The sequence below is a fragment of the Bufo gargarizans genome, chromosome 3 (genome assembly GCF_014858855.1).
Source record: "Bufo gargarizans isolate SCDJY-AF-19 chromosome 3, ASM1485885v1, whole genome shotgun sequence".
In the NCBI taxonomy this organism is placed as follows: domain Eukaryota; kingdom Metazoa; phylum Chordata; class Amphibia; order Anura; family Bufonidae; genus Bufo; species Bufo gargarizans.
Genome location: NC_058082.1, coordinates 550,487,265 through 550,600,927, shown reverse-complemented (window position 1 = coordinate 550,600,927; position 113,663 = coordinate 550,487,265). Strand labels below are relative to the sequence as shown.

Here is a 113,663-nt window from a genome sequence, read left to right as displayed (position 1 = left end):
GAGAAGCACCAGGTCGCTACCTCTTGGAGTAGTTTCTGACCCGCAGGGAGCACCGAGGAATCAGGCAAAACCTATAGTGCAAATCCGTTAAACAGTCCAAAGGTCAGGCAGCAGAGGGTCGGAATCCAGGAATCAGACAGAGGTTGGCACACAGGCAGACAAGCAGATTATAGCAACTTTTCAGGATCTAGGAAGCTAGTGAAACAGATTGCTCAGGCAAAGAATGGACAAAAAAGCACAGCACATGTCAGCTGCCTCCCCCCCCCATCCTGAGAAAATACAACACAATTATGAAAATGAACTTTTTTTTTTATTATTTTCTTTTCAATACTATTAAGCTCTGCGATAACACAGGCGAGTGGCACTGGAATCTGCTGAACACTGGGAGTGCCTCCGGGGGGCGCTAAGAACACCTCAGTTTGATGCCCCTTCTCACATAATACATGGGAGTGGTAACGCCCTCTTTGGGACATGCGCATCTATAGAGAATTCCTGCACTTTTTTTGTTTTGTTTTCCCGACAAAGTGAACACAAAAGAAAAAAAAAAAATAATTGTATACAAAATATAAAATATCTTAAATATTTATAAACATTGGCAGAAAAAAATATAAGTGTATGAAAATATTTTTTCAGATTTTTTTTTTCCTCCGCTTCGTTCTTCTCTTCTTTTGCGCTTTTTTTTCCCCCCAGTCTGTCCAATGGCGCGCTGACAAGTGGCGTGGCGTCAGTGGGGTTTCAGTCCGTAGCTGTTGAGGGGGTGGGAATAAGCTTTTCCCAATACTATCCTGTCCCGTAAGAGCTTGAACAAGACGTAATAGTTGCAGAAGAGGATGAGCGCCATGGAGAGGGTGTGGTTCCACTTCTCGGCGCGGAGCAGGGAGTACAGCTGATACATCACCAAGCTGCCCTCCAGCACCACCAGCACATTCAGTAGTCGTAACGGCCGGTGGAACAGGAACTGCCGGACAGAAGAGGGAGAGAGCGTCACCGTCAGAAATACCCCACCCTGCCAACTTCAATTTAACCCCTTAAGGCCCCTTTCACACGGGCGAGTTTTCCGTGCGGGTGCGAAGCGTGAAGTGAACGCATTGCACCCGCACTGAATCCTGACCCATTCATTTCTATGGGGCTGTTCACATGAGCGGTGATTTTCACACATCACTCGTGCGTTGAGTGAAAATCACAGCATGCTCTATATTGTGCGATTTTCACGCGACGCAGGCCCCATAGAAGTGAATGGGGTGCGTGAAAATCGCATAGCATCCGCAAGCAAGTGCGGATGCGGTGCGATTTTCACGCATGGTTGCTAGGAGACAGTCTATTCACTGAATTATTTTCCCTTATAACATGGTTATAAGGGAAAATAATAGCATTCTGAATACAGAATGCATAGTAAACTAGCGCTGGAAGGGTTAAAACAAAATAAAAAATGGTTTAACTCACCTTAGTCCACTTGATCGCGGCCCGGCATCTGTCCTTTGTTGAATAGGACCTGTGGTTAGCATTGCAATAATTACAGGACCTTTGATGACGTCACTCCGGTCATCACATGGTATACGTCACATGATCTTTTACCATGGTGACGTACCATGTGATGACCGGAGTGACGTCATCAAAGGTCCTGTAATTATTGCAATGCTAACCACAGGTCCTATTCAACAAAGGACAGATGCCGGGCCGCGATCAAGTGGACTAAGGTGAGTTAAACCATTTTTTATTTTGTTTTAACCCTTCCAGCGCTAGTTTACTATGCATTCTGTATTCAGAATGCTATTATTTTCCCTTATAACCATGTTATAAGGGAAAATAATACAATCTTCAGAACATCAATCCCAAGCCCGAACTTCTGTGAAGAAGTTCAGGTTTGGGTACCAAACATGCGCGATTATTCTCACGCGAGTGCAAAACGCATGACAATGTTTTGCACTCGCGCAGAAAAATCGCGCATTTTCCCGTAACGTACACGCCTCTAATCCGGGCCAAAAATATGACGCCTGTGTGAAAGAGGCCTAAAGGGGTATTCCCATGTGGGTGCACTGATGATATATATCGCTAGGATATACCATCCATGTCAGATAGGAGGTGGTCTCACCTCTGGGACCATCTCCTGTCTCCAGACCGCCCCCCCCCCCCCCCCCCCGAAGTGAAGGGAGAGGAGCCGAGCATGCGTAGCCACCTTTTATTCAATTATATGGGAGTTCCAAAAAAAAAAGCGGAGTGCAGTCCCACAGGGGATGAAAGGGGGCTTGCTCTCCATTCACCGGTATGGGACTTCCAAAAATAGCCGAGTGCTTTTGTGCTCCCATTTTCCCATAGCGGTGAAAGGAGGGGATGCCCCGCATGTACGGAGTGCTATCCTTCAATTTGGGGGGGCCCCACAGGAAGGATCTGCACCTATCAGACATTTATGGCATATCCTAGCAAAAGGCTTTGACGACGAGCGGTCAATTCTGACCATAGCAACAAAAAATAAAAAAATATATATTTTTTTCCCTGGGTTTAAATCCAACCAGAGGCAGTGGAATGGCTGCAGTTGTCATGTCGCTATGATGACAAAAACGGTGTCAAATATTAACCCTTTAATGACAACCAATATTCTTTATTATGGCAGCCGTTAGTGGCTATGGACACCTCCAGGGCATTTTAATTATGATTTCATTTTAGGCTAAAAATCATTTTTTTCAATTGGCCTTTATTAAAAATATTCAACCGTTTCTAAGATACAAGGGTTAAAAAAAATCTGTCTATTTGCAAGCTGTGACTTGCTGTTTTCTTTGAATCCTATCTGAAGTCTCATGTGTAGCTCTTATCTTTGATCTCCTCACCTCATAAACACTCAATTCTTATAAAACTGATAATATGGCTTAAAGAAGCGTTCATGAGGTCAGGAGATCAGAGCTACACATGAGCTGTCAGATGAAGGGATCTAAAGAAAACAGACTGTGCCAGCTTGCAGACTGATTTTTAAACCTTGTAACTCAGAAACAGCTAAACATTTTTAATAAAGACCAATTGAAAAAAAATTAAAATAAATTTAAGCCTAAAATAAAATCATTATTAAAATGCCCTGGAGGTGTACATAGGAATGCCGTAATAAAGAATATTGGTCGTCATTAAAGGGTTAAAATTTGACACAATTTTTGTCACCATAGCGCCATGTCACATGACTGCTGCAGCCATTCAATTGCCTCTGGTTGGATTTGAACCCAGGACAGAAAGAGAACAGGGTTCATGGTCTTGGGTACACTGCGGAGATTGTCACAACCACTGCCAAGGCCAAAGTGACCAATCAGATCCCAGATCTCATTTCCCAGAGACCCTTAAAGGGGTTGTGTCACTTCAGCAAATTACATTTATCATGTAGAGAAAGTTACTACAAGGCACTTACTAATGTATTGTGATTCTCCATATTGCTTCCTTCGCTGGCTGGATTCATTTTTCCTTCAAATTATAAACTGCTCGTTTCCATGGTTACAACCATCCTGCAATCCAGCAGCAGTGGTCGTGCTTGTACACTATAGTAAAAAGTGCCGGCCTCTCTGGTGGCTGGGACCGAGAGAGTGCACATAGCCCGGTGCATTTTATTTATTTTTTTACAATATGCAAGCATGACCACCACTGATGGATTGCAGGGTGGTCGTAACAATGGGAACGAGCAGTGTGTATTGTGATGAAAAAATGAATCCAGCCAGCAAAGGAAGCAATATGGAGAATCACAATACATTAGTAAGTGCCTTATAATAACTTCCTCTACATAATAAATAAGAAGGTGAAAGAAATCTGATTGGTTATGGGCCACTAACAGGAAAAATGGTCCAATCACAGCACAGCTTTCATTTTCACAGCGGTTCAAAGGGGTTGTGCCAAGTTTTGAGGTCACCCCCTATGCACAGTATGGAGTATAATTAAAGGGGTTGGCCACCCCAAGTATCAAAAATCTAAAGTGCCCCAGACAATAGCCCAAACTATGAAGTATTAATATCTAAATGTACCGGCTATACAGTGAGGAACAGAAGTATTTGAACACCCTGCGATGTTGCACGTTCTCCCAAATCACGGAGGGGTCTGAAGTTCACGTTGTAGGTGCATTCCCGCTCTGAGAGACACAATAAATAAATCTCATTGTATGACTTGTAAAGAATGGATTTGTCTTGCTGCTGAACATAAGTATTTGAACACCTGAGAAAATCCGTGTTAATATTTGGTCCAGAAGCCTTTGTTTGCAGTTCCAGAGGTCGAACGTCTCCTGTAGTTCTTGACCAGGTTTGCAGACACTGCAGCAGGGGTTTTGGCCGACTCCTCCACACAGATCTCCTCTACACCTGTCAGGTTTCGGGGCTGCCGCCGAGCAACACAGAGTTTCAGCTCCCTCCAAAGATGTTCTTTTGGATTTAGGTCTGGACATTGGCTAGGCCACTCCAGAACCTTGATGTGCTTCTTACGGAGCCGCTCCTTGGTTATCCTGGCTGTGTGCTTCGGGTCGTTGTCATGTTGGAAGACCCAGCCACGACCCATCTTCAATGCTCTGACTGAGGGAAGGAGGTTGTTGCTCAAAATCTCCCAATAAATTCATCCTCTCCTTAATACAGTGCAGTCACCCTGTCCCCTTCGCAGAAAAGCCCCCCCAAAGCATGATGTTACCCCCCCCCCCCCATGCTTCACAGTAGGGATGGTGTTCTTGGGATGCAACTCATCCTTCTTTTTCCTCCAAACACGACGAGTGAAGTTTAGACCAAAAAGTTATACTTTGGCCTCATCTGACCACATGACTTTCCCCCCTGCCTCCTCTGGATCATCCAGATGGTCATTGAAAAACTTCAGACCTGGACATGTGATGACTTGATCAGGGGAACGTTCTGTGCAATGCTTGATCTGAAACCATGACAGCGTAGTGTTCTACAGACAGTGACCTCTGAAACTGTGGTCTCCGCTCTCCATGTCATTGACCAGCTCCTCCCTTGTAGTTCTGTGCTGATTCCTCACCTTTCTTATCAGTGATACCCCACATGGTGAGATCTTGCATGGAGCCCCAGTCCGAGGGAGACTGACAGTCGTCTTTAGCCTCTTCCATTTTCTAACAATTGCTCCAACAGTTGATCTATTTTCACCAAGCTGCTTGGCAATTGCCCCATAGCCCTTTCCAGCCTTGAGGAGGTCCAAAATGTTGTCTCTGGTGTCTTATGACTGCTCTTTGGTCTTGCCCATGGTAGTAGTTGGCATCTGACTGACTGTGGGTGGACAGGTGTCTTTATAGAGCTCAGACAGGTGCTACTAAGTTAGATTAATGAGTGGGGTAGAGGTGGACCTTTTAAAGGCGCAGTAACAGGTCTTTGAGAGGCAGAATTCTCGCTGTTTCTCAGATACTTCTGTTCAGCCGTGCAAGACAAAGACATTCTTTACAAATCATACAATGTGATTTCCTTATATATATATATTTTTTTTTATTCTGTCTCTCAGAGCGGGAATGCCCCTACAATGTGAATGTCAGACCCTCCGTGATTTCTAAGTGGGAGAACTTGCAAAATCGCAAGATCGTGATTTTTCTAACCTGTTCACCATGACACACATCCCTGGAGGAGCAGCTGTAAAGTGAAAGTAAAAATCCCAGCATGCACTGCGGCAAGCATCTTCAGAGGAGCAGTCACATGACATCCCCGCCCACCTCTGTTCCCATAGAGACAAGAGCCCCTCAGACATTATAAAAAACTGCTGTACAGACATAGTAACAGAAGGAACGCCCGGGTCCCAGCAGTAAGCTGTACAGACATAGTAACGGAAGGAACGCCCGGGTCCCAGCAGTAAGCTGTACAGACATAGTAACAGAAGGAACGCCCCGGTCCCAGCAGTAAGCTGTACAGACATAGTAACAGAAGGAACGCCCCGGTCCCAGCAGTAAGCTGTACAGACATAGTAACAGAAGGAACGCCCCGGTCCCAGCAGTAAGCTGTACAGACATAGTAACGGAAGGAACGCCCGGGTCCCAGCAGTAAGCTGTACAGACATAGTAACAGAAGGAACGCCCGGGTCCCAGCAGTAAGCTGTACAGACATAGTAACAGAAAGAACGCCCCATTCCCAGCAGTAAGCTGTACAGACATAGTAACGGAAGGAACGCCCGAGTCCCAGCAGTAAGCTGTACAGACATAGTAACGGAAGGAACGCCCGGGTCCCAGCAGTAAGCTGTACAGACATAGTAACAGAAGGAACGCCCCGGTCCCAGCAGTAAGCTGTACAGACATAGTAACGGAAGGAACGCCCGGGTCCCAGCAGTAAGCTGTACAGACATAGTAACAGAAGGAACGCCCCGGTCCCAGCAGTAAGCTGTACAGACATAGTAACAGAAGGAACGCCCCGGTCCCAGCAGTAAGCTGTACAGACATAGTAACAGAAGGAACGCCCGGGTCCCAGCAGTAAGCTGTACAGACATAGTAACGGAAGGAACGCCCGGGTCCCAGCAGTAAGCTGTACAGACATAGTAACTGAAGGAACGCCCGGGTCCCAGCAGTAAGCTGTACAGACATAGTAACAGAAAGAACGCCCCATTCCCAGCAGTAAGCTGTACAGACATAGTAACGGAAGGAACACCCGGGTCCCAGCAGTAAGCTGTACAGACATAGTAACAGAAGGAACGCCCCGGTCCCAGCAGTAAGCTGTACAGACATAGTAACAGAAGGAACGCCCGGGTCCCAGCAGTAAGCTGTACAGACATAGTAACGGAAGGAACGCCCGGGTCCCAGCAGTAAGCTGTACAGACATAGTAACGGAAGGAACGCCCGGGTCCCAGCAGTAAGCTGTACAGACATAGTAACAGAAGGAACGCCCGGGTCCCAGCAGTAAGCTGTACAGACATAGTAACAGAAAGAACGCCCCATTCCCAGCAGTAAGCTGTACAGACATAGTAACGGAAGGAACACCCGGGTCCCAGCAGTAAGCTGTACAGACATAGTAACGGAAGGAACGCCCCATTCCCAGCAGTAAGCTGTACAGACATAGTAACAGAAAGAACGCCCCATTCCCAGCAGTAAGCTGTACAGACATAGTAACGGAAGGAACACCCGGGTCCCAGCAGTAAGCTGTACAGACATAGTAACGGAAGGAACGCCCGGGTCCCAGCAGTAAGCTGTACAGACATAGTAACGGAAGGAACGCCCGGGTCCCAGCAGTAAGCTGTACAGACATAGTAACAGAAGGAACGCCCCGGTCCCAGCAGTAAGCTGTACAGACATAGTAACAGAAGGAACGCCCCGGTCCCAGCAGTAAGCTGTACAGACATAGTAACGGAAGGAACGCCCCATTCCCAGCAGTAAGCTGTACAGACATAGTAACAGAAAGAACGCCCCATTCCCAGCAGTAAGCTGTACAGACATAGTAACGGAAGGAACGCCCGGGTCCCAGCAGTAAGCTGTACAGACATAGTAACGGAAGGAACGCCCCGGTCCCAGCAGTAAGCTGTACAGACATAGTAACGGAAGGAACGCCCCGGTCCCAGCAGTAAGCTGTACAGACATAGTAACAGAAGGAACGCCCCGGTCCCAGCAGTAAGCTGTACAGACATAGTAACAGAAGGAACGCCCCGGTCCCAGCAGTAAGCTGTACAGACATAGTAACAGAAGGAACGCCCCGGTCCCAGCAGTAAGCTGTACAGACATAGTAACGGAAGGAACACCCGGGTCCCAGCAGTAAACTGTACAGACATAGTAATGGAAGGAACACCCGGGTCCCAGCAGTAAGCTGTACAGACATAGTAATGGAAGGAACGCCCGGGTCCCAGCAGTAAGCTGTACAGACATAGTAACGGAAGGAACGCCCGGGTCCCAGCAGTAAGCTGTACAGACATAGTAATGGAAGGAACGCCCGGGTCCCAGCAGTAAGCTGTACAGACATAGTAATGGAAGGAACGCCCGGGTCCCAGCAGTAAGCTGTACAGACATAGTAACAGAAGGAACGCCCGGGTCCCAGCAGTAAGCTGTACAGACATAGTAACAGAAGGAACGCCCCATTCCCAGCAGTAAGCTGTACAGACATAGTAACAGAAGGAACGCCCGGGTCCCAGCAGTAAGCTGTACAGACATAGTAACAGAAGGAACGCCCGGGTCCCAGCAGTAAAGAGAGTTTACTACCCGTCCCACACATATGTTTCTGGGGGGGGGGGGGGGGGGGGGTTCTAAGCAATAAACAGAATTAATAGAGGGGGGGGGGGGCCTTTGTTGCACAAGAACTGTGATGAATAAATCTGTACAAATCGATCTGCTGACATAGAGAGGAGCACCTGTCACATCACACAACCTGCTCCACAGCGCGCGGGGGCTCACGCATCAGGGCGGCGGCGGCGTCTGCCATCACAGCTTCTCCTCAGTCTCCCTACCTCCTGCAAAGGTTTATTTATTTCTGCTGTTACGAATCCTCCTGCTGAGGCCCCCCAGCCCTGCACGGCCAGAAGGCACCTCTGATACAAGCAGGGTGCTTCTAGGACCCAGAGAGCGGCACAGGCTTCAGGCATGGACGAGGTCTCTCCCCCATGGCATGTGCAGGAAGGGGCGTGGCCACTGCGAGGGCAGGAGGGGGGCGTGGCCACTGCAAGGGCAGGTCGGGAGGGGGTGTGGCCTCAAATAGCAAGGAAACCAGGCAGATTAAGAAGATATATTAGTAAGTGTAATATCCCCCTACTTTCTTTATAGTTTTAATAAGCACTAACAAAGCGGCCGCCCCCATTAACTGATCGGCACGGGTCCCGTTCCCCCCGATCTGATGGAGCAGCAGGTCGAGCAAGTGCCTTTCATTCTCTATGGGATCGCCAGAAATAGCTAAGCGCTGTGCTCGCCTATCCCTGGTGGTCCCACAGAGAATGCTCGACCGGCTGCTCCATCAGTTCTGGGATATTGTTGGGGGCCCAACGCCCACCAATCAGTTGTGGACAGGGGACGCCCACCAATCAGTTGTGGACAGGGGACGCCCACCAATCAGTTGTGGACAGGGGACGCCCACCAATCAGTTGTGGACAGGGGATAACTTCAAAACTTGGCACAACCCCTTTAAGAAATGAAGGCTGACCTCTGGTCGGTTGCTATAGGCAACAAGTCTTCGTTTAACTGTTAAAGGGGCTTCTCAGGATCTTGGCACTCGTTTAAAGGGGCCGCGCCACCCATGACAGCATTAAAGAAGATTGGAATCCCGTTATTCCAAATAGGTACGATTTAAACCTTCGCTATCATTTAGGTCATGTTCACACCTGATTTTAGGAGCATAAACCGTAAAGAAATCTTCAGCTTCCAAAACCTGATCTAGGTTTTAGCAGAAGGACTCCCCTGCGGCTGCTGCAGTCACCACTAGGGGGAGCTCACTGAAAACGGAGCTCACTAGGATCTGCACAAATCCCTATGCAATGAGCTCCCCCTAGTGGTGGCTTCAAGCAGACGGAATGAATCGTGTTAAGGAAAGCAGGGGATTTGGAACTCTGTATCAGGAAAAACTGAAAGGTGATGTTAAATTCATCAGCGCAAAATGCTGCACCTCCTTTTTCATGTGCAGAGCGGATATACTCACATAAAATCTGGCGTGCGATATATCTGAAGGCACTGCTACATTATACGGCCCCACAGCTTTGTACAAAGTCCGGCTGTGTCGTACGAGGACGCCCTGCGGCCACACAGTGCCGTCTGACCAGCTGAGGAGAAAAAGAGGGGGTGCGTTAGAAGCAAAACACACAACGCGCACGTACAATACACAGCACGGAGCGGCGGTGCACTCACATATGTTGCGGTGCGTTGCTGTACGACCCGGGCTCTAATTTCTGCCACCGGCCGAGATGGGACGCAGACCTGTGCAGCAAGTCGCAGTATCTGGGCGGCAGCAGCTGTGTGGTCAACATGACGAAGGCATTGATCCACACCATGATGAGGTGCTCACACGACCAGCGCATGTCGTAATACTGGGTGCTCTGCAAGACAAGGCAACCGCTTAAAGGAGAACTCACAATGCTGATGGCTTCCTCTTCTCTGGGCGCGGCTGGGAGGTCACGTCTGGCTGAAAAATCAAGGCGTAAAAGCTACGCATGTTAAACTTCTTTAACCCCTTAAGGACCGACCTATTTTGGACCTTCAGGACAAAGCAACTTTTCACCGCTTTTTCATTCCAAGAGATATTTTTTCATTTCCGTGGTTACGACCACCCTGCGATCCAGCAGCGGTGGCCGTGGCTGCACAATATAGGAAAAAGAACTGGCCTCTCTGGTGGATGAGACCGCGGGAGTGGCGCATAGTCCAGCACTTTTTCCTATAGTGTGCAAGCACGACGACCGCTGCTGCTGGATTGCTGGGTGGTCGTAACCATGGAAACGAGCAGTGTATAATGTGCTGAATCCAGCCAGCGAAGGAGGCGATATGGACAATTACGATACATTAGTTAGTGCCTGGTATTCACTTGCTCTACATGATAAATGCCACTTGCTGAAATGTGACAACCCCATAAAAACGTTTTTTGATTTTTTTTTGGAGGATAAAAGAACCACAAATCCAAATGTATGATTTTTTATTTTTTTAACTGTTGCTTCTTTTCCTGCATTTTAAACTTTATTACACTGGTTATTATCAATGCGGTGACTGCAAATCATTTATTTTATTTTTTTAAACGTACGTTAAAAAAATAAAATAAAAAAAATGTATTCCCCGCTATGGTACTTCACCCTGCGATCGTTTCATCTCTGACATAACACGCTGCAGTACTCTTCTGTAAACTCCTCAGTTGCTGTGGTCGGACCAGACCATCCGTGGCATCTAATGGGTTAAATGGCTGGGATCAGAGCAGTCTCCGATCCCAGCTGTTGGCTACAAGCCAGAACCTGCCAGTGATGGCGCCGTACATACATACGTTCCTAGCGCCAGGAGGTGACAGTACAGTACGGGCAGTAAAGGGGTTAATATAGCATCTAGAACGTTTGATAATCCAGCACAGGGCCGCGATATTATGTGAAACTCCGGACCAGGAGACTGAGCCGAGACAGTCAGTAAGGATTCATTAGTCTGATGGGTCGGGGTGTGACCCCCTGGGGTCTCCACCCATCATGAGAATGGGCATCCCATATAAATGAGTTAAATTAAAAAATTAGCCTTCGGGGGGGGGGGGGTTAGCCCAGCTGTGCCATTACTCCAACTATCAGTGCAAGCGCAAAGGATCTGCTGCTGCTCCCTGAGTAGCGCAGATACAGACTGTGCATGCGCTGCTGACGTCTGGGAACACTCGGACGGCTTTGGACAAGGAGCGGTGCCTCCGCTTCCAGGTGTGCCCAGATGTCAGTGGCGCCTGCACAGTCAGGTAGCAGAAGCAGTAGCTTTGCACTTGGCCCGGCACTTAGGACACAGACGCAGGACTGACAGGGTCAGGCGATACGTCTTGCCCTGTTAATCATGGCGGACGCAGTGCTGGCCCCTTTGAGCGAATTCTCATCTCTATTCCGCGTGCTCGACCGCTGCTCTATTCATACGGTCGGACCCCACTGATCAGACTCTGCTCCCCTAACCTTGTGCACAGGGGATGTTTAACTCTTGGCATAACCCATTTAAACCCCTTTTCCCTAGATCTACAGGTGGCCTCGGTTAGATGCAGATCATCTGTCCTCCCCATAGGACTGTACTGACGCCAGCCGTTCTGATGAGGCTCTTGCTGCAGCTTGGGTGGTGTTTGGAGAAACCGTGGATGGGAATTGGATGAAGAGGCGAAACAGGGAATTGACGTAACTTACTTTTACGAAGCACAGCGGCAGGAACGCCACGTAGTAGGCACTGAATAGGGAGTTGAAGAGGACTTCCTTGATCCTGCGGTTGAAGTCGGCTTTTAAACACTCCACTTCGTTGCGGATGAGGTCTGGAGACAGCGGGCAGCTGTGAGAGGGGATGGAAGGGGGCGAGTTAAACTGTTCCCTCAAAGACTCGCGCACGAGAGAGAGGAAGTCTTTGGGTCTGACGAGGCTGGCCACGCCATTAGCACCATCCTCCACTAACGAGTCCTGAACGAGGTATCCGCAGTCTGTGGGCAGAGGCTGGGATCGGTTGTCTTGGTGAAAGCAGCAGAGAGGTACATACACACCGAACCTGCAGGGGGCGACAAACAAGACGAGCACTCAGCGAGTCACTGCAAGCAGTGAGCGCCCCCTGGTGGTGGCTGCAAGCAACAGGAATTACACAAGGAATGGAGTATCAGGAGTGCTGGATCAAGTGTCACTATGGGGACACATAGGCCTGCAGAGGAGCTGTATACACAAATGGCAGGAGATTAAATCAAAACTATTTGCAAATTTCTTTTACAAAAACACACAGAGAAGAGATGATACTTACGGATAGCCCAGGAAGAGCAGGTTCAGAACTGAATGGTTGCGGAACAGGTTGACGAGGGTCCAGCAGAAAACCCACCCGCACAGCGTGAGCAGGACCAGGCGGGCGGTGATCAGAATGCCATACTGGACCATAGACGCCGATCCTACCTGAGAAGCCTAATGGAGAAAGATAGATAAATAATATCACACTGGCGGGCAATAATGCCGATCGCGGTAATTAAATGCTTTAGACACGGCACCTGAATGCGCAAAAACCCGCTAAGTACTGAAGCCCCGTGCGGCCAATCAGGACTTCAGTACATGCGCTGAATGAGAGGAGTCTCTATGAAGAAATTCAGAGCATTAATGCTGCAATTCTTATTTTATAAGAAATGAGCAAAATGCAAAGAAATTGTCATTTTTTAAATTCCTTATAGGTCAAAATTAAAAAACATAATTTACAAGGTCATTTATGAGCCTTAAAATGAAAAAAAAAAAAAAAAAAGTTTAAAAAAAGTTTAAAAATATATTAATAAAAAATATATATATTAAAAGTTTAAAAATCACCCTACTTTCCGTATAATAAAAAAAACAAAAAAAACTAAATAACTATAAACATCCTGGGTATCACTGCAACTGAAAACGCCCATAATATTAAAATCTAAAATCTAAAAAATCTAATACGGTGAATGATGTAACGGAAAAAAGGGTCAAAATGGACGATTTGCAATTTTTTATTTTATTTCCTCTCTTACCCAAATAAATTAAATACAATGTGATCCCAAAGTCAAGCACACTCTAAAATGGTATCAATAAAAACTAATAATTTTCCCGCAAAAAATGAGCCCCTAAATAGCTCAGTAGACATAAGTATAAAAAAAAGTTATGGGGGTCAGAATATGGTGATGTTAAAAAATTTCCCAAACTTTTAATTTATTTTTACACTATTTACACATAAAATAGCCGTAAACAAAACGCAGTGGGAACAAAACCCGTAAAACAGTGGAGGGATTGCGTTTTTTCTCCCAATTCCACCCCATTTGGAATTTTTTTCCAGCTTCCCACTACACTTTATGCCATAATTAATGGTGGAATTAGAAAGTACAACTTGTCCTGCAAAAAACAAGCCCTCATACTGTGGAGGACTCTGCCCATTCTATACATCCTAGTCGGTGGTAAATATGTCTGATGCGCGATGTTTAATTGGATCATTTTACTGTTGATTGAAGCAGATCCCTGTAAATGTGATTCTAATAAATCTGTTACGGATTCGCCTGCGAGTGCGGGAATCTGTCTTTTCCATTTGTCAGTTACCGGAAGAGGGTTTGCACTAATCTTTGCACGTACCAAACGCAAATGGATTGCAGATACTGATCCGCTGGGGCCCGGGGTTTTGACAACTGCCTACTGAGTGGATATTTGGATACTCTGGTGCCGTTATGTGGACATTTCCTCTGTATTGCCGCCCTAAGCTGCAAGTAGGAGAAGAAACGGGTACGTGGTATATGATACTTTTGTGCCAAAGCATCAAAAGTCATAAAAATCCCCAGTGTTGCTTGCTAGCTCCCGCCAATTTCCATTTGTCCGCTCCCATCACCACCTGCACATTCGGTAAGGACTGATTATCCCATAAAGGTAGGTCTGAGACCACCTCGGTGAACCTGGCCAGTGATTTAGCTTCTTTCCAGACCGTCTGTGCCAGTCTATGCAGTGGCAACGTGGACCTTTGAAACTTAGGTGCCCCCTCTAATACCGACCATAGGGTATTGCAGTTTAGGTAGGTTTTTAAAAAGTACTCAGAGGTCGGTATGTCCGTATAGTCCGGTAGGGCCATTCCTCCCGCGTTTCAGTGTACCCAGGATGAGTTTAGCTCGGGATCTGCCCCAAATAAAGACTCCAGTCATGGCATCCAGGTCTTTGAACATCGATTGGGGTTTATGCGTGTCCGCATGCTGGACGGCAGACATAGTTCAGTATGATCATATGAACTAAGTTAATGCGTCCTGCCACTGAGATAGGTAAGGATCGCCAGCTTTTACAGGTGTTCCTTATGTGCTCAATGAGTGGGCAGATATTAAACGTTAGCGCCTACGAGTGCCGTTTAGTAATTAGGACTCCTAGATATTTAAATGAGTCCACTACTGTCAGCTGAGCTACATGAGAAGGACCAGTCCAATAAGTCCTGCCCAGTGGCCTGTACGCCGATGTCCCCCTGTTCATTCTCAAGGCTGAATAATCCCCAAATTCGTCTATCAAAGTCCCCGCACTACTGAGTGACGAATCAGGCGAGGACGAGATCATATGGTCAGCATACAGTCCTATACGAAGCTCCCATAGTCACTCCGGTTATGGTGTTACTATTTCTCACCCTAAAAGTCAAGGTTTCAATTGCCAAAGCAAACAAAAGTGGTGACAGCGCGGTCTCGTCCCTCTGTGACGGGGAAAACTCTCCGCTAATTCTCCATTGACCAGCAGCCTGCTTACCGGGTTGCTGTACAGCAGGCATCCTCAAACTGCGGCCCTCCAGCTGTTGTAAAACTACAACTCCCACAATGCCCTGCTGTAGGCCGATACCTGTAGGCTGTTCGGGCATGCTGGGAGTTCTAGTTTTGAAACAGCTGGAGGGCCGCAGTTTGAGGATGCCTGCTGTATAGGATGCTGACCCATTTGAGGAATTGAGGACCAAACCCAAAGCCTCGGAGGCAGCCAGACAAATACGCCCATTCTATAGAGTCAAGGGCCCAGTCTGCGTTCAGGGAGCGACCACCTGGACCCTTCTTATGTTCTAAACTTCCCTGGCATAAAACCTGCTTGGTCTGGATGGACCAGTGATGGAATTACCCGGTTAAGGAGAGTTGCTACTATTTTGGGATCCACATTTAACAGTGCTATGGGCCTGTAGGATCCACAGTCAAGTAAAAGTATTATGGCGGCTTCCCTATATGACTCTGGTAATTGTCCCGTTTCCAGCGCCGAGTGAAAAGTAGCTAACAGTTGGGCGGCCAACACCTCTGCATATTTGGCATATACCTCCTTAGGGAGACCATCTGGTCCTGGGGATTTACCACTGTTAAGGTCCGCTATTGCTTGGAGTATTTCTTCCAAACGTATAGGTTGTTCCAACTGGGCGCTTTGTGGTGCAGCGAGTTTAGGGAGAGGGATACCTTCCGTGTAGGCAGCCATCTCTGCTCCGGATGCGGTTATGTTGGATTTATATAGATCTTGATAGAAATGTGTAAAGGTACTGATGACTGATTCTTAAGTTCTAAGTTCCTGTCCCATGTGATTCCTAACAGCTAAGATCGCCGTAGAACGCGAATTGTGTCGAATTAACTGAGCTAGTGGCTTAGCCGATGGATTCCCCAGTTTGAAAGCGGTCTGTTTAATAAAAAACTGTTTCCTGTCCGCTTTATCTTTGAGTATCGTGAGATACTGTCTACCCGCTAGTAACCACGCTGATCTACTGGCATGCCGAATAAACTGCTGTGCCAGTGTGGTGCACCGTGACTCTACCTCCATTTCTGAGCGTTTAGAGTCTCTTAATACAGAATATACTAGAACGTAGAGCCCCTCGTAGAAACGCCTTTAATGTGTCCCACACAAGAACTGTATTGGGTTCATTTTCATGTATTTTAAGAAACTCTTGTAGTTGGTATGTGACCCCGTCTGGTGATCCCATGAGGTTTCAGCCAGAACGGATGTACATTCATTATTGAGGGAACACTACGTATAAGTGGGCCTAGTATTGGCGAGTGGTCCGATATTCCTCTGGGTAGATACGTAATGGACCGCAAGTTTAACAATGCTAGTTCATTACCTCGTATAGAGTCTATCCTAGTTAACTCCTTAAAGACCGGCTCATGTTCACCTTCAGGATCAGGCCATTTTTTGCAAATCTGACCAGTGTCATTTTATGTGTGAATAACTTTAAAACACTTTGGCTTATCCAGGCCGTTCTGAGACTGTTTTCTCGTCCCATATTGTACTTCATGACACTGGTAAAATGGAATAATTTTTTTTTTTTTTTTATTTATAAAAAAAATACCAAATTTACCAAAATTTTTTAAAAATTAGCAAAATTTCCAAGTTTCAATTTCTCTACTTCTATAATACATAGTAATACCTACAAAAATAGTTATTACTTTACATTCCCCATCTGTCTACTTCATGTTTGGATCATTTTGGGAATGACATTTTATTTTTTGGGGATGTTACAAGGCTTAGAAGTTTAGAAGAAAATCTTACATAATAGAAACCACCCAAAAATGACCCTATTCTAGAAACTACACCCCTCAAGGTATTCAAAACTGATTTTACAAACGTTGTTAACCCTTTAGGTGTTCCACAAGAATTAATGGAAAATAGAGATAGCATTTCAAAATTTCACTTTTTTGGCAGATTTTCCATTTTAATAATTTTTTTCCAGTTACAAAGCAAGGGTTAACAGCCAAACAAAACTCAATATTTATGGCTCCGATTCTGTAGTTTACAGAAACACCCCATATGAACCGCTGTACGGGCACACGGCAGGGCGCAGAAGGAAAGGAATGCCATATGGTTTTTGGAAGGCAGATTTTGCTGGACTGGTTTTTTTTGACACCATGTCCCATTTGAAGCCCCCCTGATGCACCCCTAGAGTAGAAACTCCATTTTGGAAACTACGAGATAGGATGGCAGTTTTGTTGGTACTATTTTAGGGTACATATGATTTTTGGTTGCTCTAAATTACACTTTTTGTGAGGTGAGATAACAAAAAATAGCTGTTTTGGCACCGTTTTTTTTGTTATTTACAACATTCATCTGACATCAGGTCTATCTAGTGCGGGATCCAACATCCTACTCAGGTCTCCCATGCAGATTACTGTAGCATGTGGGTAAGCGGCCGCAGAGGTGGCTGCTAGGTGTAGGATCTGCATGGAACCAGGAGGGGGGTTACAGACGCCTAGTAAAACACACTGTACATGGTCAATAAGAGCGTGAACAAAGACAGATCTGCCGCCCGTATCAGTGACCAGATCTTTTGCCTCCCATCTTAGCCGTTTGTGTATTAGTAGGTGTAAGATGTGTCTCTTGTAGACAAAGTGTTTGTGGGTTGGAGTTTCTAATAAGGACCAGCATCATTGACCTTTTTTGTGGAGCGCCTAAACTCCTAACAGTCCATGAAAGGTGACGCTGTGTTTTTACAAAAATGTAGCCATGTTCTCCCCAATTTCTGAAGACATTGGGAAAGCGTAGTACTGCACGACAACCTGACAACTCCAGAGAAGAGCTGCTGCTTGGCTCATAAAGGGCGAGTCTACGTAGATACCCCCCCCAATTCAATATGCCCTTATTGAGTAAATGGACACCCCTTTTAACCCCTTCTTGCCTCAGGACATGACAGTAAGTCGCTATAAGCAGGCTGTGCCTTTCAAACCGACAGACCATGACATCGAGCCCTCACCAGTAGATGCCGGCTACAGTGACGTCCCGCTGTACCCGCTAGGATCACAGATTGCCCCCACACCATCCTCAAACTGCAGCCCTCCAGCTGTTGCAAAACTACAACTCCCAGCATGCCCGAACAGCCTACAGGTATCAGTCTACAGCAGGGCATGGTGGGAGTTGTAGTTTTACAACAGCTGGTAGGCCACAGTTTGAGGATGCCTGGGTTAGATGATGCGACCAAATGCAGCTGCGGCATCCATGGTGTCTGCAATATTGTCGCCACAGGCAATAACATTGGGGAGGTCAGAGGATGTGTACCCCCAAAATGGTAGCATAAAAAAAATAGCAACTCGTACCGCAAAAGTTTTAAAATAATAAAAATTATATATAAAAAATAAATTTTTATTTTACTGAAAAATGTCCCACTTGCACCATGACGAGGAGCAGAACACCTACCTGTGAAATGAGAGCCCAGACCAGGCGGCGGGCGAGCATTACTGTGATAAAAGCTGCCAGGTGATAGTCAATGAGGTGGAAATTCTGCAAGACAAAGAGTCGGCCTCATGCAAACGCTCAGGGGGTAAAAATAACATGACAATGTAGTAGTTTTATCCCAGCTGAGGGTTTGTTACAGTGGTATCCTGTCTAGATAATACCATAGATCAGCAGCAGCAGATCTCCTGTCTGGTTTGTGACAATGTATCAGTCTGGATTCACAGGCCATTGTCCAGACTGTATACAACTGTATCAAACCCTCAGCTGTGCAAAGTATCAGTCTCTGGAGGTAAACAAGTAGTCCCCCATTCACTGCTTGCAAGAAGAGATCTTGAAAATACATTTACTGACTCACCAAAGAAGTGCAGGAGGCTGGGTGATTGTAGGGATACCACCAAACCGTCTTATATATGTTAATGTACTGGATGAAGAGCGACACCAGGAGATAGATGAAGAAGAGGAACTCGAAGAGGAGGCTCCCGTCCAGCGGCAGGTCAGGAATACGGCAGTGACGCACCGGCTCGGGGGTGATCAAGGCGGTTATCGGAGGGGCGGATAGGCCGACGGCACTGCCATTCCTACGAGGGACATAAATGGAGAGGAGGTGAGGATACAGTTCCAGAGGTGAGAAGAGAGCGACACAGACTGGACGAGCAAGAAGAGCGCAAAAAGAAGGCGAGCAAGTGAAAAACAAAAAGAGTGCGAGGAAGTGTGCAAGAGGAGAGCAGCAAACAAGTGAGTGAGCAAGCGTGCATGAACAGGAAGCAAAAGAGCGAGTGTGCACCAGAGAGTAAGAGAGCGCAATAGGAAAAGACTGAGAAGCAGAATATATGAGCGAGCGGGAAGGAAGGAAGAGCACACGAGGGTAAAAGGGGACAGCGAACGAGCAGGAACTGTGACCACGAGTGTATGGAGAACAAGTGTGCCAAGAGCGAGCAGGAACACTGGCAACAGCTCACGCCCTCAAAGGGATTTTCTCACTTCAGCAAATAGCATTTATCATGTAGAGGCAGCTACAAGGCACTTACTAATGTATTAGGATTCTCCATATTGCTTCCTTTGGCTGGATTCATTTTTTCATCATATAAACACTGCTCGAGTCTAGGAGTGAGAACCACCCTGCAATCCAGCAGCGGTGGTCGTGAGCGCACACTATAGGAAAAAGCACTGGCCAATGCGCGTTCCTACTGTCCGGGCCAGCAGAGCGGTCGGAGCTTTTTTCTACGTTGTCCAAGCACGACCACCGCTGCTGGATTACAGAGTGGTCGTAAAAATGTATAATGTAAAGGAAAAATGAGTCAAGCCAGCAAAGGAGGCAACATGGACAATCACAACACATTAGTAAGTGCCTTGTACCAATGTACTCTGCATGATAATAAACGTCATTTGCAGAAGTGAGACGACCCCTTTAAAGGGGGTTCTCTCATCTCAGACAATGGGGGCATATCGCTAGGATATGCCCCCATTGTCTTATAGGTGCGGGTCCCACCGCTGGGAGCCGCACCTATATCGAGAACGGAGCCTCAAAAGTGAAGGAGAGCGCACTGCGCCATGCACAGCCGCCCTCAATTAATTTCTATGGGGCCGCCGAAAATAGCCGAGCGCTGGCTCCGCTATTGCCGTCTGCCCCTTAGAAATGAATGGGAGCATGGGCCGTGTCCTAGGACGTAACTTTACATGGCCCTGTGGGTGTGGGGACACCAGGGTTACCCGCAGGCCCAATGGGCTCAGAGGGTGTAATGAGAATTAATGGGGAACTCCAGTTTTCATATGAGCTTTGCACCAATGTCACGTGTACTCAGCCGCATTTTCACTTCCTAAATGACCGTCGTAGAAGACACGACTGGAGTATACGGGGCTTTCTGCCGCGGCGGTAGCACCACATGCACACCGTGGGTCTGAGGAATCCTGCCTGCAGTTACTCTGATGGACAGTGGCGCCATCTAGTGTCACCCAGCCGGTATTAAACTCTGACCTGTTTCTCAGCCCTGTGCCATTGCCACAAGTGCCGCCAACCAAAGTCTGCAGTGATGGCAAAGCGGAACGGCTCAACTGCTGCCGGCTAGGACCCCTTCTTCCGCCGGGCATGACAAGGTACCGGTAGACATCCAACAGTCACTCCGAGGCCTACAACACAGCGAGCGGGAATGGTCAGCTCTGTTAAAAAAAAAAAAAATAAGAAGAATTAGAGCATTTATTAATTACACAGGAGGAGTCGTTAAAGGGGTTGTCTCATGTCAGATACGGGCGGGTCCCACCTATCTCCGGAACGGGACCGTGGAAGTGAGCGGAGAGCAGCAGCGCAAGTGCGGCCATCCTCCATTCATTTCTATGGGACTGCTGGCTTGGCTATATCATAGAAGTCAATGGAGCGGTGGTCTGGCTTGCGCGGTGCGCTTTCCATTCATTTCTATGGGATTTTTTAACGCAGCACGCTCTGCTTTCACTTTCGGGGGTCCGTTCTGGAGACAGGTGCGGGGTCCCAGAGCGATACGCCACCAATGTCTACGATGAGACAACCCCTTTAATAATGTGTTAACCCTTTAGCGCCCAGCTTATATAAAAGGAGCGGCTGGAGGTTCTCGACAGTGCGATCCCGGCGGGAGGGATTTTTCGAGATTTCGTCACTCATCCGACTGAAGACGGCTACGCGGAAGTGGCTGATAGCAGAAAACAATAGATGTCATCCATCTGCCCAGCAAAAGGAAAGAAGATCGGCTTGAGACGTTGCGTCCCTTTAAACTGATAAATCGCCATAATAGAAAAGTAAAATGTAGAAAATCAAGTCAGTGGGACCGAGCTGCAATACCAAGCGTGGCCACTATACAACGTACGGCGCTCTGCTTGGTAAGCGGTGAGCACCGCGGTTCCATCAGACAGCTGATCTGTGGGGTGCCATAAGTATATAAAGCCCCGGACAACCCCTATAAACTGGGGCTGAGCTGCAATACCTCACACAACCTGCTGGACAGGTATGGAGCAGATTTTGGAAGAAAGTTGCCATGTTTTTCCTTATTATGGACAACCCCTTTAATCCTTTGTCTACTCATTTTAAGGGTAAAATTCTAGTTTACGGCAGGCTGTAAAACAAGATGCTGTTCTTTTGTTCAGTTTGCAGTGCAGCCACTAGATGTCAGCGTAAGTAAAAATAAAAAATATGACTGAGGTCCCTTTAAATGTAGCTGAGCGTTGCTCAGCCTTTAGAGGCATTCCGTTATTCATTCCGTCATAGAATTGCGTCAGCATATAACTCATCAGTACAGGATAAGTAATGTATGTACACAGTGACTGCACCAGCAGAATAGTGAGTGCAGCTCTGGAGTATAATACAGGATGTAACTCAGGATCAGTACAGGATAAGTAATGTATGTACACGGTGACTGCACCAGCAGAATAGTGAGTGCAGCTCTGGAGTATAATACAGGATGTAACTCAGGATCAGTACAGGATAAGTAATATAATGTATGTAGACAGTGACTGCACCAGCAGAATAGGGAGTGCAGCTCTGGAGTATAATACAGGGTGTAACTCAGGATCAGTACAGGATAAGTAATGTATGTACACAGTGACTGCACCAGCAGAATAGTGAGTGCAGCTCTGGAGTATAATACAGGATGTAACTCAGGATCAGTACAGGATAAGTAATGTATGTACACAGTAACTGCACCAGCAGAATAGTGAGTGCAGCTCTGGAGTATAATACAGGATGTAACTCAGCATCAGTACAGGATAAGTAATGTATGTACACAGTGACTGCACCAGCAGAATAGTGAGTGCAGCTCTGGTGTATAATACAGGATGTAAGTCAGGATCAGTACAGGATAAGTAATGTATGTACACAGTGACTGCACCAGCAGAATAGTGAGTGCAGCTCTGGTGTATAATACAGGATGTAAGTCAGGATCAGTACAGGATAAGTAATGTATGTACACAGTGACTGCACCAGCAGAATAGTGAGTGCAGCTCTGGTGTATAATACAGGATGTAAGTCAGGATCAGTACAGGATAAGTAATGTATGTACACAGTGACTGCACCAGCAGAATAGTGAGTGCAGCTCTGGTGTATAATACAGGATGTAACTCAGGATCAGTACAGGATAAGTAATGTATGCACACAGTGATAGCACCAGCAGAATAGTGAGTGTAGCTCTGGAGTATAATACAGGATGTAACTCAGGATCAGTACAGGATAAGTAATGTATGTACACAGTGACTGCACCAGCAGAATAGTGAGTGCAGCTCTGGAGTATAATACAGGATGTAACTCAGGATCAGTACAGGATAAGTAATGTATGTACACAGTGACTGCACCAGCAGAATAGTGAGTGCAGCTCTGGAGTATAATACAGGATGTAACTCAGGATCAGTACAGGATAAGTAATGTATGTACACAGTGACTGCACCAGCAGAATAGCGAGTGCAGTTCTGGAGTATAATACAGGATGTAACTCAGGATCAGTACAGGATAAGTAATGTATGTACACAGTGACTGCACCAGCAGAATAGCGAGTGCAGTTCTGGAGTATAATACAGGATGTAACTCAGGATCAGTACAGGATAAGTAATGTATGTACACAGTGACTGCACCAGCAGAATAGTGAGTGCAGCTCTGGAGTATAATACAGGATGTAACTCAGGATCAGTACAGGATAAGTAATGTATGTACACAGTGACTGCACCAGCAGAATAGTGAGTGCAGCTCTGGAGTATAATACAGGATGTAAGTCAGGATCAGTACAGGATAAGTAATGTATGTACACAGTGACTGCACCAGCAGAATAGTGAGTGCAGCTCTGGTGTATAATACAGGATGTAAGTCAGGATCAGTACAGGATAAGTAATGTATGTACACAGTGACTGCACCAGCAGAATAGTGAGTGCAGCTCTGGTGTATAATACAGGATGTAAGTCAGGATCAGTACAGGATAAGTAATGTATGTACACAGTGACTGCACCAGCAGAATAGTGAGTGCAGCTCTGGTGTATAATACAGGATGTAACTCAGGATCAGTACAGGATAAGTAATGTATGTACACAGTGACTGCACCAGCAGAATAGTGAGTGTAGCTCTGGAGTATAATACAGGATGTAACTCAGGATCAGTACAGGATAAGTAATGTATGTACACAGTGACTGCACCAGCAGAATAGTGAGTGCAGCTCTGGGGTATAATACAGGATGTAACTCAGGATCAGTACAGGATAAGTAATGTATGTACACAGTGACTGCACCAGCAGAATAGTGAGTGCAGCTCTGGTGTATAATACAGGATGTAACTCAGGATCAGTACAGGATAAGTAATGTATGCACACAGTGATAGCACCAGCAGAATAGTGAGTGTAGCTCTGGAGTATAATACAGGATGTAACTCAGGATCAGTACAGGATAAGTAATGTATGTACACAGTGACTGCACCAGCAGAATAGTGAGTGCAGCTCTGGAGTATAATACAGGATGTAACTCAGGATCAGTACAGGATAAGTAATGTATGTACACAGTGACTGCACCAGCAGAATAGTGAGTGCAGCTCTGGAGTATAATACAGGATGTAACTCAGGATCAGTACAGGATAAGTAATGTATGTACACAGTGACTGCACCAGCAGAATAGCGAGTGCAGTTCTGGAGTATAATACAGGATGTAACTCAGGATCAGTACAGGATAAGTAATGTATGTACACAGTGACTGCACCAGCAGAATAGTGAGTGCAGCTCTGGAGTATAATACAGGATGTAACTCAGGATCAGTACAGGATAAGTAATGTATGTACACAGTGACTGCACCAGCAGAATAGTGAGTGCAGCTCTGGAGTATAATACAGGATGTAAGTCAGGATCAGTACAGGATAAGTAATGTATGTACACAGTGACTGCACCAGCAGAATAGTGAGTGCAGCTCTGGTGTATAATACAGGATGTAAGTCAGGATCAGTACAGGATAAGTAATGTATGTACACAGTGACTGCACCAGCAGAATAGTGAGTGCAGCTCTGGTGTATAATACAGGATGTAACTCAGGATCAGTACAGGATAAGTAATGTATGTACACAGTGACTGCACCAGCAGAATAGTGAGTGCAGCTCTGGAGTATAATACAGGATGTAACTCAGGATCAGTACAGGATAAGTAATGTATGTACACAGTGACTGCACCAGCAGAATAGTGAGTGCAGCTCTGGAGGATAATACAGGATGTAACTCAGGATCAGTACAGGATAAGTAATGTATGTACATAGTGACTGCACCAGCAGAATAGTGAGTGCAGCTCTGGAGTATAATACAGGATGTAACTCAGGATCAGTACAGGATAAGTAATGTATGTACATAGTAACTCCACCAGCAGAATACTGGACACTTCTTCTAGCGATTGTGTGGGTCCCAGCAGTCAGACACTTATAATGTACTCTGTGGGTAGGTGATACATGCTGATGGTGGGAATACCCTACTAAGCATTTGTAGGAACCCAAGAACCTCATTTACTGGAAGATAGAGGGGTCATGTGCATTCACCAGTCACTTACAGCATATTCGCGGATATGACCCTAAATACTAAAGATGGCGACACCCCAGCCGTGAAGGAATATGAACTGAAGATTAATAATGTAAGTAACACACATCGCTGAGATCACGGTCATCACACGTAACCCACAACAATGGGATGGTTCCCCTTTAAGTCGTGGGAAGCGATAAATAGATGAGATCATCAGTGACTCCCAAAGCAAATATCCAGCGAGATATATCGCCCAGAAGAGAAATAAGAAGTGCATTGTATGACACTCACAGGACGGGAGACTGGTGGGGGGTGGAAGGGAGCAACGCAACGGGCCGAGCTGTGATGGATGCAAGAAACAGGAGCAAGAGCGAGGGTGTGAGAAGCTGTGATGTGTGGACGATCGGCTCATCTCCAAATCCTGGTGAGCAGAGGTGAGGACCTGCAGAGTGGCCCCAGGAAGGACAACCAGTGAACGGGCGATAGGATCCTGGTTACACTGGGAGAGAAGGTGAGCCCGCCCGGTCCAATCACACACAGGTGCCGACAACATCCCTGCCAGCGATGATAGAAAGGTGTCAGGACACACAGCTCGCTGTGACGGCGCCCGATTGGCCAGAGATGCCCTGTACCCACCACTGAAAGTATCTACAATGGGCACAAGTATCAGAAGTGGAGCAATGGAAGAAGACGGCCTGGTCTGAGGAATCACGTTACATCATGTGGATGGCTGGGGGCGTCACTTACCTGGAGAAGAGATGGCACCAGGTGCACTAAGAGGAGAAGGCAGCCTGGTCTGAGGAACCAGGTTACATCATGTATACGGCCGTGCTTGTGTGTGTCACTTACCTGGAGAGAAGATGGCACCAGGTGCACTAAGAGGAGAAGGCAGCCTGGTCTGAGGAACCAGGTTACATCATGTATACGGCCGTGCTTGTGTGTGTCACTTACCTGGAGAGAAGATGGCACCAGGTGCACTAAGAGGAGAAGGCAGTCTGGTCTGAGGAACCAGGTTACATCATGTATACGGCCGTGCTTGTGTGTGTCACTTACCTGGAGAGAAGATGGCACCAGGTGCACTAAGAGGAGAAGGCAGCCTGGTCTGAGGAACCAGGTTACATCATGTATACGGCCGTGCTTGTGTGTGTCACTTACCTGGAGAGAAGATGGCACCAGGTGCACTAAGAGGAGAAGGCAGCCTGGTCTGAGGAACCAGGTTACATCATGTATACGGCCGTGCTTGTGTGTGTCACTTACCTGGAGAGAAGATGGCACCAGGTGCACTAAGAGGAGAAGGCAGCCTGGTCTGAGGAACCAGGTTACATCATGTATACGGCCGTGCTTGTGTGTGTCACTTACCTGGAGAGAAGATGGCACCAGGTGCACTAAGAGGAGAAGGCAGCCTGGTCTGAGGAACCAGGTTACATCATGTATACGGCCGTGCTTGTGTGTGTCACTTACCTGGAGAAGAGATGGCACCAGGTGCACTATGGGGAGAAGACAAATTGGTGGTGGCATTGTGATGCTCTGGGCTGGTTCATAAATAGATTATGAGAACAGCAGTGAAGACTGACACACAAGAAAAGAAACAAGAAACTGAGGCAGAAGGGGAAGTTCTCATTAAAGGTTTTAAAAAAAGTCAGCTTTTTCCCCCCAAAAAAACTGCGCCACACGTGTCTGCAGGTTGCGTCTGGTATCGCAGCCTCAGCTTCATCGGAGTGAACGGGGGCAGAGCTGCAATTCCACACACGACCTGTGGGCAGGCGTGGCGCTGTCTGTAGAAGATAGCAGCTGCCTTTTCCTCGGTCCTGCATGCGATAAGCTGGGGTTTGATTGCTGGGGGGCCCCGCCGATGACTAGAATGGGGGTCCTGTTCCCCCATAAGTCCCATGCATGCTGCTGCTCATTCTCAGAGAGTGAACGGAGAGTCGGCACACACCTGCCGCTGCACTCGGGACCCCCGTTCTCAGGATCTGTGGTGGTCCCGGCGGTCGGAGCCCCCCCAATCAGACACCTCCTGTGGATAAGGGGTTAAAGACTTTCCACCTCCTCCACTCACAAGAGTGGGTGGACGGGACGTTCGCCCTGGTTATATAACCCCTAGGTTCAGGGTTCATTTACCGGGCACCAAGCCATGTTATACAAGGAAAGGCAGGTCGGGGGCACTGGGATTACATAAAGTGTGTCCCTCGTCCAGGGCGTCCTCATTCAAGACCATGGAGCTGAGCTGCAATACCACCCCCAGCCAGTGGACAAGGGTGGCGCTGGTTTTCTAATCATGGACATTCCCTTGAACACTTAAAGGAACCATCTAATTGTGCTTCCAGGTACGGGTGCACTAGGGGCACTGCCAAAGGTCTGATGGGTATCCTCTCAGGGGTAATCGACTAACTTTAGGACAAAGCTGCTTCAAATCTTTTTATTCTGCACCATTTTTAAGACCACTGCTTGCAGTCAGTGAATGGAAAACACACAAACATTTGTTTAGAGTAGACGTCTGAGGCCCTTCTAACACAGAACTCTCATCATCCGATCAATGCACTGATCTCGAGTTACATTGGATCTATACTCTAGTCACCCCCAGAGCTGCATTCACAGTTCACGAGGAGGAGGACAGGCTCGAGGCTCCAAATCTGAGAGCGGCGGCCATTAGTGTCGCACAGGTAAGAAGCGGCAGGGACGACAAATCTCTGGACCAATCAGTAAAAGGAGCGCGATGAAGAAGAATGAGAAGAGGCGGACGCTGCCAAAACTACAACTCCCAATATTATGTTATGATGGGAGTTAGACCGTGACAAAACAGAGGAGAACGCAAGTGAGGTTTACTAAAAGGAAAACCCAGAACTTATGGCAATGCTCATCCTGGGCCTCCTGGTGCATGAATAGAATGTAATTACAATGCAGTGAAGACTGACACATGCACTGGCACCGCAGGGGAGAATGTAACTCCCTGTGTATGATATGCAGGGTCTGTGGAAAGCTGGGTGACAGTGGTGGTCACCCAGCACCATGATCCTTGATCCTTAACCCTATGTCTCCTGACTGCCATGAATCCCACAGCCGATCACGACATGCTGGGAGTTGTAGTCAGGTTGCTGTATATTCGGAATTACTCTTTAAGCAATTCCCAATACACGTCTATTATCAGACCGCCAAGGAATTCCTGCAGTTCTCTAATACTCATCCTGTGCGATCAACATGTCAAGCAGCGCAGTTCTCTCCTGCGCTGATAGTTTGCTACAATGTGTCAGTCCAGGCCGGAGCTGTGTGTACATATTACACTCCACACTACTACTCCCAGCGTGCGCCGCACACTATGGTGTATATTAATGTTTGCTGATATATATGGGCAGATGGGAAAACAACCCAGCCTCTGAGAAACTACAACCCTCAGCATGTCCTTACAGCCTGTAGCTGATGTTTCTGTGCAGATGTGTATACGTAGTCTGCAACCTCCTGATGCTGACCAACTACAACTCCCAGTATGCTCAGCTAGCGGCTTTTATACTGGAACGTAGAGCTGTTGAGAAACTACAACTCTCAGCAGGGCCTGACAGCTAGAAGCAGAGTTTATCGGCAGCATCATGCACACATTTGACCATATATGTGTTCTGCAACCCAACCCTTGCAAAACTACAACCCTCAGCATGTCCTTACAGCCTGTAGCTGATGATTCTGTGCAGATGTGTATACGTAGTCTGCAACCTCCTGATGCTGACCAACTACAACTCCCAGTATGCTCAGCTAGCGGCTTTTATACTGGAACTTACAGCTGTTAAGAAACTACAACCCCCAGCATCTCCTTACAGCCTGTAGCTGATGTTTCTGTGCAGATGTGTATACGTAGTCTGCAACCTCCTGATGCTGACCAACTACGACTCCCAGTATGCTCAGCTAGCGGCTTTTATACTGGAACGTAGAGCTGTTGAGAAACTACAACTCTCAGCAGGGCCTGACAGCTGGAAGCAGAGGCTATCGGCAGCATCATGCACACATCTGACCATATATGTGTTCTGCAACCCAACCCTTGCAAAACTACAACCCCCAGCATGTCCTCATGGATTTGCATACAATTAGCGCAATATATATGAATGCTCTCCACACCGGTGGCTCTCCAGGTGTGAAACTACAACTCCCAGCATGCCCCCGACAGCCAGAAGCATTCATGGCATGCTGGGAAATACCTGCTTTCATCGCTACAACTCCCAACGTGCCCATATAGCGTACAGTGTAAACAATGGGTATACGGCGTGCCTATGTCGTGTGGGCGTGCATATGGAAGTAGTCTACGACCTGCGGCTGTCCAGCTGCTGCAAAACTACAACTCCCAGCATGCTCTGACACTGTTTGGCTGTTAGGGCATGCTGGGTGTTGTAGTTTCGCAGCCACAGGTTGCAGGGCACTGTCTGGCCACACAGGTGCACTGTTCTGTAGTGACACCTTCCATTGGGTGCGGGTTGCTACTCACACATGTAAGGGCAGCGGCAGCTCAGTCATCAGTGGCGGCTGGTCTCTGGCACAGGGCTGTCTGCCGCATGATGAGCCCATGCAGGGTGCAAGTTGTGGGGGAGGGTTGCAGGGGAGCGGGACACCCCTCTTCCTGCAGCCTCGGTCTCCCCAGCTCTCGTCTTCCCTTTACTCTCCGCAGCTGCCCAGGAGAGACGTGGCAGAGGGAATCTATGGCGTCATCACAGTGCGACGCTAGGCGCCTGCGCAGTACAGCAAAAGTGCGGTCGCCGCAGCGTGAGGGGAATTCCGGCGGCCATCTTGGTAGTGGCACAGCTGGATTTCTTTCAGTTATTATTTTAATCTAAAATATATTTTTGACGGTTTTCTTTGAAAAGTATAATAATGCTATATACAAAGTAACAAAAATAAAAATGTATACAGTTTTTATAGAATTATTTCGGATTTTTTTAAATGGCTAAATAACAAATAGGGATGAGCGAACTTGTCTTTTACGTTCGGCATACAAGGTACGGCTTCGGGGTTTATCTAAGAATTCCGTTATGGATTCCTCTACCACGGACCACAAGTTATGGAGCGGAATCCATAACGGAATTCTTAGATAACCGGAACTTTGTACCTGAAACACAAAAGTTCGCTCAACACTAATAATAAAATGTGCAATATGTGCACTTCCATGATTCCGCCTTGGTGTCCCTGTCCGGTCCTGTTTTTCCATTGTCACGCCAAAGTAATACCGCAAGATATCAAGTGACGGTCACCTGCGGGGAGCGGCTCTGTGAACCATTCATTGGCGCTACAGTCAGCTAACGTCATGACAACGGAAGGAAGAATATCTTAAAATTGTTATAACCGCTGAAAACAGCTACGCCGGGTCATTCTTGGTTGTTATTGGCAAAAAACTGGGAACAGAGTATAATTTGCTAGTCAAGTGTCCCCATGAAGATACCACCAATGCGGTTGTGATATGTATTGCAGCCGGTCAGGGGTTTTGATAGCAAGTCGCCATATTGTGTTGAATTTGAGTAGGGAGAAACAGGAATTAAAAGGGTTATCCAACCCCAAATGCCCGGGCCCCTCACTCAGATTGTACTTACCTTGCTCCCCGGCACCCTCGTCACTCTTGATGTCCGCACGGCTGCATCTCCCCGGCGCACGGATCAAAATATACAGATGGTGGCAGCCAAGAGCAGGCCGCAGTGGGAACTAGCCACCCTAGTGTCACCCATGATGCTAGGGAGACTTGTTTCCGTTGCGGCCCGCTGTGTCCTCACCAGTCTGATATACTGTATATATACACACCTGCAGCCGCCATGTTCTTACAAATGTCTGCTCTTTTGGTGAACAGATCTTCCTGCTCTTAGAGATAAAACCAGATAACGACATCGCCAGTGTTGGTCGAGCACCATCATGGGAGAACCCGAAGATTAAACCAGTCACCCCCTGCTCTGAAGAGGGTAGGGTGTCTGGTTCATAGGAAAAGGTCAGAAAATGATGGAAACACCACTGAAATGGTTCGGGAACAGCAGGGGGAGGATGTTTGGATGCATCTTGGACTCCCAGGTCGCTGCTGGGAACGATGTTGTCCGAGTAGTACGCCACTTTTACAGACTGACAATAATACGCACAAAAGCAAAGATAAAATCGATTTTAAATGAAAAATTGTAGGAAACATTCTTTCCTGTATATTTACTTGTATATAAAGTGCGAGTGCTGCCAAAAATTACAAGGAAGAGGCACTCCGATACAGCCTGTATATCACATAAAGGAGGGCCTCATTCATATTGTGGTACAATTGTTCAGATAGTGGGACTCCTACACTTATAAAGCCTATGCACTAAGTGAGAGGGCTGCCAAAAATTACAAGGAAGAGGCACTCCGATACAGCCTGTATATCACATAAAGGAGGGCCTCATTCACATTGTGGTACAATTGTTCAGGTAGTGGGACTCCTACACTCATAAAGCCTATGCACTAAGTGAAAGGGCTGCCGAAAATTACAAGGAGCCGGCACTCCAAAACAACCTTTATTACACATAAAGGAGGGAATCATTAACATCCTTGAAAAATTATGATTGATAGCCTGCTGGTGACCCTCAAAAACATTAGGAGCAAGGGCCTGCTGGTGACCTTCTAAAAGATTAGGGGTGAGGGACTGCTGCTGATCTGACCATCTAAAACATTATGGTTGAGGGCCTGCTGGTGACCCTGTAAAACATAATGGGTGAGGGCCCACTGCTGAGCTGACCCTCTAAAACAGGCATGCTCAACCTGCGGCCCTCCAGCTGTTGTAAAACTACAACTCCCACAATGCCCTGCTGTAGACTGATAGCTGTAGAATGTTCAGGCATGCTGGGAGTTGTAGTTTTGCAACATCTGGAGGGCCGCAGGTTGGGCATCCCTGCTCTAAAACATTAGGAGCGAGAGCAGCCTAATAAGCATGTTGATATGATGGAGGAGGAGGATGAGAATAGGAAGACTCAACCATATATCATTTTTAGTGGTGGAAGGGGTGCAGGGGAATACAGTGTATCCAATACACCATAAAAGCCACATATAAAGTGCCTTTATGTTCAGCCGCTTTCCTCTGGTGCAGTAGAGAAGTCAGGGGCAATCCAGGCCGTGTTCATTTTTATAAGAGTCAACCTGTCAGCATTTTCAGTTGACAGGTGGATGCGCTTATCAGTTATTATGCCCCCAGCAGCACTAAATACCCGCACAGACAAAACGCTGGTGGCGGGGCAGGCCAGCACCTCCAAGGCGTAGAGCGCCAGTTCATGCCACGTGTCCAGCTTGGACACCCAGTAGTTGTAAGGCACAGAGGGATCACTGAGGACGCTGACACGGTCTGCTACCTACTTCTTTACCACCTTCTAAAAATGTTCTCTCCTTATGACACTAGGCCGCACATCAGGGTGCTGGTGGGGTGTCATGAAACTGTCCTAGGCTTTAGAGAGTGTTGCCCTGCCTCTGTTGGAACTGCTGTGTGTTCCCCTTGTCTCCCCTCCTCGGTTGGCCAAGGAACTACGGACTCTGCCGCCAGCGATATCCGATGGAATTTTTTGGAGAAATTTTTCCACAAGGACCTTCCGGTATTGCACCATTTTGCTCGTCCTATCCACCACAGGAATGAGAGATGAGAAGTTGTCTTTGTAGCGGGGGTCGAGAAGGGTGAACAACCAGTAATCGGTGTTGGCCAAAATGCGTACTACGTGAGGGTCACGGGAAAGGCAGCCTAACATAAAGTCAGCCATGTGTGCCAGAGTCGCACAACAGTCGGTGAGCTCCAAAGCCACCACCAAGTTACGACCATTATCAGATACAACCATGCCTGGTTGTAGGTTGAGTGGCGAGAGCTGTAGATGACTTTCGGAAACGGGCACATACGTGGCGCACCTTCACCAGTAGCTCAGGCAAATTGGGGTAGGTTTTGAGAAACCGCTGAACCACTAAGTTGAACACATGGGCAAGGCATGGGATGTGTGTGAGCTTGCCGAGCTCCAAAGCCGCCACCAATTTACAGCCATTATCAGACACAACCATGCCTGGTGGTAGGTTGAGTGGCGAGAGCCACAGCTCAGTCTGGTCACTTATACCCTGCCACAGCTCTGCGGCGGTGTGCTGTTTGTCACCTAAGGAGATCAGCTTAAGTACGGCCTGTTGCCGCTTCCCCACTGCAGTGCTACACTGCTTCCAGCTACCGACTGATGGCTGACTGGTGCTGCACGCGGATAATTCAGAGGTGGGAGTGGAGGAGGAGGTGGAGGAAGAGAAGGGGGGGTTGCAGCCACTAACGTAGGTGCTGGCGGAAATCCTGATGGAAGTAGGACCCGCAATCGTCGGTAGCACCTGTGTCATCCCAGGGTACGACTCGCTCCCGGCCTCCACAAGGTTCACCCAGTGTGCCGTCAGGGAAATGCAGCATCCCTGGCCACCAGCACTTGTGTAGTGTCCCACTAGGTAAAGGTGGGCACTGCAAAGGTTAATGTGTTTATTTGCATTAAATGTCATGTGCATGTTTTTCCCTGTATTATCTGGGTGTCAGGCCTGTCAGGGTGTAGTTTAGCCTCCCGGACGCTAGAGGGAGCTGGAGAGCCCTAGTTATATATAGGAAGGCCCAGACAGGAGAGTGTTAGTTCATTCCAGGGGACTAGAGGAGTCACTTCGTCCACCTGAAGCTCCTGAGGCTAGGATTAGCTCAGTAGAGACACCCCAGTCGCAGGACCCAACCTCCTGGGAGAAACCCCGCAGTCATCCACTTTATAAGAGAAGGCGACCCAGGGTAAGCTAAGTAACCCTGATGGGCAGATTACACTAACAAGTGCAGCAAGAATCTAATACCTGAGGAAGATAATAACCAAGGATTTAAGCCACCCTTTAGGCATCCGGGCCTTGGGATATAAAGCCAGAGCAGGAGTTCTAGAAAGGACAGTGTACATTGATTCTGAGGAAAGGTACAACCTGCTTCTGAGTGCTTGTGAATTTACCCTCTGCGTATCTTGCATGAATATTGCCTGCCATGTTTGTGAATGAGCCCCCTTGTGGAACTGTAATATAAAGACTGTACTACACCTGCTGTACAAAGTTGGATTGTTCAGTAAAGTTACGTTTGGTTCACTGTATACTTGTGTACCTCCATCATTCCAACCGGCGTGCCACCGGCCAAAGGCACTGGCGTCACGAATACCACAGGGACCTTGCCCCAGGCACACAAAATACCTGTAACATCCAGGGCACCTCATCCACCATCAGGCCTGGTCCCTATATACAGAGTGTGCCCCAGAGGAACCGTGTCTACCTCTCCTTCACTGCCACGCGCCTGCCCAGGGTTCTTCAAATATAGTGAGTACCCTCGATTGCCCATAACCGTGACCTCACTTCGTCATACCCTGCAGGTCTGGCGTGTTGCACTTGTCCATGTGTCAGTCGTTAAGTGGACCTTTCCCAATAACTGCGTTGGTCAGGGCACGGGTGATGTTACGGGACACATGCTGATGTAAGGCGGGGAAGGCACACCTGGAAAAATAGTGGCGGCTGGGGACAGAGTACTGCGGGACAGCCACCGCTATTAGGCTGCGGAAAGCCTTAGTGTCCACAAGCCTAAATGGCAACATTTCCAAAGCCAGCAATTTGGAAAGGTGCGCATTTAGTGCTATGGCCTGTGGGTGGGTGGCTGGGTATTTGCGCTTTCATTCAAAGGCCTGGGGTAAGGACATCTGTACGCTGCGCTGGGACACAGAAGTGGATGTGCTAGCTGATGGTGCTTGTGAAGGTCCAGGTGCAGGGCGGGAGGCATCCGGGCCTGCATCTTGGACAGGGAATTGGCCAGCACGTAACACAGGGGAAGAGGAGGCAGTGGTGTGACCCGCAGACACTGGTTGTGGACCCAGGCGTTCGGCCAACGTATTAGGGTGCTTTTGATGTCATGTGGCGGATCATGCTGGTGGTGAGGTTGCTAGTGTTCATGCCCCTGCTCATTTTTGTTTGGCACAGGTTGCAAATGACAATTATTTTATTGTCCGCACTTCCCTCAAAAAATCGCCAGACTGCGGAACACCTACCCCTTGGCAAGGGATATTGCCGCAAGGGGGTGCTCCGGGGAACAGTTGCGGGCCTGTTTGGTGTGACCTGCCTTCTCCCTTTTGCCACCCCACTGCCTCTTCCAGCCTGTTGCGGTGCTGTGGATCCCTCCCCCTCTGTACTGCTGTCCTCGCTCGGCTTGCCACCTTCCCAGGTTGAGTCAGTGATTTCATCATCCACCACCTCCTCTTCCTCTTCATCACTCTGGTCATCCTCCTGATTTGTTGACCTAACAAGAACCTCACTTATTGACAACTGTGTCTCATCCTCATCATCAACCTCTTGAGACACTAATTGCAGTTGACTTATTAGCAACTGTGTCTCATCATCATCCACCTCGTGAAACACTAATTGCCGTTCCCCACCATCATCTTCTTCTGACTGTGGATGCAGAGGCGGCTCTTCCATTTGGCCACTTAGGCTGCCGCCTAAGGCCTCGCGCTGGTCGGGGCCTTGCTCTGGCTCCCACCTGACACCGCCGCAAGTACAAACTGTACTTGTGTGGCGGTGTCGGGTGGGAGAGTCCTTAGGTCAAAACATTCGGGGCTTAAGCTCCAGTGCCCCAAATGCTTTCATCCTCTCCACCCCCCCCCCCCCCCCGGTCTTGTCCACTGATCTGCTAGGCTGCTGCGCCGCGAGGTCATGAATTCAGTCACTTCAGAGCGCTGCGCAACCCCGTCCTGCGGCGCGTAATCCTGCGAGAACCACCGCGGGAGGTCGCGGCTCTCGTGGGATTACACGCCGCAGGACGGGGTTGTGCTCTGAAGTGACTGAACTCATGCCTGCGCAGCAGCCTAGCAGATTAGCGGACAAGTACAAGTTGGGGGGGCAAATTACATAATATAAGACACTAGTGTGTGGGCAAATTTGTGAGGCAGTGTGGGGGGCAAATTACTTAATGGGGCTGTGTGGTGGACAAATTACTTAATGGGGCAGTGTGGGGGGCAAAATACATGATGGGGGCAGTGTGGCGGGCAAATTACTTAATGGGGGCAGTGTGGGGGGCAAATTACTTAATGGGGCAGTGTGGTGGACAAATTACTTAATGGGGCAGTGTGGGGGGCAAAATACATGATGGGGCAGTGTGGTGGACAAATTACTTAATGGGGGCAAATTACATAATGGGGGCAGTATTACTAATGAGAGCATTGTAGAAGGGAATTACTATTGGTGGGACTACGAGGAGCAGTATTACTATGGGGGGCACTATTATTTCTTCAGGATAGTATTGGGGGGCACAGCGAGCAGCAGGATAACACTGTGGGGACTCCAGGTTGGGGGATGATGATAGAAAAGTGAGGAAGCTAAGATGTCTGTGTGTCACACTCTGCAGAGACGAGGCGGCTGAGAGAAGTGTCCGGACCGAATGGAGAAGACGATGACAGAGAAGATCTACATCAATGCGGTGTGAGGGAGGGGGGGGGGGGGGGGGGTCGATTTAGAGAACTGGGCCAGGGTTAATGCAAAGTGTTAATATGCACTGCGAATATAAGCCCTGTACTGTGTTGTCACTGTGCATATTAACCCTTTACTGTGATGTCACTGCATATTAAAGGGGTACTCCGGGATAGGAAAATAAATCCCCTATCCAAAGGATAGGAGATAAGTGTCTGATTGGGGGGTCTGGCCATTGGGATCCCCCACGATCTCCTGCATGGGTCTCTGGATTTCCTTGTGCCCGGAGCGGTGGTCAACACTCCCCCTCCATGTATCTATGGGAGAGCCGCAGATACAGAACTTGTGTATCTCTGAGTCTTCCATAGAGATACATGGAGGGGGAGTGTTGACCACACCACCGCTCCGCGCAGTGGTTGACACAGTTTTTTTTCTTGAGGACTGAGCCGGGACGCCGTACGGGAGATTGCGAGCATCCCAACAATCTTCGTGGGGGCCTCATGTTCGAGTTTCGCCTAAGGCCTCACAAAGTCTAGAGCCGCCTCTGTGTGGAAGCTCCAGAGTTTGGGAATCAGGGCACCAGATCTCCTCATGTCCCTCTTCAAGCGGGCTTGTCGAGAGGCCCAAATTATGGAATGGTGATGAAATGAGCTCCTCGGAATATCCGAGTGTGGGATCACTTGTTTGCCAAGACTCTCCAGGGTGGGAGGAAGGAGGATCAGGGTGAGGATTCTGTTGACCAGACTCTTGGCTACTGAGACTGGACTTGGTGGAAGACCAAGGTGCTTAACCGACTGGAAGCATTATCTGCTGCAATCCAACCGACCACCTGGTCGCACTGGTCTGACTGCGAGAGCGCTGTTCTGCGCCGCCCTGCAAACTGGGACATGAAGCTCGGTATAGTGGATGATCGTGTTTCTTGCGCTCTGGCAGCAGGCACAGTTTCACTGCGCCCAGGTCCACGGCCTCTGCGTGCACCATCAGCAGTACGGCCACTGCCCCGTCCCTTACTGCTTGCCTTGTGCATATTAAATGGTATATATGCTTGCAAGTATGTCACACGTACAGTAGCGCAGGTTTTGTAAGTGTATGCGCAAATAAAGTACACAGAATGTCACAGATATTTTTAGGATGCGCACATGTAAAACAGGAGATATAGCGCAAGTAATGTCACTGTCACCACCGCCTATTACAGAATTACACTGAATGAATGTCACTCATATTTAGGATGGACAAACGTTATACAGGAGATGTAGCGCAGGTAATGTCGCTGTCCGCAGCGGACACCGTCTACGTAAAAAGTACACTGGATGTCACACGTTAGACAGGAGATGTCGCTGTCAGCAGCGGCCAAACAATTGCAAGCTATTCAGTGCAGGTTGCGCTAAAAATATATATTGCTGTCAGATTACAACTATAGTCCTTAAATGGACTTTTGGGTCTCTAAGAAGTTTTAGCAATTTAGTGCAGGTTGAATAACTGAAATAAAGTGGCCGAAATGGGAGGAAATGCTCAAAAAACCCAGCCTTATCATCTCTCCCACTACCTGAGTGATCTCACTATGGAGGTATATGGGAGCTTGGCTGTAAGTTGTATCTTAGCACCTCTCAGGCCGTGTTCACACACCGTAGGTAGTCTAGTGGTAGGAACCCATTGCCACACTGAGATACCTTGACGGTGGTGGAAAAGGGCTCCGATGTGTTCCTGACATATTGCACTAAAAATATATATTGCTGCCACACACAATAGTCCTTAAAAGGACTTTTGGGTCTGTGACACAGTGAGGGGTTGTGTCTGACAAGGCAGGTATTTTCCTCCCAGCTGGGCTGGGCTGATTTCCAGCCAGGTGAGGTCAAAACCAGACCGGAGTTTAAGTGCCGGTCTGGGTTTTGGCAGCACCTGGCTGTCCTTAAATAGGCAGCCGGGCTTAGCAGAGATATCTCTGTTTTTGGGATCTGAGGCATTGTGCTCTGCTGGAGGGCTGAGAGCCGCACGCTGGGGAAACAGGCCCCCTAAAGCCTGCTGTGGACCACTGGAGGCAGAACTGCCAGCAAGGTGACTTGTGTTATATGAACTTTCCATTGTGTGTGAATTAACACCAAGACTGCAAAGTTACTGCTGTTTTGTGCAATCGCCTCAAATGTGAATAAACACTGACGTTTTGAGTTAAGAACTTGTATTTTGCCTCTGTACTGCGCCTGCTTAACCCACCTTCCAGAGCGAATCCCCACAATTGGTGGAGGATGCGGGCAAGAGCAGTGAGGCTGATGTGAACACTAATATTTTTGGTTTCTGCATTTTTCAGGCACGGTTGTATGTCGTACATTAAACCAGCTGTATTACAACCAGTGCCCCACGACAAAACGGAGGCTGTTGTGAAGGCCCTCATGGAGGCTAATCTGCAGCAGCAAGAGACAAACGTGCAGCAACGTGAGGCTAATAAGTAGCAGGAGACTAACCAGTTGCTGCTACAACAAGTGATGGCTTTGCAGACAGCAGGAGCAACCCCGAGCGTCTACGATGCCCGGAAAGCAGTCTGTGCCGCGATTCCTAAGATGATCCCCGCAGACGACATTGAAACCTACCTGGCGATGTACGAGAAAGTGGCCATCAGAGAAAAGCTATCCCGTGACCAGTGGGCTGAGGTCGTCGCTCCATTCCTGGCATCCGATTCCCAGCGGGTGTATTTCGACTTACCGGATGATTAAGCAGCCGACTACCAAAAAGTAAAGGGTGAGATTTTGGCAAGACTGAGGGTGAATGTGTTGATCCGGGCCCAGCGGGTGCATCAGTGGGAGTTTAAGCCGGCTGAGCCTGCGAGGACCCAGTATTATGACTTACTCCACCTTTTGCAAAAGTGGCTATAGCCTGATGTGCTGAGTCCCATGGCTATGCTGGATAGACTATTGGCCGATATGTTCTGGAGGGCTCTGCCACCCCCTCTCCAGCACTGGATCGGCCAGGTGTCTCCTGGAAACGCCCTAGAAATGGTGGACCTGGTGGAGCGCTACGAGGCTACTAAGACTGTTACAGGGGGTTCTTTTGGGAGGGGGGCAGTCAAACCCCGTAAATCTCCATTCCAGACCCAGCGACTTGTACCAACCAAACACAGACGGGGTGTACCCTCTACGGACCTGGCTCCTATCGATAGTCTGCTGGCAGTGTCAGGAGCCGGGCCATGTAAGAGCTGACTGTCCCATGGATACTAACTATGGCTACCGTCAGTCGCTATATGCCAGGAAGCTGTGTGCAGCAGGTACCCCAAAAACTCTAAACCACCTGTGCCAGGTAGAGGTAGGAGACACTCCAGCGGAGGCTCTGCTGTACTCAGGGAGCCTGGTGTCCCTAGTAAGGGCTCCACTGGTACGGTCAGCAGAGTATACTGGCCGGAAAGTTGGGGACATGTGGATCCATGGAGACTTAAAAGACTATCCCACCGCCCTGGTGTCTCTAACCCAGTGATGGGCAAACTACGGCCAGCGGGCCGTTTACGGAGGCAGCAGGAGTGGAGATGAGCGCTTCCATTGTGGAAGCGCTCATCTCCATATTCATCTGTATCGCCGTCCTCAGGACAGCGATGCAGATGAATGGTGCGGAGGAGCAGGGGAGAGGCGTCTCCCTTGCCCGTTCCTCTGATAGGCTACAGGCACTAGGCCTGTAGCCTATCAGAGGCCGATGCAGGTGGCGCAATGGCGTCATCGCGCCGTTACAAAGCGGGACACAGGCCGGAAGAGGCCTGCATCGCATCACTACAGCAGCATAAGGTGAGTATATGTGTTTATTGTTTTTATTATTTATAGTATACTGTGGCAAGAAGAGGGATGGGGGCCCTATATGCTGGCACAATATGGACTGGTATTATGGAGAAGAGGGGAAGCACTATGGGGGCCCTATATACTGGCACAATATGGGGGGGCACTATGGAAAAGAGGGGAAGCACTATGGGGGCCATATATACTGGCACAATATGGGGGGCACTATGAAGAAGAGGGGAAGCACTATGGGGGCCCTATATATTGGCACATTATGAGGGGCACTATGGGAGCCCTATATACTGCCAAAATATGGGGGGCATTATGGAGAAGAGGGGGAAGCACTATGGGGGCCACTATGGAGAAGAGGGGAAGCACTATGGGGGCCCTATATACTGGCACAGTATCTATTCTGTGAATTGCAACAACAAAGCTAACTCCAGACTAAAAAAGGAAGACCAACAACACTGTTCCCACTAAAATTGAAGGTGAGTTATACTTACTATGTTATGAAAGAAATACATTGCATAAAAATTTTCTACAATAACTCTCTTTATGCTTTTCTACCTTGAATTAAACTAAATCTTTAATGTTTCAAAATTTAAATTAGATTTATATTAATTCACACAAACGCCCCATCTATCTACTCTTGGTCTGGCCCCTGGGTCCAATATATGAACCCATTGTGACCCACAAGTCAAAAAGTTTGCCCACCTCTGCTCTAACCACAGGGGCTAGCAGATGGACTCATGAAGTGGCAGTTGCCCCAAATTTACACTACAAACTTATAATAGGGAGAGACTTCCCAGGCTTCCCGGCACTGTGGCCTGCTATGAGCGTGACTGATACCCATGAGACGGGGTAAACCTTGCCCCCGGGGGAAGGCAGAACCCTGGGAACCCGAGGCCGAAGGGCCAGCGGTACGGGTGACCACCACTTCGGTGGAAGAGGGGGAGACAACCCCGCTAAGTGTTATGGTGGGAGACGTGGAGGACTTGCCGCTGGGTCCTGAATTGGAAGACCTCAATATGTCCGGGGGATAACTTTGGTACCGCCCAAGGTCGGGACCCAACCCTGTCCCGCGCCTGGGAAAATGTGTTATTAGTAGATGGTGAACCACAACAACTTGGGGCAGAGTCAGTGCTTCCCCGTTTTGTGGTTCATCAGGATATGTTGTATCAGGTAAACCAACTACGGGGTGAGCCTATTGAACAGTTGGTGGTCCCTAAGGCTTATCGCAAGCTTGTGTTAGATCTAGCACACCAACATGTTCTCGGGGGTCACCTGGGGCTGCAGAAAACTCAGGATCGTATTCTTCTGCGGTTTTACTGGCCCAGCATATTCAAAGAAGTGGAAGAGTTTTGTAAGTCTTGCCCGACCTGCCAGATAACTAGCCCCCTACCACATTTCCGTAGTCCCCTAGTACCTCTCCCGATTATCGAAGTACCATTTGACCGAATAGCTATGGACCTCTTAGGCCCAGTACCGAAGTCTGCCAGAGGGCATCAATACATCTTAGTCATTCTAGACTACGCCACTCGGTACCCGGAGGTGCCACTGCGACATACCTCGGCCAAACTCATAGCTAAGGAATTAATGGAGATGTTTTCCCGAGTAGGACTACCTAAAGAGGTTCTGACCGACCAAGGGACCCCTTTTATGTCCAAGGTGATGAGGGAACTCTGTAAGTTGCTGCACTTAAAACAACTACGGACGTCCGTTTACCATCCGCAAACGGACGGTCTGGTAGAAAGGTTTAACCAAACATTAAGAAATATGTTGAAAAAAGTAGTGTCTAAAGATGGGAAGGACTGGGACCTCCTTCTGCCCTGTCTCATGTTCGCAGTGCGAGAGGTACCCCAGACCTCTACTGGGTTCTGGCCCTTCGAACTGCAATATGGCAGATACCCTCGCAGTCTCTTGGATGTGGCCAAAGAGGCGTGGGAACAACAACCCACTCCACATAAAAGTGTCCTTGAGTACGTTACCCAGATGCAAGATCGGATAGAGACAGTGTTGCCTCTTGTTAGGGAGCATATGGAGGCAGCTCAGCGAGCCCAGAGTCAGGTCTATAATCAGCAGGCTCGGGATCTTTAACCTGGGTGATCGGGTTTTGGTTCTGGTGCCGACCGTGGACAGTAAGTTACTGGCCTAGGTAAACTACAAGATACACCAGCCAGGGCGGCGAAAGCCGGAGCAGGTTTGCAATGTGAATTTAATCAAACCGTGGAAAGATAGGGAAACCTGTACGGAAGATAGCCCGCGGCCGGGTTTTCTAGGAGAAGAGGTAACGGCCCCTCTGTCTGATGCAAGAGAGGTGGCTGCCACAGTAAAAATTGCTGACAGCCTCGCCTCTAAACAGACTCAGGAGGCCAAGGAGTTCGTTAGTCGGAACACGGATGTGTTCTCGGACCTCCCTGGACGCACATCTATAATCCAGCATGACATTGTCACTGAGCCTCAGGCAAAAGTCTGATTAAACCATACCGGGTAACTGAGGCTTGGCGACAAGCCATATCAGAGGAGGTGCAGCTAATGTTGCAGCAGACGTCATTGAGGAGTCAAAAAGTGAGTGGGCCAGTCCTATAGTATTGATACCCAAGCTCGACGGGACGTTGCGGGTTTGTAACGACTTTCGAAAACTTAACAAGATCCAAATTCGATGTGTATCCCATGCCCCGGGTGGATGAGCTCATCGAGAGGTTAGGAAAAGCCCGGTATTTTTCTGTTTTGGACCTCACAAAAGGGTACTGGCAGGTACCTTTAACGGAGGCTGCCAAAGAGAAAACTGCCTTCATCACGCCTGAGGGGCTGTATCAATATAAGATCTTACCCTTTGGTCTGCATGGCGCCCCCGCCACTTTTCATCAACTAATGGACATTGTGCTTCGTCCACATCGTCGGTACGCTTCGGCTTACCTGGACGATATTGTCATCCACAGTACCGACTGGGAAAGTCACCTACCCAAAGTGCAGGCTGTAGTGGTGTCACGGAAAGGTGTGCAGGAAACAAGACAATGCAAAAGGAATATATGACTCACTGGATCCAAAGCTAAGGAACAAAAGGGAGACCCCTGCATAAGACCTGGCACTCTCCCTGACTGCTCAGCCTATGCGAACACCCCAATGGTGGATGATCGCATATCCTCGTACCTCGACTATATGACACCTGAACACCCTACAATAGTGAGGGGACACGACCACCGGCTCCCTACACTAGACACGGAGGGAGTCAGGGTCACCTGGGATCCAGCAAACAGAAAATCACAAATTAATGTACAGCACTTATCTTGTAGAAGACTGGGAAATAGGATCAGCATGCACACACACTCCAGGAAGTTGTATAAACCGCACACTACTGCATTATGGGGAGGAATTTAAAGGGATGCAATCAGTCCAACTACAAGACAGCTGAGAGAGGCTAACGAGATGAGGAACTGAAAACCAAAACAAAGAAAGCTCAAGGAGGAGGTTCTGAAAGGCATCTGTCAGAGCTTCTCAGATGTCTGGTTGTGACAAGTGGACTCCCTTCAGAAAGCTGGCCTAACCGCTAACCCCCAAAAATGTGTGATAGGGTTAGAAGGGACTAAGTACCTGGGGAATGTCATTGGGCGCAGAGTCATCAAACCCCAAGTGAACAAAATAGAGGCAATACGGAATTGGCCCGACCTGTCACCACTAGGCAAAAAAAGTAATTCCTGGGAATAGTGGGCTATTACATGAGGTTTATTCCCCACTTTCCTACTCTAGCAGAACCCTTGACAGGGCTCTTGAACGGACGAAAATCAGTGATGGTTCACTGGGATGATTGGGCGAAAGAGGCTTTTGCCGCTTTGAAGTCGGCCCTGTGTGGGTCACCGTTTTTGGTGACGCCCGACTTTAAGAGGGAGTTTGTGGTACAAACGGATGCCTGCGAAGTAGCATCCTGTTGTCTTCCTAAGCCGCAAGCTCACCCCAGCCGAGACCCGGAATAGTATAGTGGAGAGAGAGTGCCTGGCCATCAAGTGGGCACTCGAGTCTCTCCGCTACTATTTGTTAGGGAGAAAGTTCTGCCTGTTATCTAAACACTCCCCTCTCAAGTGGATGAGCCAAGCCAAAGAGAGGAATGCCCGGGTCACCAGATGGTTTTTGTCTCTGCAGAACTTTAAGCTCTCGGTAGAACAAAGAGCAGGCCAGTTGCAGGGAAAAGCGGATGCCCTGTCCCGGGTGCATTGTCTGGCGTGTGTCCACCCCCTCAGGGCTGAACAAAGTGTGGGGGGGTATGTGACACAGTGAGGGGTTGTGTCTGGCAAGGCAGGTATTTTCCTCCCAGCATGTGCGGCTGGGCTGATTTCCAGCCAGGTGAGGTCAAATACCGGACCAGAGTTTAAGTGCCGGTCTGGGTTTTGGCAGCGCCTGGCTGTCCTTAAATAGGCAGCTGGGCTCAGCAGAGATGTCTCTGTTTTTGGGATCTGAGGATTTGTGCCGTGCTGGATGGCTGAGAGCTGCAGCCTGGAGAAACAGGTCCCCTAAAGTCTGCTGTGGACTACTGGAGGCAGAACTGCCAGCAAGGTGACTTGTGTTATATGAACTTTCCATTGTGTGTGAATTAACACCAAGACTGCAAAGTAACGTGCTGTTTTGTGCAATTGCCTCAAGTGTGAATAAACACTGACGTTTTGAGTTAAGAACTTGTATTTTGCCTCTGTACTGCGCCCACTTACATTACCTACCAGAGCGAAACCCCACAGGTCTCTAACAAGTTTTAGCAATTAAGCGCAGGTTGCACTAAAAATATATATTGCTGCCACACACAATAGTCCTTAAAGGGACTTTTGGGTCTATAACAAGTATAAAAAATAAAATATTGCTATTTCAATCCCTACACTATCTCTCCCTTCTGCTCTCCAGCTCTCCCTGACTAATACTGAGCCGAACATGTGTCATCGGGTGCTATATAGCACCCAATGACGCGTTTCGGCCAGCCAATCACTGTAATGCCAGCAGCCAACATGGCTACGGCATTACAGTGAATGGCAGTACTTACCTGCAAGTTTATTGGCTGCATAGCAGCCAACAAACGTGCGGGGAGGAGACTCGAGCATCGCGCTTGAGCACACGCGGTATTCGGCATGCTCGCCCAACACTAGTCATCGCCATAAACCTCCATTACTGCAGCAAACCACAAGGAGTCAGCAGCCGCTGACATGGAGCAGATATCAAGATGGCGCAGAAGTCACTGGATGTGGCCAAGCTGAACACGTGTCCACAGCAGGGACTGGAGAAAACTGAAGATGATCTTCCCCTTGAAGCCACGAATATTCCACAAAGAATCTGAATGATAGAAAAGCCTTCTTAAAAATCTAAAGTCAGATTATTTTGTATCCAGCGCAAAACAAGGCACCCAAGTTATACGAAGCACCAAAATAACACATAAACATTAAAGAAGTTGTCGCCTCGCTCCTGACCCCGCACGGCTGCTTCATTCGTATCAGAACATCTGGCGACGGGGGGAGCAGCCAATAGCAGGCCGCTACGGGGATGAGCCTCCCTAGCATCACCCGCGATGCTACGGAGGCTCATCCCCGTCGCTGCTTACTATTAGCTGACCACCCCGCTGCCGGATGTTTTGCTCTGTGCAACGGGGAGATGCAGCAGTGGCCGTGCGGGGTCAGGAGCGACGTGGGTGCCGGGGGGGGGGGGGCCCTAGAATTTGGGGGCATATTTTAGACATTGGATAACCCCATTAAATCAAAGTCCTGGCCCATCTGGGCGCTAACTAAACAAAGGTTTCTACGTCCCATGCAGATCAGACTTTTTACAGGAGACTCTGAGGCCTCTATTTAGGGGGAATAGCTGTACTGGAGTGGAATGGTGGGTCCCTCTACTGATCCTACCTACCATTCCAAAAAAATCCAGACCATAAACAAAGTCTGAATAACCCAGCTCTAGTTAACTGTACTTTGCCGAAACCATACGGCTTACTGTATCTCACCCTTGTAAGGAATCTGGGAGAGATATAAACCCCTCCAATACTTTACCAAAGACTTTTTACTAAATATATATATACTGTGTATATATATATATATATATATATATATATATTACACAAAGAAAAACAGCAGCACTTGTTGGTGAAATCAGGTGCAAAATCCTCAAACCATGGGCACAACGGTCATCAAATGGTTATAATTTTCCAAAAACGAGGCAGCATGTAAAGGTGAAATGACCCGCTTTATTCCCCTCACGTCATATGAGCCGTCGCTCGGCAACCGGGAAGCGCCCCAATACTGGCATATCACTGACATCCAGGGCAGAACAGGGCACCGCAAATGAGACCAAAACAGGGAAATGAAGTCCCAAATAGGGAATGGTCAGGTTGTATAATGCTAATAAGCAAATTTAGACGAATACTGGTGAATACGGATATCAAGCCATGAATATCGGAAGAGCATAAGTCCCTTAAAGGGACAGTGCATCTAGAAGTAAAATTGTATAAAGTTGATATAAAGCTGAATTAACCAATGAGGCTTGACTGGAGAAGGTGCGGTATACGTGGTTGTGTCACGTGAGTGACCATCACCACACACCTGTTATGGCACCAAGGTACCGAGTGTTGTCAACACCCAATATCCTCTTGGCCAAAGTCCACCCTTGTTCCTCATCTGTAGCTGCATAACATCTTCCATTCACGACTTATCCACACTTTCTTTCCTTCACTGAGTGAGCTGTGTTTCCAACCCCATTCACCTAAAATGGGACTAAAACACCATAGACAGTAGCCATCTTTTTCTACCGCTGCGATAATAGACTTGAAAAACTGGAAAATAATTTTTTTCAGATCCGATAAAATCTGAAAAATAAAAGAAAAACATGATAAGTAACTAGGTAGGATATTAAACACCATAAGTGATCACAATACCAGAGTTACACATGAGGATGACGAACCCACAGGCAAGCGGGGAGGACTCCCACAAAACTACATAATATTCCATTTGAAATCCACATTCAGGCCCTGTGGTTTAAGGGACTGAAGGCGGTGTATCCAACGCAGTTCCCTTTGTTTAAGGGTCACAGTGCTGTCCCCACCCCGTCTGCCCCTTTGAACCTGATCTAAAATCATGCATTTTAGTTCTCTCTCAGTATGGCCATACTCAACAAAGTGTTTAGGAACTGGCAGATCCGTTCTTTTACGCCTTATAGAGAAGCGATGGTTATTCAGTCGTGTTTTCATGTCACATGTGGTTTCCCCCACGTAGAGGAGACCACATGGACATTGTAGTACATATATGACAAACGCACTGTCACATGTCAAAAATTGACGGATATCAAACTGTGATCCAGTACCCGGGTGTGTGAAGACACTACCCATCATCATATAAGGGCAATTAACACACGTAAGACACGGAAAACATCCCGTCCTTCTTGAACCAAGAAATGTTTGCACCTTCCTCTTGACAGGGACATCAGCCCTTACCAACCTATCACGTAGGTTGGTAGGACGCCTGTATGATAGGAGTGGGGAAGAAGCGAAGGACTCTTTAGGATGGGCCAATGTTTTCTCAAAATACCAGCTCTGTTCTGAGTATGTTGTAACAAATGGAATCTGTCTAGGTTTGGGTTTCTTTTCTGTCACCTCTTCTCCCTGAGGGTTCTGTATTCTCCTCAGGTGTTTATACAAATTCCCTCGTGGGTACCCTCTCTGTCTGAATTTATTAACCATTTGTTCATACCTGATAGGTAAGCCTTCAGGGTCTTGTACAATCCTCTTCACACGTAGTAATCGGTCGGCTTGGTGAAAATATCGGTGGACAATCTGTCACCACCATTGTGTCGAGAAACTGAACCTGCTTGTTAGAATGTGTGAGTGTAAACGCAATCTCACTGTCCATACAATTCAGAAAACAAGGAAATTGCTCTAGGGACTCAAGATCACCTTGCCAAATGAGGAAGACGTCGTCTATGTACCGCCACCACCCCAGCACTTTGCTGAAGTGGTGGGATACATAGACAAGGTCCTCCTCAAGGGCCGCCATGAAGACATTTGCATACGTGGGCGCCACATTGGACCCCATTGCGGTCCCACGTAATTGCAGAAAAAACTGCTCCCCAAACATAAAATAATTATGTTTTAGGACCAGGTTCAATAGTTGAGTAATGAAGTCACAACATTCTGTCGAATAGTCACTATGTTCCAAACATCTCCTTACCGCACTAATTCCCCGTTCGTGATCAATAGAAGTGTACAGACTGGTGACATCAAAAGATGCCACCAGACACTTATCAGGCAATCTCACGGTGGAAATTTTCTTCAAAAAATCCTCTGTATCCCTGATACATGATTTAGTGTTAGTGGCGTACACACGAAGTATGCGGTCCAGGAAGATGGAAATGTGTGAGCAGATAGAATCAATACCCGACACGATGGGTCGCCCAGGGGGATTCGTTAGGGACTTATGTATTTTTGGCAATACGTAAATTATTGGTGTGCGTGGATTTTCTATCAATAAAAAAGAGTACACACCCTCATCAATAATACCTTGATCACGTGCCATAGCTAATACATTTCTGATCTTTTTGATATACTCAAATTTGGGGTCACCAGACAATTCCCTGTATACATTCTGGTCATTCAACTGTCTCCTTATTTCACCCATATACCAGGATGTGTCCATGACAACAACAGCCCCGCCCTTATCGGCCGGTTTTATAGTGAGGCTGTTGTCATGGCACAACTCCTCCAGAGCTCTGATATCGGCTGAAGTCATATTTGGGTGTTGCAAAGGTGTGGCAGAGACCCTGGCTTTGAGTCTATTGATATCCAATGCCACAGATTTCATAAATGTTTCTAAAGTGTGGGAGTTAATCTGTGGTATGAAGTCACTCCTGGGCATCAGGTTGAATTGTCCAAGAGTGAGTTCAGACCTTCCTGCGGTCAATACATGGTCAGCTGGGGGTGGATGTTCAGAGAACCAGATCTGCAACTTGATGTTCCTGAAAAACCGTTGCATATCCACCTCCAGCTGAAACCAATCGACCTTAGTGGAAGGACAAAATGACAATCCTTTGGACAATAAATCCATCTGTGTATGAGACAAAGGGACAGAGGACATATTTACCACTGTAGGCTCTTGAGCAGAAGAATCTTCCACCCCTACTGATTGCCCTTCTTGTGAAGTGCCATTTTTTTCTGAGGTCTCAGATTTTTTAAATTTCCTCCACTTGTGTTGCCTCCGGCCTCCCCGTCTGGTTCTTTTAATGTTGGCCCCTGGCCCAAAAATGCCCAGTTGTGCTCAATGGGACACAAGACCGGAGAGGCTTCAGGCCATGGTAGCACATTTAGGTCATGCAGGCTGCTCACGATAGCACGAGCAACATGTGGCCTGGTGTTATCCTTTTTAAATACAGCTCCTGGGACACTTTGGAGACATGGCCAGACCACCGGTTCTACAACCAAATAAACATAGTGCCGAGCTGTTAGTACCTTTAATGAAGACTAGAGCGGTCCGGCTACCATACATTATATCACTTCACACCACAATCCCAGGAGTAGGGCTGGTGCGACGTTACCTTGGCATGGTGTTGCCCATGTGGTCTCCAGACCAATCTCTGGTTATCAATGCGCCCAAGACAAAAGCGGAAGAAGACAGACCTACATTCTAGCCTTCATTGCCGTGTTGCTGTGCACCTTGATAGCCTTCAAGAGCGGTGACGTGAGCCCAATGTCATGAAGTCACCTTCTGATGCTTTGTGTAGACGTTGTTTGCCACCCTAGGCTTGGGATGTGACAGTTTCACTTGAAGTACAGAATGCATCACTATACCCCATTGTTCTAATCAGACGATCTGTATGTGTAGACGTTCTCCTCTCTGCACCTCTTGTTTTCATTCCAGTTTGTCGTTTTTCTCCCAACTACCAGGACTTGATCCGGTTTTTGAGGTTTCATGAGGTCTAAACACTTTACTTTTACTCTGGCTTTTATGTCCCTCACACACACCACAGATTTGACCTAGGTGCTAGAAAATGTCAGCATCTACAGATCCTTTTTTGTGTAAGTTCTATATGGAACAGAGTATATAATGTATACAGTATATACAGTGGTGTGCAAAAGTTTGGGCACCCCAGGTCGCAATTCATGTGAACAGTTAAGCAAGTTGATGAAATGATCTCCAAAAGGCATAACGTTAAAGGTGACACATTCCTTTTTAAGCAAAAACTTTTTTTATTTTTATCTTTTATATGTATAAAATATCAAAAAAAGAAAAATGCCCTAAGCAAAACTTGGGGCCCCCTGCATGGTTAGTACCCAGTAGCACCCCCTTTATCACAATTTTTGTAGTAGTCAGGAGTCCTTCAGTTCTTGGTTGAGGGATTTTCTTCCATTCTGCCTTGCCGACGTCTTCCAGTTCAGTAAGATTCCTGGGCCGTCTTGCATGCACTGCTCTTTTGAGGTCTATCTAGGGGTGTAGCTATAGGGGGTGCAGAGGTACCAATCGCTACTGGGCCCAGGAGCCTGAAGGGGCCTGAAGACCCTTGTGCCACATAAGAAGACACCAGTATTATAGAAAGTGCATGCTGGACAAGGTAGACCTCTGGATGTAGGGAAAGGGTGAGGTCAAGAACTTGCCATGGGGAGTGTCATTTCAATTTTTGCCCCAGGCAGCTTGAAGGTTATGTGCTGCCCCTGACCATAAAGCACTGAGGGAAGGGGGCACAAGCTGAACTCTTGCACCAGTACCCATGAGCCTTTAGATACGCCCTTCGGTCTATCCACAGATTTTCAATGATTTTCAGATCAGGGGACTGTGAGCGCCATGGATTTTAGTTAAATTTTTTTTTTTTATTGAAAACATCACAATCAAAATCATACAGAGTCTCACGGAAATGTTCTGACATGCCACTGAACGAGAACGTCTCGAATACAAAAGATGTCAGTTTCCAAGCATATAAATAGCATAGTTGCATTACTTATCAAGACAATGGTTAATCTACATAAAAGGCAAGGCATGGCATCATGCAGATACATGATTATGTAACATATACTTATGTAACAACGAAGGGGGGGAGGGGTAAAAAGAAAAAAAAGGGGGGAAGGGGGCAGTTATAATGGAGATTAAGGGCTCTTTCACATCTGCGTTATTGTCTTCCGGCATAGAGTTCCGTCGTCGGGGCTCTATGCCGGAAGAATACTGATCAGGATTATCCTAATGCATTCTGAATGGACAGTCCGTCCTTCAGGATGCATCAGGATGTCTTCCGTTCCGGAACGGAACGTTTTTTGGCCGCAGCAAATAGCGCAGCATGCTGCGCTTTTTGCTCCGGCCAAAAATCCGGAACACTTGCCGCAAGGCCGGATCCGGAATGAATGCCCATTGATCCCGGGGACCTGACAGAGGGCGTGGCAGTTTAGTCTATTCTGGCCACGTCCAGTCAGGGGTTTCAGGGGGCGTTAGTGGCTGACGCCAGCCTGAACGATCTCAAGGAGCAAGCGGCACCGCCTTCTCTTCTTCGGACTCAGACCTCGAGCAGGTGGTCTGGGACCAAGGACGGCTGTGCCGAGTGACGCTCCAGCAGGGCTCACCGGAGGAGTGGCCTAGGAACCTGCAGTTAGTAGAACTGACAGGGGACGTGGCAGTCTCATCTATTCTGACCACGTCCCACCAGGGGTTTCAGGTGGCATTAGGGGCTAGCGCCAGCTTGAAAGCTCTCATGGAGCAGATGGCATAGCCTCCCTTGGATTCAGACCTCCAGAGGGTGGCCTGGGACCAAGGACAGTTGTGCCAGGAAGTGGTCCAACAGGGCTCATCAGAGTCGTGGCCTAGGGACCAACAATTCGTGGTACCTTATCCGTTCAGGGCAGAGTTTTTATGGATTGCGCACAAGATTCTGATGGCCAGATACCTGGGGGCCGCTCAGACAGAGGCCTGGACAGGAGATGTAGCCACCCCTGGGGTGTCGGTCATCGAGTGTGTCGTGCGCTTCCAGGTAAAGGCGCAGGCCTTGTCGCCGTTGGTGCACGACAGTATGGGGCAGGCCCAGACCGTCCAGAAGCAGGGGCACGACCAGATGGATTGTGAGAGGACCCACCAGGCGGCTCAGCAAGCGTGGATGCTGGTTCTCGTACCTCAGGACAAGCTCCAGGCGGCCTGGGAGGGCCCGTACCTCACGCACAAGAGGCTTAATGCCAGGATCTACCTGGTCAACCTGGACCACGCCTGGGGAAGGCAGAAGGCCTTCCCCGTGAACCTGATGCAGGCGAATCATGAGCGGGAGGCAGGTGCCCTCCCAGAATGCCGCCCCTTCCGGAAACTGTTCACCAACATGCCCGGAAGGACGGCATCCACAGAGATGCCGTTGGGCATGGAGTGTGCCCCTGCCACTTCTAAGTGGATGGTCAAGCTGCTTAAGGGACTTGAAGGGTACGCGGCTGCGTACCTGGAGGTCATTGCCGTCTTCGGTCCTGCATGGGAGGATCCCCGAGAGCATCTGGCGCAGATGCTCAGGCAGATCTGCCAGGCAGGCTTGACCCTTACGCCAGAGAAGTGCCAGTTGGGCATAAGCGAGAGGCCCCGAGCAGGCAGGGAAGCTTCGGAACTGGAACCTGGGAGAGTGGATGCCAACTCATCCTGGCTCACCCTCCGGGACAAGCACCAGGTGATGTCCTTCCTGGGCACCGCCGGGTACTATAGGGGGTTCGTGCCCCACTTTGGTAGCCTGGCGAGGCCCCTGACAGACCGCACCAGGAGGAAGCTGCCCTCTGCAGTCGATTGGACAAACAAATGTGAGACGGCCTTCCAGGCACTGAAGGATGCCGTTTCCAGCTTCCCTGTACTGAGCCCAGTGATGTGACCTGAGCGCTGTTGCCCTGAGTAGGTTAATGATCGTGCAGGCCGCAGACGGTACTGTGCCTGCGCGATTTTTTTGGCCGCAGACAGAAAGAATTTCTATAAGGTAGACTATGACGTGGGGAGGGGGCAGAACTGTTTGCCGGGGCTGTGGGAGGTTATTTGAGGATCAGGAGGCGTTCTTGGGCACTGCAGGGGGCGTCACTGGGCACCGGAGAGTGAAAAAAACGCCCCTCTGGGCACCTTGGAGCCTCATTAGCATATCATAAAAAGCGCTGATAAACGAAATAAAGTAAAAAAATTCTAATTTTTAGAGTTTCACCTGTATAGTGCATTTGTATAGTGCGGTTCTGCTGCGATACTGCAGGTATATAGAGGGACAAGGGTTATTGGAACAAATAATTTCTACTGGTGTGATATACCAGTTGCCCCCCAAAAAAAGTGATAGAAGCGGGGTGTTATATACCAATAATATGCTTTCTATATAGTGCATTTAGGTAGCGCAGCAGGGCACATTTAAGAGAATTTCCCTTTAAGATGCATAAAAATGTCCCCTGATTAAGACACATTTTTTGTTGGAATTTTTGCCATTGATCCCCCTCTGGTATGTCACTGTCCATGTTGTGGGACTATTTGTACACTTCTCCTAAGTATTTGGTGGCTGCAAATATGAGCTGAAGGTTTTTCAGGTTCGCCTGCAATTAAAGTGAATGGGGCCCGCCGCAAACTTGTGGTTCGCAAACATTTGATCTCGTTCGCAAACCGTCCCGGCCGATGTTCGTCCATCACTATTGGGGCATAGAAGACTTTTTGATCACTTTTTATTTTATGGTGTTTGCTATGTGAGATTTTTTTTTTTAACCAAAACTTCATACCATTTATTAGACCTGTGGCTGCTCTGCATCCTCTGGGGTGCTAATAGGTGACCTCTCTGAAACCATTTAGACTAAGGCATTTAAGGAGTTAAATGTCATGGTAGGTGTGTAAGTGTGTGTGTGGGGGGCACAGATTCGGTATTCATACCTGTGATATCACTTGTTCACAAATGCAGAAGTCAAAAACCACAAACTTCCATATAACAGTGACACCTACTGGTCAAAATACAAAAGTGCAGATGCTATAAACAACAAGGGTTATGGGACAGTGACCCCTAGTGGTGAGAATACAACAGAACCAACACCAGAAACCACAGACTTCCATAAAACAGCGACACCCACTGATCATAATACAAAAGTGCAGCCACTAAAAACCAGAAGCAGGATTGTTTCCGCTCAAACATTGGTGGCATATCGCTAGGATATGCTACAAATGCCAGATAGAAGCAGGTCCCAGAGGTGGGATCTGCACCCATCTGGCATCGATGGCGTTTTTTTTTAGATATTATTTATTAATAAAGCGCCATTCATTCCATAGCGCTGTACATATGATAAGCGGCGCACATACATAATACAGGCAATTGCACTAATCATAAACAAGACAAGTTATAGACTGGTACAGAAGGAGAGAGGGCCCTGTCCGCGAGGGCTTACAATCTACATGGTGTGGGAGAAGGACACAGTAGGTGCGGGTGAAGCTGGTCATGGCGGTATAGAGGTAGCAGGGTCACTGGTTGTAGGCTTGTCTGAAGAGGTGGGTTTTCAGGTTTCTTTTGAAGGATTCCCCTGTCGGTGAGAGTCTGATATGTTGGGGTCGCGAGTTCCAGAGTGTGGGGGACACACGGGAGAAATCCTGGAGGCGATTGTGGGAAGAGGTGATAAGAGGAGAGGAGAGAAGGAGGTCTTGTGAGGATCGGAGATTGCGTGTGGGGGTGTATCGGGAAAGTAGCTCAGAGATGTAGGGAGGGGACAGGTTGTGGACGGCCTTGTATGTGTTTGTTAGTACTTTGAACTGAATTCGCTGGGCAATGGGAGCCAGTGAAGGGATTGGCAGAGGGGAGAGGCAGAGGAGTAATAGGGTAAGAGGTGGATTAGTCAGGCAGCAGAGTTGAGGATAGATTGGAGGGGTGCGAGCAGTGGTGTACACACAATCCATGGGGCCCCGGTGCGAAATTGATCCATGGGCCCCCCCCAACCCGCCGCACCTACCCCCACTACCGCCCCTCAGATGATCAGATCAGCCCAGGCCCCAATCTGGCAATCCCATCAAAGCAAGGCAGATGGCCCCTGGCAGTTGACCCGGGGGGGGGGTTTACAGTCACTGGCACTCGTCTCTGGCAGGAAAAGCCCGCAGCAACAGGGCACACTGAGGCCCTCAGCCCCGCAGGCATCCCCCCTGGCAGATGACTGGGGGGGGGGGGGGAGGGTTTACAGACTACAGTCACTGGCACTCATTTCTGGCAGGAAAAACCTGCAACAGGGCACACTGAGGCCCCCAGGCATCCCCCCTGGCAGATGACCGTGGGCAGGGGGAGGGTAATTACAGACTACAGTCACTGCCACTCGTCTCTGGCAGGAAAAGCCCGCAACAGGGCACACTGAGGCCCCCAGCTCCCCAGGCATCCCGCCTGGCAGATGACCGGGGGAGGGTTTACAGTCAGACTCAGTGTGCCCTGTTGCGGGCTTTTCCTGCCAGAGACGAGTGCCAGTGACTGTAAACCCTCCCCCGGTCATCTGCCAGGGGGGATGGGGGCCTCAGTGTGCCCTGTTACGGGCTTTTCCTGCCAGAGACTAGTCGCAGTGACTGTAGTCTGTAATTACCCTCCCCCTGCCCCCGGTCATCTTTCAGGGGTAATGCCTGGGGGGCTGGGGGCCTCAGTGTGTGGGCTTTTCCTGCTGCCAGAGACGAGTTGTCGCCCCCCCCCCCCCGGCCCCCCGGTCATCTGCCTGGGGGGCTGGGGGCCTCAGTGTGCAGGCTTTTCCTGCTGCCAGAGACGAGTTGTGTCCCCCCCCCCCCCGGTCATCTGCCAGGGGGTAATGGGGTAATGGCTGGGGGCCTCAGTGTGCGGGCTTTTCCTGCTGCCAGAGACGAGTTGTGCCCCCCCCCCGGTCATCTGCCAGGGGGTAATGCCTGGGGGGCTGGGGGCCTCAGTGTGCACTGTTGCGGGCTGCCAGGGTCCGCTCCTCCTCCTCCCTCCCCCCCTCTTTTACTTACTTACCGTCTGCAGTTCTTCTCATCCTCTTTCAGTCCTTCCGGATCCCGGTCTGACTTTAGGCGCGCGCCGCACGCGCATGTTCTCGCGAGACCTGCACGGGAGTTCGCACAGGTCTCACGGGAGTTCACGGGCCCGGCGCCGGCCGCAAGGAGGAGGGCGGGGGGCGGGGGCAACTTAACTGGTATTGGGATGGGAATCAGATGCCAGACGCAGCTGCAGCAGGGGCCAGGGGTCCGCAGGCGGCCGGGCCCCCTGGGGTGCCGGGCCCGGTCGCAACTGCGACCCCTATATGTACGCCACTGGGTGCGAGAGTGCTAGATGGAAGGCCACAGAGGAGAATGTTGCAGTAGTCTAGGCGGGAGATGATGAGGGCATGTACAAGCATTTTTGCAGATTCAAAGTTAAGAAAAGCGCAGATACAGGAGATATTTTTGAGTTGGAGGCGGCAGGTGGTAGAAAGGGCTTGGATGTGCGGTCGGAAGGAGAGGGCAGAATCCAAGGTCACTCCAAGGCAGCGGATTTGGTTGACCGGGGAGAGTGTGCAGCCATTGATCGTTACAGATAGGTCTGTTGGGGGGGTTGAGCAAGATGGGGGAGAGATGATGAATTCTGTTTTATCCATGTTAAGTTAGTTTAAGAAAGCGAGAGGCGAAGAAGGATGATATAGAAGATAGACATTGTGGGATTCTTGATAGTAAGGTGGTGATGTCTGGACCAGAGAGGTAGATTTGTGTGTCGTCAGCATAAGAGTGATACTGAAAGCCATGGGACTCTATGAGCTGTCCCAGGCCAAAAGTGTAGATAGAGAAGAGCAGAGGACAGAGCCTTGCGGGACACCAACAGAGAGGGAATGAGACGAGGAGGTGGTGCGGGAGTGGGAGACACTAAACGTCCGGTCTGTGAGGTATGATGTGATCCAGGAGAGGGCCAGGTCAGTGATGCCAAGAGATGAGAGAGTTTGAAACAGAATGGAGTGGTCAACAGTGCCGAAGGCAGAGGACAGGTCAAGGAGAAGGAGGACAGAGTATTGTTTCTTGGTTTTGGCTGTCAGTAGGTCATTGGTGACTTTGGTGAGGGCAGTCTCTGTTGAGTGGTGGGGTCGGAAGCCAGATTATAGGCAGTCAAAGAGGGAGCAGGAGGAGAGGTGGGAGGACAGTTCTGAATGGACATGTTGTTCAAGTAGCTTTGAGTCATACGGAAGAAGTGATATGGGGCGATAACTGGACAAAGAAGATGGGTCAAGTGAAGGCTTTTTGAGGATGGGTGTAATGGTAGCATGTTTAAAAGCAGAGGGGAAGACACCAGAGGTTAGTGATAGGTTGAAGAGATGAGTTAGGGCTGGGATAAACACTGTGGTGAGGTTAGGGATGAGGTGGGATGGGATTGGGTCAAGTGCACAGGTGGTCAGATGAGATTTGGAGAGTAGAGTGGAGAGTTTTTCTTCTGTAATGGTGGAGAAGCAGGTTTTTGGAGAAGAGGACTGAGCAGTTGTGTGGAGGGTCTGTGGGGACTGTGTAGTGAAACTTTCTCTGATGTTGACTAACTTTTGTTTGAAGTATTTGGCAAAGTCCTCAGCTGAGAAGAACGGAGGGGGTGGGGGTGCTGGGGGACGGAGAAGGGAGTTAAAAGTGTTGAAAAGTTGTTTAGGGCTGTGGGACAGGGAAGATATGAGAGATGAGAAGTCGCCTGCTTTGCATCAGCGAGTGAGGATTTGAATGAGGAGGGATTGCTTGTATGCGGAGAAGTGATCCTTAGAATGGGATTTCTTCCATCGCCGCTCAGCAGCCCTAGAAGCTTCTCTGAGTTTTTTGGTCAGGTCGGTGTGCCAGGGTTGTCTGTTAATTTTTTCGGGTTTTGTTGTGTGTGAGGGGGGCAACAGTGTCCAGAGCTGTACTTATTGTGGTGTTATATAGGGTGGTAGCAGTATCTGGGTCTTGGAGGCAACAGATGGTAGAGAGTGGGAGAAGAGAGTCAGAAAGCAAGCGAAAGTCGAGATGTTTGAGGTTCCAGTGAAGGGGGGGGGGGGGGGGGGGAATGGTACTAGTGTGTGGACCGGGGGGGGGGGGGGGGGGAGAGGCGAATTAGAAAGGTTAGATAGGGAGGAGAGGCGGGTAAAGATCAGATCCAGAGTGTGACCATCTCTGTGGGTGGGAGCTGAAGACCACTGTGATAGGCCGAAGGAGGAAGAGAGTTATAGGAGTTTAGAGGCAGCCGAGTGGCATGTGTCAATAGGGATGTTGAAGTCACCCATGATGATAGTGGGGATGTCGGCAGAAAGAAAGTGTAGGAGCCAGGTGTTAAAGTGGTCAAGAAAGATGGTGGCTGGGCCTGGGGGGCAGTAAATGACAGCTACTTGAAGGTTTGAGGGAGAGTAGATGCGAACAGAGTGTACTTCAAATGAGGTGAGCGTAATGGAGGGTGGCAGTGGAGTTGGGCTGTAGGAGCAGGTGTCTGATAGGAGAAGACCAACTCCCACCAATTTCTGAGATGAGAATACCCCTTTAATGAAGCAGTGTCTCCTAGTGGACAATCTACAAAATGCAGCTCTTACATAAAAAAATGGAGACTCCATTTTCTGTGACAAAGCAATAGCTGCAGTTCAGAGGAAATGTGAAAGGATGAGGTTTTCCCATGATTTATGCGCTGATTCACGTTGTCTTGGGTCCTAACACTAATTATAAGGAGCATCTGTCAGAATATTTATACACTGGCTGACCTGTTACATGGGCAGGTGAAGGTGTAACACCCCAGAGTTGTGTTACTACACTCCTCTACCACGCTACTATCTGTTAAGAGCCTCTACCTTGTCATCTGATATAATGTCATTCACAAATGTGCATAAATCATGTTAAATACAATTATTGTTGTAATTTTCCATGTTCACCAGCAGGTGGATTCGTAAGGAGTTAGCTACAGTTTAGTATTTCTAAGCTGGAATGGTTCATTCCAACTTAGCTCCCCCTCTGTGGAGGTGTGGACTATTCCCACAGCCTACACCCTGGGTGGAGAAGGAAGTTAGTGAGTAGTGTAGCCCACCCCCTGCTAGGGGTAGGGTGTGTGTGTTAGGAGCTCCCTGATATAGGGAACAAAGCCAGGATCTTGTCTCGGCTGAGACATTGATCACAACCCCCAGCCTGAGCCCTGCAGCCTCAGCTGGATGAAGCAAGCAGATAACCTCCAGAGTTCCATTACGACAGCATTCCCTGAGAATATATCTGTGAGTAAAGTCCAGAGACGCAGGAGAAGTCATATTCCTCCTCAGCTAGTCAGTCCCCATAAAGCAGAAGATAGAAAGAAAGTGCAGAAGCCAAATTCCTGCCACAGTTATAGAGCTACTAAGCAGACGTTCTTTCCTGCAAGCTCCAGGTTTATAGTGCAGAGGATTCATTCCTGCCAACCATTGGCAAAGCCTGCTGGGACCTAAGACCAAAGCTGTACATTGCTTGGATGAAAGTTATCCTCAGTAAAGACAAGTTTGGACTTCACCCAAAGGTCTGGACATCAATTTCTGCTGTATAATCCCTCTATTACTCCTACTATCACTACACTAAATTTATTGCAAGTGAGCCAGGAGTACAGCCGTACCCAGGTAGGAGACACAGTTGACACCATTATCACCGCTCTACAGAGACATTATAGGCAATCACACCACTCTGGCATTCCTAACCTGGGGCGTGAGTTATAACATCTTGGAAGGGCCCTGTGATAGTACCCTTACCCCGTATCCTGCTCATTGCAAAGGCACCTGTGTTGGTCCTATTGTCATATGTGCCCGCATTACTGAGAAAAATGATGTTTTAATATATGCAATGATCCTCTAGGTGCAACGGGGGTGCTGGCATTACACCTAGAGGATCAGCTCTCTCTGCAACTGCCGCGCCCTCTGTACTTTGAATGACAGGGTCAGGCACTGTAAACGCCATCCATCAAAGTGCAGAGATTGCTGCAGTTGCAACCGAGTGCCCCTATAATACCGCCTACTGCCTATGCCCAGCCCATTTATAGTGAACATTCCCACGCTGACGCCAATGAAATAACAGCACGTCCCCCTTCAATAGGTACCAAAATCGATACAGACCACACACAACCGCCTTCCTAAATATATATACCCCAGACCAGACCCTCTATATAGGACCCCAGGGCGCACCTTCTATATACCCCTTTATACAGATCACAGCCCTGTTTATACACCCCAGTCCAGAACTCTCCTTTAGGGCTCATGCACACGAACTCCCTGTATACAGACCCCAAACCATCCCCTAATGTTTACAGACCTCACACTAGACCCTGACCATACCCCACTGTTTACAGGCCTCACACTAGACCACCTGTATACAGACCGCATGATTATATCCCACTGTTTACAGGCCTCATACCAGACCCCAGACCACAACCAATTTACAGACCTCACTCCAGACTCCCTGTGTACAGACCCCAGACCATACCTTAATGTTTACAGACCTCACACTAGACCTCGACCATACCCCACTGTTTACAGGCCTCACTCCAGACTCCCTGTGTACAGACCCCAGACCATACATTAATGTTTACAGACCTCATACTAGACCTTCAGCCCCCAGGTCATACCCCACAGTTTACAGGCCTCATACTAGACTCCAGACCATAACCCATTTACAGGCCTCACACCAGACCTTTTGTATACAATACAGACCCCAAACCGGAATGTACAATTTATAGACCTCAAACAGAGCCCCCTATATACAGACTCTTTAGTAGGTCACAGCTTGTCAGGGTAACCTGCCAAAGGTTCCTCCACTGGTTTTCTGCGCCACCAGTACCCGACATGGTGGGTTGTTTTCAAATACGGCACCTACCCTCGTGGATGTAACAGAAACCAGAGTTCAGTCTGCACTTGAAATAAGTATAAAGGACCATTAGTGGCCATAGACGATGAGGAGACTATGACCTACTAGGAACCCAAACATCAGGTCACTCAGCGCAGAATATAGGCCACCGGCACTTTCTGCACTGGATTGACATAGATTAATATCACTACAACCACCTGACCCATCCTTTTTTTCCCAACACCTTTGCAGTTGCCATGATCATCCAGAAGGTGGCGCTATTGCGGTCCGGGAATGTCCTGGAGGCTCCTGGAAAAAGCAGAGATCTCTCCGTCTTCTGCAGAGCAACCAACAGTGCCAAATCACTGAGCTGACTTTACAGAGACAGGCCCGGCAAATTCAGGCAGTTTCGGTATAAAAATGGGCAGGTCTTATGTAAGGTGGTCAGGAGCAAGTATTTATTTAGGGGGTCTGGTCTGAGGTCTGTATTTAGGTGGTCTGGGGTAAGTACTTATTTAGGGGGTCTGGTCTGGGGTCTGTAATTAGATGGTCTGGGGTAAGTACATATTTAGGGGGTCTGCCTGGAGTATGTATATAGGGAGTCAGTTCTGGGGTCTGTATTTAGAGGGTCCGGGTTATGGATTTATTTAGAGTGTCTGTTCTGGAGTATGTATTTATTTTAGGGGGTCAAGTCTGATGTATTTATTTGGGGGGCCTGGGGTATGGACTTATTTTATGGGGTCAGGTATGGAGTCTGTATTTATATAGGGGGTCTGGTCTGGGGTCTCTATTTAGGTGGTCTGAGTTTTGGATTTATTTTAGGGGGTCTGGTTGGGGGTCTATATTTGTTTATGGAGTATGGGCTGGGTGCTATATTTAGGAGGTCTGGTGGCTGTATTGGTTTAGTCTCATATGGGGTATGGATTTATATAGGGAGTCTGGTCTGGGGTCTATATTTAAAGGGGGTCTGGTGTGAGGTCTGTATTTAAAGAGGGTCTGGTGTGAGGTCTGTATTTAAAGAGGGTCTGGTCTGAGGTCTGTATTTAAAGAGGGTCTGGTCTGAGGTCTGTATTTAAAGAGGGTCTGGTCTGAGGTCTGTATTTAAAGGGTCTATATTAAGGAGCTCTGGTCTGGGGTCTGTATTTAAAGGGGTCTGATCTGGGGTCTATAATTAGGAGGTCTGGTCTGAGGTCTGTTTTTATAGGGGTCTGAGGTCTGTATTTAAAGGGCTCTGGTCTGGGGTCTGTATTTAAAGGGCTCTGGTCTGGGGTCTGCATTACTGCCCCTGGTGTTTTCCAGGAATAAATAATTTACGATCGATCCTCGGCATAGGTCCGACTCTCTGCCCCCCCCCCCCGAGAACAGGTCATCCATATTCTCCTCCCAGGAAACCCCTTTAAGAGGGGTCTGTATCACTAGAAAGCCTATTTAGTGGTCTGCATTTAAACTGTTTGTGCTAAGTCCACCAAGTGGGTGCATATCACACACATGCAGCAGACACTGGACCACCAACAAATCCAGGAGGTCTCCCCTTTCTTCAGGAGTCTCTAAGACTTTCCCCCCAAAAAATGTGCATCTGACTCTACACTGTGTCCCCCAGCTGTGTATCACTATAACAATGATCACAACACCTTCATAATATCCTTAATAATAAGAGATTATTTTATATATAATTTATAACTGTAATAATCAATCATGATGTAAAAGCAAAGGATGGCTAACCCGCCCTTAACCATCATGGCGGCCGCTGCACTTCCTCTTTCCGCCGCTCTAGCTCTTCTTGGGGCGATGGCAGCGTTGCTATGTAGACGCTCTCTCCTACGGTCATCCAAGACTCTGTGGTAACTAACGGAGCAGGAAAGCTGGACACGTACTGAGCGTTCCGGGGAGACAGGTGAGGACCCTCAGAGATAAACGCGCGCTAGTGCGCCCCCCTGCGGGCGGTGGCTGCACGTGCACCCCGATTTTTCATTAATTACTATTATTTTACATGCGGTCGTTGCCTAGCAAATTTATAACTGTCAAATCCCTGGGGTGAAATCTGCAAATAGGCAACTCCAGGGGGTGCTACCAGCTGGGCATTGCAGGGGGTGCTACCAGCTGGGCATTGCAGGGGGTGCTACCAGCTGGGCATTGCAGCTGTAGGTCATTATAATTCATAGGGTGAAGCCAGTGCCACAAAATGGGGATTGATATAAGGTTAATTATTAAATATCGATCACCCTGCGCCACATTTACCGTGCAGGCTGATGGCGGTCTAGACAGACAGAATCCGCATGACTTATTACCGTCACTCCGCAGGCGTTTAAAAAATCGGACATTTTGGCATGCGCCGTATTTGCAGCTTAACTGGCGACTTTTAGAGGTTTTTTTGCCGCTTTTCTAAAATGGGGTGAAGGCGGGAGAGGCTCCGTGGTCCACCGGATTCACTATAATTCATGCCAGAATGTTGCGGTGACTCCAAACACGGTCATTTATACCTTCAGATGTCGCGGTCATTAGCGATCGGGTCATCTGTAATGTTGGGCAGAGGCAGGTGGCCCCTCTCTGCGCGGTTGCAGCCCCCGCATCTAAATTTCGGGCTTCTGATCGGTTACCATGACAGCCCCGAGCCTGCGGAAGGATCTCAGGGCTGCCGAGGCAAACTGCCTGTAAAGCCGTGGACCGAGGCGCAGCTCAGCAGGAAGAGTGTCAGAATCCCATAGATCAGGGATCAGCAACCTTCGGCACTCCAGCTGCTGTGAAACTACAACTCCCAGCATGCAAACTTACTCGGCTGTTCCTGTAACTTCCAAAGAAGTGATTCTGGGAGTTGTAGTTCAGGAACAGCTGGAGCTTGCTGATCCCTGCCATAGACCATAATAGTTCTCTGTTATCAGAAGATTGCCGTGTGAAAAGTAAAAGAAATATATTTTTAGAAAAAAAAAAAGAAACAAAGCATTAAATTATTCAAAATTTAAAACTCAGCTTTTTTCCAACTTTAATTAGCAACTAGATGTTCCTGTGAGTACAGTTGCACATATTATTCATAAGTTTAAGATCCATGGGACTGTAGCCAACCTCCCTGGACGTGGCCGCAGGAGGAAAATTGATGACAAATCTAAGAGACGGATAATCCGAATGGTAACAAAAGAGCCTAGAAAGACTTCTAAAGAGATTCAAGGTGAACTTCATGCTCAAGGAACATCAGTGTCAGATCGCACCATCCGTCGTTGTTTGAGCCAAAGTGGACTACATGGGAGACGACCAAGGAGGACACCATTGTTGAAAACGAATCATAAAAAAGCAAGACTGGAATATGCCAAACTACATGTTGACAAGCCACAAAGCTTCTGGGAGAATGTCCTGTGGACAGATGAGACAAAAATCGAAGTTTTTGCCAAGGCACATCAGCTGTATGTTCACAGACGAAAAAATGAAGCATATCAAGAAAAGAACACTGTCCCTACTGTGAAACATGGAGGAGGCTCTGTTATGTTCTGGGGCTGCTTTGCTGCGTCTGGCACAGGGTGTCTTGAATCTGTGCAGGGTACAATGAAATCTCAAGACTATCAAGGAATTCTAGAGAGAAATGTACTAGCCAGTGTCAGAAAGCTTGGTCTCAGTCGCAGGTCATGGGTCTTGCAACAGGACAATGACCCAAAACACACCGCTAAAAACACCCAAGAATGGCTAAGAGGAAAAAATTGGACTATTCTAAAGTGGCCTTCTATGAGCCCTGACCTCAATCCTATTGAGCATCTTTGGAAGGAGCTGAAACATGCAGTCTGGAAAAGGCACCCTTCAAACCGGACACAACTGGAGCAGTTTGCTCATGAGGAGTGGGCCAAAATACCTGCTGAGAGGTGCAGATGTCTCATTGACAGTTACAGGAAGCGTTTGATTGCAGTGATTGCCTCAAAAGGTTGCGCAACAAAATATTAAGTTAGGGGTACCATCATTTTTGTCCATGCCTGTTTCATGAGTTTATTTTTTTACATAATTCTGTTGAAGCATGGTTGAAAAACAATGTCTGACTTTCATTGGTTAACATTTATAGAATTTTAATTTATTATTACTTTTGTCAGATTAAAGTTATTTCTGTGACCATTGTGACTTTTTCTTTCATTGACCAAAGGGTACCAACAATTTTGTCCACGTCTGTAACTACTATAATACTGCCTCCTATGTACAAGAATATAACTACTATAATACTGCTCCTATGTACAAGAATATAACTACTATAATACTGCTCCTATGTACAAGAATATAACTACTATAATACTGCTCCTATGTACAAGAATATAACTACTATAATACTGCCTCCTATGTACAAGAATATAACTACTATAATACTGCTCCTATGTACAAGAATATAACTACTATAATACTGCTCCTATGTATAAGAATATAACTACTATAATACTGCTCCTATGTACAAGAATATAACTACTATAATACTGCCCCTGTGTACAAGAATATAACTACTATAATACTGCCTCCTATGTACAAGAATATAACTACTATAATACTGCCTCCTATGTACAAGAATATAACTACTATAATACTGCCTCCTATGTACAAGAATATAACTACTATAATACTGCCTCCTATGTACAGGAATATAACTACTATAATACTGCTCCTATGTACAAGAATATAACTACTATAATACTGCCTCCTATGTACAAGAATACAACTACTATAATACTGCCTCCTATGTACAAGAATATAACTACTATAATACTGCCTCCTATGTACAAGAATATAACTACTATAATACTGCTCCTATGTACAAGAATATAACTACTATAATACTGCCTCCTATGTACAATAATATAACTACTATAATACTGCCCCCTATGTACAAGAATATAACTACTATAATACTGCTCCTATGTACAAGAATATAACTACTATAATACTGCTCCTATGTACAAGGATATAACTACTATAATACTGCTCCTATGTACAAGAAGATAACTACTATAATACTGCCCCTATGTACAAGAAGATAACTACTATAATACTGATCCTATGTACAAGAATATAACTACTATAATACTGCCTCCTATGTACAAGAAGATAACTACTATAATACTGCCCCTATGTACAAGAATATAACTACTATAATACTGCTCCTATGTACAAGAATATAACTACTATAATACTGCTCCTATGTACAAGAATATAACTACTATAATACTGCTCCTATGTACAAGAATATAACTACTATAATACTGCTCCTATGTACAAGAATATAACTACTATAATACTGCTCCTATGTACAAGAATATAACTACTATAATACTGCTCCTATGTACAAGAATATAACTACTATAATACTGCTCCTATGTATAAGAATATAACTACTATAATACTGCTCCTATGTACAAGAATATAACTACTATAATACTGCCTCCTATGTACAGGAATATAACTACTATTATTCGGGTTTAGGTCTGTTTCCGTAGTGTTGTCTGACGTTTGGTACTGGGCAGTAACGGTTCAGGTTTTCCAATTCCACTTCTAGATGGCGGTGGTGACTTTTGCTTTATGGGATTTTTGCTACTGAATGGAAAGCGTTGTCCGCTGCCAGTCATGTAGTGAGCAGCACTGTCGCCGGATTGGCGGGTTGTCTTGGCAGTGACCATCCTTATAGGACAGACCTCAGGGGAGCACTTCCAGGATCTGGGCGAGAGATCTTGCAGGGCGTAGTGTGAATGTGATCATCTGTCAGGCCGAGAACTGAGACAGTAACCCGTTCCTGACTGGTAGAAGTACAGGCGCTGTGGCTTCCCTGGTTAAGGGGCTTGCTGTGGTTTGCTGGGCACTGTAGTTTGTTCTGGTTTGGGGGCCGCTCTGTATATGATAGGTGGGGGTCCAGCTTCTGCGGTCTCTGACAATCAGTGTAATAAAGGGGCCACGGCTAATCGCAGAAAAGAGGTGTGCATCATATAAACTCTACCGACATATTTATTATTATTATTATTATTATTATTATAATCGCTCTAGAGTGTGCGCTCCGCTCGTCACGATGGAGTAGTAGTAGTAGTCGGATGTTGTAGGTGCAGTATATCTGTTATAGGCGAGGCGTTCTGTAAACCTCCAGAGACCGGCGGACAATTCCTCATATAATTTCTGACCCTTCAGTCATATCTGTGTCATTCCCTAAGACGTGACCCGTGTCACCTGTGTGCACAGAGACGATACAAGCCACGTTATAATAACAGAACGCCACCTTATTCCTGACCTGTGGAGGATGCGCCGCCATGGGGTCTCTGTGTGGGACGCGCCGCCATGGGGGATCTGTGGAGGATGCGCCGCCATGGGGTCTCTGTGTGGGACGCGCCGCCATGGGGTCTCTGTGGGGGGATTTAGGCCCCTTTCACACGAGTTTTCCTGCGCGGGTGCAATGTGTGATGTGACCGCCTTGCGCCCGCACAGAATCAGGACCCATTCATTTCAATGGGGCTGTGTTACATGTGCGTTGGTTTTCACGCATCACTTGTGCGTTACGTGAAAATCGCAGCATGTTCTATATTCTGCGATTTTTTGATGGTTGCTAAGAGATGATGTTTGTATATATTCAGTTTTTTTTATCACGCGCGTGCAAAACGCATTAAATCGCATTGCACCCGCGCGATAAAAACTGAACGCGATCGCAGACAAAACTGAATGACTTTGTTTGCGAAATCACAAATTTTTCACTGAACGCATCTTTCAACGCATCCGGACCTAATCCGCACACACTTTAGTCTAGCCTCGGAGCTGTTTGATAACATGTATCTGTGTAGCGCCACCTGCTCTTTGTTCTTCTTCTTATTTCTCTGTCCTGCTCACTGAGGTGGCCGCACATGCTCAGTGCTGTCCTATAACTGAGAATTGTAGTAAAAACGGATATATTTAGTAATAGTATTGGCCTTCAATCCAATAAAATAGTACATATAAAATACAATGTATGATCAGATGCAACATGTAATAGAATTCCTAGGATAAATGTACGAAAGACCACAATAGGCAGATGGCGATAATAACGAGGACAATAAATAATAGTTGCAGTCGATGTTTCACTAGTAGCGTGCAATATTTACCACAGTGCCTGAGGGTGGCAAAAAAGTGCCAAGTGCTTGAATACAAATACAAATCAGTCCTATAATCAGGACTAGGCGCAAATGTCTTTGTGTCCTTACAAAAATCAAGTAATCTGGTGAATAAATTGCTTCAAAGTATATAAACAATGTGTCAGATAAAGCCCCTGGTGAGTCGCTGCACGGTGATAAATGCCGATATATTTATATCACTTGCTGTAGCTATTCGCGATTGCCATGCAGGCAGGATTGTCCCGGTCAGTGCGTCATCCGCATAAGGTTGTTCGCATCTACCGCTGTATAAGGAGTCTCTGATTAGCGGTTTAACACTTAGCTTATATACAAAGTCTGTGGTAGCGGCCAAATTGTTGCCTATATGTAGCAAAATGGCCTTAAGTAGTTTGGGAGAGAAAACTCTTACCTCCAGTTCCGTTTATTTGAAATTCCGATACCTGACTGAGTCCGGGTGATAGGCTGGGGGCGCCGCTCCGTCCTCACAGCTGGTAGTATCCGACTATCTCGCCCACTTCCGTCCGGTCAATGCACTCACTCAGATGTTTAGGTCGATTCAATTGTCGAAAATTTCCATTATACGAATTCTCAATCCAGCATGGCCATGCAGAGCTTATTTCGGAGGAGGTTTTGTCAGTGTCCGATTATTTCAGACGCGTTTCGGGATGATTCCACATCCCTTCCTCAGTGGTCATATCCGGCACTTCAAACCTCCTCCTTTTTAAGTGTTTCTGAAGTCCTCCCCAAGCTTCGGTGATGTAATCCAGGATCGGATTGTCATCGGCAATTTTTCGCCGTAATGCGATTCTGTTGCGATTTTTTTTTTTTTTTTTTTTCACTGTCAATGCGTTTTTTCTTATTTTCCATCCTATTCATTGCGGTCTAATACTGTATGTTATAAAAACTTATTGTATTTAATAATGTTTTATATTATGGAACAATATTTCCATGTTTATCGACTTTATGACATTCAAAACATCGGATTGAGTTTTTATAACATACAGTATTAGACCGCAATGAATAGGATGGAAAATAAGAAAAAACGCATTGACAGTGAAAAAAATCGCAACAGAACCGCATTACGGCGGAAAATCGCCGATGACAATCCAATCCTGGATTACAGCACCGTAGCTTGTGGAGGACTTCAGAAACACTTAAAAAGGAGGAGGTTTGAAGTGCCGGATATGACCACTGAGGAAGGGATGTGGAATCATCCCGAAACGCGTCTGGAATATCGGACACTCTGACAAAACCTCTGCCGAAATAAGCTCTGCGTGGCCATGCTGGATTGAGAATTCATACAACCAGCAGCGAGCCACTCCATTCAAATTGCTATCCTATAACTGCCTCCTGAGCAGGGCTGTGGAGTCTGAGTCCTACTGGGTACTTGAAGTCGGCAAAAATGAACCGACTCCGACTCCGACTCCTACTAAATGTTAAATTGGAATAAAAAAAAAAAAAGCTCATTTTAATGTCCCAATTCACAAAAAGTTATAATTAATTGCTTCTTTACTGTAAGAATAAAGGCCAATGCATGCAGTGCGTCACGTTACCGCAAAACGAGCATGTTAGGTGACCATGAAGAAGCGTTCTTTTCATATGCTTCACTATATGGCATGCAACGCACAGTTAAGGAGCGGCAATACTTAGGACCCTTTCACACCGGCGAGATTGAGTGAGTTAAACCCATTGCACCCGCACTGAATCCCGACCCATTCATTTCTATGGGGCTGTTCACATGAGCGGTGATTTTCACGCATCACTTATGCGTTGCGTGAAAATCGCAGCAAGCTCTATTTTGTGCGTTTTTCACGTAATGCAGGCCCCATAGAAATGAATGGGGTTGCGTGAAAATCGCAAGCATCCGCAAGCAAGTGCGGAAAGGTGCGATTTTCACGTACGGCTGCTAGGAGACGATCGGGATGGAGACCCGATCATTATTATTTCCCCTTATAACATGGTTATAAGGGAAAATAATAGCATTCTGAATACAGAATGCATAGTACAATAGCGCTGGAGGGGTTAAAAAAATAAAATAAAAAAATAATGTAACTCCCCTTAATCCACTTGATCGCGCAGCCGACATCTCTTCTGTCTTCTGTGCTGTGTGCAGTAACAGGACCTGTGGTGACGTCACTCCGGTCATCACATGATCCATCACATGATCTTTTACCATGGTGATGGATCATGTGATGGACCATGTGATGACCGGAGTGATGTCACCACAGGTCTTGTTCCCCCACACAGCACAGAAGAGATGTCGGGCTGTGCGATCAAGTGGATTAAGGTGAGTTAAATTTTTTTAAATTTATTTTTAACCCCTCCAGCTCAATTTTACTATGCATTCTGTATTCAGAATGCTATCATTTTCCCTTATAACCATGTTATAAGGGAAAATAATACAATCTACAGAACACCGATCCCAAGCCCGAACTTCTGTGAAGAAGTTCAGGTTTGGGTACCAAACATGCCGAGTTTTCTCACGCGCATGCAAAACGCATTACAATGTTTTGCACTCGCGCGGAAAAATCGTGCGTGTTCCCGCAACGCACCCCCACCTTTTCCCGCAACGCCCGTGTGAGAGAGGCCTTATACTTTCCATTGTGTTGTGTTCCGCTATTACAGGGAATGCAACGCTAATGGTTAACCTAGCCTCTCACTGATAATGTTTTTTGCAGGACTAGACACTTGTATAAGTGACGGGAATGGATGGTCAATAGTTCAAGACTGAAGCTGTAACCCATTTGAAAAACATTCAGCTAAGGCTATAAAAACTTGTAATCTCAGATTGTTAGCTTAGACTTTAAACATGACTATGGGATTCTACTAGGGAAATCAGGTTTTAAAATAAATGCCCCGTCCTGGATCCTCCCACTGCCCGATCATCAGCAGAAGATCAGCACACAACGGAGAAGGCGGCAGCAGCACCATTTTTGAACTGGTAAAGTTCCTGTTCGTGATGTTTATGCCTGCTGCTACTATCAGCCGCTGGATAAAAAAATAAAATAAAACTTTGTTGTTTTCATTGTGTTTGTCTTTTGCTTAAACTGTTCAGTACAGTAGACTGTTGGCTTCCTGGCCAGTATGTCTGTGGTAATGACATGTATGTTGCCTTTCTTTCCTTCAAGGAATGTATAAAATACATTCGCATATTAAATACAGAGGAGTCTGAGTCGGAGCATTTATCTACCGACTCCACAGCCCTGCTCCTGAGCTGTGATGGGGAAAGAGCTGCAGCAGAAAAGACACGCCCTTTGAGCTGTGATAGGGAGAGAGCTGCAGCAGAATGGACACGCCCCTGAGCTGCAGCAGAAAAGACACGCCCTTTGAGCTGTGATAAGGAGAGAGCTGCAGCAGAATGGACACGCCCCTGAGCTGTGATAGGGAGAGAGCTGCAGCAGAATGGACACGCCCCTGAGCTGCAGCAGAAAAGACACGCCCTTTGAGCTGTGATAGGGAGAGAGCTGCAGCAGAATGGACACGCCCCTGAGCTGCAGCAGAAAAGACACGCCCTTTGAACTGTCGGCCTGATATAAATCTAGCAGAGCAATGACTGGGGAGACCTTTGGATCCATGTGAGGTGCAGGGTTGGTTCTGGCTTTGTTAGAAAGGTATTGTCATGTACTGTGATGTCTGATTATTTTTTAGATTAATCATGGAAAACCCCTTAAAAGAGGACCTTTCACTAGTTTTTACTTAATGAAAACAATACCTCACACTATAGCCCATGTTCGGGAGATGCTCCTCTGTTGCCCGCTGTGCCCCTTGTTCAGTTTTGGCACCAGGTATTGGGGATCGACCGATATCGATTATTATTTTTTTAGCCGATAGCGATAATCTGTGAACTTTCAGGCCGATAGCCGATAACTTATACCGATATTTTATTATATTAGTTGGTAGTCACTGAGGTGGTGGAAATTTGCATTTGGCACTAGTATATTATAAATGTAAATGATAAATTAATAAAGATTAGTTGGTAGTCAATTTATAATTTACATTCATAATATGGTAGTGCCAAATGCCAATTTCCACACCATCCCCCCTCCTCACTGACTTTATTAACCCCTATCAGACATCAGATCAGCCCTTTATTAACCCCTATCAGACCTCAGATGAATAAAATAAAAAACTGCTCACCTCTCCTGCACCATGGCTCCTCTTCATCTCCGGGTCCGGTGTCGCGCTCCCCTGTGTTCTCTGGCCCGCGTGCAGCGCCAGGTCATAGTGCGCGCTCTACGTCCTGACGCTGTACGGGGTCAGGATAGTGCAGCGCGGGCCCCATCAAAGAAGACCAGGGAGGGTGAGTATCGGAAGTGCTTGCTGCGCTTCTTCCCCTCTCCCGGCACCCGATGCATACTAGTGTGCGCTTCCATAATGGATGCGCTCACTAGTATTCGCTTTATACGCATTATTAGTATATCGGCAAGGTTAGATGCCGATACAAATAATGCACAAAATCCTGAATATCGGCCGATAATAACGGTACTTTCAATAATTGGGCGATCCCTACCAGGTATGCTAATTAATAGCATCGGTACAATGAGATTTAGGACATTTTTATGAGAACGGGCTATGTAAGCGAGCACAGCAAGAACAACTCCCATCCTCTCTGTCTGTGATGCGCTTCGCTGAAAAACTGATGTCTCCTCCTTCCTGTACCAATGCTATAAATTAGCATACCTGGCGCTAAAACCGAATGGGGGGGCACAGCAGCGCAACGGAGGAGCATCTCCTGAACTTGGATTATAGCGTGAGGTATCACCACCCACAGAATAGATGATAAATGTCTGTGACCACCATTGATTAGGAGACTGGGGGTCCTGTGTCCTCCGGTTCTCCTGCATGACCACAGTGAAGAGGATTTGTATGGAGCTCAGCTCTGCTTAATGGGGCTGACAGAGATGGCAGAGTAGAGTTTTTCCTAGTAGTGTAAATCATTTGTGACTAAATTATCTCTCTCTCTCATATCTGGGTACTTGGGACTGTGGACATTTGCCCCTATTGCTGCTATTCAAAGCCATCAACTCACAACTTTAGTGCACTTGGAAGGGTTAATGTACACTATGATTGATGCTGATGTATGCACTTACATACTATTTTATATTGTTGAACTGGATTTTTATGTTTATTGTAATTTATAAAGTATTTATTAGTAACTGGTTAAAACGGGAAAAATTCTGTGTATCACTTTCGAGAGTTTCAGGCACCAGACTGGACTGATGTAGTCAAGGATCCGAGCGTCTACCCCGTCACCATGTTTGTTTTTCTTTTTGGGGGTCACTACTCCCCCACTGATTAATTTCGGTAAATGTAGTACACCACTGTTGATATGTGTGTGTATATATATATATATATATATATCTATACCCGCTTAAATATTAAATAAAGGTAATTTTAAAAAGTCACTCTTTTCATATATGCTATTTACCATCTCGATAGGTAGGGACAAGAGAACCACCACTAAACTTTTCAGAAAGCAAACGTCCACTAACAGCCTCCTGCATTGGGATAGTGGACACCCTGTGGCCCTGAAAAGTGGTATCCCGAAAGGGCAGTACCTCAGGGTCAGGAGGAATTGCTCCGAGTTAGGCGAGTTCAAGGCAGCAGCATCTGATTCAACATCAAGATTTGTAAATCGGGGGTACCCGCAGCACACATTGAAGAAGGCATAGCAACATGCAATGAGTGCCAATCGTAGTCAATTATTGGTCCCAAACACCAGGACCAAAGTTGACTCTACCCCTCGGATTATAGCCACATAAAGCTCATCAACAGGTCCGTGAGATCCTGCAGAATCACTGGTCTATTCTTCAGTCCGATCCAGATATCGGGTTATCTATACCTGATCGTCCCTCTATCACGTATCGGCGCAGCTGCAATTTGCGTGACCGTTTGGTGCACAGCCTGTAGACACGTCCCGCGTCTGGTACATGGTTAAAAAATACATTAAAAGGAACTTTCCCCTGTGACTCCTGCATTATATGCGGGAACATCAGGAAAGGAGATTCCTTCACCAGTTATTCTACTGGTGAAAGGTTCAGCATCCGTTCCTTTATTAGGTGCACCTCTGTGGGCGTTGTATATCTTATGGCCTGCAGTATGTAGGCAAGACCAAACGGGAGTTAAGGAGGAGAATAGGGACACAACTGTGGCACGTCATGTGCGGGACGTACATGATGGGAATCCTGATGTTCTGCGGGTTCAAGGGATTCTATTGATCAATAGATCCACTTGTGGCGGAGATAGTGACGCACTCTTACTCCGCAAGGAAGCAATGTGGATCTTTAAGTTGCAGACTGTCCATCCGAGGGGTCTGAATGAAGCCATCTCATATGCCTGCTTCATTTAATATGTAACCTAAGCAGAACAGTGGGGTTTTACTGCCCCAATATCCATCTTTTCCAACTATGGTTTATATGCACATACAAAAGTGATCTATAATAGGACCGTTCCCCCTCCCTCCCTATGACTTAATATCGATCGCAGGGAGGAATAATGGGGGCTTTATATATGGTAGATGATATTCAGGGAGGGTTGTTGGATAACGGTCAGCGCTTTCCTTGATGTAGTGATTCGATATATGTTGTAATATTTCGGATTGATTTCCCCTGATGGGTCGATACCTGTATCCACATCGGCACTAGGCGAGTGACATATCGCCGCAGTTTTCGATTCCCCCAATACAGTAGCGCTTATCGCTCAATCTTTAGGGAGTGTATTAGCTTACCTGGGTGCTTGACGGGTCAATGGGCGGATGTCAGATGACGCGCTCCTCTCTGATTCGCTCTCACACACCTCCCCCAAGGCGGGCTTTTGTGATATCTTTTCGGCATTCATGTGGTCGCGCGCCCATTATAGCACTGGAACCTTAACACGCAACAGTGTGGGGCCCTTTTCCCTTTACAGGTTACTTTATTGCTCCTGATGCGACGGGGCATAACATGTCACGTAGAAACGCGTTGAGCCGTTGATCTCTGTTTAGGACACGGTTCTATAGGCAGGGTGTGTGTATGTTCTAAGGCAGCTCAACAGCTAGTCTGAATACAAGTGTGAATGCGGTCTGAAACCTAGTCCCAGTGCGGTTACGCATGAGTGGGAATGCGGATTGAGGCAGCTTACCGTGCACTCGTACATATAGCGGTTATTGAGTGGCTGCTTGCTTTATGGATGTCCTGGTATTGTGTGTGAACTACACCACGTATAGCAGACTGTGAGATCTGATGTCGATACAGACTGACTCTTAACAGGGCATCCAGCTCTAATACATTATAAGCTGCTAGGCTGCACAGAGATAGGTAGGACTGCAATTTAGCGCACCTGTGCCTACCCGTAATGCATGGACCGTGTCCTTATTTCTTTTCCTGTGGGTTATTAGTATCAACGTGCCAGCAGGATTAGGATTTAGTCCAGACTGTTTTAGATGTAGCGGGTCAATACCTATCATTGACTACATGTCAAGTATGTCATCCTGAGGTGCTCAATCTCCATTTGACGGCTTGGCTTTTGAAAGGTTAACCTTAAAAGCTAAGAGATTGTCTGATGCCGTCATCTCCACGTTACAAGCCAGCAGGAAAGACGTTACGCATAAGATTTATGTCAGAATCTGGAGAAAATTTCTGTCCACGATTGACCTTGCTTCCTTTGACCCAGGAAAACCCAGCTTGGTGGATATTTTGGATTTTCTGCAGAAAGGTCTGGAAAAGGGGTTGAGAGTGGCCACTCTCAAAGTTCAGGTTTCGGCCTTGGGAGCTTTGTTTGGCCAGAAGATTGCGGATCATCCCTGGATCATCAGATTCCTTAAGTCGGTCAAGAGATTGCAGTTATCCGTACCGATAAGATCGCCATCTTGGGACCTTTTAGTGGTTCTTCAGTCCTTATGTGTAGGTCCCTTTGAGCCCTTAACTGATGTTCCTCTCAGACTGCTAGTTCAGAAGACCGCCCTCTTGGTCTCAGTAACATCGGCTCGTAGGGTAGAGGAGTTAGCAGCCTTATCTGTCAGAGAGCCCTATACTCAGATCCTAGAAGACAGAATAATCTTTAAGCCGGATCCAGCATTTCTGCCCAAGGTGGTCTCCACTTTTCATATGTCCCAGGAGGTGGTGCTGCATGTTGGATGTACGTAGATGTGTTCTGGAAAACATAGACAGGACTAAGAACTTCAGGAAGTTTGATAGACTCTTTATTCAGGCGTCAGGGCCAAATAAAGGGGACAAAGTAAGATGGCTCAGGCAGGGCATTTCTATGGCTTATGTCTCTGCAGGTTTGTCTCCTCCGGATAATCTGAAGGCCCATTACACTCGGTGGCAGCTTCCTGGGCGGAAAGGAGAGGAGTCTCCATTGACCAGATTTGCAGGGCGGCTACCTGGTCGTCTCCACACACTTTTTTCCGTCACTATAGACTGGACGTGGGTTCCTTTTCTTCCTTAACCTTTGGCCGTAAAGTGCTTCAGGCGGTGGTCCCACCCTAAATTTCTTCTCTGGTGGTGCTGTCGTGACAGGGGGAAAGCCGGTCATTACTCACCGGTAATTATGTTTCCTCCATGGTCACGACAGCACCACTGGGCTTCCCACCCTTCTATTTTGTTTGTGCACAAGGGGTGTTCATGGGGTGTGGTTAAAAAAAAATAATAATTATAAAAAAAAAAGTTGTTAGCCGATTCTTGGTTGTTTAAGTTGTATGCATTTTTAAGATGTTAACTAACTGGAAGACTTTCTAGATCTCTGTAATTCACTGATGAAGGGGAAGGAAGTGCTTCCTTTTGTGCTCTAGGTTTCCTGTCCCTGGGGGAGGAGTCCATCTCTCTGGTGGTGCTGTCGTGACCATGAGGAAACAGAATTACCGGTGAGTAATTACCGGCTATCTGGGGTTTCGTGTCAGTTGGGGTGCAGAAGAGCTCGAATACCGTGCCTTTAATACCTCTTACCCTAACGTGGAAGACTTACTACATCAGCATATAAGAGCGGAGTCGGCGGCGGCGTAGACTGGCTTCAGCGCTGTCTTCTGGATGAGTCTGCGGCGGAATCATCAACATCTGTGCCAGCAGTGTCAGCGGAAGCGGCCAGGATGGAAGATTCTGCGGCATTGGAGACTGGAGATGCGGCCCTGCGAAGCTTGTGAGGAGAAGCCGGCGCGCTTATACTCCTCCTCATAACATGCAGGCAGCACAGCAGCGGAGGCTGTGCGCTCCTCATCAAATACGGTAGCAGAGCACCGGCGGTCAACATCCCGGGACGTAGTTCAGCAGGTTTGAAGAAGGGAGGATGAAGAACGGCAGCCGCAAGTCTCTTCTGAAGGAATCCGGAGCCCTATAGTGGTCACAGGTGAAGATTGCAGTGCCCATCAGCTGGCTCATAGTTCTGAGCAGCTGCAACTATCTTCTGTCCCTGGATGGATGGAGGAGCGAGGTTCTGCATCTGCAACCACTCTTCTGGATGGAGAGCCATGTGCCTCCATTTGTCCCTAACCTTTCTTGTCCTTCTAATTTCTTTGAGCTTTTCTCTCTGCTGTCCGCTTCGTCCTCTTCCTGTGTCTAATTCTGTTGCGAATGTGTGGGTGCCGCCCTAGTGGTGGTCCTGCCAATGTGCGGCCTGTACTTAATTCTGTTAATTCCTCAGTGTTTATGCCTGTAGGGGTTAATTCACAAGGGCCTGAGCTACCTTTATTAGATAAGGGTCTAGGTGTTTCTCAGACGTGTGTTTAAAGAAGCTATCCCTTGTGAGTTAACCCCTTTTAGGTTTTCATCGAAGTGCACAGACTAAAGAGCGCATTTGGCGTTTAGAGTTTGTAGACTTGATGTCATTGTTGCCGTCGGTTAAGGAGCATTTATTAAAAGAGAAAAAAGATGACAAGGTGGATGATGATGGGAAAAGAGGTCCTCCTAGGTCGTTTAATAATTGGCTTCAGGCCTTTTGTATTTACGCGGCAGTTTTAGGCCCCTTTCACATGGGCGGATGCGGTGCGATTTTCACGCACGGTTGCTAGGAGACGATCGGGCTGGGGACCCGATCTTTATTATTTTCCCTTATAACATGGTTATAAGAGAAAATAATAGCATTCTAAATACAGAATGGTTAGTACAATAGGGCTGGAGGGGTTAAAAAATTAAATAAATAAATAAATAATTTAACTCGCCTTGTTCGCACAGCCGGCATCTCTTCTGTCTTCTTTGAGGAATAGAACCTTTGATGACGTCACTACGCTCATCACATGGTCCGTCACATGATCCATCACCATGGTAAAAAAGATCATGTGATGGACCATGTGATGAGCGCAGTGACGTCATCAAAGGTCCTATTCCTCAAAGAAGAAGACAGAAGAGAAGCCGGGCTCCGCGAACAAGTGGATTAAGGTGAGTTAAATTATTTTTTTTAAAAATGTAACCCCTCCAGCGCTATTGTACTAAGCTTTCTGTATTCAGAATGCTATTATTTTCCCTCCTTATAACCATGTTATAGGGGGAAATAATACAATCTACACAACCTTGAACCCAAACTTGAACTTCTGTGAAGAAGTTCGGTTCTGGGTACCACATTCAGTTTTTTATCACGCGCGTGCAAAACACATTGCACCCCCGTGATAAAAAATGAACAACGGAACGCAATCGCAGTCAAAACTGACTGCAATTGGGTACCTACTCGCGCGGGTTTGCTGCAATGCACCGATACGCATCCGGAACTAATCCGGACACGCTCGTGTGAAAGAGGCCTTACTCTGCCGCATGGAAGGAGTGGACACTGTTTTGTGATTTAGGGCTCTTTCACACTTGCGTTGTCCGGGTCCGGAAGCGTGTACTCCATTTGCTGAAATTGCACGCCGGATCCGGAAAAACGTAAGTGAACTAAAAGCATTTAAAGACGGATCCATCTTCAAAATGCGTTCAGTGTTACTATGGCAGCCAGGACGCTATTAAAGTCCTGGTTGCCATAGTAGTAGTGGGGAGCGGGGGAGCAGCATACTTACAGTGCCATGTGATCACGTCATCCATGCGCGTGGGGCGCCCTGACGTCACTCTGGAGCGCCCCGGGAGCCGCACGGACGGTAAGTATGCTGCTCCCGCGCTCCCCACTACACTTTACCATGGCTGCCAGGACTTTAGCGTCCCGGCAGCCATGGTAACCATTCAGAAAAAGCTAAACGTCGGATCCGGCAATGCGCCGAAAAGACGTTTAGCTTAAGTCCGGATCCGGATTAATGCCTTTCAATGGGCATTAATTCCGGATCTGGCCTTGCGGCAAGTGTTCAGGATTTTTGGCCGGAGCAAAAAGCGCAGCATGCTGCGGTATTTTCTCCGGCCCAAAAACGTTCCGGTCTGGAACTGAAGACATCCTGATGCATCCTGAACGGATTTCACTCCATTCAGAATGCATTAGGATAAAACTGATCAGGATTCTTCCGGCATAGAGCCCCGACGACGGAACCCTATGCCGGATCCGGACAACGCAAGTGTGAAAGAGCCCTTATTTAGAACTGATTATTTTATTGAAGATGTTAATGTTGTTTGTTAGTAATTTAATGTTATAACGTTTGTCTTGTTCGTCTATTAACAGAATGTTCGCAGGCGTTTCCTTTTTCTTTAAGCTCTCAGGTAAACCTCAGTTTTATAGTTTATTTTCCGATTTTAAGCAGATGCTGAAGGGTTACAAGAATAATTTTCCTGGTGTGGGTAATAGGCGTCCGATTTCTCCTCTTCTACTAAGTCGGTTATGGGTTGTTAGAGAGTTTGTTCTGATAGTTTTGAGTTGTGTTTGTTTAGAGCTTCCTTTGTTCTTGCCTTCTTTGCAGCATTCAGGAAAGGTGAGTCAGTGGCGTCCTCTAACAAAGGGTCTAGTAGTTTGCTGAAATCTGACGTAGTGTTGGAAAGTTCATCCCTTAATAGTTTCTTACGGCGTTCCAAGATGGATCCATTAGGTAAGGGTTCTTGGATTTGTTTGAATTCTCTACCTAATTCAGTTATTTGCCTTGTGAGAAATATAACTCGGTGGCTCGCAGTTCGTCCAGTTGTGGCGGGTTTGTCGTTTATTCATAGGGATACGTCTCCTCTAACGGCGTATCAATTTAATGCGGTTCTAAAAAAGTGCTCGTCTTGTTTGGGTCTGGAAGGCCAGAGATTCTCTTCCCATTCTTTCCACTGCATTGGGATTAGATGAGTTGATTTATTAAAAAAAGTTGGTAGGTGGGTTTCTGAGCGTTATATCTTGTATATTCGTCCTGAGTTTCCTGTTATTTAATTATTTTTTTTCCTTTTAGGTGCACAGTTAGGGTCTATTCACAGGTCCGTAACGTGTTTTGCGGACACGGCAATTGTGGACAAGAATAGGACATGTTCTATGTTTTTTTTCCATTCTGTAGCCCCGCCCGCAAAAAAAATATAGAACATGTCCTATTCTTGTCCGTTTTAGGCATTGTTACAATGGATCTGCAAAAAAAAAAAAAAACATCCGTTTTTTTGCAGACTGCAAATCACATACGGTCATGTGCATGTAGCCTTAATCACAATGACTTTCTAGTTCTATGATGGGGGAGCAAGAGGCATGAAGCGGCGTAATGTCGTTTCCGAAACCCATGGATTATCTGTTTTGTGGCCTGTTCCTCGTTTATTAATGTTGCATGTGGCAGGTAAAGATGTGGGTAAAATCAGAACGTTGGATTGGATTTGGGAAATGAAACGCGATCTGGCTTCTCTCAAATCTTTTTCAGAAATGGTTCCTCTGGTATCGGAGAGAATTATTTTTTATGGATAAGAGAAGACGGCGGATTAATCGGTCCATTCCGAAATCCTTACCTTCTTTGGGAGGGTTTAGTTACAGACATGTTGACCTGGAGGGTGCGGGTTCTGTGCACCTCTCTGATGTCGGTCTAGACATTTAGAATTTGGGTTCGCAGAACATGATGGAGTATTGGTTGCGATGTTTTTGGGGTAGGGGGGCCATGATTTGTTGCGTCATGGCTTGTGGGTGTTGTCGGACTTGTTTAATGACTGCAGTATAATATGTTGGCTTTAGCTAGTTATTAATTAAATGATATATATTTATTCTGGTTTTTAATTATTAATCATTTAACCCTAAATAAACGTCGCGGCCAATTTTCTCCACACACAGAAGTGTCTGCGTCTTTGTTTATTGTTTCTCCTTTTAGTATTCTGTTAGTTGTGCTGCCACGTGGAGGGAGTTTTTCGTGGGCTTTGTGCCCATATGGTGCCAGGTCTCCCAGAATGAGTTGTCCTGGAGGGAGTCCTCGAGCTGCTGGAGTTTGTGGGAGAGGTGCCTCTGTTTCTTCTCTCTGAGGGTGCGTTTGTATCGCCTGCGTAGAGTGTCGTAGGCCTCCCTAGTGACGGTGGGCAACAAAGTGGTGAGGAGAACCTTTCCGGTAAGACTATCTTTTTCATCAAATATTTGCTGACAGGAGATTTAACAAGACTTAAATGCTATTAGCCCAGTGGGACGCTACTGGTTGAATATAGAGCGGGATGCCGCTATACCTGTTTGTTGTGGGACTATCACGTCACGGTGCCTCTAACTGTTACCTTGGAGCTTCAGAACTTTGTCAGTGAGTTGGGGAACAACTCGCATTTGTAGTTTTCCCAGTGAACATTCAGCATCTGTGATATGTATGCGTTTTTATTGTGCGATTTTTTTTTTTTTTTTTTTTTTTTTTTAATAAATAAAAAATTGTATTATTATTTTTTTTATTGTGTGAATGATTTGTGATGTACCTTTTTATTGTCGTTTTATTGCAGGAATATGCCATGTGTAGTTTATAATACCCATCTAGATTCAGAGTGCCAGCTACAGTGAGCAAGTGCTGTTTTTATATATAGATTTCCAACAGGAGGGCCACATTCTCTCTTTTATTGTTGTTTTTATTGTCTTATACATCAATAAATATCTGTTTGATCCCTATATCCTGAGAGTGCCCAGTTCATATCTATCTATCTATCTATCTATCTATCTATCTATCTATCTCATATCTATCTATCTATCTCATATGTATCTATCTATCTATCTATCTGTCTCATATCTATCTGTCTCATATCTATCTATCTCATATCTATCTATCTATCTATCTATCTATCATCTATCTCTCTCATATCTATCTATCTATCTCATATGTATCTATCTATCTATCTGTCTCATATCTATCTGTCTCATATCTATCTGTCTCATATCTATCTGTCTCATATCTATCTGTCTCATATCTATCTGTCTCATATCTATCTGTCTCATATCTATCTGTCTCATATCTATCTGTCTCATATCTATCTGTCTCATATCTATCTGTCTCATATCTATCTATCTCATATCTATCTGTCTCATATCTCTCTCTCTCTCTCTCTCTCTCTCTCATATCTCTCTCTCTCATATCTCTCTCTCTCATATCTCTCTCTCTCATATCTCTCTCTCTCATCTCTCTCTCTCTCTCATATCTCTCTCTCTCTCTCTCTCTCTCTCTCTCTCTCTCTCTCTCTCTCTCTCTATCTCTATCTCTCTCTCTCTCTCATATCTCTCTCTCTCTCTCTCATCTCTCTCTCTCTCATCTCTCTCTCTCTCTCTCTCTCTCTCTCTCTCTCTCTCTATCTCTCTCTCTCTATCTCTCTCTCTCATATCTCTTCCCCTCCCCGCTGAGTCGTGCACAGCCTGTTCTCCATATAATTACGGTCTCGGTGAGGACGGTCTCTCCAGATATTATCCCGTCAGTGCCACCCGTCCATTGTACATGTCTGATGAAGCAATAAGCCGGAGTCCTGGGAGCCAGCGACTGTCTGGGCATGCTGCCACATGGCAGAGGGCGGCCCTGTGACCATGGAGGAGGGGCGGCCGGAGGCCCTCCCTGCCCAGGACACTTTGCTGTGTCTTCTGTCTCCTCAGTCTCTCACAGTGATGATGAACGGTTACTTGTGGTCTGGAGGGAATCAGGACAGAGGCCTATAGGGGACACCGGGGGAACGTCCCCTTCTTCTGAGGTCTCAGGACAGCGTGGGACGAGATGAAAGGACGCTGCCGGTGAGGGATGTATGTGACATCAGCTTTTATATACTCTACAGCTGTATACTGGTGTGTATATGGTTTACCGCGTACGCAGCACTTTACAGTGGAGCTTACAATCTATAGGGACACCTGGAGCTGAGGTGTTGTGGCGATGTGACCGCATAGTTACAAGGACTTGGTGATGGTCACTGTAGCCAGGGCGTGCTCTGTCTGTATACTGTACCGCCCTGAGGTGGCCTCTGCACCCTTTTCACACTTGTTGCTAACTGAAGACGATGGGAGTAATGATCAGTTATTTATTGAGGTGAGGTGAGAACGAGCGGCCGGGACCTCAGAGCCTCAGGCGTGCGAGATGCGTTTTTCCACCAGTTATAACAAGCACATAGATACGCACCCATAATATATAGTGTGGGGACTAGCGGGGGCAGTATGGAGGCAAAGTGCACAGCTCTGGAGGCAAACAGCGGCGTTATCGCAAAACCCAGGTGTTTGTTCACACACAAGGAAAGTCCATAAACAATAAGCCACCTTTTCTCCTGGGTGCTAATTCACGCCCTGTTAGGATACTTTCACACTTGCGGCAGAGGATTCCGGCAGGCAGTTCGGTCATCGGATCCGTCAAAATGCATGCAAACTGATGCCATTTGTCGGATGGATCAGGATCCTGAACCGTATGACAAATGCATTGAAATGCTGGATTTGTCTCTCCAGCGTCATCCGGAAAAACGAATCCGGCATTTATTTATTTATTTTTCACACTTTTTGCGGTCTGAGTATGCGCACACCACAATACCGGATCCGTTTTGCTGGAACACTCTGGTCCGGATCCGGCATTAATGCATGTCAATGGAAATTTACACTTCAATGGAATTTTGGCCGGAGAGAAAACTGCAGCACGGTGTTATCTCCGTCCTAAAACGTCAAAAAGACTGAACTGAAGACGTCCTGATCGGATTACTCGCCATTCAGAATGCATGGGGATAAAACCGATCAGTTATTTTCCGGTATTGAGCCCCTAGGACGGAACTAAATACCGGAAAAGAATAACGCTAATGTGAAAGTGCCCTTAAAGTACTTTCACATTAGCGTTTTTCTTTTCCAGTATTGAGTTCCTTCCTAGGGGCTCAATACCGGAAAAGAACTGATCGGTTTTATCCCCATGCATTCTGAATGGAGAGTAATCCGATCAGGACGTCTTCAGTTCAGTCTTTTTGACATTTTTAGGACTGAGATAACACCGCAGCGTGCTGCAGTTTTCTCTCATAAGAAAACGCACCCACTTTCAGAAAACTGGCGTGCATAGCACAGAACCAAGAGGGGTTAATTGCCGCACCTGAGGGGTTAATTGCCGTGGTTCGGCGGATTGCATGCCCTGCTATTGAGTAAACCAAACCGACATTGGACACCTCCACACATAGGTATTTTAAAAACGTAGTAATTTATTGAAGATGATATCATCATAAAAAATATCTGCAACAGCTGACTGCGGTACACGGGGCGAATAGGGCAGCATAATGAAATACTAGGGTAAGCAGCAGCTGAGAAAAGACGATAAAGGACTGATGGGCCGAGGGGTCGGCCACAGCAAAGATTCTGGCTAAAAATAAAGTGAAAATGATAATAGTAATAATAGTAATCAAAGAAACTAGGTACAAGGATCCACAAGCTGGCAGCCAAAAGTAAACTGACAAAAGAGGATCCAAGTGTACTACCAGATGCTGCGTGTTGGCCCCTTGGTCACACCCTGCCTGCTATTGAGGCCAGGTATGTGATACCGCTGCCCCCTATACTTTAGTTAATGTGTTAATTACATTCATTGGTGGTGCAGTGCGCCCCCCCCCCCCCAGTATTATAAATTCTAACCATTGGTGGCGCAGTATTAGTATCATTGGTGGCAGTGGCCACAGGGTCCCCTCCCCCCTCTTCATTGGTGGCAGTTCTGATCGGAGCCCCAGCAGTGTAATCCTGGGGCTCCGATCTGTTACCATGGCACCCAGGAGGCTACTGAAGCCCTGGCTGCCATGGTAACATCCCTGCTGCTGTGTGCACTATGCACAGGGCAGCAGGGAGAGTGTGAGATCCTATTCACCCTAATAGAGCTCTATTAGGGTGAATAAGACAAGGGTTCTAGCCCCTAAGAGGGCTAATAGTAAATAAAAAAAAAAAAAAAAAAAAGTAAAAAAAATACACACCAAAATACTAAAAGTTTAAATCGCTCCCTTTCCCAATTTTACATATAAAATTGACAAACAATAAAAGATAAACATCTTACATATCGCTATGCCCAAAAAAGTGTGAACTAAAAATATTTCCTATGCGGTGAACGTCGTAACAGAAAAAATTAATCACAACCGCGCGATGTATATCTTGTGGCTCCTGGTAGTCATACATTTTTTTGGGGGGTTTTCGGCTCTTTGTGTCCGTAAAGTTGGCCACCCTTACAATATACACACACATAAACACATTTTATTTATTTATTTTATGCACTTATATAGCTACTATATTCCACAGCGCTTTACAGACATTGGCATCGGGCTGTCGCCAGTGGGGCTCACAATCTAAATTCCCCATCAGTATGTCTTTGGAGTGTGGGAGGAAACCGGAGAACCCGGAGGAGTACACGGGGAGAACATACAAACTCCATGCAGATGTTGTCCATGGTCGGATTCAAACCGAGGACCCCAGCGCTGCAAGGTACCAGTGCTAACCACTGAGCCGCTGTTGAGGTCATTTATCAAATTGGTGTAAAGTAGATCTGGCTGATTTGCCTATAGCAACCAATCAGATTTCACCTTTCATCTTCCAAAGGAGCTGTGAGGAATGAAAGGTGGAATCTGATTGGTTGCTATGGACACCTCAGCCAGTTCTACTTTACACCAGTTTGATAAATCTCCCCCATAATATATACATATAATATCACATCACACATATGAATGTACACACACATGTCAGTGTATACACGCGCTCTCTCTGTACAGCAGATCTCCCGAGTAGTAAGTCCTGTCGGTTGCTCTTTGTCCCTTCCTTGTGGTGTTTGGGCTGTCGTCTAGAGGCCGACCCTCCTCCCCACCAGTTACTCGCCTTACTGGTCACAGGGGTGGGGGATAGTTTTTCCAGGCTTCTTGAAGCGTTAGTTTTCCTTTGGCTGTCACCGAGTGACGAGGACACAATAGAGTGTCAGCTCATGGGCCTGAGTGCCGGCGGAGCAGGTACTGTGCGGTATATATGTATTACTACTTATCTAACTGTATAAAGGGCACGTAGATTCCAGAGCGCTGGCCACATGAGCTGACCATCTACTCCGGGGTGATAAATCCTCAGCTTAGTGTTAGTTTGCACAGCTGTGTGCTCCATGGACTGCTCGTTCTCACGTCTGTTTGTGGACTGTCAGGTAACATTGCTGTTTTATTGCTTTCTTTTATATTATTGGTGACGTCTCGCCCACTTCACTGTATTCCCTGCCAATCTTGATGGGAAATCTGCAGAAATCCCGGCTCATGTGACTGTGCCCTTAGAGGCTGACTTAGTCTCCCTGCGGCGCCTCCACAGGGGAAGCAAAGAATTACACAGTTTTATATTGGTATCAAGTGGCTGAGGATGTGGCCCTCGCTCTGTATTCTCCATAGGGGCTTGGAAAGGGCAGCCCCTCATACATTCTCATCAATTTCTAGAATTTTGTGGGTTTTTATTTTTTTATCGTTTGAAGGCATTTATTACTTTTATTGCTCCTGTAATTTTTTTCGAGAATTTCTATGTGTCTTTTTGGCTTCTTAGAAAATGAAGATCCGGGTAATTGCGTTGGCAGAGTTCCCTAAGGGAGCGGTCAAAGGAATTTTAGGTTGTAGATCCTTTTAGAAGAACTAAATCCTGTTGGAACCAATTTCTGAATACTGAAAAAGGGGGTCTCCAGAAAATCATTGCTGAACCCAGTCTTACATGTTCCTGCAGATTTTGCCCCTACTCCCCCCAGTAGTAGTCCACATTTCTCACCTGCTGATACTGCATTGTCTCCCCTAACCCACGTAGTCCCATCTGTGGTCTTCCCCCTACATAGTATCATTGTATCCCATCAGTGCTTTTCTCCTCCCCCAGTAGTCCCAGCTGAGTTCACCTTACCTGACCACAAATAGTCAAAGAAAGTCCTCTACCCCAATAATTACAACAAGTTCTCCAATCTTCCCCAATATTCAGAGCAGGACCTCTACTCTTAATAATCACAGTAGGGTTTCCACCCTTTCCAAGTAGTCAAAGCAGGTCCTCTACCCCTGATAATCACAACAGGGTCTCCAATCTTACCCCAATAGTCAGAGCAAGTCCTTAACTCCTAATAATCACTACATGGTCTCCAGTCTTTCCCCAATATTTAGGGTTTCCACCGTTCCCCAATAGTCAAAGCAGATCCTCTGCCCCTGATAATCATAACAGGGCCTCCAATCTTCCCCCAATAGTCAGAGCAGTTCTTAGGTCCTTTGCCTTTAATAATCACAGTAGGGTTTTTAACCTTCCCCCATAAGTCATAGCGCAACATTTTTATAGAGGTAAAGATTTATTCCAATCTGGAAAGATGTGGAATGGAAAATGGTTGTAATCTTAGCAGATATCAGTCCACAGCGATGACCACAAGTGAGAAACCGCTGAGACCAATCTGCAGTACACGGCACGACCATAACCATGTTTGCCGAGCCTTCTCTATATAGACAATTGCACTGCTCTGTGGAGTGCCCCATTTAGGTGACTAACAAAGGTGCCTTGAGTTGGACCCTCATGATTCTATGGATAGGCAAAATCCCTTTAAAGGCAGGGTCCAAAAGCCTTTCCTAATCTCTTCCTATCTTTATAGCCACCTGAGCCGTTATTTTTCTGATACAGATCTCCAAATCCTCTGCATAGACATAAATGATAAAACATTATTAAAATTCTGTCTGACTTCAGCCACCACCAGGGGGAGCTCAGGAGCTTACTGGTTGTACTCAATAATAAATCTGTTTGCAGTGAGCTCCCTCTAGTGGTGGCTGTGGGAAGTCATAATTTTATCATGGAGCTTCATGTCTTTTTAAATGATATGCAGTAATTTGCCATTCAGGATTCTAGAAAAGTTGGATGACATCCTCCAAGGAGGCTGGAGGTCATACTGGTTGTCACCCAGCTTTCCTAGAAACTGGATGGTTATATTTTTTTAGGAGGCGTTATTCTATCAGTCTGTGGGTGTTCAAAGTGACAGATAGGGCCCTGACTAATGATATGGTTTTCTTCTATATGTGCAGGTCAGGTTCTCCGGATGATGGCTATGAGATGTGAATTGCTCTGGTCAGCCTGTTGTGGGATGGATGTTCTACGTGAGAGGTCGATGAGGTAACCGGAAGGAGTCGCTACCAATCTCCAGTACGTTTGGTTCCCGTTTTTTGGACTGGAAGAGTAGTCGTAGCTATGGGAATGACCAGCACCGTTGGGAGCTTCTTCTGCAAGATCCGCTTCCTGCTTCTTATTGCTGTGTGTATAACGATCGTAGGCTGGGCCACCTTCTATGTAAGGGAAAGTACACGCTACACCCCCAAATTCAGAACCTCATTGGACAACTTCTGGAAATACCCATCCTCAGAAAAGAAATTTGAAGGGAATAGACCTCCGCCTGCTGAGGAACACATTGCCCTGAGTGAAGCAGACGTGAAGATCTGCCCGGTGCTGTCCCCGCAACTCAGTAAGTTTATAGCGATCAGTGGAGTCCGTGTATCGGGGCTCCCAGAATGTTAAAGGGGCTGTGCAGGCACCTATCCTCAGGATAGGTCATCAATATCTGATTGGTGGGGGTCCGAAACCTGGCACCCCCGCCAATCAGCTGTTTGAATAGGAGGCGGTGCTCCATACGAATGCTGCTTGCTCTTTATTAGGCCTCCTGCACACGAACATTATTTTTATTTTTTTTCCGTTTACATTCAGTTTTTTTGCGTTCCATATACGGAACCATTCATTTCAGTGGATCCGCAAAAAAACGGAAGGTACTCCGTATGCCTTCCGTTTCCGTATTTCTGTTTCGTTCAAACATGGCCTATTATTGCCTGCAAATCACGTTCTGTGGCTCCATACAAGTCAATGGGTCCGCAAAAAAAAACGGAATGCATTCGTATGTCTTCCGTATCCGTTCCGTTTTTGCGGAACCATCTATTGAAAATGTTATCCCCAGCCCAATTTTTTTATGTACTTACTGTTTAAACATTATTGTATGTTTCCGATCTGTAAAAAACGGATCACAAACGGAAGCCAAACCGAAAAATGTAACAGCGGAACGGAAACTACTGAAACAAAAAAAAAACTGAAAAACTGATCTGTTTAAAATGGACCGCAAAACCATACGGTTGTGTGCAGGAGGCCTACATTGTGCGTCCTCTCCATTGCAGAGGCGGTGCAGAGTAATTACAAAGACTCGCACCGTTCAAGCCTTTACACTGTGCCTCCGAGACAACGGGCAGTGTAAAGAAGATGAAGTAGCGCTCGCATGGAGTGCTGCCTCCTCGTGAAACGGGTGATTGGTGGGCATGTCAGGTGTCGGGCCCCCACCAGTCACATGGTGATTTCTTCCCGAGGATAGGTAATCGTTATATACTGCCTACACAACCCTTATAACCGCCCTGTTCCCCTTTAATTATCCTTAATTATCCTTTACACCTGTGATCTCCAACCTGTAGCTTTCCATCTGTTGCGAAACTACAACTCTCAGCATGCTCTGACCTGACACTAAAGCGCTGTGATGTCTTGTAATAAGCATGTTAAACTTGTTTTATAAGGGTGTTGCGTCTTCATACACGTTCACACAGTGTGCAGTCTGACATTCAGCATAAACCATTCCTGTCTTCCAAATAAGAGGACTGTTCTTTGTAGTCTAACTTGTTTATTGGTCAACAGATCGTACATATGTGATTGATTATATACGATTGATTGGTAAAACAGGATTGTTTGATAAAACTGCAAGAACGCAAATAACATGTATAAGATAGCATGTACTATAACATTTGCATTAACAGTGAAAGCCCATGGTAAAATGGCTGCCTATACATAGGATTACATGTCTAACATCTAACAGTTATAACTCCCTGAATAACAATTACAACTAGCTGAACAGCTCTGCATAACATCATGTCCCTGAAACAAAAGTAGATCTCTCACCAGATATGCTTATACAAGGATGGTGGAGTTTGAGAAGGAGACATGCAAAAGGACAGCTCTGAACTATGTCCTGGAGACTGGAGACTTTTCTCTTTCCCAGAATGCTTTGTACTCCCACAATGGAGTAGTATTGTAACAGGAAAAACAGAGTGTAATAATGGGAACACCACTAGATGGTGCTATAACCACACTAAACACTTTAGAAATACCAAGACTGAGGCAGACGTGATCTGTAATGACTCTCTAACCCTGCTGCGCAGAACAAGGGTGTGGATAAGCAACATCGAGATTGATTTCATAGGGGTTACTAGCCGAGCCGCTCCTGCCTCTTATTTGATGGGTTAAACAAGGGTCACGTTTAGTGTTCACGGAAATAAGAGAAGAGGGTAACGGGACAAAATGCACCCCACATTTTGTTCCCCATTTCCCCCCCGAATATGGCAACACCCCATATGTGCTCAAAAAATGATGTATGGGCGCACAGCAGGGCTCTAGAGGCAAACAGCAAAATATGGATTTTGCTAACCTAAATTGGCAGACATGGATTTTAGGTGCCATGTCGCATAAAAAAAATTCCTGAGTTCCCCAAAAATTAAAAACCCCAAGAAGTTACCCTCGTACGAACATTTTTAAGGATTCACCATGACTTCCTGAAGTACTGGGACCCTCCCCGGCCTGGCTTTGAAAAATTAGGGCCTTGATAACCACCTCTTGGAACTGGAGGAACGTTCCTGTCTGGCCTGCCAAGTGAAATAGCACGTACGCATTGCACATTGCCACCTGTACAATGTGTACTGCCAGCTTTTTGTACCACACTTTCGTTTTTCGTGTGGCACTCTACGGCTTCAGAATTCGATTTGAAAGTCCCCCCCCCCCTCCCATGTGCCTGTTGTAGTCCAGGATACAAACTGGTTCGGGGGTGGGGGTTGTGGTACCTCGTACAGGAGCGGGGGAGCTGGCGTTAGTCCCTCTTGTCCTTGTACTTAACCACTAGCATGAACAGGGGTATGCTTGTATAATGGTTCTCCACATAGAGGTGGTAACCCTTATCCAGCAGTGGGTGCAGTAAGCCCCACACAAGCTTCCCACTAAGGCCGAATGCACACGACCGTGGAACACGGATGTGAGCGGTCCGTGGTATCCCGGCCTGGCATCCTGCTGAGAGCAGGAGCGCACGGCGTCATTGGTTGCTATGACGCCATGGGCTTAGTGCGGCCGCTGCACTACAGTAATACACTCGTATAGATCATACCAGTGTAGTGCAGCGGCGGCATGAAGCCCACGGCGTCATAGCAACCAATGACGCCGTGCGCTCCTGCTCTCAGCAGGATGCCAGGCCGGGATACCACGGACCACTCACATCCGTGTCCCACGGTCGTGTGCATTCGGCTTAACTCCTAGGATGGCGGGGCATTCTGGGGGTTCTATCCTGGAACCTTTTCCTTCGTAAATGCGGAACTTGTGGGTGTACCCGGAGCTACTCTCACAAAAGTTTGTAAATCTTTATGCCATACTTTGCCCGTTTGCTAGGCAGGAACTGGCGGAATCTAACCCTCCCTTTGAAAAGTAACAGGGACTCGTCTACACTGACATGTTTATCAGGGGTGTACACCGCAGCAAACCTGGTGTTAATGTGGTGAAGGACGGGCCTAACCTTGAACAGACGGTCAAATGCCGGGTCGTTTTGGGGTGGGCGCTGTGCATTGTTGCTGTAGTGTAGGAATTTCCGAATAGACTCAAAACGCTCCCAGGTCATGGTCTGACTGTAAATTGGAGTCTGGTGGAAAATGTCCGAACTCCAATATTGTCTGACGTTTGGCTTCCTTACCTCACCCATATGCAGCACGAGTCCCCAAAACGTCATCATCTCTGCTGCACTTACTGGGGTCCGACCTAGGGGTCTAGCGTATGGCGAGGTAGGGTTCTGAGCTATAAATTGTTGGGCCTACAAATTGGTTTGGGCCACCATTACATTTACAAAATCTTCAGAGAAGAAGTTTTTGAAAAATCTAGTTCAGTGAAGTCCAGAGTCTATCTGTATTCTGGAGCTGCCCTCAAGTTTGGGGCTGATAATCGGCAGGGGGTGGGGTCCATATGGGGTCACTCTGGGGGGATACCTCCACTGATACCCTGGGGCGCCTTCTAGAGGGTCCCTCATCAGCGGATGATGGTGATGATGGGGTAGAGGAGTATAGGAAAGTGGCATCCTCTTCTCCCTCACTGGCAGACTCCATATCGAAGGCAAGCATGGCGTATACCTCTTCAGCTGAGTATAGTCGTTGGGACGGACGGGCCAATTTTATTTTATTTTATTGGGGTGTGAAATGTGTAAACCTTTTATTTAGTGTATGTAGTGTTTTCACACGTGAAGAGGCTTGTAATAAATTTGAAATATAGAGAAAAGGATTAGAGGAAAAAAAGTATAAAAATAAATAAATTTGCAGGATGCATGCATGCACAAAATGGATGTTTCTGATCAGCGCTCAGCAGGTGCAGGACGCACGCATACAGATATTATGTGCGTGAAAAAATCTACACTAAAACTACTTAAAATTGATTTCTATTTTACACTAAATGTTGTTTTTACACCCCAAAAAAAATCACAAAAGTGACCATAAAAAAAAAAGGTACTTATTGGTGCTCAGGGCTGCAGAACGCACGCAAGCTGATGTGTGGTGCGTCCGTGCAGACACTGCAGTATAAAAATGTACTGCAGATACAAGAAAAAGAACACTGATCTAAAAATCAACATATAAGTGGGGGATAGGGACAGGGATTAGGGCTTGGGAAGGGGGGGGGGTAGATTAGGGATCTGGTACTTCTGCTGCAAAAAAAAATAAAAAATCACTGCAGCAGATGTTCTTCTTCTTTTCGCAGATACCAGTAAGCAGTGGTGGTGCACCACAAGTACCAACAAGCAGCACAGAACCTCTCTGCCTTTCGCAGCGCTGGCCAAGCACTGGAGTCCCCTGCCTGACCTCGGAGGAGACCGATGCTGACTAGTTCCGCACAGGTCACGCTTCCCCCGCAGCTTCAGGCGCTCTGATGTGTTGGTCTTCATTGACCGGCCAGTCGCAGCGCTTGGAGCTGCATTGGGGTGGAAAGACACCATAATGCCCTTACCCCTGCCAGTAAGAGCAGCCATGGTGCCCCGATTCCCCCTGACCTGATCCTGCCCTTAGCACCCAGCGGACCTTGCGCGGGTCCTTAAGGGGTTAAAGTAAGCCAGCGAGAATAAATATATAATATAAAAGCTCTGTGTCCAGAGATGTGGATAAGGGGGGCGGACGGACGGACGGACGTATATTTTGTTGATGCGTATATTCTTGGAATACCCCTTAAAGTTTGTGATTTGATTTCAAGCAGTTTATCCTATATCTGAAATATTTGCGGATGGATACATTTTGCCTGCACTGATACATTGTAGCAAACTATCAGGACGAGAGAGATTTCAGCTGCTTGTGTGTTTAGCTGGCGGAGGATTGCCTAGACCGGATACAGGGGTGAGAAGTCTTAGGCCTGTGCAACATTTTTAATCACTGGATGTCGGAAGGATTGGTCCGTTCACTGACGGCAAGCAGAGATTTTGAAAATAGCGAGGAATCCAAACACAAAGGGCCAAACTTATCCTTAAGATTTGGCACTATAGTGAAAAAGTCGCAAATGGCACGCCTTGAACCATACTTATACCCTACCGATGACCTCACTGGGGTTTTCTCGGATTCGCAGCTGTCAGGACACATTGGCTGCAGTGGACCTATCCCGATGTCCTGTAGGTGCTGTACATACCTCCGTCCACCCCCTCCTCTCACAGGGCTCCATGTCACTCCCCATATCAACCAACTCTAAAATCAATATCCAGATAAAGGGTTCTGAGCAAATACGGCATTTAATAGGCGATTAACCTTTTGTGAACGAGGGCATAGCGGGGGAGGGGAGCCATGTGTATGACGAGGATATTCACCCTATAGAGGACTTTATTCTGTTCAGCCCGTAATTCTCTTCTGCTTGTAGGAACGCTGGCTGACAACCATTGTGACCGCCGCCACATCACATGTTAGGGTTGTCACCAGTTAGAACAGTCCTGCCTAGTAATGTACAAGTACGGTGCAATATTGGAATCCTTTGCCTTTTAAGAGTCGGGGTAAATCTGGGTGCTAACCCAATGTGGGTGTCAGATATTGACCGTCTGGTAGTCAGTTCTGGTGCCTTGTTTCTGCCGCTGCAGCTGCTGCCCCATGTGATCACTGCAGCCAATCACTGGCCACTGTGGTGAGATTGTGTAGTCGTAGTCATGAAGGATATGAATATATATTTTTTTATTACAGAGGGGATTGTGCCGCTAACGTTTCCACCAAACCTAAGTCTGGAGGATGTGCAGAAGAAGTATCCTATGGTGAGCAATGGCTACTACCAGCCAGAGACCTGCAGAGCCCAGCAGAAAGTAGCCATTCTGATCCCGCACCGGAATCGGGAGAAACACCTCATTTACCTGCTCGATAACCTACACCCGTTCCTCCAGAGGCAGCAGCTGGACTACGCCATTTACATCATTCATCAGGTGGGAAAATAGAGTAGAGGTGCGAGTTTTCCAGTTATACTGGTTCTTACTGGACAAGCAAGCTTGTCCTGAAATACTCCCCTAACCGTTTTACTGTGCTCCGGTGATGCAGGGGGCAGATAGTGTTTATTTATTTTTATTTGTTTTGTGCATCAGTGCCTGGTGCAAAGGGGACACTTCCCAGAATGCAAATCGCCAGAACAGAAGAGATTTCAGCTCTGAAGGTGCAGAATTGTGCTTTATTTTTTGTCTTGCAGGCTGGAGATGTGAAATTTAACCGAGCCAAGCTACTGAACGTTGGGTACTTGGAGGCGTTAAAAGAAGACAATTGGGACTGCTTCATATTCCACGACGTGGACCTGGTGCCGGAGAACGACTTTAACACTTACCTCTGCGACAGTGAACCAAAACACCTGGTGGTGGGCCGCAATGCCACCGGATACAAGTAAGGAGGATGGGGGTGTCCCTCCAGATCTGTTCTCACTCCTGGTAGATGAAGACTTCCATTGTCCGCCTGTCATCATGGAAGCGGATACTTAGAGAAAACACAAAGACATCTTTCTCTGCAGGTCCATGAAAATTACCGTGGTGGAGGAAAGATATAGAAATGTTTGGTATGCAGAGAGTAGGTGAACAGAGGGGCCATTACTGACTGTTACCGTAGCACATGATGGGTAATTTAATGAACAGTCTGAGAGGGGGGGATAGAGAAAGCGAGAGAGGGGCGGGATAGAGAAAGCGAGAGAGGGGCGGGATAGAGAAAGCGAGAGAGGGGCGGGATAGAGAAAGCGAGAGAGGGGCGGGAGAGAGAAAGCGAGAGAGGGGCGGGATGAGAGAAAGCGAGAGGGGGGCGGGATGAGAGAAAGCGAGAGGGGGGCGGGATGAGAGAAAGCGAGAGGGGGGCGGGATGAGAGAAAGCGAGAGGGGGGCGGGATGAGAGAAAGCGAGAGGGGGGCGGGATGAGAGAAAGCGAGAGGGGGGCGGGATGAGAGAAAGCGAGAGGGGGGCGGGATGAGAGAAAGCGAGAGGGGGGCGGGATGAGAGAAAGCGAGAGGGGGGCGGGATGAGAGAAAGCGAGAGGGGGGCGGGATGAGAGAAAGCGAGAGGGGGGCGGGATGAGAGAAAGCGAGAGGGGGGCGGGATGAGAGAAAGCGAGAGGGGGGCGGGATGAGAGAAAGCGAGAGGGGGGCGGGATGAGAGAAAGCGAGAGGGGGGCGGGATATGAGATAAGGCTACTTTCACACTAGTGGCAGGGAACTCCGGCAGGCTGTTCCGGCGGGTGATCCTTGCTGCCGCTAGTGACCGTGTGCCCGCGGACTGCCACTCCGTTCGACGGCAGCGCACGCCGAGAGGCAGCCAGAGTCCCCTGCCGCTTGTGTGAAACAAGCCATAGATGGATGGATAGATAGATACAAGATCATGTGGGTTTTAGATCCAACGTTCTGCTCTCATTTTTCATACAGTTCAGGGCTTCCTATTTCTGATACAGAGCTTTGGCTACTTTCACATCTTCGCTTTCTCTTTCCGCTATTCAGATTTGTCATAGGATCTCAGTACTGGAGGAAAACGCTTTAGTTTTGTCCCCATTTATTGTCAATGTGGACAAAACTGAACTGAAGGGGACGGAGTCACCAGAATACATTCCGTTCCTTTTTATTGCCCATAGCAACCAATCTGTTTCAACTTTCCTTTTTCAAAGCTCCCCTGGAAAATTAAAGGGCAACTAAGCCAGATTTCCGTTGCACCAATTTTGATAAATCTCTCCCTGTGTATAAATGATAGGCTCCTGAGCTCCCTCTGGTGGTGGCTGCAGGCAGTCAGTTTATCATTTTGGAATTTGCACAGGGGGTTTGGAAATCTGTGTCGGCAAAATGGCGCTCTGGCACCTATCAAGATATAATAGGACATCAACCTCCACAGAATTGGGAACCTGTTTGGACTGCCCCCCTGACTCCCGTCCATTCTTCCTCCTAGGTTATGGTATAAAGGCTACTTTGGAGGAGTCACTGCCATGACCCGGAAACAATTTTCCAAGGTGAACGGCTATTCCAACAACTACTGGGGCTGGGGCGGCGAGGACGATGACCTGCGATACAGGTAAAGGCCTGTGGGGGGAGCTACAGCATGTAGATTACTGCTCCTCCATAGAGAGGACTTCTAAATATCCATGTATCTATGTACAAAAATTCTGTTTGTCCTTGGAAAGAAATAGTTCTGGCTCCACCCAGCTGCCAGACATGTGACCTAAAGGCTCAGCTCTGATTGGGTTACTGACCTCTGAGCATCCCCAGCTGGAACATTTCTGGATGCAGCTTTATGTGTGAATGGAGAAGAATATATCCTGTAATGCAGCATCAGCGGAAGATAAGTAAAGTTATTACTGGAATGTCCCTTTAAGGGCTCATGCACACAAACGTATTTTCTTTCAGTGTCCGATCCGTTTTGTGGACAGTGTGCGGAACCATTCATTTCAATGGGTCTGCAAAAAAAACGGAAGTTACTCTGTGTGCATTCCTTAAGGCTTGCGTGAAGCACGTGCTGTGGACCGCAAATTGCGGGCCGCAATGCACGGGCACCAACAGTGGCCTAGCCGCATGCGGATCCGTCCGTTCCGCAAAAAGAGCAACTTCTATCTTTTAGCGGTGCAGAGGCGCGGAACGGAACCCCAGGAAGCACCCCGTAGTGAATGAGCCCTTATGTCCGTATTTCATGTCCTATTATTGTCCGCATTACAGACAAGGATAGGACTGTTCTATTAGGGGTCAGCTGTTCTGGAATGCACACAGACGTCATCCGTATTTTTTTTGCAGACCGCAAAATACATACGGTCGTGTGCATGATCCCTTAGAGGGAGTTTTCCTCTACTGTGCGTGAACAAAATGGCCAGAGCGTGCTCCCGAGTAACAGTACGTGGCCTGCAAAGACGTCCAGCTCCCAAAGCTTCACGTGGACTCGGAGACGCAGGTTATAGTGTCCGTGCTGTAATGCGTATGTTGTTAAAATGCCACCGATGACGAGAGGGATCATAATGGCTCCTGACAATCAGATAGGAACCTGAGGTAAAGTCTGCTGCAATTACTGCTTATCTTACCAGTGCCGCCATATAACTGCACATTCCCTGCCTGATGACAGCTGAGTCACTGCAGGAAGCTATTCTAGTGCCAACGCTGCTCAGTCATTTCAGGATGTTGCGGCAGGTCTTGGAGTCCATAATTTCTTCACTTTTTAACCCCAGAAGTAAAGATTTTAAATATGGCGCTCGAAGGTGCTCGATGTATCAAGCATCAGAGGCCTGGGGATAATGTCTGCAACGGTCAATAATGGCGATTGCATATATTTAACACTCTAGATGCGGTGGATAAGCGTGCCCACAGCATCTAAATGCTGAAAAACCAGAAGCATGCGCTTCCAGGTTAGGACTGGGCCCCCCATGCGGCAATCGGGTGAGCCGTTCCTTCTCTCTGCGCTGGATGTCTGAAGAAACCCAGCGTATCAGAGCTGCAGTTCCTATAGATGCCTGCAGGTTGCAGAGCTCCGTAGGATAACCGCAAATAAACTACAGTCTAAGAGTACTTTCACGCTAGTGTTAAAGTTTTCCGGTATTGAGTTCCGTCCTAGGGTCTCAATACCGGAAAAAACGCTTCAGTTTTGTCCTAATGCATTCTGAATGGAGAGCATTCCGTTCAGTATGCATCAGGATGTCGTCCGTTCCGTCCATTTTGCGGTATTTAGATGCTGCCGTATTTTCTCCGGCAAAATTCCGGAACACTTGCCGGAATGCCGGATTGGGCATTCATTTCCATTAAAAATGTATTAATGCCGGATCCGGTACCACGTGTTCAGGAAATTGACGGTTCCGGTTTTACGGTTTCAATGCATTTGTCAGGCGGATCCACATTCGGACTCGGAAACAATTGGTATCTGTTTGCATATGGATTTCCAGATCCGGAAGGCAGTTTCGGCAACGGAACTGCCTGCGGTATTCTTCTAACGCTAGTGTGAAAGTACCCTAAGCTGAAATAAATCAGAATGTTGCATATTATAGCCTCCTAAAAAAAAAGTTAAAAAAATGCAAAAATTTTAAGCACCCCTCTTTCACCAGAATTTAAATAAAAAAAAAACATAATGATCACGGGCATCACCACATCCCGAAATGCCTGAACTAATAAAATATGTGGACAAAAAAATAGTCACGTGGCCTATTCACCCCTTTTTCATCAATTCGCTTAGCCCAAAAAATGTAATAAAATATGATCAAAAAGTCACACACACTTCAAAATGGTATCAATAAAACCTATAGATTGTCCCACAAAAATAAGCCCCTTCACAGCTTCGTCGATATAACAATAAAAAATGTTATAGAATATAAAGTAATATATAAATATAAAGAATACACAAGAATATACTATAATACTGCCTTCTATGTACAAGAATATAACTATTATAATACTGCCTCCTATGTACAAGAATATAACTACTATAATACTGCTCCTATGTACAAGAATATAACTACTATAATACTGCTCCTATGTACAAGAATATAACTACTATAATACTGCCTCCTATGTACAAGAATATAACTACTATAATACTGCTCCTATGTACAAGAATATAACTACTATAATACTGCCTCCTATGTGCAAGAATATAACTACTATAATACTGCTGCTATGTACAAGAATATAACTACTATAATACTGCCTCCTATGTACAAGTATATAACTACTATAATACTGCCTCCTATGTACAGGAATATAACTACTATAATACTGCTCCTATGTACAAGAATATAACTACTATAATACTGCCTCCTATGTACAAGAATATAACTACTATAATACTGCTCCTGTGTACAAGAATATAACTACTATAATACTGCTCCTATGTACAAGAATATTACTACTATAATACTGCTCCTATGTACAAGAATATAACTACTATAATACTGCTCCTATGTACAAGAATATAACTATTATAATACTGCCTCCTATGTACAAGAATATAACTACTATAATACTGCCTCCTATGTACAAGAATATTACTACTATAATACTGCCTCCTATGTACAAGAATATAACTACTATAATACTGCTCCTATGTACAAGAATATAACTACTATAATACTGTCTCCTAAGAATATAACTACTATAATACTGCCTCCTATGTACAAGAATATAACTACTATAATACTGCTCCTATGTACAAGAATATAACTACTATAATACTGCTCCTATGTACAAGAATATAACTACTATAATACTGTCTCCTATGTACAAGAATATAACTACTGTAATACTGCTCCTATGTACAAGAATATAACTACTATAATACTGCCTCCTATGTACAAGAATATAACTACTATAATACTGCCTCCTATGTACAGGAATATAACTACTATAATACTGCTCCTATGTACAAGAATATAACTACTATAATACTGCCTCCTATGTACAAGAATATAACTACTATAATACTGCTCCTATGTACAAGAATATAACTACTATAATACTGCTCCTATGTACAAGAATATAACTACTATAATACTGCTCCTATGTACAAGAATATAACTACTATAATACTGCTCCTATGTATAAGAATATAACTACTATAATACTGCCTCCTATGTACAAGAATATAACTACTATAATACTGCCTCCTATGTACAGGAATATAACTACTATAATACTGCTCCTATGTACAGGAATATAACTACTATAATACTGCCTCCTATGTACAAGAATATAACTACTATAATACTGCTCCTATGTACAAGAATATAACTACTATAATACTGCTCCTATGTACAAGAATATAACTACTATAATACTGCCTCCTATGTACAAGAATATAACTACTATAATACTGCCTCCTATGTACAAGAATATAACTGCTATAATACTGCTCCTATGTACAAGAATATAACTACTATAATACTGCTCCCATGTACAAGAATATAACTACTATAATACTACCCTAGTTTACATTTTCTTCGGGGTACATTGGCTCTTACCTCTTATATTCTTACAGGGTAGAATTTGAAAAGATGGCGGTTGTTCGGCCTCCTCCAGAAATTGCCAGATACACAATGATTTTTCACACCAGAGATGCAGGCAATGAGATCAACAAGGAAAGGTGAGTTTGTGGCCTTTTATAATACGCAGTATACTTCATCTTCTATACAGTGATATGGAGCATGCTGGTATAACCTGGGTATTTCCTGTATAATTATATATGTACAGCTGGTATAACCTGGGCATCTCCTGTATATAATTATATATGTACAGCTGGTATAACCCGGGTATTTCCTGTATAATTATATATGTACAGCTGGTATAACCTGGGCATCTCCTGTATATAATTATATATGTACAGCTGGTATAACCCGGGTATTTCCTGTATAATTATATATGTACAGCTGGTATAACCTGGGCATCTCCTGTATATAATTATATATGTACAGCTGGTATAACCCGGGTATTTCCTGTATAATTATATATGTACAGCTGGTATAACCTGGGCATCTCCTGTATATAATTATATATGTACAGCTGGTATAACCTGGGTATCTCCTGTATATAATTATATATGTACAGCTGGTATAACCTGGGCATCTCCTGTATATAATTATATATGTACAGCTGGTATAAGTTATACACCTTCTTGTATACAGTGATATGGACCATGCTGGTATAACCTGGGCATCTCCTGTATATAATTATATATGTACAGCTGGTATAACCTGGGCATCTCCTGTATATAATTATATATGTACAGCTGGTATAACCTGGGTATTTCCTGTATATAATTATATTTGTACAGCTGGTATAACCCGGGCATCTCCTGTATAATTATATATGTACAGCTGGTATAACCTGGGCATCTCCTGTATATAGTTATATTTGTACAGCTGGTATAACCCGGGCATCTCCTGTATAATTATATATGTACAGCTGGTATAACCTGGGCATCTCCTGTATATAGTTATATTTGTACAGCTGGTATAACCCGGGCATCTCCTGTATAATTATATATGTACAGCTGGTATAACCTGGGCATCTCCTGTATATAGTTATATTTGTACAGCTGGTATAACCTGGGCATCTCCTGTATAATTATATATGTACAGCTGGTATAACCTGGGCATCTCCTGTATATAGTTATATTTGTACAGCTGGTATAACCTGGGCACATAGACTTGTAGAGTGATATTTCAGTTCTATCACATGTGGCTGTATAAGCCCGGGGTCTGGTCGCTCGGACACATGTGCGGAGTCTCCTGGTATTTCCTGAGCTAAGAGCAGGAATTTCTTCACATGGAGAAGAGTCTGTATGGTGAGGAGATGGTGCAGATCCTGGAGACGACCCTGTGATTATGAGAGAAGACCAGTTGTGGCGGAGTAGATACCGGTCACTGATGATTATATGAGCGTTATATGGCACCAGAGGATGTGTCATGCCTCATATGAGTGTATGACCACTGGGTGCTATGTAGATAGATGACACCTCCTGAGGACTATTTCTCCTGTCTGTCTCCTCCGGACTCTCATCGCCATCCACATTCCTGAAGTAGAAGATGATGCACAGTACTAGTCCATGCTCTTATCACAGCCCAGGTGGACTACTGCAACACCCTTGCCTGACACCCACCCCAAAAACAGCCAGCCAGCAGTCTTCCGCCATGTCTGCCGTACATGTTAATCCGCTCTTGTTACTCTGATGCCAGTCCTGACCCCCACGTTATTGTCTTACCTGATACCATCCCATATGTCCCCCATGGTGCTATATATGACCAGTCCTCCTCTATTCTAGTCATCATTTTCTTCATGTCTCTCACGATCAGGACTGGCATTATATTGGAAAGTGCCCCTTTCCTCCATATGCTGTGCTGTCAGGCACGGTTTAGTATGTTAAAGGGGTTGTCCGGGTTCAGAGCTGAACCCAGACATACCTCCATTTTCACCCCGGCAGCCCCCCTGACTTGAGCATTGGAGCAGTTCATGCTCCGATGCTCTCCTTTGCCCTGCGCTAAATCGCACAGGGCAAAGGTATTTTTTGGAGATCTGGTGACGTATCGGGCTCTCCATGGGGCTGCCAGGAAGCCCGGTGACGTCACCAGCACTGATGGGCGGGCTTTAGCGCTGCCCTAGCCAGTAAAACTGCTAGGGCAGCGCTAAAGCACGCCCATCAGAGCCGGTGACGTCACCGAACACACTGCCGGGAGGAAGCTTCCGCCCGGCAGTGTGTTATTGTAAACAAAAGAGCCCATGCCCTGCGCGATCTATCGCATAGCAAGGGAGCGCATCGGAGCATCCTAGCATCAGGGGGGCTTCCTGGGTGAAAATATGGGTATGTCTAGGTTCAGCTCTGAACCCAGACAACCCCTCTAATTGTATGGCGGTATTATTTCAACATTGAATAGCACTTAGTTTAATTTAGCGGCTCACCTCCTTAATTGCTGTGGATAAGGTGCTCTGGCTTTTTGACTCACCGTCCGTCAAACCAGATTAATTAAATTATAGATCTAGACAGGCACACTTAATTTGGGGTAACCCAGAGAGGTCTAATTTATGTCATTCACATATACACTTAATGACCAAGGGTCAAAAGGGGCAGCTGCCCTGGGCCCAGTTGCTCCTGGGGGGCCCAAGGCAGCTGCCTCTTGAGCCCTGCTAGCCACTGCCCCGGGTGTCAGGCTGTCAGCTACACAAGGGGTGCTGCCATGCCATGCCTGCCAGCACTGAGTCCAGGCATCGTACTGTGTTAGAGCTGTGATCTAGGACCTTAGATGACATCATCACCATGTGACCAGTAACCTAGCAATATTACTGGTCACATGGCTATGAGGTCATCACAGGTCCTACCAGCAGTGTTGCAGAAGTTAACTGTGGAGCTTTTTTTGTGTGAAGATTACATCAGAAAACAGGGGCTGTTACGTTAATATACTGTAAACTACTGTATAGTGGGGTGCCTGTATACTGTGTGGAGTGCCTGTATAGTGTGTGTGGGGGGGTCTGTATAGTGTGTGGGTGTGTGGGGGGGGGGGGGGCTGTATAGTGTGTGTGTGTGTGTGTGTGGGGGGGGGGGGAGCCTGTATAGTGTGGGGGGCTGTATATTGTGGAGTGCTATACTGCTGTACTGTATACTGTGGGTGCTGTATAGTGTGGAGTGCTATACTGCTGTACTGTATACTGTGGGGGTCTGTATACTGTGGGTGCTGTATAGTGTGGAGTGCTATACTGCTGTACTGTATACTGTGGGGGTCTGTATACTGTATACTGTGGGTGCTGTATAGTGTGGAGTGCTATACTGCTGTACTGTATACTGTGGGGGTCTGTATACTGTGGGTGCTGTATAGTGTGGAGTGCTATACTGCTGTACTGTATACTGTGGGTGCTGTATAGTGTGGAGTGCTGTACTGCTGTACTGTATAGTGTGGGGGGCTGTATCGTGTATAGTTTGGGATACTGTGAGGTGTTGTATACTGTGGGGTGCTATACTGCTCTACTATATACTGTGGGGTACTGTATAGTGTGGGGTGCTATACTGCATACTGTGGGTTGCTGTATACTATAGGGTGCTATACTGCATACTGTGGGGTGCTGATGTGCACTGTAACACTAGGGTGAGCCGAGCCCTGGTCTCCTTCCTGCAGAGCGGTGCCCACTTCCAGGCCTGAGCCCAGCTGCCCAGAGCACTGATCCTGAGCCCTGGTCTCCTTCCTGCAGAGCGGTGCCCACTTCCAGCCTGAGCCCAGCTGCCCAGAGCACTGATCCTGAGCCGCTGGAGTCTTCAGAACTGGAAGTATTTACAGTCATTCACTGTACGGTGTGTGGATTTTGTGTGTGTGTGTTGTGGTGGAGGCCGTGATTGCCTGCTAAGGTTGTGGGAAGGCGGGATCCAGGGGGCCCAAGTAAATTTTTGCCCAGGGTCCAATCAATATTAGACAGCCCTGCCTGTGTGTGTGTATGTGGTGAACCACTCGTTTGTCTTTAGCAAACGGTGAGGGACAAAAATATTCACTCTCTTGCTTGCCAAAAAATAGATATATATGCATATAATAAAATGAGGCAGGCGAACAGTCCCAGTGGACACTTAGTATAGATGTATAGTACGGTTACAGTCACAGTGCGCTGATTAATATGTCCAGTATAGACCAGCAGACAGATCCAATAGATACTTTGTATCAGTTTGTACCTGGGTGACTCCCTTGTACTCGCAGTGTGCTGGTCTTGTAACCTCTTGTTTACTGTATAAAGCTTACGTTCACACCTGCGTTCTTTTCTTCCGGCATAGAGTTCCGTCGTCGGGGCTCTATGCCGGAAGAATCCTGATCAGTTTTATCCTAATGCATTCTGAATGGAGAGAAATCCGTTCAGGATGCATCAGGATGTCTTCAGTTCCGGAACGGAACATTTTTTGGCCGGAGAAAATACCGCAGCATGCTACGCTTTTTGCTCCGGCCAAAAATCCTGAACACTTGCCGCAAGGCCGGATCCGGAATGAATGCCCATTGAAAGGCATTGATCCGGATCCGGCCTTAAGCTAAACGTTGTTTCGGCGCATTGCCGGATCCAACGTTTAGCTTTTTCTGAATGGTTACCATGGCTGCCGGGACGCTAAAGTCCTGGCAGCCATGGTAAAGTGTAGTGGGGAGCGGGGGAGCAGCATACTTACCGTCCGTGCGGCTCCCGGGGCGCTCCAGAGTGACGTCAGGGCGCCCCACACGCATGGATGACGTGATCGCATGGCACGTCATCCATGCGCATGGGGCGCTCTGACGTCATTCTGGAGCGCCCCGGGAGCCGCACGGACGGTAAGTATACTGCTCCCCCGCTCCCCACTACTACTATGGCAACCAGGACTTTAATAGCGTCCTGGGTGCCATAGTAACACTGAACGCATTTTGAAGACGGATCCGTCCTCAAATGCTTTCAGTTCACTTGCGTTTTTCCGGATCCGGCATGTAATTCCGGCAAGTGGAGTACACGACGGATCCGGACCACGCAAGTGGGAAAGAGGCCTAAGACACAGTTTACTCAATGATATTTGAGAATCTCTGCTCCCTGTTTGAAGGTGACAAAATGTTGCTCCCGTGGCGTCCCACATGGCAGCTTACAGAGCTCCCCTCAGATACAGTGTCTCTCGCTCTCTCCAGCACGGGTAATCGTACCTATATTGCAGCGAGTGGATCCCGGCGTCACACGTGGTCAGGAGCTCTCAGAGTCTCACCTGGTAAAAACGCTCTATGCCTTACCTGCCCGGACTCGCACCATAGTGCTCATATCATGGGTGGAGCGCTCCATATTTCAGAGATGGATTTTCCATATATGAGTAAGTGGGTTCTGGACTCTGTACATGACTGCCAATTCTACCTGAGGGGAGCGCTGTAAGCTGCCACGTGGGACGCCGGGATCCACTCGCTGCAATATAGGTACGATTACCCGTGCTGGAGAGAGCGAGAGACACTGTAAGCAAACACATGGGACGCCACGGGAGCAACATTTTGTTACTTTCAAACAGGGAGTACAGATTCTCAAATATCATTGAGTAAACCGTGTCTTAGGCTACTTTCACACTTACGTTCGGAGCAGATCCATCTGGCGTCTGCACAGACGGATCCGCACCTATAATGCAAACACTGGTATCCGTTCAGAACGGATCCGTCTGCATTAGGCCTCATGCACACGGCCGTGTTCCGCGGCCGAGAGCGGTCTGTGGAAACCCGTCCGGGATTCCTCCCGACAGCATGAGTGCACGGCGTCATTGGTTGCTAAGACGCCGTGCGCTCCCTGCTGCCGCCACAGTACAATATAATACAGTGGTATAGATCATACCAGTGTAATACTGTACTGTAGCGGCAGCAGGGAGCGCACGGCGTCATAGCAACCAATGACGCCGTACGCTCATGCTGTCAGGAGGAATCCCGGCCGGGTTTCCACGGTCCGCTCTTGGCCGCGTGCAAAAAAAAAAAAAAAAAAAAAAAAAAGTCTTAAGTTTAAGTCAAATGGATCCGTCCTGACTTTATATTGAAAGTCAATGGGGGACAGATCCGTTTTACAATTGCACCAATATTGTGTCAATGTAAACGGATCCGTCCCCATTGACTCACATTGTAAGTCAGGACGGATCCGTTTGGCTCCGCATCGTCAGGCGCACACCAAAACGCTGCAAGCAGCCTCCAGAGCAGAATGGAGGCGGAACGGAGCCAAACTGATGCATTCTGAGCGGATCCTTATCTATTCAGAATGCATTGGGGCAAAACTGATCCGTTTGGGGCCGCTTGTGAGAGCCCTGAAACGGATCCCACAAGCAGATCCCCAAACGCAAGTGTGAACGTAGCCTTATACAATAAACAAGAGGTTACAAGACCAGCACACTGCGAGTACGAGGGAGTCATCCAGTTACAAACTGATACAAAGTATCTATTGGATCTGTCTGCTGGTCTATAGTGGACATATTATTAATCAGCGCACTGTGACTGTAATCAAACTATACTAAGTGTCCACGGGGACTGTAACCAAACTATACTAAGTGTCCACGGGGACTGTAACCAAACTATACTAAGTGTCCACGGGGACTGTAACCAAACTATACTAAGTGTCCACGGGGACTGTAACCAAACTATACTAAGTGTCCACGGGGACTGTAACCAAACTATACTAAGTGTCCACGGGGACTGTTCGCCTGCCTCATTTTATTATATGCATATACATCTATTTTTTTTGTCCCTCACAGTTTGCTGTGTAGGGGGTGAAGACAAATTACATGTCAGTATATTCTAAAGCTGGGGTTGAATTGTTTTTTAATATTTCTGATATTCCTATCCTTTTTTAATTTACATTTGTATTGATCAATAAGTGTATATATGAATGACCTAAATCAGACATCTCTGGGTTACCCCAACTGAAGTGTGCCTGTCTAGATCTATAATTGAATAGCACTTATATACAGGTGTTCTATATGGTCAATGTATGGCGGTATTATTTAAAACACACTTAGCAGGGATTTGCTGGTGGAATGGCATTTTGTATATAAGGAGCAGTACTGGCACTGTTATTTTATAATCGCCATAGTTGTTAATGCTGTACTGTGCCGCCACCATTATACTCTGCACAGTGCCAAAGTATATGGTTTAAATACCACCATACAGTGACCAAAAAACAGCTGAAAAGTAAAGCTATCTACTAACGGCACTACAGAATGTCTAAATAATACTGCACATAGAGCATCATGGTATATGGCGGTGTCGTAGATGATAATCTCCATTATTGTGGTACATTTCCAGCATGTCTTCCCTCAGTTGAGTTCCTGCATTACTGTGTAGCCCTAGCCTTTAATGTCAAGCTGTTCTTCCGGACACACAATTATCAGCTACCCACTGCCACCACAAGGGGGCAATCTAGTGGGAGATCTGTATGGACCTTTTAGAGGTGGCAACAGGAAGGTCACTGTGTAATGACAAGAAGTTTTATGGAATATTTTCCTCTCTCGTAGGATGCAGCTACTCAGGAAAGTGTCCAAGGTCTGGAAGAAGGACGGACTGAACTCCTGCACCTACAAGCTGCTCTCCATCGAGCACGAGCCTCTGTACATCAATATCACAGTTGACATAGGAAAACCGCACCACTAGCTAGAAGATGTTACCTCTCCGCTCCGGAACTATCATGGACTTTATCGGATGGTGCTGTTACTCATCACTATATTTATCGGCAGATTTAATGACTGTGGTCGATAAGACTTGCAGCCTAGACCAGACTGTCGGTAATGCAGGCTCCTCGGGGGCGGGGTTTATACACTCCTCAGTAGCATCAATCAAACACTCCGTTGGACCGTTTTCAGTGCAACTGGCCATGTAGACCCCAGCACTGCCTGCCCTAGCCACGACTTAACTTTCGTACTGTAGAACAATCAAAGCTTTATTAGACGGATGTTTGTATACAATGGCGTACGACAAGACGAATATTCACATTCCAGCTTTTTGTTACAGATGTTCTTACCATGGGGTAGACGCTCAGTGATCACCTTTTCTGATGCAAAAATAAGTTAAAATAAAGTATGTTTTCATTTTCAAAAATTTATAGTTTTAAGGGTGATTGGAGAACAACAGATTTTCAGTGTCGTTTGTAAAGTAAACCCCAAAATCGCAAATAATACATTGACTCTTTTCTTGTTGATTTCAGGGACAGGAAGTAGCTGTGTGACAGTTATCGTCAGCCATATTTGCTCTCCTAGGGCTGCATTCATTCTGTCACCGGAGGATAATACTGCCATCTCTTTCTCAGCTCTACCTGGTAGTCAAAAGGAGGGGTTTTCACGCTCTCTCTGTGATCAAATCTGTAGAGGACGAGACCGTTTATTGGTGACCTTTAAGAAATGGCAGCGATGGAGGAAGTAGCTAACTTCTCGTCTGACCTTGGTTTTCAATAAAAAAATAAATTAAAAAAAAGCATGGTTAACACAGGAAATTGGGAAAAAAAAAAACATAAGACATGTGATAAAGATAACAAAATGGATGTTGGAGTAGTCACCCCTGTAGTGGGTTATAACATCGTCCATGTCTCCTTCCCAAAGCCAGGCCAGAAGATTGTAGCAATAAAATCGGTAAAATGGAACCACTTCCAGACACCAGAGAGCCCTATCATAAAACCGAGCGATAGTTAGGATCCTGCGCAAACCCTTCATAGACCTGGCAGAGCCATTGTAGGAGTCCTAATAAGGCTAGCGCCCTTTCCAAACTAGGTCAGACATAAAACCCCCACAATCCGATATACATAAAAAAAAAAATACGTGACCATCTCCATATCTGGGCAGCGCGCGCTTCCTCAGGAGAGCTCAAGCCATTTATCTGCTTCTACTGTATCAAAGTCGAATTGATCACAGCTCGGTAAACAGGGAGCAATTAAAGAATTCACTCAATATTGCCATTACTGCCTCCATGTTTGGTATGCACGTGTGCGGGATTGGATGGCGGTAATACGAAGCTGCTGGGAGGCCCGCAAGAAAGATTGTGAGGCAGAACTGGTGCGCAGCAGATATCGTAAAAAACACATTAACCTATTCACTCGCTTCTCTGTTGCATCAGAGACAAGGGGGTCCTGCAGATCCTGTTTAATACACGTGTGTGCTTTGTGGCAAACTGTTATTTCTTTGGGGGATCAACTCTTGATGAACTGGCCAAATCTTCTGCTACACCAGGCAACCGGACCTAAACCGTTGCATAACGTAGTAAGTTCTGTTTTTATTGCGCATTTTGGCTGCAAAAAAAAGTGTCACACATCTGGTACCGCCGTACTCAGAAGAAGTAGGGCAATGTGTTTTGGGGTCTCTTTTTACATATTTCTCTCACCCAGCATGGGTATATGTAAAAAGACACCCCAAAACACATAGCCCAACTTCTCCTGAGTACAGCGATACCAGATGTGTGACACTTTTTTGCAGCCTAGGTGGGCAAAGGGACCCAAATTCCAATGAGTACCTTTTAGGAGGGCATTTTTAGGCATTTGGATTCCAGACTTCTTCTCACGCTTTAGGGCCCCTAAAATGCTAGGGCATTGTAAATACCCCACATGTGACCCCATTTTGGAAAGAAGACACCCCAAGGTATTCAGTGAGGGGCATGGATAAGAAGACACCCCAAAGTTAGCGGAAATTTTATTTATTTTTTTCCTCACAAAGTCTCCCTTTCCACTAACTTGTGACAAAAATTTAAATCTTTCATGGACTCAATATGCCCCTCACGGAATACCTTGGGGTGTCTTCTTTCCGAAATGGGGGTCACATGTGGGGTATTTATACTGCCCTGGCATTTTAGGGGCCCTAAAGCGTGAGAAGAAGTCTGGAATCTAAATGTCTAAAAAAATTTACACATTTGGATTCCGTGAGGGGTATGGTGAGTTCATGTGAGATTTTATTTTTTTTGTCACAAGTTAGTGGAATATGAGACTTTGTAAGAAAAAAAAAACCTTTCTGCTAACTTTTGACAAAAAAAAAAAAAATCTTCTATAAACTCGCCATGCCCCTCAAAAGTGATTTTTTTTATAGCGCCGCAGTGATTTTACAGTATTTTTGCAGTGATCAGAAAAATTCTGTCACTGCGGTGGGGCGGACTGAATGCAAGTGTGCGCACAAGATCAGGCCTGATCGGGCGAACACTGCGTTTTTTGTAGAGCCTATAGAACATGTCCTATTCTTGTCCGCAATTGCGCACAAGAAAAGGCATTTTCTATATAGTTCTGGCAATGTGCGGATCCACAAAATGCAGAAAGCACATTGCCGGTGTCCGTGTTTTGTGGATCCACGGATCTGTAAAACACATACGGACGTCTGAATGGAGCCTTACAGGGGGGGTGATCAGGGAGTCTATATGGGGTGATCAGGGGTTAATGGTGGGGGGGGGGGGGGGAAGTATTGGGTGTAGTGTAGTGCTACTTATTACTGAGCTACCTGTGTCCTCTGGTGGCCGATCCAAGCAAAACGGACCACCAGAGGACCAGGTAAATTAGACGCAGTTATCAAAACAGCGTCTAATATACCTTTTAGGGGTTAAACAAATCGCATCTACAGCCTGCCAGCAAACGATCGCCGCTGGCAGGCTGTAGATCCACTCTTACCTGCAGTTCCTGTGAACGTGCGCGCGTTCACAGGAAATCTCGCGAGAGGACGTGCCAGCGCAGTCCAGGAGGAATTACAGGGCCGCCGCCAGGACGCGATCCTGCGTACAGCGGTCCTGTAGTGGTTAATGTGCTTCACCATTGTTCACCTTTTCTCAAATCTGTTGATCAGTTAACTCCTTCCTGGGGTGAGTGTGTACTGACATGGCAGGGGTTTCCCAAGTCGGCCCCTGGCAGAAGAGAAAGACCCTCCTGCTGTCCTATAGAGCTCCAAGCAAGATTTGGGTGGAGGCACTGCGCCATAGTGAGGCGAGACCCGCCTATGAAGGGCTGACCAAAGGGGTATATGGCAAGACCGGTCATTTCTTTTAGGTGCAGCCATTCGCTTTATTGAACTTCAGCAAGTCTAGTTTTAGTTATTTTTGGCTAATATCTATGAGCTTTTATACTAAATTATTAAAGGTTACTTTAGCTTAGAAAAGGTACTTTTGGCTTATGCCCTTTGTTTCCTTGGAAGGATTAGTGCCCTCAGGAGCACAGAGTATTTCATTAATCAATCACATGACCCTCTGTTAGCGGCCATTTTGGAATTGCAAGAAATAATATAGTCCACATTGCAGACAGGTCTGCCCTCAAGATACGGGACCTGCACCTAACTCCAGAACTAGGGTCCCCCACCTACTGAAGTTCTGGAGATTTGTTTGGCTGAGCATGCATATGTTCCACTGCCGGACTGCTCCAAGAGAGGCTTACCTCCCAGAGAAGGCTCAGGCATGTTGATATCCACCTGCCTGATCCATATGTCTCTGGGCATCTGCCATGTCCAGCTGACGTACATCTAAAGGGGTTGGGCAGTATGTATTATTTGCTACACGAATACGGGGAACAGCGCATACTGTACATGCAACCAGTACTTCAGTTACATTGGCATTGATGGGTTAATAAGTTTCATAGCAATTCATCTGTCCGGGCAGGTCGGAAACAAATACGCCCATTCAGGGAAATTAAAGGAATTGCTCAACCTTAAGAATCACGTAACAATAGTGAGTTGCAGTCGGCGTCCATGGATCACAGCGCCAGATAGTCTTTACCACGCACTCCTCCTTGCAGGGACAGCTGGGGGTCAATATATAAGACTAGAGATGAGCAAATTTCATATTTTGAAATTCGTTCACACTTCGTTTGGTGGTAAAAGGTGAATTGCGTTATGGTCCGTGGTAACTGAATCCATAACGCAATTGTATGACGGAATGCCTCATATTAGAAGTCTATGGGCTGCAAAACGCATCCGTCCCGTTTCCGTTAGACAGGGGGAGTCCTCTCTTGCATCATGGAAACGGGACGGATCCGTCATGCAGCCCATAGACTTCTATTATGACTGACTGGCTCTAAAGGCATTGCGTTCTGGTCCGTGGTTACGGAATCCATAACGCAATTCACATTATACCACAACCCGAACCGTAAACTAATTTTAAAATATGAAATTCAGGACAACCACTATTGCCACCATTTGGAGCTTCCACGGTTGTCACCCAGAGCCTCGGAGGAAAGTTTGCAGAATTATTTGGTGCTAGTTTCCCCTCCGGGATCGCTACATAACGAGGCCGAATAGACTGGGTGACTACCCTTGTATGGGCTGTAATGGCGGCACGTGCTCCTGGTGATCGCTCAATAAAGTGCATGTCACATAGTCCTGCCAGGAGATTGTCCATATTTACTAAGGATGGATCATCGGGATCTAGGATCTCTTATCTAAATATTTCCTGAAGCTTGGGAGGAAGACCACCATCTCCTCTACTACATAGGTTTTAGGACTAGAGCTGCAGCTATCAACTATTTTTGTAATTTAGTATTCTATTGATTAATCGAGTACTCAAACTAATTAAAAGAATGTTTTTCTTTATAAAAACTCATCCCCCCCCCATGCCATCAGGCTCCCCCCCTAGTGCCATCAGCTGCCCCTCAATACTATCAGCTCCCCCCCCCCCACCAGTGCAGCATAGATCCACAGCGCGTCCATCTTCTCCTCCGCGCGCCGCCCTGACGTCACACAGCGTCAGGTCATAGTGCGCACTTACTGTGTAGATAAAATTCTACCAGCAGTCACCACTAGAGGGCGCTAACTGCATACTGTGATCCCGAGTACCACGTCTACAGTAAGCACCTGAGCGCCCTCTAGTGGTGGAATGTTATCAGGTCCTCTATACCAGCACAGGAGATTTGGAGCTCCGACCCCCTATAAAAGATACAGCAAGAAATTTATCAGACCAGAATTTTGGATTAGTTAAGGTTTTATTCTCCAAATAATGTCAGTTTTACAGCCTCTTAATATAGGAGTTTAATTTATTCTGCATTATTTTTCAATTCCTTAACCCTTTCAAGATCTCTGCTTTCTGTCAGTGAATGGGAACATTGCATATTACTTCTAGGGGCTCAATCCTCTCCCACCGGAGTAAGGATAGTTACAAGTGAGAGATCTGATACATTGTAACGAGCCCCTCACCTGTGTCAGATGGACACTCTCAGGATGGGGTTTATTCACATAACCCACTATATGCCTCGATGTTTGTAGGCCGAGGCGCCCTTGCCTTGCCCTGCATTAGACATGTTGCTCCCTCGTCTGTGCGGTGGTGCA

The 113,663-nt window shown here is 46.9% G+C and overlaps 2 protein-coding genes across 7 annotated transcripts; one reads left to right on the top strand and one right to left on the bottom strand.

Annotated features, from left to right (window-relative positions):
* Window positions 1-291: 291 nt before the first annotated feature.
* On the bottom strand, window positions 292-29,393 carry TMEM39A (transmembrane protein 39A). Its single transcript, XM_044284107.1, has 9 exons — window positions 29,184-29,393; window positions 20,204-20,385; window positions 18,584-18,806; window positions 18,190-18,273; window positions 12,329-12,483; window positions 11,737-12,085; window positions 9,749-9,936; window positions 9,543-9,663; window positions 292-958 (listed from the first exon to the last, which is right to left on the bottom strand). The coding sequence occupies exons 2-9, from the start codon at window positions 20,314-20,316 to the stop codon at window positions 725-727; spliced, it is 1,467 nt and encodes a 488-aa protein (XP_044140042.1). The 5' UTR covers window positions 20,317-20,385; window positions 29,184-29,393; the 3' UTR covers window positions 292-724.
* A 33,026-nt stretch (window positions 29,394-62,419) lies between these two features.
* On the top strand, window positions 62,420-108,522 carry B4GALT4 (beta-1,4-galactosyltransferase 4). Of its 6 annotated transcripts, none has more exons than XM_044284102.1 (7): window positions 62,420-62,523; window positions 87,961-88,394; window positions 94,186-94,418; window positions 94,676-94,863; window positions 96,393-96,515; window positions 100,446-100,550; window positions 107,913-108,522. In XM_044284102.1, exons 2-7 carry the CDS (start codon window positions 88,124-88,126, stop codon window positions 108,046-108,048), a joined length of 1,056 nt encoding a protein of 351 aa, XP_044140037.1. In that variant the 5' UTR covers window positions 62,420-62,523; window positions 87,961-88,123; the 3' UTR covers window positions 108,049-108,522. The 6 variants fall into 6 exon arrangements, with proteins under 6 accessions (XP_044140037.1, XP_044140036.1, XP_044140035.1 ...); XM_044284101.1 differs by lacking the exon at window positions 62,420-62,523 and adding an exon at window positions 82,537-82,711; XM_044284100.1 differs by lacking the exon at window positions 62,420-62,523 and adding an exon at window positions 82,537-82,720.
* The last annotated feature ends 5,141 nt before the right edge of the window (window positions 108,523-113,663 follow it).

Coding starts and splice junctions, on each gene's coding strand:
- B4GALT4 (XM_044284102.1), top strand. CDS start 88,124: ATGGGAATGACCAGCACCGTTGGGAGCTTCTTCTGCAAGATCCGCTTC. Junction 94,419..94,675: donor CCATTTACATCATTCATCAG/GTGGGAAAATAG, acceptor TTTGTCTTGCAG/GCTGGAGATGTGAAATTTAA. Junction 96,516..100,445: donor GACGATGACCTGCGATACAG/GTAAAGGCCTGT, acceptor ATATTCTTACAG/GGTAGAATTTGAAAAGATGG.
- TMEM39A (XM_044284107.1), bottom strand. CDS start 20,316: ATGCCCGGCGGAAGAAGGGGTCCTAGCCGGCAGCAGTTGAGCCGTTCC. Junction 18,274..18,583: donor CAGCCTCCTGCACTTCTTTG/GTGAGTCAGTAA, acceptor TTTGTCTTGCAG/AATTTCCACCTCATTGACTA. Junction 9,664..9,748: donor AGCAACGCACCGCAACATAT/GTGAGTGCACCG, acceptor TTTTCTCCTCAG/CTGGTCAGACGGCACTGTGT.